The sequence below is a fragment of the Mustela putorius genome, unplaced genomic scaffold (genome assembly GCF_011764305.1).
Source record: "Mustela putorius furo isolate JIRA1106 unplaced genomic scaffold, ASM1176430v1.1 tig00001161_pilon_pilon_pilon, whole genome shotgun sequence".
In the NCBI taxonomy this organism is placed as follows: Eukaryota; Metazoa; Chordata; class Mammalia; order Carnivora; family Mustelidae; genus Mustela; species Mustela putorius.
In genome coordinates, this window is record NW_025421602.1 from 167933 (window position 1) to 308687 (window position 140755).

General features: G+C 47.7%; 5 protein-coding genes, 2 long non-coding RNA genes and 1 pseudogene across 16 annotated transcripts in view; 2 read left to right on the forward strand and 6 right to left on the reverse strand.

Annotated features, from left to right (window-relative positions):
- Positions 1 to 28123: 28123 nt before the first annotated feature.
- LOC123394038 (intraflagellar transport protein 172 homolog) lies at positions 28124 to 30358 on the reverse strand. Its single transcript, XM_045087494.1, has 5 exons — positions 30173 to 30358; positions 29192 to 29256; positions 28830 to 29010; positions 28503 to 28612; positions 28124 to 28391 (listed from the first exon to the last, which is right to left on the reverse strand). The coding sequence occupies exons 1-5, from the start codon at positions 30215 to 30217 to the stop codon at positions 28124 to 28126; spliced, it is 669 nt and encodes a 222-aa protein (XP_044943429.1). The 5' UTR covers positions 30218 to 30358.
- A 4147-nt stretch (positions 30359 to 34505) lies between these two features.
- LOC123394042 lies at positions 34506 to 39932 on the reverse strand (annotated as a pseudogene).
- On the forward strand, positions 39837 to 112947 carry LOC123394040 (glucokinase regulatory protein-like). Its single transcript, XM_045087495.1, is given in 12 exon segments — positions 39837 to 40081; positions 104325 to 104393; positions 104732 to 104802; positions 105155 to 105221; positions 105405 to 105458; positions 106416 to 106510; positions 106824 to 106881; positions 110374 to 110462; positions 111469 to 111566; positions 112290 to 112457; positions 112640 to 112730; positions 112826 to 112947. Coding segments are annotated over 12 exon segments (900 nt in total). The 5' UTR covers positions 39837 to 40051; the 3' UTR covers positions 112836 to 112947.
- Positions 43176 to 46004, forward strand: LOC123394046. Its single transcript, XR_006608826.1, has 3 exons — positions 43176 to 44661; positions 44829 to 44897; positions 45165 to 46004. It is a non-coding gene; the product is annotated as an uncharacterized LOC123394046 (long non-coding RNA).
- LOC123394045 lies at positions 49804 to 52206 on the reverse strand. The gene is made up of 3 exons (XR_006608825.1): positions 51485 to 52206; positions 50703 to 50965; positions 49804 to 49944 (listed from the first exon to the last, which is right to left on the reverse strand). It is a non-coding gene; the product is annotated as an uncharacterized LOC123394045 (long non-coding RNA).
- Positions 64480 to 92396, reverse strand: LOC123394041 (intraflagellar transport protein 172 homolog). Of its 9 annotated transcripts, none has more exons than XM_045087498.1 (13): positions 92302 to 92395; positions 91232 to 91325; positions 90082 to 90185; positions 89821 to 89906; positions 87704 to 87839; positions 87503 to 87619; positions 87036 to 87178; positions 86073 to 86166; positions 85896 to 85960; positions 85515 to 85695; positions 85159 to 85268; positions 84916 to 85045; positions 64480 to 64644 (listed from the first exon to the last, which is right to left on the reverse strand). In XM_045087498.1, the coding sequence occupies exons 5-13, from the start codon at positions 87797 to 87799 to the stop codon at positions 64612 to 64614; spliced, it is 969 nt and encodes a 322-aa protein (XP_044943433.1). In that variant the 5' UTR covers positions 87800 to 87839; positions 89821 to 89906; positions 90082 to 90185; positions 91232 to 91325; positions 92302 to 92395; the 3' UTR covers positions 64480 to 64611. The 9 variants fall into 9 exon arrangements, 3 of the variants coding, with proteins under 3 accessions (XP_044943433.1, XP_044943432.1, XP_044943434.1); XR_006608817.1 differs by lacking the exon at positions 64480 to 64644 and adding an exon at positions 69036 to 69931 and having other exon boundaries at positions 84623 to 85045; XR_006608818.1 differs by lacking the exon at positions 64480 to 64644 and adding an exon at positions 69036 to 69931 and having other exon boundaries at positions 84623 to 85045; positions 90069 to 90185.
- A 9394-nt stretch (positions 112948 to 122341) lies between the features above and the next one.
- LOC123394047 (histone H3-like centromeric protein A) lies at positions 122342 to 128218 on the reverse strand. Of its 2 annotated transcripts, XM_045087501.1 has the most exons (5): positions 128097 to 128218; positions 124505 to 124614; positions 123925 to 124002; positions 123478 to 123629; positions 122342 to 123110 (listed from the first exon to the last, which is right to left on the reverse strand). In XM_045087501.1, the coding sequence occupies exons 1-4, from the start codon at positions 128188 to 128190 to the stop codon at positions 123495 to 123497; spliced, it is 417 nt and encodes a 138-aa protein (XP_044943436.1). In that variant the 5' UTR covers positions 128191 to 128218; the 3' UTR covers positions 122342 to 123110; positions 123478 to 123494. The 2 variants fall into 2 exon arrangements, with proteins under 2 accessions (XP_044943436.1, XP_044943435.1); XM_045087500.1 differs by lacking the exon at positions 122342 to 123110 and having other exon boundaries at positions 123237 to 123629.
- A 4916-nt stretch (positions 128219 to 133134) lies between these two features.
- The window catches only part of LOC123394048 (solute carrier family 35 member F6-like), a 13188-nt gene continuing 5567 nt past the window's right edge, over positions 133135 to 140755 (reverse strand). The window contains exons 2-6 of the mRNA XM_045087502.1: positions 137618 to 137690; positions 136684 to 136855; positions 136220 to 136432; positions 135378 to 135488; positions 133135 to 133913 (exon numbers count right to left, since the gene is read on the reverse strand). Coding sequence (XP_044943437.1) covers positions 133486 to 133913; positions 135378 to 135488; positions 136220 to 136432; positions 136684 to 136855; positions 137618 to 137690 — 997 coding nt within the window. The 3' untranslated portion in view covers positions 133135 to 133485. The remainder of the gene's footprint in view (positions 133914 to 135377; positions 135489 to 136219; positions 136433 to 136683; positions 136856 to 137617; positions 137691 to 140755) is intronic.

Consider the following 140755-nt stretch of genomic DNA (forward strand, 5'->3'; position numbering starts at 1 on the left):
ATTAATATATTTAGATGTTTCTGTTCTATATTTATTTACATGTGGTTTATGTGCTCTATATTTACCACACTGTATTATAACTTAGGTGTTTAGACATCTGTTTTCCCTATTAATGTGAATTCCCAGAATACAGGGGTCATATTTACCTTTGTAGTCCTAGCACCCAAGCTACTGCCTAGAACTTAGTAAGCACTCATTAAATGATCATGAATACATGAATGGGGTGCCAGTTGTGCTGTGGTTATGGACACCGAATGGATCAATATTTGTGTCTGTAAGAGGAAATGTGCTCTTGATTCTCTAACCTAGAACATTTTCTGATTTTATTCTTTTCTCTTTGTGCCTCTCTAGACTTCAAAGAAGCATAAATTCAAAAAGATCCAGAAACTCACAGGTCAGAAAGATCCTATCCTTGATTCTTCAGCTCAAGGCTACTGACAAATCAACTGTGGGTCTGCTTTAAGACTCCAGACTTTAATAACAGGTTGAGGGAGGGAATTGGAAAAGGATTATGTAAATGAAAGAAATGTGCTTATTCTTTCTAGCATCTCCAAAGATGCCAGATTCTTTTGAGCAACTTCCAAAGAGATGTAAACAGATTGATAATTCTTCCTATGCTTCCTTTCCCCATGCTTTCTTGCCTAATTTTCCTTTTGTGTAGAACTCAAAGTATCAGGAAAGAAATTGGGTGAGATTAATGTTTGGTGCAGGAAGTTCCGATAAACCTTTTTTCCCCTGTCATAGGCACTGGATAGAATCCTTTGGGGGAAAAAAAAATATGTGTTATGAACTTTGGTTCCCCTACTCCAACTCCCTACTCGCATGATTGTTTTCCTGCTCTTTCCAACAGCTTCATCTACTCCACGGTGAAGGCAGCATAGTAGAGTTCAAAATATAAAAACTTGAGCCCTGGGTTAAGTCTGAGCTCTACCACTAATTAACTTAATGACCCTAGGCATGGTTTCACCTTTTTGTTTTCTTATGTGTACAACAAGGGGGTGGAACAAGGTAGAGGTGGTATCAACCATTAGGGGTGCTAAAAGCATCTTTATCTCTGCTCCCAGCTTCCCAGTGGGAAGAAAATCTTAGGAGGATGAGCTGCTCCGAAGCTAATGGGACACAGTGAGTAGAGTTGACCTTCACTATCTATTCCTCCTCTCTTCAGCTTACTCTACTGATAAGCTCTGTAGGAGTGAAGAGAAAGGTACCTAGTACTGTTTTACTTCCTTCAGAATGATAGCTGTTCCTTTTCTAAGTCAAGTCACTATTCTTACTGGTTTCCTTACTAGTACTTTAATATCACTTCAGTGATATTGACCTACTCTTGTATCCAGATTTTCAGGTCTCCCTATGGGATGGGCCCAGGAGTACGCATTCTGGTCAATGGAGAGAAGTCTTCAACAGATCTTCCAACATCTGGAATGTGCAAGGTCAGGGAAGGTCGTTTCTGGGAGGAGGTTGGGTGGTGCAAGTTTTTGTTTTTGTCTTAAGTAAACTCTACTTGAATTGAATTGAATTCTAGAGATCAAGAATTGCATGCTCTACCAACCAAGCTAGCCAGATGCCCCAAAGGGGGTAGAACTTGTAAGAGGGAGGGTGGAAGAGACCGAAGAAGGGAGGTTGGAAAGAGGGAAAGAGGGAGGGAAAAAAAGAGGGAAAAGAGAGATTGCTAGTTGGTTGCTTATTTACTTAGTTTGGGCGGTAAACTATGGCTCCGGATTTGCCGGGTTGTTCCTTTAGAAAAGACTGGAAGGTGGGACAGGCTGGAGTTGCTGCATAATGATCCAGAGGAGCTGCTGTCCTTAGGAGAATGTTTTGCCTGCTTACAGCCACAACAGGGTAGAACAGGCTCCTGAGGTGCAAGCACAGAGGAGGTTGAGGAAGAAATGTGGGAAAACCTATCTCCCTGTCTTGAGGTGAGAGGACACACACCTACTGGGGGAACACAGCACAGGTCCTCTGAGAGGAGTGGTCACAGTTCCTCAGATAGAAATCACTGTAGTCCCCCTGAAAGAAATGGATGCAGTCCCACTGAGAGGAACAGAGACAGTCATTCTGAGCAGAGCCAACAGAACCAATTTGAAAGGGGCCAGAACACTTCATGTGGGAAAACTTATCTCGGTGTCTTGGAGGTGAGAGGACACAGCCCTACTGAGGGAAGACTGCACAGGTCCTCAGAGAGGAGTGGTCGCAATTCCTCAGATAGAACTCACTGTAGTCCGCCTGAAAGAAATGGACACAGTCCCCTCTGAGAGGAACAGACACAGTCTTCTGAGCAGAGCCAACAGAAACAATTTGAAAGGGCCATTACCGTTCATGTGGGAAAACTTATCTCCGTGTCTTGGAGGTGAGAGGACACAGCCCTACTGAGGGAAGACAGCACAGGTCCATTGAGAGGAGTGGTCACAGTTCCTCAGATAGAACTCACTATAGTCCCTCTGAAAGAAATGGATGCAGTCCCTCTGAGAGAAACAGAGACAGTCATTTTGAGCAGAACCAACAGAATCAGTCTGAAAGGGCTAGTACAGTTGGTGTGGGAAAACCCATCTCAGTGCCTTGGAAGTGAGAGGACACAGCCCTATTGAGAGAAGACAGCACAGACCCTCTGAGAGGAGTGGTCGCAGTTCCTCAGAGACAAGTCACTGTAGTCCCTCTGAAAGAAATGGATGCGGTCCCTCTGAGAGGAACAGAGACAGTCATTCTGAGCAGAGCCAACAGAACCAATTTGAAAGGGGCCAGTACAGTTCATGTAGGAAAACTATCTCACTGTCGTGGCGGTAAGAGGATACAGCCCTACTGAGGGAAGACAGTACAGGCCCTCTGAGAGGAGTGGTCGAAGTTCCTCAGAGAGAACTCACTGTAGTCCCTCTGAAAAAAATGGATGCGGTCCCTCTGAGAGGAACAGACACAGTCATTCTGAGCAGAGCCTAAAGAACCAATTTGAAAGGGGCCAGTACAGTTAATGTGGGAACACTTATCTCCGTGTTTTGGAGGTGAGAGGACACAGCCCTACTGAGGGAAGACAGCACAGGTCCTCAGAGAGGAGTGTTCGTAGTTCCTGAAATAGAACTCACTGTAGTCCTTCTGAAAGAAATGGACGGAGTCCCACTAAGCAAGCAGAGATAGTCATTCTGAGCAGAACCAGAGAACCAGTCTGAAAGGGGCCAGTACAGTTGGTGTGGGAAAACCCATCTCAGTCCCTTGGAATTGAGAGGACACAGCCCTATTAGGAGATACAGCACAAGCCCTCTGAGAGGAGTGGTCCCAGTTCCTCAGAGAGAACTCACTGTAGTATCTCTGAAAGAATGGACGCAGTCCCTCTGAGAAAAGAGACACAGATATTCTGAGTAGAGCCAAAATAACCAATTTGAAAGGGGACAGTACTGTTCGTGTGGGAAAAACTATCTCCGTGTCTTGGATGTAGGAGGACAAATCCCTACTGAGGGAGGACAGCACAGGTCCTCAGAGAGCAGTGTTCTCAGATCCTCAGATAGAACTCACTGTAGTCCCTCTGAAAGAAATGGATGAGGTCCGTATGAGAGGAACAGACACAGTCATTCTGAGCAGAGCCAATAGAAGCAATTTGAAAGGGGCCAGTACAGTTCATGTGGGAAAACTTATCTCCGTGTTTGGAGGTGTGAGAACAAGCCCTACTTAGGGAAGACAGCACAGGTCCTCAGAGAGGAGTGGTTGCAGTTCCTCAGAGAGAAGTCACTGTAGTCCCTATGAAAAAATTGGACGCAGTCCCATGAGAGAAACTGAGACAGTCATTCTGAGCAGAGCCAAGAACCAGTCTGAAAGGGGCCAGTACAGTTTGTGTGAGAGGACACAGCCCTATTGAGAGGAGACAGCAGAGGCCCTCTGAGAGTAGTGGTCGCAGTTGCTCAGAGAGAACTCACTGTAGTCCCCCTGAAAGAAATGGACGCAGTCCCTCTGAGAAGAACAGACACAGTCATTCTGAGCAGAGCCAACAGAACCAATTTGTAAGGGGCCAGTATAGTTCATGTGGGAAAACTTCTCTCCGTGTCTTGGAGGTGGAGGACACAGCCCTACTGAGGGAAGATACCACAGGTCCTCTGAGAGGAGTGGTCGCAGTTCCTCAGATAGAACTCACCGTTGTCCGCCTGAAAGAAATGGACGCAGCCCTCTGAGAGGAACAGACACAGTTATTCTGAGCAGAGCCAAAAAACCAATTTGAAAGGGGCCAGTACAGTTGATGTGGGAAAACTTATCTCCGTGTCTTGGAGGTAGGACACAGCCCTACTGAAGGAAGACAGCACAGGACCTCTGAGAGGATTGGTCGCAGTACCTCAGATAGAAATCACTGGAGTCCACCTGAAAGAAATGGACACAGTCCCTCTGAGAGGAACAGACACAGTCATTCAGAGCAGAGCCAACAAAACAAATTTGAAAGTGGCCAGTACAGTTCATGTGGGAAAACTTATCTCCTTGTATTGGAGGTGAGAGGACACAGACCTACTAGGGAAGAGAGCACAGGTCTTCTGAGAGGAGTGGTCGCATTTCCTCAGATAGAACTCACTGTAGTCCGTCTGAAAGAAATGGACGCAGTCCCTCTGAGAGGAACAGAGACAGTCATTCTGTCAGAACCAACAGAACCAATGTGAAAGGGGCCAGTACTGTTGGTGTGGGAAAACCCATCGCAGTCCCTTTCAAGTGAGAGGACACAGCCCTATTGAGAGAAGACAGCACAGGTCCTCCAAGAGGAGTGGTCTCAGTTCCTCAGAGAGAACTCACTGTAGTCCGCCTGAAAGAAATGGACGCAGTCACTCTGAGAGGAACAGAGACAGTCATTCTGAGCAGAGCCAACAGAACCAATTTGAAAGGGGCCAGTACAGTTCATTTGGTAAAACCTATCTCCTTGTCTTGAGGTGAGAGGAGAAAGCCCTACTGAGGTAAGACAGCACAGGTCCTCAGAGAGGAGTGGTCGCAATTCCTCAGATAGAACTCACTGTAGTCCGTCTGAAAGAAATGGAAGCAGTCCCTCTGAGAGAAACAGAGACAGTCATTCTGAGCAGAACCAACAGAATCAGTCTGAAAGGGCTAGTACAGTTGGTGTGGGAAAACCCATCTCAGTGCCTTGGAAGTGAGAGGACACAGCCCTATTGAGAGAAGACAGCACAGACCCTCTGAGAGGAGTGGTCGCAGTTCCTCGGACAGAACTCACTATAGTCCCTCTGAAAGAGATGGACGCAGTCCCACTGAGAAGAACGGAGATAGTCATTCTGAGCAAAAACAACAGAACCAGTCTGAAAGGGGACAGAACAGTGGGTGTGGGTAAACCCATCTCAGTCCCTTGGAAGTGAGAGGAAACAGTGCTATTGAGAGAAGACAGCACAGGCCCTCTAAGAGGAGTGGTCGCAGTTCCTCAGAGAGAAATCACTGTAGTCCCTCTGAAAGAAATGGACACAGTCCCACTGAGAGGAACAGAGATAGTCATTCTGAGCAGAACCAACAGAACCAGTCTGAAAGGGACATGTACAGTGGTGTGGGAAAAACCATCTCACTCCCTAGGAAGTGAGAAGATACCGCCATATTGAGAGAAGACAGCACAGTCCCTCTGAGAGGAGTGGTCGCAGTTCCTCAGAGAGAACTCACTGTATTCCCTCTGAAGGAAATGGACGCCGTCCCACTGAGAGGAACAGAGATAGTCATTCTGAGTATAGACAATAGAACCAATATGAAAGGGGCCAGTACAGTTCATGTGGGAAATCTTATCTCCGGTGCTTGGAGGTGTGAGGACAAGCCGTACTTAGGGAAGACATCACAGATCCTCTGAGAGGAGTGGTCTCAGTTCCTCAGAGAGAACTCACTGTTGTCCCTCTGAAAGAAATGGACGCAGTCTCTCTGAATGAAACAGAAACAGTCATTCTGAGCAGAAACAACAGAACCAGTCTGAAAGGGACCAGTACAGTTGGTGTGAGAGGACACAACCCTATAGAGAAGACAGCAGAGGCCCTCTGAGAGGAGTGGTCGTAGTTCCTCAGAGAGAACTCACCGTAGTCCCTCTGAAAGATTGGACGGAGTCCCTCTGAGAGGAACAGAGACAGTCATTCTGAGCAGAGCCAACAGAACCAATTTGAAACGGGCCAGTACAGTTCATGAGGGAAAGCCTATCTCTGTGTGTTGGAGGTGAAAGGACACAGCCCTACTGAGGGAAGACAGCACAGGTCCTCTGAGAGGAGTTGGTGCAATTCCTCAGATAGAACTCACTGTAAAACCCTCTGAAAAAAATGGACGCAGTCCCACTGAGAGGAACAGAGATAGTTATTCTGAGCAGAACCAACAGAACCCAGTCTGAAAGGGGCCAGTACAGTTGGTGTTGGAAAACCCACCTCAGTCGCTTGGAAGTGAGAGGACACAGCCCTATTGAGAGAAGACTGCACAGGCCCTTTGACAGGATTGGTCCCAGTTCCTCAGATAGAACTCACTGTAGTGCGTCTGAAAGACATGGAAGCAGTCCCACTGAGAGGAACAGAGACAGTCATTCTGAGCAGAGCCTACAGAACCAATTTGAAAGGAGCCAGTACAGTTCATGTGGGAAAACCTATCTGCGTTTCTTGGAGGTGTGAGGACACAGCCCTACTGAGGGAAGACAGCACAGGTCCACTGAGAGGAGTGGTCGCAGTTCCTCAGATAGAACTCACTGTAGTCCCTCTGATAGAAATGGACGCAGTCCCTCTGAGAGGAACAGAGACAGTCATTCTGAGCAGAACGAACAGAACCAGTCTGAAAGGGGCCAGTATAGTTGGTGTGGGTAAAAACCCATCTCAGTCCCTTGGAGGTGAGAGGACACAGCCCTATTGAGAGAAGACAGCACAGGCTCTCTGAGAGGAGTGGTTGCAGTTCCTCAGAGAGAAATCATTGTAGTCCCTCTGAAAGAAATGGATGCGGTCCGACTGAGAGGAACAGACACAGTCATTCTGAACAGAGCCAACAGAACCAATTTGATGGGGCCAGTACACTTCATGTAGGAAAACTTCTCTCCTTTGTTTGGACATGTGAGGACAAGCCCTAATTTGGGGAGACAGCACAGGTCCTCTGAGAGGAGTGGTCGCAGTTCCTCAGAAAGAACTCACTGTACTCCCTCTGAAAGAAATGGATGCAGTACGTCTGAGAGAAACAGAGACAGTCATCTGAGCACAACCAACAGAACCAGTCTGAAAGGGGAGTACATTTGGTGTGAGAGGACACAGCCCTATTGAGAGAAGACAGTACAGGCCCTCTGAGAGGAGTGGTCGCAGTTCCTCAGAGAGAACTCACTGCAGTCCCTCTGAACGATAGGACGCAGTCCCTCTGAGAGGAACAGAGACAGTCATTCTGAGCAGAGCCAACAGAACCAATTTGAAAGGGGCCAGTACAGTTTATGGGGGGGGAAAACGTATCTCCGTGTCCTGGAGGTGAGAGGACACGGCCCTACTGAGGGAAGACAGCACAGGTCCTCTGAGAGGAGTGGTCGCAGTTCCTCAGAAAGAACTCACTGTAGTCCGTCTGAAAGAAATGGACGCAGTCCCTCTGAGAGGAACAGGGACAGTCATTCTGAGCAGAGCCAACAGAACCAATTTGAAAGGGGCCAGTACAGTTCATGTGGGAAAACCTATCTCTTTGTGTTGGAGGTGAGAGGACACAGCCCTACTGAGGGAAGACAGCACAGTACCTCTGCGAGGAGTTGTCGCAGTTCCTCAGATAGAACTCATGTAGTCTCTCTGAAAGAAATAGACACAGTCCCACTGAGAGGAACAGAGATAGTCATTCTGAGCAGAACCAACAGAACCAGTCTGAAAGGGGCATGTACAGTGGTGTGAGAAAAACCATCTCAGTCCCTAGGAAGTGAGAAGATACCGCCATATTGAGAGAAGACAGCACAGTCCATCTGAGAGGAGTGGTCGCAGTTCCTCAGAGAGAACTCACTGTAGTTCCTCTGAAGGAAATGGACGTCGTCCCACTGAGAGGAACAGAGATAGTCATTCTGAGCGTAGACAATAGACCCAATATGAAAGGGGCCAGTACAGTTCATGTGGGAAATCTTAACTCCGGTGCTTGGAGGTGTGAGGACAAGCCGTACTTAGGGAAGACAGCACAGGTCCTCTGAGAGGAGTGGTCGCAGTTCCTCAGAAAGAACTCACTGTAGTCCGTCTGAAAGAAATGGACGCAGTCCCTCTGAGAGGAACAGAGACAGTCATTCTGAGCAGAGCCAACAGAACCAATTTGAAAAGGGCCAGTACAGTTCATGTGGGAAAACCTATCTCTGTGTGTTGGAGGGTGAGAGGACAAAGCCCTACTGAGGGAAGACAGCACAGTACCTCGGCGAGGAGTGGTCGCATTTCCTCAGATAGAACTCATGTAGTCCCTCTGAAAGGAATGGACACAGTCCCACTGAGAGGAACAGAGATAGTCATTCTGAGCAGAACCAACAGAACCAGTCTGAAAGGGGCATGTACAGTGCTGTGAGAAAAACCATCTCAGTCCCTAGGAAGTGAGAAGATACCGCCATATTGAGAGAAGACAGCACAGTCCCTCTGAGAGGAGTGGTCGCAGTTCCTCAGAGAGAACTCACTGTAGTTCCTCTGAAGGAAATGGACGTCGTCCCACTGAGAGGAACAGAGATAGTCATTCTGAGCATAGACAATAGACCCAATATGAAAGGGGCCAGTACAGTTCATGTGGGAAATCTTAACTCCGGTGCTTGGAGGTGTGAGGACAAGCCGTACTTAGGGAAGACAGCACAGGTCCTCTGAGAGGAGTGGTCGCAGTTCCTCAGAGAGAACTCACTGTAGTCCCTCTGAAAGAAATGGACGCAGTCTCTCTAAAGGAAACAGAGACAGTCATTCTGAGCAGAAACAACAGAACCAGTCTGAAAGGGACCAGTACAGTTGGTGTGAGAGGACACAACCCTATTGAGAGAAGACAGCAGAACCCCTCTGAGAGGAGTGGTCGTAGTTCCTCAGCGAACTCACTGTAGTCCCTCTGAAAGATTGGACGGAGTCCCTCTTAGAGGAACAGAGACGGTCATTCTGAGCAGAGCAAACAGAAGCAATTTGAAAGGGGCCAGTACAGTTCATGTGGGAAAACCTATCTCCGTGTGTTGGAGGTGAGAGGACACAGCCCTACTGAGGGAAGACAGCACCTGTCCTCAGAGACGAGTGGTCGCAGTTCCTCAGATAGAAGTCACTGTAGTCTGTCTGAAAGAAATCAAAGCAGTCCCTTTGAGAGGAACAGACACAGTCATTCTGAGCAGAGCCAACAGAACCAATTTGAAAGGGGCCAGTACAGTTCATGTGGGAAATCTTATCTCCGGTGTTTGGAGGTGAGAGGACACAGCCCTACTGAGGGAAGACAGCACAGGTTCTCTGAGAGGAGTGGTCGCAGTTCCTCAGATAGAACTCACTGTAGTCCCTCTGAAAGGAATGGACGCAGTCCTTCTGAAAGAAACAGAGACAGTCATTCTGAGCAAAACCAACAGAACCAGTCGGAAAGGGGCCAGTACAGTTGGTGTGAGAGGACACAGCCGTATTGAGGGAAGACAGTACAGGCCCTCTGAGAGGAGCGGTCGCAGTTCCTCAGAGAGAACTCACTGTAGTCCCTCTGAACGATTGGACGCAGTCCCTCTGAGAGGAACAGAGACAGTCATTCTGAGCAGAGCCCACAGAACCAATTCGAAAGGGGCCAGTACAGTTTATGTGGGAAAACGTATCTCCGTGTATAGGAGGTGAGAGGACACGGCCCTATTGAGGGAAGACAGCACAGGTCTTCTGAGAGGAGTGGTCGCAGCACCTCAGAAATAACTCACTGTAGTCCGTCTGAAAGAAATTGACGCAGTCAATCTGAGAGGAACAGAGACAGTCATTCTGAGCAGAGCCAACAGAACCAATTTGAAAGGGGCCAGTACAGTTCATGTGGGAAAACCTATATCTGTGTGTTGGAGGTGAGAGGACACAGCCCTACTGAGGGAAGACAGCACAGTCCCTATGAGAGGAGTGGTCGCAGTTCCTCAGATAAAACTCATGTAGTCCCTCTGAAAGAAATGGACACAGTCCCACTGAGAGGAACAGAGATAGTCATTCTGAGCAGAACCAACAGAACCAGTCTGAAAGGGGCATGTACAGTGGTGTGGGAAAACACCATCTCACTCCCTAGGAAGTGAGAAGATACCGCCATAATGAGAGAAGACAGCACAGTCCCTCTGAGAGGAGAGTGGTCGCAGTTCCTCAGATATAACTCACTGTATTCCCTCTGAAGGAAATGGACGCCGTCCCACTGAGAGGAACAGAGATAGTCATTCTGAGCATAGACAATAGAACCAATATGAAAGGGGCCAGTACAGTTCTTGTGGGAAATCTTATCTCCAGTGCTTGGAGGTGTGAGGACAAGCCGTACTTAGGGAAGACATCACAGATATCTGAGAGGAGTGGTCTCAGTTCCTCAGAGAGAACTCACTGTAGTCCCTCTGAAAGAAATGGACGCAGTCTCTCTGAAAGAAACAGAAACAGTCATTCTGAGCAGAAACAACAGAACCAGTCTGAAAGGGACCAGTACAGTTGGTGTGAGAGGACACAACCCTATAGAGAAGACAGCAGAGGCCCTCTGAGAGGAGTGGTCGTAGTTCCTCAGAGAGAACTCACCGTTGTCCCTCTGAAAGATTGGACGGAGTCCCTCTGAGAGGAACAGAGACAGTCATTCTGAGCAGAGCCAACAGAACCAATTTGAAACGGGCCAGTACAGTTCATGTGGGAAAGCCTATCTCCGTGTGTTTGGAGGTGAAAGGACACAGCCCTACTGAGGGAAGACAGCACAGGTCCTCTGAGAGGAGTTGGTGCAATTCCTCAGATAGAACTCACTGTAAAACCCTCTGAAAAAAATGGACGCAGTCCCACTGAGAGGAACAGAGATAGTTATTCTGAGCAGAACCAACAGAACCAGTCTGAAAGGGGCCAGTACAGTTGGTGTTGGAAAACCCACCTCAGTCGCTTGGAAGTGAGAGGACACAGCCCTATTGAGAGAAGACTGCACAGGCCCTTTGACAGGATTGGTCCCAGTTCCTCAGATAGAACTCACTGTAGTGCGTCTGAAAGACATGGAAGCAGTCCCACTGAGAGGAACAGAGACAGTCATTCTGAGCAGAGCCTACAGAACCAATTTGAAAGGAGCCAGTACAGTTCATGTGGGAAAACCTATCTCCGTTTCTTGGAGGTGTGAGGACACAGCCCTACTGAGGGAAGACAGCACAGGTCCACTGAGAGGAGTGGTCGCAGTTCCTCAGATAGAACTCACTGTAGTCCCCTCTGAAAGAAATGGACGCAGTCCCTCTGAGAGGAACAGAGACAGTCATTCTGAGCAGAACGAACAGAACCAGTCTGAAAGGGGCCAGTATAGTTGGTGTGGGTAAACCCATCTCAGTCCCTTGGAAGTGAGAGGACACAGCCCTATTGAGAGAAGACAGCACAGGCTCTCTGAGAGAGGGTGGTTGCAGTTCCTCAGAGAGAAATCATTGTAGTCCCTCTGAAAGAAATGGATGCGGTCCGACTGAGAGGAACAGACACAGTCATTCTGAACAGAGCCAACAGAACCAATTTGATGGGGCCAGGGACACTTCATGTAGGAAAATTATCTCCTTTGTTTGGACGTGTGAGGACAAGCCCTAATTTGGGGAGACAGCACACAGGTCCTCTGAGAGGAGTGGTCGTAGTTCCTCAGAGAGAACTCACCGTAGTCCCTCTGAAAGATTGGACGGAGTCCCTCTGAGAGGAACAGAGACAGTCATTCTGAGCAGAGCCAACAGAACCAATTTGAAACGGGCCAGTACAGTTCATGTGGGAAAGCCTATCTCCGTGTGTTGGAGGTGAAAGGACACAGCCCTACTGAGGGAAGACAGCACAGGTCCTCTGAGAGGAGTTGGTGCAATTCCTCAGATAGAACTCACTGTAAAACCCTCTGAAAAAAATGGACGCAGTCCCACTGAGAGGAACAGAGATAGTTATTCTGAGCAGAACCAACAGAACCAGTCTGAAAGGGGCCAGTACAGTTGGTGTTGGAAAACCCACCTCAGTCGCTTGGAAGTGAGAGGACACAGCCCTATTGAGAGAAGACTGCACAGGCCCTTTGACAGGATTGGTCCCAGTTCCTCAGATAGAACTCACTGTAGTGCGTCTGAAAGACATGGAAGCAGTCCCACTGAGAGGAACAGAGACAGTCATTCTGAGCAGAGCGTACAGAACCAATTTGAAAGGAGCCAGTACAGTTCATGTGGGAAAACCTATCTGCGTTTCTTGGAGGTGTGAGGACACAGCCCTACTGAGGGAAGACAGCACAAGTCCACTGAGAGGAGTGGTCGCAGTTCCTCAGATAGAACTCACTGTAGTCCCTCTGATAGAAATGGACGCAGTCCCTCTGAGAGGAACAGAGACAGTCATTCTGAGCAGAACGAACAGAACCAGTCTGAAAGGGGCCAGTATAGTTGGTGTGGGTAAACCCATCTCAGTCCCTTGGAAGTGAGAGGACACAGCCCTATTGAGAGAAGACAGCACAGGCTCTCTGAGAGGAGTGGTTGCAGTTCCTCAGAGAGAAATCATTGTAGTCCCTCTGAAAGAAATGGATGCGGTCCCGACTGAGAGGAAACAGACACAGTCATTCTGAACAGAGCCAACAGAACCAATTTGATGGGGCCAGTACACTTCATGTAGGAAAACTTCTCTCCTTTGTTTGGACGTGTGAGGACAAGCCCTAATTTGGGGAGACAGCACAGGTCCTCTGAGAGGAGTGGTCGCAGTTCCTCAGAAAGAACTCACTGTACTCCCTCTGAAAGAAATGGACGCAGTAGTACCTCTGAGAGAACAGAGACAGTCATCTGAGCAGAACCAACAGAAACCAGTCTGAAAGGGGAGTACAGTTGGTGTGAGAGGACACAGCCCTATTGAGAGAAGACAGTAAGGCCCTCTGAGAGGAGTGGTCGCAGTTCCTCAGAGAGAACTCACTGCAGTCCCTCTGAACGATAGGACGCCGTCCCTCTGAGAGGAACAGAGACAGTCATTCTGAGCAGAGCCAACAGAACCAATTTGAAAGGGGCCAGTACAGTTTATGTGGGAAAACGTATCTCCGTGTCCTGGAGGTGAGAGGACACGGCCCTACTGAGGGAAGACAGCACAGGTCCTCTGAGAGGAGTGGTCGCAGTTCCTCAGAAAGAACTCACTGTAGTTCCCGTCTGAAAGAAATGGACGCAGTCCCTCTGAGAGGAACAGGGACAGTCATTCTGAGCAGAGCCAACAGAGCCAATTTGAAAGGGGCCAGTACAGTTCATGTGGGAAAACCTATCTCTGTGTGTTGGAGGTGAGAGGACACAGCCCTACTGAGGGAAGACAGCACAGTACCTCTGCGAGGAGTTGTCGCAGTTCCTCAGATAGAACTCATGTAGTCTCTCTGAAAGAAATAGACACAGTCCCACTGAGAGAAAAACAGAGATAGTCATTCTGAGCAGAACCAACAGAACCAGTCTGAAAGGGGCATGTACAGTGTGTGTGAGAAAAACCATCTCAGTCCCTAGGAAGTGAGAAGATACCGCCATATTGAGAGAAGACAGCACAGTCCATCTGAGAGGAGTGGTCGCAGTTCCTCAGAGAGAACTCACTGTAGTTCCTCTGAAGGAAATGGACGTCGTCCCACTGAGAGGAACAGAGATAGTCATTCTGAGCATAGACAATAGACCCAATATGAAAGGGGCCAGTACAGTTCATGTGGGTAAATCCTATCTCTGGTGCTTGGAGGTGTGAGGACAAGCCATACTTAGGGAAGACAGCACAGGTCCTCTGAGAGGAGTGGTCGCAGTTCCTCAGAGAGAACTCACTGTAGTCCCTCTGAAAGAAATGGACGCAGTCTCTCTAAAGGAAACAGAAAGAGTCATTCTGAGCAGAAACAACAGAACCAGTCTGAAAGGGACCAGTACAGTTGGTGTGAGAGGACACAACCCTATTGAGAGAAGACAGCAGAAGCCCTCTGAGAGGAGTGGTCGTAGTTCCTCAGAGAACTCACTGTAGTCCCTCTGAAAGATTGGATGGAGTCCCTCTTAGAGGAACAGAGACGGTCATTCTGAGCAGAGCAAACAGAAGCAATTTGAAAGGGGCCAGTACAGTTCATGTGGGAAAACCTATCTCTGTGTGTTGGCGGTGAGAGGACACAGCCCTACTGAGGGAAGACAGCACAGGTCCTCTGAGAGGAGTGGTCGCAGTTCCTCAGACAGAACTCACTGTAGTCCCTCTGAAAGAAATGGACGCAGTCCCTCTGAAAGAAACAGAGACAGTCATTCTGAGCAAACCAACAGAACCAGTCGGAAAGGGGCCAGTTACAGTTGGTGTCAGTGGACACAGCCCTATTGAGGGAAGACAGTACAGGCCCTCTGAGAGGAGTCTGGTCGCAGTTCCTCAGAGAGAGAACTCACTGTAGTCCCTCTGAACGATTGGACGGCAGTCCCTCTGAGAGGAACAGAGAGACAGTCATTCTGAGCAGAGCCAACAGAACCAATTCGAAAGGGGCCAGTACAGTTTATGTGGGAAAAACGTATCTCCGTGTATTGGAGGTGAGAGGACACGGCCCTACTGAGGGAAGACAGCACAGGGTCTTCTGAGAGGAGTGGTCGCAGTTCCTCAGAAAGAACTCACTGTAGTCCCGTCTGAAAGAAATGGACGCAGTCAATCTGAGAGGGAACAGAGACAGTCATTCTGAGCAGAGCCAACAGAACCAATTTGAATGGGGCCAGTACAGTTCATGTGGGAAAACCTATCTCTGTGTGTTGGAGGGTGAGAGGACACAGCCCTACTGAGGGAAGAAGACAGCACAGTCCCTATGAGAGGAGTGGTCGCAGGTTCCTCAGATAGAACTCATGTAGTCCCTCTGAAAGAAATGGACACAGTCCCACTGAGAGGAACAGAGATAGTCATTCTGAGCAGAACCAACAGAACCAGTCTGAAAGGGACATGTACAGTGGTGTGGGAAGATAAAAAAACCATCTCACTCCCTAGGAAGTGAGAAGATACCGCCATATTGAGAGAAGACAGCACAGTCCCTCTGAGAGGATGTGGTCGCAGTTCCTCAGAGAGAACTCACTGTATTCCCTCTGAAGGAAATGGACGCCGTCCCACTGAGAGGAACAGAGATAGTCTTTCTGAGTATAGACAATAGAACCAATATGAAAGGGGCCAGTACAGTTCATGTGGGAAATCTTATCTCCAGTGCTTGGAGGTGTGAGGACAAGCCGTACTTAGGGAAGACATTACAGATCCTCTGAGAGGAGTGGTCTCAGTTCCTCAGAGAGAACTCACTGTTGTCCCTCTGAAAGAAATGGACGCAGTCTCTCTGAATGAAACAGAAACAGTCATTCTGAGCAGAAACAAAAACAGAACCAGTCTGAAAGGGACCAGTACAGTTGGTGTGAGAGGACACACAACCCTATAGAGAAGACAGCAGAGGCCCTCTGAGAGGATTGGTCGTAGTTCCTCAGAGAGAACTCACCGTAGTCCCTCTGAAAGATTGGACGGAGTCCCTCTGAGAGGAACAGAGACAGTCATTCTGAGCAGAGCCAACAGAACCAATTTGAAACGGGACAGTACAGTTCATGTGGGAAAGTTTATCTCCGTGTGTTGGAGGTGAAAGGACACAGCCCTACTGAGGGAAGACAGCACAGGTCCTCTGAGAGGAGAGTTGGTGCACTTCCTCAGATAGAAACTCACTGTAAAACCCTCTGAAAAAAATGGACGCAGTCCCACTGAGAGGAACAGAGATAGTTATTCTGAGCAGAACCAACAGAACCAGTCTGAAAGGGGCCAGTACAGTTGGTGTTGGAAAACCCACCTCAGTCGCTTGGAAGTGAGAGGACACAGCCCTATTGAGAGAAGACTGCACAGGCCCTTTGACAGGATTGGTCCCAGTTCCTCAGATAGAACTCACTGTAGTGCGTCTGAAAGACATGGAAGCAGTCCCACTGAGAGGAACAGAGACAGTCATTCTGAGCAGAGCCTACAGAACCAATTTGAAAGGAGCCAGTACAGTTCATGTGGGAAAACCTATCTGCGTTTCTTGGAGGTGTGAGGACACAGCCCTACTGAGGGAAGACAGCACAAGTCCACTTAGAGGAGTGGTCGCAGTTCCTCAGATAGAACTCACTGTAGTCCCTCTGATAGAAATGGACGCAGTCCCTCTGAGAGGAACAGAGACAGTCATTCTGAGCAGAACGAACAGAACCAGTCTGAAAGGGGCCAGTATAGTTGGTGTGGGTAAACCCATCTCAGTCCCTTGGAGGTGAGAGGACACAGCCCTATTGAGAGAAGACAGCACAGGCTCTCTGAGAGGAGTGGTTGCAGTTCCTCAGATAGAACTCATGTAGTCCCTCTGAAAGAAATGGACACAGTCCCCACTGAGAGGAACAGAGATAGTCATTCTGAGCAGAACCAACAGAACCAGTCTGAAAGGGACATGTACAGTGGTGTGGGAAAAACCATCTCAATCCCTAGGAAGTGAGAAGATACCGCCATATTGAGAGAAGACAGCACAGTCCCTCTGAGAGGAGTGGTCGCAGTTCCTCAGAGAGAACTCACTGTTTTCCCTCTGAAGGAAATGGACGCCGTCCCACTGAGAGGAACAGAGATAGTCATTCTGAGTATAGACAATAGAACCAATATGAAAGGGGCCAGTACAGTTCATGTGGGAAATCTTATCTCCAGTGCTTGGAGGTGTGAGGACAAGCCGTACTTAGGGAAGACATTACAGATCCTCTGAGAGGAGTGTTCTCAGTTCCTCAGAGAGAACTCACTGTTGTCCCTCTGAAAGAAATGGACGCAGTCTCTCTGAATGAAACAGAAACAGTCATTCTGAGCAGAAACAACAGCACCAGTCTGAAAGGGACCAGTACAGTTGGTGTGAGAGGACACAACCCTATAGAGAAGACAGCAGAGGCCCTCTGAGAGGATTGGACGTAGTTCCTCAGAAAGAACTCACCGTAGTCCCTCTGAAAGATTGGACGGAGTCCCTCTGAGAGGAACAGAGACAGTCATTCTGAGCAGAGCCAACAGAACCAATTTGAAACGGGCCAGTACAGTTCATGTGGGAAAGCCTATCTCCGTGTGTTGGAGGTGAAAGGACACAGCCCTACTGAGGGAAGACAGCACAGGTCCTCTGAGAGGAGTTGGTGCAATTCCTCAGATAGAACTCACTGTAAAACCCTCTGAAAAAAATGGACCAGTCCCACTGAGAGGAACAGAGATAGTTATTCTGAGCAGAACCAACAGAACCAGTCTGAAAGGGGCCAGTACAGTTGGTGTTGGAAAACCCACCTCAGTCGCTTGGAAGTGAGAGGACACAGCCATATTGAGAGAAGACTGCACAGGCCCTTTGACAGGATTGGTCCCAGTTCCTCAGATAGAACTCACTGTAGTGCGTCTGAAAGACATGGAAGCAGTCCCACTGAGAGGAACAGAGACAGTCATTTCTGAGCAGAGCCTACAGAACCAATTTGAAAGGAGCCAGTACAGTTCATGTGGGAAAACCTATCTGCGTTTCTTGGAGGTGTGAGGACACAGCCCTACTGAGGGAAGACAGCACAAGTCCACTTAGAGGAGTGGTCGCAGTTCCTCAGATAGAACTCACTGTAGTCCCTCTGATAGAAATGGACGCAGTCCCTCTGAGAGGAACAGAGACAGTCATTCTGAGCAGAACGAACAGAACCAGTCTGAAAGGGGCCAGTATAGTTGGTGTGGGTAAACCCATCTCAGTCCCTTGGAGGTGAGAGGACACAGCCCTATTGAGAGAAGACAGCACAGGCTCTCTGAGAGGAGTGGTTGCAGTTCCTCAGAGAGAAATCATTGTAGTCCCTCTGAAAGAAATGGATGCGGTCCAACTGAGAGGAACAGACACAGTCATTCTGAACAGAGCCAACAGAACCAATTTGATGGGGCCAGTACACTTCATGTAGGAAAACTTCTCTCCTTTGTTTGGACGTGTGAGGACAAGCCCTAATTTGGAGACAGCACAGGTCCTCTGAGAGGAGTGGTCGCAGTTCCTCAGAAAGAACTCACTGTACTCCCTCTGAAAGAAATGGATGCAGTACCTCTGAGAGAAACAGAGACAGTCATCTGAGCAGAACCAACAGAACCAGTCTGAAAGGGGAGTACAGTTGGTGTGAGAGGACACAGCCCTATTGAGAGAAGACAGTACAGGCCCTCTGAGAGGAGTGGTCGCAGTTCCTCAGAGAGAACTCACTGCAGTCCCTCTGAACGATAGGACGCAGTCCCTCTGAGAGGAACAGAGACAGTCATTCTGAGCAGAGCCAACAGAACCAATTTGAAAAGGGGCCAGTACAGTTTTATGGGGAAAACGTATCTCCGTGTCCTGGAGGTGAGAGGACACGGCCCTACTGAGGGAAGACAGCACAGGTCCTCTGAGAGGAGTGGTCGCAGTTCCTCAGAAAGAACTCACTGTAGTCCGTCTGAAAGAAATGGACGCAGTCCCTCTGAGAGGAACAGGGACAGTCATTCTGAGCAGAGCCAACAGAACCAATTTGAAAGGGGCCAGTACAGTTCATGTGGGAAAACCTATCTCTGTGTGTTGGAGGTGAGAGGACACAGCCCTACTGAGGGAAGACAGCACAGTACCTCTGCGAGGAGTTGTCGCAGTTCCTCAGATAGAACTCATGTAGTCTCTCTGAAAGAAATAGACACAGTCCCACTGAGAGGAACAGAGATAGTCATTCTGAGCAGAACCAACAGAACCAGTCTGAAAGGGGCATGTACAGTGGTGTGAGAAAAACCATCTCAGTCCCTAGGAAGTGAGAAGATACCGCCATATTGAGAGAAGACAGCACAGTCCATCTAAGAGGAGTGGTCGCAGTTCTTCAGAGAGAACTCACTGTATTCCCTATAAAGGAAATGGACGCCGTCCCACTGAGAGGAACAGAGATAGTCATTCTGAGCGTAGACAATAGACCCAATATGAAAGGGGCCAGTACAGTTCATGTGGGAAATCTTAACTCCGGTGCTTGGAGGTGTGAGGACAAGCCGTACTTAGGGAAGACAGCACAGGTCCTCTGAGAGGAGTGGTCGCAGTTCCTCAGAAAGAACTCACTGTAGTCCGTCTGAAAGAAATGGACGCAGTCCCTCTGAGAGGAACAGAGACAGTCATTCTGAGCAGAGCCAACAGAACCAATTTGAAAAGGGCCAGTACAGTTCATGTGGGAAAACCTATCTCTGTGTGTTGGAGGTGAGAGGACAAATCCCTACTGAGGGAAGACAGCACAGTACCTCGGCGAGGAGTGGTCGCATTTCCTCAGATAGAACTCATGTAGTCTCTCTGAGAGGAATGGACACAGTCCCACTGAGAGGAACAGAGATAGTCATTCTGAGCAGAACCAACAGAACCAGTCTGAAAGGGGCATGTACAGTGGTGTGAGAAAAACCATCTCAGTCCCTAGGAAGTGAGAAGATACCGCCATATTGAGAGAAGACAGCACAGTCCCTCTGAGAGGAGTGGTCGCAGTTCCTCAGAGAGAACTCACTGTAGTTCCTCTGAAGGAAATGGACGTCGTCCCACTGAGAGGAACAGAGATAGTCATTCTGAGCATAGACAATAGACCCAATATGAAAGGGGCCAGTACAGTTCATGTGGGAAATCTTAACTCCGGTGCTTGGAGGTGTGAGGACAAGCCGTACTTAGGAAAGACAGCACAGGTCCTCTGAGAGGAGTGGTCGCAGAGTTCCTCAGAGAGAGAACTCACTGTAGTCCCTCTGAAAGAAATGGACGCAGTCTCTCTGAAGGAAACAGAGACAGTCATTCTGAGCAGAAACAACAGAACCAGTCTGAAAGGGACCAGTACAGTTGGTGTGAGAGGACACAACCCTATTGAGAGAAGACAGCAGAAGCCCTCTGAGAGGAGTGGTCGTAGTTCCTCAGCGAACTCACTGTAGTCCCTCTGAAAGATTGGACGGAGTCCCTCTTAGAGGAACAGAGACGGTCATTCTGAGCAGAGCAAACAGAAGCAATTTGAAAGGGGCCAGTACAGTTCATGTGGGAAAACCTATCTCCGTGTGTTGGAGGTGAGAGGACACAGCCCTACTGAGGGAAGACAGCACCTGTCCTCAGAGACGAGTGGTCGCAGTTCCTCAGATAGAACTCACTGTAGTCTGTCTGAAAGAAATCAAAGCAGTCCCTTTGAGAGGAACAGACACAGTCATCTGAGCAGAGCCAACAGAACCAATTTGAAAGGGGCCAGTACAGTTCATGTGGGAAATCTTATCTCCGGTGTTTGGAGGTGAGAGGACACAGCCCTACTGAGGGAAGACAGCACAGGTTCTCTGAGAGGAGTGGTCGCAGTTCCTCAGATAGAACTCACTGTAGTCCCTCTGAAAGAAATGGACGCAGTCCCTCTGAAAGAAACAGAGACAGTCATTCTGAGCAAAACCAACAGAACCAGTCGGAAAGGGGCCAGTACAGTTGGTGTGAGAGGACACAGCCGTATTGAGGGAAGACAGTACAGGCCCTCTTAGAGGAGCGGTCGCAGTTCCTCAGAGAGAACTCACTGTAGTCCCTCTGAACGATTGGACGCAGTCCCTCTGAGAGGAACAGAGACAGTCATTCTGAGCAGAGCCAACAGAACCAATTCGAAAGGGGCCAGTACAGTTTATGTGGGAAAACGTATCTCCGTGTATAGGAGGTGAGAGGACACGGCCCTACTGAGGGAAGACAGCACAGGTCTTCTGAGAGGAGTGGTCGCAGCACCTCAGAAATAACTCACTGTAGTCCGTCTGAAAGAAATGGACGCAGTCAATCTGAGAGGAACAGAGACAGTCATTCTGAGCAGAGCCAACAGAACCAATTTGAAAGGGGCCAGTACAGTTCATGTGGGAAAACCTATCTCTGTGTGTTGGAGGTGAGAGGACACAGCCCTACTGAGGGAAGACAGCACAGTCCCTATGAGAGGAGTGGTCGCAGTTCCTCAGATAGAACTCATGTAATCCCTCTGAAAGAAATGGACACAGTCCCACTGAGAGGAACAGAGATAGTCATTCTGAGCAGAACCAACAGAACCAGTCTGAAAGGGGCATGTACAGTGGTGTGGGAAACACCATCTCACTCCCTAGGAAGTGAGAAGATACCGCCATATTGAGAGAAGACAGCACAGTCCCTCTGAGAGGAGTGGTCGCAGTTCCTCAGATATAACTCACTGTATTCCCTCTGAAGGAAATGGACGCCGTCCCACTGAGAGGAACAGAGATAGTCATTCTGAGCATAGACAATAGAACCAATATGAAAGGGGCCAGTACAGTTCTTGTGGGAAATCTTATCTCCAGTGCTTGGAGGTGTGAGGACAAGCCGTACTTAGGGAAGACATCACAGATCCTCTGAGAGGAGTGGTCTCAGTTCCTCAGAGAGAACTCACTGTTGTCCCTCTGAAAAGAAATGGACGCAGTCTCTCTGAAAGAAACAGAGAAACAGTCATTCTGAGCAGCAGAAACAACAGAACCAGTCTGAAAGGGACCAGTACAGTTGGTGTGAGAGGACACAACCCTATAGAGAAGACAGCAGAGGCCCTCTGAGAGGAGTGGTCGTAGTTCCTCAGAGAGAACTCACCGTAGTCCCTCTGAAAGATTGGACGGAGTCCCTCTGAGAGGAACAGAGACAGTCATTCTGAGCAGAGCCAACAGAACCAATTTGAAACGGGCCAGTACAGTTCATGTGGGAAAGCCTATCTCCGTGTGTTGGAGGTGAAAGGACACAGCCCTACTGAGGGAAGACAGCACAGGTCCTCTGAGAGGAGTTGGTGCAATTCCTCAGATAGAACTCACTGTAAAACCCCTCTGAAAAAAAAATGGACGCAGTCCCACTGAGAGGAACAGAGATAGTTATTCTGAGCAGAACCAACAGAACCAGTCTGAAAGGGGCCAGTACAGTTGGTGTTGGAAAACCCACCTCATTCGCTTGGGAAGTGAGAGGACACAGCCCTATTGAGAGAAGACTGCACAGGCCCTTTGACAGGATTGGTCCCAGTTCCTCAGATAGAACTCACTGTAGTGCGTCTGAAAGACATGGAAGCAGTCCCACTGAGAGGAACAGAGACAGTCATTCTGAGCAGAGCCTACAGAACCAATTTGAAAGGAGCCAGTACAGTTCATGTGGGAAAACCTATCTCCGTTTCTTGGAGGTGTGAGGACACAGCCCTACTGAGGGAAGACAGCACAGGTCCACTGAGAGGAGTGGTCGCCAGTTCCTCAGATAGAACTCACTGTAGTCCCTCTGAAAGAAATGGACGCAGTCCCTCTGAGAGGAACAGAGACAGTCATTCTGAGCAGAACGAAACAGAACCAGTCTGAAAGGGGCCAGTATAGTTGGTGTGGGTAAACCCATCTCAGTCCCTTGGAAGTGAGAGGACACAGCCCTATTGAGGAGAAGACAGCACAGGCTCTCTGAGAGGAGTGGTTGCAGTTCCTCAGAGAGAAATCATTGTAGTACCCTCTGAAAGAAATGGATGCGGTCCGACTGAGAGGAACAGACACAGTCATTCTGAACAGAGCCAACAGAAACCAATTTGATGGGGGCCAGTACACTTCATGTAGGAAAACTTCTCTCCTTTGTTTTGGACGTGTGAGGACAAGCCCTAATTTGGGGAGACTGCACACAGGTCCTCTGAGAGGAGTGGTCGCAGTTCCTCAGAAAGAACTCACTGTACTCCCTCTGAAAGAAATGGACGCAGTACCTCTGAGAGAAACAGAGACAGTCATCTGAGCAGAACCAACAGAACCAGTCTGAAAGGGGAGTACAGTTGGTGTGAGAGGACACAGCCCTATTGAGAGAAGACAGTATAGGCCCTCTGAGAGGAGCGGTCGCAGTTCCTCTGAGAGAACTCACTGCAGTCCCTCTGAACGATAGGACGCAGTCCCTCTGAGAGGAACAGAGACAGTCATTCTGAGCAGAGCCAACAGAACCAATTTGAAAGGGGCCAGTACAGTTTATGTGGGAAAACGTATCTCCGTGTCTTGGAGGTGAGAGGACACGGCCCTACTGAGGGAAGACAGCACAGGTCCTCTGAGAGGAGTGGTCGCAGTTCCTCAGAAAGAACTCACTGTAGTCCGTCTGAAAGAAATGGACGCAGTCCCTCTGAGAGGAACAGAGACAGTCATTCTGAGCAGAGCCAACAGAACCCATTTGAATGGGGCCAGTACAGTTCATGTTTGAAAACCTATCTCTGTGTGTTGGAGGTGAGAGGACACAGCCCTACTGAGGGAAGACAGCACAGTACCTCTGCGAGGAGTGGTCGCAGTTCCTCAGATAGAACTCATGTAGTCTCTCTGAAAGAAATGGACACAGTCCCACTGAGGGGACAGAGATAGTCATTCTGAGCAGAACCAACAGAACCAGTCTGAAAGGGGCATGTACAGTGGTGTGAGAAAAACCATCTCAGTCCCTAGGAAGTGAGAAGATACCGCCATATTAAGAGAAGACAGCACAGTCCTTCTGAGAGGAGTGGTCGCAGTTCCTCAAGAGAACTCACTGTAGTTCCTCTGAGGAAATAGACGTCGTCCCACTGAGAGGAACAGAGATAGTCATTCTGAGCATAGACAATAGACCCAATAAGAAAGGGGCCAGTACAGTTCATGTGGGTAATCTTATCTCCGGTGCTTGGAGGTGTGAGGACAAGCCGTACTTAGGGAAGACAGCACAGGTCCTCTGAGAGGAGTGGTCGCAGTTCCTCAGAGAGAACTCACTGTAGTCCCTCTGAAAGAAATGGACGCAGTCTCTCTGAAGGAAACAGAGACAGTCATTCTGAGCAGAAACAACAGAACCAGTCTGAAAGGGACCAGTACAGTTGGTGTGAGAGGATACAACCCTATTGAGAGAAGACAGCAGAAGCCCTCTGAGAGGAGTGGTCGTAGTTCCTCAGCGAACTCACTGTAGTCCCTCTGAAAGATTGGATGGAGTCCCTCTTAGAGGAACAGAGATGGTCATTCTGGGCAGAGCAAACAGAAACAATTTGAAAGGGGCCAGTACAGTTCATGTGGGAAAACCTATCTCCGTGTTTTGGCGGTGAGAGGACACAGCCCTACTGAGGGAAGACAGCACCTGTCCTCAGAGACGAGTGGTCGCAGTTCCTCAGATAGAACTCACTGTAGTCTGTCTGAAAGAAATCAAAGCAGTCCCTTTGAGAGGAACAGACACAGTCATTCTGAGCAGAGCCAACAGAACCAATTTGAAAGGGGCCAGTACAGTTCATGTGGGAAATCTTATCTCCGGTGTTTGGAGGTGTGAGGACAAGCCCTACTTAGGGAATACAGAACAGGTCCTCTGGGAGGAGTGGTCACAGTTCCTCAGAGAGAACTCACTGTAGTCCCTCTGAAAGAAATGGACGCAGTCCCTCTGAAAGAAACGGAGACAGTCATTGTGAGCAGAACCAACAGAACCAGTCTGAAAGGGACCAGTACTGTTGGTGTGAGAGGACACAACCCTATTGAGAGAAGACAGCAGAGGCCCTCTGAGAGGAGTGGTCGCAGTTCCTCAGAGAGAACTCAAGTAGTCCCTCTGAAAGATTGGACGGAGTCCCTCTGAGAGGAACAGAGATAGTCATTCTGAGCAGAGCCAACAGAACCAATTTGAAAGGGGCCAGTACAGTCATGTGGGAAAACTTATCTCTGTTTCTTGGAGGTGAGAGGACAAAGCCCTACTGATGGAAGACAGCACAGGTCCTATGAGAGGAGCGGTCGCATTTCCTCAAATAGAACTCACTGTAGTCCGTCTGAAAGAAATGGACGCAATCCCTCTGAGAGGAACAGTGATAGATATTCTTAGCAGAACCAACAGAAGCAATCTGAAAGGGGTCAGTACAGTTGGTGTGGGAAAATCCATCTCATTCCCTTGGAAGTGAGAGGACACAGCCCTATTGAGAGAAGACAGCACAGGTCCTCTAAGATAAGTGGTCACAGTTTTTCAGAGAGAACTCACTGTAGTCCGCCTGAAAGAAATGGACGCAGTCCCTCTGAGACGAACAGAGACAGTCATTCTGAGCAGAACCCAACAGAACAGTCTGAAAGGGGCCAGTACAGTTCATGTGTGAATACCCATCTCCGTGTGTTGGAGGTGAGAGGACACAGCCGAACTGAGGGAAGACAGCACCGGTCCTCAGAGAGGAGTGGTCGCAATTCCTCAGATAGAACTCACTGCAGTTCGTCTGAAAAAATGGACGCAGTCCGTCTGAAAGGAACAGACACAGTCATTCTGAGCAGAGACAACAAAACCAATTTGAAAGGGGCCCGTACAGTTCAAGTGGGAAAACTTATCTCCATGTCTTCGAGGCGAGAGGACACAGCCCTACTGAGGCAGAAAGCACAGGTCCTCTGACAGGAGTGGTCGCAGTCCTTAGATAGAACTCACTGTAGTCCCTTTGAAAAAAATGGACGCAGTCCCACTGAGAGGAACAGAGATAGTCATTCTGAGCAGAAAATATAGAACCAGTCTGAAAGGGACCAGTACAGTTGGTGTTGGAAAATCCATATCAGTCGCTTGGAAGTGAGAGGACAGAGCCCTATTGAGGAAAGACAGCACAGGCCCTCTGAGAGGAGTGGTCGCAGTTCCTCAGATAGAACTCACTGTAGTCCGTTGAAAGAAATCGAAGCAGTCCCTTTGAGAGGAACAGACACAGTCATTCTGAGCAGAGCCAACAGAAACCAATTTGAAAGGGGCCCGTACAGTTCATGTGGGAAAACCTATCTCCGTTTCTTGGAGGTGAGAGGACACAGCCCTACTGAGGGAAGACAGCACAGGTCCTCTGAGAGGAGTGGTCGCAGTTCCTCAGATAGAACTCACTGTAGTCCCTCTGAACGAAATGAAAGAATTCCCTCTTAGAGGAACAGAGACAGTCATTCTGAGCAGAGCCAACCGAACCAATTTGAAAGGGGCCAGTACAGTTCATGTGGGAAAACTTATCTCCGTTTCTTGAGGTGAAGAGGACAGAGCCCTACTGAAGAGAGACAGCAAGGGCTTCTGAGACGAATGGTCGCAGTTCCTCAGATAGAACTCATGGTAGTCCGCCTGAAAGAAATGGACACAGTCCCTCTGAGAGGAACAGACACAGTCATTCTGAGCAGAGCCAACAGAACCAATTTGAAAGGGGCCAGTACAGTTCATGTGGGAAAACTTATCTCCGTGTCTTGGAGGTGAGAGGACTCAGCCCTACTGAGGGAAGACAGCACAGGCCCTCTGAGAGGAGTGGTTGCAGTTCCTCAGAGACAAATCATTGTAGTCCCTCTGAAAGAAGTGGATGCGGTCCCTCTGAGAGGAACAGATACAGTCATTCTGAGCAGAGCCAACAGAACCAATTTAAAAGGGGCCAGTACAGTTCATGTGGGAAAATCCATCTCCATGTCTTGGAGGTGAGAGGACATAGCCCTATTGAAAGAACACAGCACAGACCCTCTGAGAAGATTTGGTCGCAGTTTCTCAGAGAGAACTCACTGTAGTCCCTCTGAAAGAAATGGACGCAGTCCCTCTGTGAGGAACAGAGACAGTCATTCTGAGCAGAACCAACAGAACCAGTCTGAAAGGGGCCAGTACAGTTGGTGTGGGAAAACCCATCTCTCTGCGAGAACCCATCACAGTCCCGCTAAGGAGAGACTCCAACACAGCTGCCCCAGGGAGTGGCTCAGACACAATCTGTCTGAAAATTGCAAGGGCTCCTCAAACACGTCTCCTAGGGACCACACACAAAATACTCCAAAACAGGCCAAGTTTAGAGGCCTGCAGCTAACAGATGAGAAGAGATTCGTCCCCATTATTCACTGACTGGATCAAGCCTTCACCGACCTGCCCCTTTGGTGGCTTCTTTCCTGCTTGGCCACTGCCTTTGATACCAGCACCCTCAGCACTCAGAGCTTCTATGCCGCTCTACCTGGCGGAAGGGAGGTGTGGGAATGGGTCTGTAATTTCTCTAAGTAAATAAAGGGGCGATAATTGATCTCCACCTAGAAAGCCCACTCGTCGTGCTGGAGGGGGGAACGGAGGGTGAAGGGATATTTGGTGTCGCGCAAAGGGATGGAACAGGAGGAAGGGGCCCTGAAGCCATGTTTGGGGCTCTAAACCCCACCTACAGCTTCCCTTGGCGGGGTCTCAGAGGAAGGCGTTGTGTCACGTGACTCACTCCAGCCACAGCCCCCTAGGAAGCTGCCAGGCAGATGCAGACCTTGAGATCTAGGATCTGCAGCTCTGAATCCACATCCCCCTCAAACTCCTAATACCGTATTTCTCTGAATCAAAGATGCATCATTTACTTTGTTTTAGATAGCACGAGTGGGGTGTGGCAGAGGGAGAAGAAGAGCGAATCTAAGGCAGATCCGCACCCAGTACAGAGCCCAATGCAGAACTTGATCTCACAATCCTAGTTCATGTGCTGAGCCAAAAATTAATAAGAGTCAGATGCTTTACCCACCAAGTCACCCAGGTACCCCAGATACATCATTTAAAACTTCACATGCAGGGGCGCCTGAATGGCTCAGCGAATTAACCCTCTGCCTTCAGCTTGGGTCATGATCTCAGGGTCCTGGGATGGAGCCCTGCATCAGGCTCTCTGCTCAGCAGGGAGCCTGCTTCACCCTCTCTCTCTGCCTGCCTCTCTGCCTACTTGTGATCTCTCTCTCTGTGTCAAATAAATAAATAAAAATTTAAAAAAATATATAAAACTTGATATGCAACCCAATTTCTAAGATAATAAAATGTAATTATATATATATGTTTAGGAATTGATGAAACCTACTGACTTGGCTTAACCGGCTAGATTCTTCTCTTTAGGAGCTTTCATGTAGAGGAGGAGACTCTGCTTTCTTCCTGGCTTCCTTCTGGCCCCAGCTCCGGCCTCTGGATTTGTCCTTCCAGCTCTGGTCCCAGGTCTGCACCCTCCCTCACAGAGCCTCCCTCCCTCTCAGTCGGGACCTCACCCGCCTCTGAACTCCACTTCAAATCACATCCTTTATCTTCACCGAGGTACTCAATTAGCTGAGCCACAGTGGTGTCCAACTTCCCCCAATTTCAGTCTGTTAGGCGTTCTGCCTCAGATCCCCTTTTATAGTTTTCATAGTTCTGGCTCTAGCATCTAGCAAGCACTCAGCAGGTACCTGTCGCCTGAGCGAAAATGAGAGGCCCAGGAGGAAAAAGCAATGTCTGAGGAGGAATGCTGGCTGTGAGGGTGGTCCGGGAAGTGGGCGGCCAGGAAGGGTGGAGCCCGCCTCACCTTCATCCAGCACTTTTCCACCAGGCTGCTGCTGCCTGAGCCCCGCACCTTGAGGTAGCAGTCGACGGCACGGCTATACTCTCCAGCCTGCTCCCACTGGCGAGCTTGGTCCACGAGCCCCTCCATGCCCCTGAGATGAGAGTACACGTGACCAGGACAAGCTGGGCAGCGTGGCCTATCCCGTGCACCTTGTGACCCAAGCTCCAGCCCTGCCCACACTTGCTGCTTCCTGGCGTCATACCTGGCCCCTTTCTTGGTAGCCTCCCGCTCATACTCTTCCCTCAGAACCTCCAGCTGACCCCGCACATAGTCCTTGTAGATCCACAGAGCGTCGCTCCATAATCCAGCCTCCTGCTCAGATTTCCAGGTATCAGGAAGGCAGAGGCCGGCATGACACCTTCCCACTGCCACACAGGTGCTCTATACTATGGGCCACGGATCCCTAGGTCCTTGCACCTCTCTTCTCCTCCTTGTCTCCTTCCCCCTCTCCAGTGCTAACTCTCTGGATCTTTCCCAGTAGTATTGGTTAGTGTAGTGCTCTGTGGGTTCTTACATTCTCTTGCCCTACCTCATAATAATTGATGGGCAGGCCCGGTCTCTGGGCCCGAAGCAGCAGCCCTTCTGCTTTCTGAATGTCCTTCTCCTCCAAGGCCCCCCAGGCCTGCCCCACAAGCGCCTCGGCGACAGTGTCAGGATCGTGGGCCTCGGCCACTTGCTGAGCTGCTTCCCAGGCCTGGTTATGGACGAACCTGCTCCCAGAAGAGGACACGGGAGGCTCAGCACAGGACTGAGGCCTCAATAGTGGGAGACAGACAGCCATATCAGAGGGGGTAGAAGATTTATTGGTACTAGGTTCAGGTGAAGGTGGCCATGCCAGGTCCTGGGGCTGCGGTTGGGAGGACGGGTGTAAGGAATTGACGGGTAACTCACATGAGGACTGCTTCCTTGGGCATACCAGCCCTGATGAATTCAGCTTTGGCCTCTTCAAATTTACCCTGTAGAGACAGAAGGGCAGCCGCACACGTTCAGAAGCAGATTGCCATCATGGCAGCCGGGAGACAGGAGGAGGTCCAGGTTAAAAGCAAGGGAGGAGGAGCAGGTACATAGCATATGGGAGATGCATCTCAGGGGTTTTGTGCTTGAGGGCCAGCCGGGAGAGTTCAAAAGCAAATTCAAATGAGCTGAAATGGAAGGTGTAGGTAAGGTCTGCCTACTCAGTACTTTCATTTTATAAGAGGCGGAGCAGGGCAAGAGAAAACAAATAGGGTAGAGACGGGGCCGGGGAGGGAAAGGACAGACTGAGAAGACAACCCATGTGAAGTGACACAGAAGCACACAGACACATAAAGGAGGACGGGGTCAGGGGACACTTGGAAAAGCCTGTGCTTCCTGCGACCAGTGGGCATAAAGGAATGGGATGGGCGCGAGGCAGGGGACCGCTGTGAGCCTCCCAGCACTACTCTGCCTCGGGAGCGAGGGCTCTGGGTTCTCCACCACTTCCTCCTGAGCCACATTTATACTAGCAGAAAAACTGTCTCTCTAAAACATTGACTACCCTCAGCCATCTGACTCCATGCAGGATTATTACTGGTCTTTGTAACATTTGCTTAAGAAAAGCTCTTTTTGCATTTAACAGAAGCCCACTTCTGTTACTCAGAAGTCAATTACTGGCTTAGTGCACCTTCACTTTAAAAGCTCTTCTCTCTGGGGCACCTGCCTGGCTCAGTCTGTAGAATGAGGGACCCTTGATCTGAGGTAGAGTTCAAGCCCCACACTGGCTATAGTACTTGCTTAAAAAGGTCTTTTTGAAAAAGAAGGAAAAACGCGGATCACTTTCCATCTTCTTAGAACAGCTAAACACTGTTCTGAGGCCCCGGGGAACAGGGGCAGAGCTACTGATTCATTCCTTGCCTCTCCATCACGTTCTTCCAAGGATTTCTTCACTCCTGCCTCCATTTTCAGAAACACTTCTCAGCTATACAGCCGTTTTCCTTGTCTATGTAGAAGCTCTGTCTCGAAAGGGTCCAGGGGAGAGAAGCCGTGGGGCCTCATCAGTTGTCGGCGGCGTGGTCCACGGCAGCTGCCTGGAGTCCGAGCTTAGTGAGCAGTCTCACTGAGGATGCTCCTCCCAGGCTCTTTGCCCACAGATAGGCCACGTGCTTGTGGGCATCAGCTCCTCTGTGAGCCTTGGGAACCTGTGAAGCAAAGCCATTTGGCAATCCTCCCATGCAGGGCCACAGGGCTGCTCCCTTCCCCTCTCTGACCGGACTGCAGCGTTGACAAAGGTCAGGTCTTTCTACTAGAACAGGGATATGGCTCAGTTTTGGGGTCTGTTAGCCTTAGCCTGCTCAGGGTCCAAGGATGGACTTCAGGTAGTCCACAGACCCCTCCTACCGCATGTGAAATTTTGCCTGTCGGTATGGGTGTTTTTCAAAGAGACCCACGACCAGTTCAGAATGCGTCACTTGAGAGTGGGGAAGAGGGACGGGCGTGTCCCCAGAGTGACCTGGACTCCTTACCCGGTAGGCCTCCTCCCAAAGCCCATTGGACCGGTCCATGTTCACTGTTGCCTTCCACTCCTGAGCCTCGAGGTAGTGATACTCGGCCTCCTGCAGTCGGCCTTCAGCCTCCAGCTCCTGGCGAAAGGAGGGTCAGGATGGGGCGAGGGGGACGTGGGGCCTGTTCGGGGAAGAGATGGCCGAGACCGGAGAAGGGCTCACCTTGCCCAGGCGTAGGTGTGTGTCACTGAGGAGATCTGGGTGGTGCTTCCCTACCAGGCGGATCATATCATCATCCAGCTTGTGCTCCCTCTCCCTCTGGCGTTCCCCTGCTCCTGTGCGGACACTCTGTCAAATAAGTGAACAAAATTTTAAAAAAGAGAAAAAGAATGAAGGAACCAATGAATAATAAATGGAAGGAAAAAAGGACAGAGGGAGAGAAAACAGAAAAGTGGGCTCAGGAACTAAGAAATTACCTTGCAATGTCATACACGGTGAGTTCAGAGGCCCTAAAGCAATGTCATGCACCTGCGTAATTCTAAACTCTCCAGTTAACCACATACAGGTAATAAAGCTTTTTCTGTTTTGTTTTAGAGAGGGATGGAGACACGGGTGGGGCAGAGGGAGAGGGAAAGAGAGAATCTTCAACAGACTCCATGCCCAGCGTGGAGCCCCTCGGGGTGCTTGATCTCACAAGCCTGAGATCATGGCGTGAGCTGAAATCAAGAGTCTGACACTTAAGACTGAGCTATCCAGGCGCCCCAGGTAGTAAAGTTTTAAACCAGGAAGATGGAAGTGGCGATCTCTGTACCCCTTCAATTTGGTGTTTAAATCTTTTCTTACAATAAACGGGAAGGGCTATAGCAGGAAAGTTGCCAAAGAGTTGCCTGATACACTCTGTTCTCCAGAACAGCTCTGCCAGGGGTTCAATTTGGCACTGTGGCAGTGTCCAGAAGGAGATTTTTGGTGCAGCAGGCTATCAGCTGCTTACCTGGCTAGGTCCCCACACATGTCAACTCAAACTCATTCTTGTAAATGCTTCTCCGGAGGCAGCAGTCAAACTGTTTTCACTCCACCAGAGTGTGCCCTAGAAGGGAAAGCAACAACATAAAAGGTAACAGGCATCAGAAGGATATCTGGAGACACCCTTGAAACCCAAGTTCTAGAATCTAGGAAAGAGTTAGCAGTAAAAGGGCTGGCAGTTTGGGGAAGTACCAGATGGAAAGAGGTGGCACTCACAGGACGCCAGGATAGTGATGGGAGGAAAGGGAGAAATCAGCCCTGCCTACAGAATTCTTTGTCTCTTTTGGCTTCCCATAAAGTGTGAATTTCTCTTTCCTGCCGTTAATGTCCTATTTTTAGGTTGAAGTCAAAAGGGAAGAAGAGAGTCTCTAGTTTCAGGGAGAGTGCTTTAGGCTAAGGCCGGGGATTTTTCCTAGGTTGGAGAAAGTCACCCAGGCAGAAAGGGATTACTAGTAAAACGCACCGCACAGAGTCATGAGCCATCCCGTTTCCAGGCCAAGGCAGTGACGGTATATACGTTGGCAATCTCCTTGCGCTTTGCCTCTTCCCAGATGCTTCTTCTTCGAGGGCTCCAGTTGAGTACCCGAGGTCTGAAATTAAGGAGGTGGATTTCAGAAGAGATGGAGACTGAGCAAAAGGGTGGAAATGGGTGTGTAACAGAAGGCAATGAGTCTCGCTGTAGTAGAGAAGAGAGGAAGTGAGAGAGAACACACATGCTAGGGAATCTCATAGGAGAGGACACAAAGGTTCAAAGGAAGGAAGGTGGGAAAATCAAGCCAAAAGTAAAATGGGGTGAGAGCGATAGGAGTGGGGAAAACAAAAGGAGATCATGGCTGGTGAGAAAAATGAGCTGTTAGCAAGGGAGAAAGAAGGAAAAAGAAACAGAAAACAGAAGGAAGAGACCCAGATGACATCGAAGGGGATAAAAGGACAGGACTAATAAAGCTGATGTGAGGGGACCGGGGCCCTTTATTTATTTTATTTATTTAATTCACCCTTCCATCATCCATCCCTTCCTTCCTTCTTTCCTTCACCAAACACTTAAGCATACATTATGTACTGGATGCTAATTTAGCCACCGGAGATTTCAAAAAAAAAAAAAACAAAAACAAAAGCGAATAGGCCCTCTTCTCATGGGCATTTCAGTTTAGCCAGTTAACTATAAACACAAAAGTGTAATATCATGCGACAAACACTGAGCCAGTGGTCTGAAAAGAGGTAACGGTAATACAAAGAGAGTGGAGATGAATTCCACTGTGGAGTCCCAGGCAGAGGCACAGAGACACAAAATCCTGGTGTATTGTGGAACTGCCAGAGTCCCAACAGATGGTGGGAGCAGGAAAAAGGAAGTGAGTGAATTAAAACCTGAGGATCTCTTCAAACCTATACTTGCTTTCCAACCATTCTCCCACTCTGGTTGAAAATAAGTGGGCTAGAGCAAGTGTACACAGGGAAAGTAGGCAGAAGATGCATATGGAAAGGGACCCACCTGTCATAACTTCCCAACACAACAGACTGGCCCCAGGGCTTGCAGCAGCGGTGGTGAACTCCCGCTCCTGAGGGTCATGGCTGTAATCAAAAGTTTGTAGCACATGGCCTTCCTTTCCATAGGCTACAATTCTTCGATCACAGCCTGCAGCCACGATGCTGTTTGTTGCCCAAGCCAAGGCATAGGGCGGGCATGGGTGGCTAACCGACTTCCCCTAAGACAGAAGTAAAGGGTTCCAATCGCTCTGACTCTGACAGCCTCAGCCAGAGGTTCTTCCTTTCTAGGAAAAATTTATACCCTGTATAAATCTTCCAACATTTTCCCACCCAAGCACATCCTAATCTAGACAACTTCACAAACTGTTGTTAGGTTTTATACTCTTACACACGTATGTATGACATACACACACACGTCTGACATTGTCCGCAAGAGGAAACCTCAAAAGGCTTGTATGTTGAGTTCTTTAGTAAACACCTATAAGGCCCCCAAAGGGACATATCCTACATTATCTAACACTGGGTAGGTCCACATGGAGCATACAACTCTTTCTTTACAGAAGAAATAAATTTAATTATTACATGAGTAATTCTTTTTTTTTTAAACTCTTTTGGCTTCCAATAAAGTAGGAATTTCTCTTTCCTGCCTTTAATGTCATATTTTTAGGTTGGAGTCAAAAGGGAAGAAGAGATTCTCTAGTTTCAGGAGGAGAGTGCTGTAGGCTAAGGCCAGAATTTTCCTAGTTTGCAGAAAGCCATCCAGGCAGAAAGGGGTTACTTTCTTTCTTTTTCTTTCTTTTTAAATTTTAGTTATTTAAGGCATCTCTACACCTAATGTGGTACTCAAACTCACAACCCTGAGATCAAGAGTCACATGATCCACCATCTGAGCCAGCCAGGAACCCCTCTATGAGTAATTCTTAAGGAAAGTTCTTCAAACAATAGAGAATTACATCAAGTAAAACATAAACATTCCTTGTATCCCCCACCTTTTCCCTTTCCTCTCTTGAGAATGACTTTTTAAAATGATTTATACATATAAATACACTTTTTACATAGATAATAATTTTCACTTTCCCTTACTCTCAGAATCCTATCCCCTCGATTCCTCATTGCCCACAAATATTAAGCTGTGGCCTCCCGAATAAAAATCTTCTCTGTGAATGCATCTAAATGTGCCCCCGCCAACCACCTCAATCTTAATGTTCAACCTCCCCTAGGAGGGATCTTGGATTTCTTTACCCCCATCTCACAGCATCCTTTAGTCCTACCCGTGACTCTCCAGAGCCTTCATCTTCGAAGAAATACCTAACAATGGTGCCATCTGCATGACCAGAGAGAATTCCTTTCCCAGAGGAACTAAACAAGTGAGTGAATTAAAAGGAAGAGGAAGAATAAGAGGAAGAGATTACTCTGTCTCCCCAAGAAATCCTGCTTCTGTGTCAAACATTACCCTACCTGGGCTCCCTGCTACCAGTCCACCCCATCTTCCATATTATAGTCTCCAATGAGACTACAGACCCCATGAACAGGTTGACACACAGAGTACTCTCTTCACCTTCATGTCAGCTGGTTTGGTGGAGAATTTATCTCTCCGCTCCCCGTGTTCATCATATAGCACCACCACTCGGTACACTGTGCAGACCGCAAACTTGGCATTGTTCTAGGACCAAGCCATGCAGGTCACCTTTGCAGCTCCATCCTGCAGAGGCAGAGGGGGCAAAAATAAGCGCAGCTGTTCGTCTAGAGTGACAAATAATTTTTGGTCCATTAGCTCTACTGTGACTTTGGTCAATTCTCCACATCATAGTCCTTAAAACAAAAGATGCACCCTGGTCTCCACGGCTATAAACCTCTGGCCCAGGAGAACAAGGTGCTTTAGAAACCCATAATCCAAATACACTTTGAGGTGACTCGCAGAATCAAGTTTACCTATGGGCCCTTGCAATGGCCTTGCTCCCTCATAGCTCAAATGAAATAAATTCATTACTCTGACTCACCAAGAAATCACACTTCTATGTCAAAGATTACCCTACCTGGGCTCCCTGCTACCAGTCCTCCCCATCTTCCATATTATAGTCTCCCAGTCCCGACTTCCCCATCGCTTCTTCCTATGTCTCTCAGCTTGGGATACTGCTCTTCCTTACTCACTTTGTTGTCAGTGATACCATGTAAGAATCTGTCCCATAGATGGTAGATGATTTATTAGTTTTAGTGTTTTCTAAAGAAACCTGAAAATGGGAAAATGGATACAAGGTTCCTTTCAATCCCACCCAGATCCTAAGGAAAGAAAAAGAAATAACAAAAAACCGGTCCTTCCATTTTCTCCCCCAATATATAACTTGACCCTAAGGGAGACATTTAACCGTATTTCTCTCTCCAGAACCGTTATCCCCACCCACAGCCTCTCCTGTGTTTCTCTTCCTCCTTTACCTTCCCTTCAGCCAGTCCAAAAACAATGATGTGCCGCTCTGCTGGCCACTGCAGACAGGTGACAGCACTCTGTAAGGAGGAAATCATGAAAAGGATAACCCTGTCCATGTCGCCCAGCGCACTTATAACAAACTGAACCCCTGCCACTTGCCACCGCCCCAGTCGCCTAAGCGGAGAAGAGGACACAGCCAGGCTCACGGGGGAAAGCAAGGAGGAGGGGCAGCCACGCAGCACCATCCTCCATCCTCTCAGCTGGAAAGGTCAGATGGACACGTGAAAAATGCAACTTCCGGTTACATTTACAGGTAGCTAATATATGATATATGTTTGCTCATCCAAATCTCCACGAGACAGGTGTGAACTTTACCGTCTGGATGAATTTCTTACAGATGACTTTCTTGTCACCCCTGCCAAATAAAAGGAGGGAAAACACATTAAAAACACTTTCATAAAGAAAGTGCCACATGTGATGCTGGGGGAAGGGAAGAAAGACCTGATACGTTCCCTGCTCCCCCTAATGTTGCCTACCCTGCCATAAGAGCCTTGAAAGGAGGCATAAAATGGAGCCCGAGCAGTTTTAGAACAGGAACAAAGATGCTGTGTCATCAAGGGCTCCCATCACAGGTCCTCATGCTGACCTTAGGCTGATTCCCCCAGGGATGGGATCTCACAACACGAGGCAGGCACAGATAGGGAATCAGCAACAGACTCGGGAAGGCCTTTGCTCTCCACGTCCCAGCTTGGACCATCACCTTCTCTTCTCCCCTTTCCCCAGTGAGACATTTCTTCCTGCCTTCCCCTTCTTTTCCAGGTCACCCCCACCTCCCAGTCTCTATCCTCACCAATCTTCGCCTATCTTGTACACATAGATGATGCTGTCGGTCTGTCCTATGGCAATTTTAGTGGAATCGGGAGAAAAAGCCATGCCCTTCACCATATAGCTCTTCCTGCCATACTACGAGTTAAAAATGGAAAAGAAAAACAAAAGTCATGAGCACACATGGTAGAGAAAAGGGAAGAAAAGGTGTTTGTGTGACTGTATTGAGCGTGAGGGATTTATTCTGAGAAAAGATGGGGCAGGCCATTTCCTAGGCAGATGGCTGGGGAAGTTAGTTAGGAAGTTTTCCAGATTCCTAAGACCCCATGAACAGGTTGACACACAGAGTACTCTCTTCACCTTCAAGGTAGCTGGTTTGGTGGGGAATTTGTCTCTCCGCTCCCCATGTCATCGTATAGCAACACCACTGGGTCCATTGTGCAGACCGCAAACTTGGCATTGTTCTGGGACCAAGCCATGCAGGTCACCTTTGCAGCTCCATCCTGCAGAGGCAGAGGCGGCAAAAATAAGCCCAGCTGTTCGTCCTGATTGACAAATAATTTTTGGTCCATTAGCTCTACTGTGACTTTGGTCAATTCTCCACATCATAGTCCTTAAAACAAAAGATGCATCCTGGTCTCCAAGGCTATAAAACTCTGGCCCAGGAGAACAAGGTGCTTTAGAAACCCATAATGCAAATACACTTGGAGGTGACATGCAGAATCAAGTGTACCGATGTGCCCTTGCAATGGCCTTGCTCCCTCATAGCTCAACTGAAATAAAATCAATTGGTCTGATAAGTTTCTTCTTTTTTAATAGGTTTTGGTATCCGGCCATTCATTCAATATATACATTTTTCAATATATACATTTTTTTCATTCAATAATATTTTTTAAAGGTTTTATTTATTTATTTGACAAAGAGACAGCGAGAAAGGGAACACAAGCAGGGGGAGCAAGAGGGAGAAGGGAGAAGCAGGCTTCCCAGTGAGCAGGGAGCCCAATGTGGGACTCAATCCCATGACCCTGGATCATGACCTAGCTGAAGACACTTCATGAGTTAGCCACCCAGGCACTCCTCATTCAATATTTTTTGAATACCACACTGAGAAAGGCATGTAGTCAGGGGCTGAGAGGAAGACAAAGAGCAAAATACGGTCCCTGTCCCCAGGCTAATAACATGTGCAAACAGGAAAAATCCCATTAGAGAGGCCTGTACAAAGCACGATGATAGTTTGGGGAAGCCTGAAATCTGAAATCGTTTTATGTTTAAATGACCAACTTTAAGGTTTGAAGAATTGGATGTAGTTAAATGGGGGAAGTTATCTGAAGAAGAAGGAATGATAGGAGCAAAGGCAAATCTCATTAAGAGACAGTAATTTAATACAGCTGAAACTATCTTGCAACTAGAACAGAAGAAGTAAGGCAGGAAAAACAGGGAGGCCAGCACAAAAAAACTTTGAAATTTGGCCAAGGTGTTTAGGCTTATTTGGTAGGAAAAAGACAGTGAAAGTTCTGGAATGGGGAGTAAAACAATCAGAGTTGAGATTTAAGATGAAATTGCCACCAGCTTATTTTTTTTAATCACCCCCCCCCAAACTACGCACTGCTTAGATGTCCAATTTGAAGTGATCATCTCCCAGTCGACTATTCTCTTCCACCTCTGTCCACCACCTGGTCTTCAACGGTTCTTCACTAGGTACTTCCCTCCTTGAAATAAAACATTTAGCCTCTAAATTAGCCAATTGTGTGATTAATTACTAGGGCTCCAGAGCTCTGGTTTGAAACTTTGTTACTTGTCACTCCTAACCCAGGTACCTCCAAAGTCCCAGGTTTAAAAGGCCTTTTTTTCCCCCTCCCCCCATCAAAATCCTCAGAGTCAAAAAACAGCCTCACCACCACCTTTACCCCCCCAACCACCGCTTGTTTAAATTAGGTTTGAAGGCCTGAGGGTTCCTCGTTTTCCTTGCTCATCATCTTCCTTCATCATTTTGCCAATCCTGGGCCTTTGCCCTACCCTGTATCATGACATCCTATTTTGAAAGACTGAAGGGGATTTTCACTTCCAATTATTCCATTAGGGTAAAGGAATTTTTAAATTACAATTTCGGGGGCAGTTTCCTGAGCAATGAGCACTTCTCTCTTTTGTTCTAATTTCCCTCTATTCTCCTAATACCACATTCACTGTGAAGCCTTCCTCATTCCTCATAGCACTGCATGAGGATTCAATGGGGACCGGGAGTAGAATAATAAAAACTAACCTTTAACAAGATCTTTCCATAGACTAGGCAGTTTGATAGATGCTCAATATGCATTGTCCTTTTACTTCAAAACGCTGAGACAGAGATGATTATGCATATTTTACAGATGGGGAACCTGATTTCAGAAAAGTTAAGTAATTGGCTCAAATTTACATACACATTCCTAAGGGGGTGGAACCAAGATTTATATCCCGGTATGTCTGACTCCACAAACCACAATCCTAACTCTTTAAATGATGCTGTCTGGCTACATAGCAAACATTCACTAATGGCAGATACTATCATTAGCTTTGTCTGAGTCTATCCTTTTTATTTTGAATGTTCTCTCTCGTCTATCAGATTCTACGGGGCTTTTTAGTTCGCGAAGGCTTTTGCGAACTCTTCCCCCAAACCCCCTCAGGTTGCTATCATTGTTACTCCCATTTTCCCAATGAAGCCGCTGGGTGGGCGCTTAGAGACTGTGTGCCGAGGGCTTCAGGTCAGCGGGATTGGACCATTTATTGAAAGTGCAGCTGGCACTAGGACTTGAGTGCTGGTCTCCTAGCTCCAAAACCCAGCCTCTCTTCAGCATGGTTCCTCTCCCGGTGCCCAGCCTTTTCCGAATCTGAGATCTTCATCATCAGAACGAACGGGAGGTCTTCCGCACTCCGTCTTTGGGGCTTTTACCTAAAGCGCTCGTTTATCCGGGCGCAGACATAGATTCGCTGTTTCCATGTGCGCCCAGCACGGGGCCTCGTACACAACTGATGTCAAAGGAAACGGACGAAAGCTACCGCGGTTAGCGGTCCGTCCTGCTACTGCACACTACCCACCGAGCAGAGATTCCGCATACAGTAGGCGCTCACCAGCGTGAGATTTCAGTTCCCCCCACTTCTCTGGGAACGTTAAGGCTGGCGGGGGAGGGAAGAGGCACGCAACTCCTCACCTGAGGGCTCAGCAGCGTCCTCAGGTGCTTCAACTGCCAGACGAACACCTGTCTCTCGGATGCCACCAATCAGCGACAACTCCCGTGGTTACCTTGACAACCCGTAACGCTGCCGCAGCGACTGCCGCTGACGCGCTGTCGCTGACGCTAACGCTGACGCGAGTACAGCGAGACACACTTCGCAAAGTCACCACATAGCTTCGCTGTGAAGCAGAGAGAACGTGCGCAGGCGCCGTGACGTCTAGGGCGGGGCCGAGTGGACGCGAATCCTCTCTTCAACCAATCCTGTCGTCGCTTGCAAACTCAAGCTGAAGCCACGCCCACGAGCCCTCCGCAAACTCGAGGTCCTATGGGTCGCGGTCTTCCTCCCGCCTGGATTGTGAGTGAAGTGTGGCTGAATACTTCTTTTAATACTTACGACCCTGGAGGAAGGCAGGGCGGTTGCTTTCATACGTTTTGGAGCAGCCCGGGTTGAATCCAGATAGGCTCTATGATGTGCACGGGGTATCACAAGGCTAATAATGATAGCTAACCGATTCCTCAGGATGCGTCTGCCAGGTACCGTGCAAAAGGTTGTAGATGCATTATCTCATTTAATCTCAAAGACAGCTTTTGAAGGGGATGGCATTATTAGTTCCATTTCTCATGCCAGGAGACTCGGGATTAGAGGGGTCCCTTAACAAATGAACAGAAAGGATGTAACTGGGATTCAACCCAGAGCTGATGCGTTGAAACAGCCTTTATATTCTGAACTCGTAGCTCCCTATATCTATGCCATGCTTCTATACCCCGTGCCACTTCCATCCCAAGAGATGAGGTGTCCAGAGTCTGCGATGTGAGTGTTTCCGCGCCAGTGGCCAGTGAGAGGTACAACTGCAGAACTGGGTAGCAGTGGATCAAAGACTGCTGCCCAGATCTGGATGCTTTTGTGGTTCAAGGCGGAGGGCAAATGAGAACGGGGCTTATCTGATAGGATGAAGTTAAGTCTTGTGATACGTGGGATTGGAGATTGGTGAGGTAAAAAGGATAATGACTTCTTGATCTGTTTGGATTGGGGTCCCTTTCAGAATTACTGGTCTAAATTCTTGGAACATGCCAGAGAGGCTGAGATGCAGAAAAGGAGCGTTGATACACCTGCTCTGGAAAGATCAGTGGTTTCCTCTGGAAAAACAGTGGTTTTTCTCTCACTGGCACCATCCCCTCCACCCCCTTTTGGAATTTAGGAAACAGTAGAGGAAAGCCTCTATTTTCACAGGAAGGAAGTAGCCCCAGAGCCCAAAGTATAAGTCTTTTGACAGGGGAGTTCCAACCCTTCAGTTTTATTTCCATCCTCCTCCTCTGGATATAGTGGCAGAGAGTGAATATAAAGTCATTTACACTTTACAGTTATTATGGACTTTGACCGAATCAGCGAGACAGAGGCAGACAGAAAGAAAAGGAAAAGTGAGTTCGGGAAAGACTAGGAGTACAGGAGTGCACAGGATAGGAGCACGTGGCACTGAAGGATCTATTAGCGGAGCTTTTCTTTCATTTGTCTCAAAACACCGTTCAGTCCCTTTCTGGAAATTAACTCGAGGTTGGTGGAGGAGTCAGAGGAATCAATGGTGAAAAGCTTGGGTGTCAATGTGGGCAGTGAAGTTAAAAAGGTTACCGGCCCCTCTCCTGTGGTAAGACCTTCGTTTCCACGGATGCAGGAGAATTTATATACCTCCCCTTCTTTTCCTTCTCCCCCGTTCTCACTAAACAAAACAAAGGAACGAGGGCTCTAGTTTTCTACACCCATTTCTGTCCTCTCCCCCCCGATTCAAGGCTACAGAATCAAAACAAACACCTTAAAACAATGTTAGTGCTCCTGTCGAGTTGGTGGTGGTGAGAGGCCCTTGTGGTCAGGGGAGAGACAGTGGGGAAGTGTCTTCAGCTTAGTGTACAGTATCCCAAACAGTCATCTCCAGTTTGTCCAAGAACATTTATTGGAAAAATGTCCAAGGGGTGAGGTCACCAGCAGCTGGGCGGCCACCAGGTGAGACGGGGAGCCCCTGAGACTCCGTGGAAGACATTGGAGTAGTGCAGTGCAGCATCTGCCTCCAGACCCAGACAATTCCTTTGAGTTGCTGGGGGAGGGGGAGTACCCAAAGAACCCTCCCCCTTTGAGACCCAGAGGCAAGATGTGAGGGCAGCTGGGGATGCCGAGAGTCCTGATGCAGGTGCAATGGGGGCCCATCTGGGACCTAGTGGGATACAGTTGAACAAGTGTCTGTCCCCCGGACGCGGGGGATGGAAGGACATATCCCATCTGATAGCCATTCCCCAGGTCCAGGGGCACAGACCCCAAGAGACCTACCTTCTGGCCCTGCTGACAGTGGAAAGAGGATGGGCACCAGGCCTGAGATTGTGGGAGTGTCATTACCCTCTAGGAGATTACGGGATCCTTCAGTCTTGGGCAGATCACCAACTGAGGCTCTCCCTGACCCTGTCCCCATCCCCAGGGTGTTAGTGCATCTGTTTTTGAGTTCGGTTTCCTCACTCATACATACAGCGCGGGCAGAGGGCAGGCGGAGGCGCAGCGGGAGCGGGCCGCGGGGCTGCGGGGGACCCCAGAGCTCCGACGGGCCGCTTAGTCTCTCCCTGAGCGGGGGGCGGTGCCGGCGCGGCCTGGCCGCTCGCCGGAGTCCCGGTGCGGGAGGCAGTGAGGCCGCTCCGCCGGCCCCTGCAGCGGGATGTGACCGTCCCGGCCTTCTAGCCGCCGCCTTCTGCAGAGCTGGCCCCGCTCGCTCCGCCGCAGCTGAACCGGGACGTGCCGCCCCGCCCCGCCCCGCCGGGGTTCTTGCCGCCCTCATCCCTCTCCCCCCCCTCCCCCGACCCCGTTCTCCCGGGGCCCCTCCCACGACCCTCCCATTGGCGGCCTCCCCGGTCCCCTTGCCTCTGATCCTGGCTCCGTTCAAGGAGCCTGCTGGGGGCGGGGGGGAGGGGGCGTAGAGAGAGGAGCAGGTGCGAGGGTCTCGGGCTCCCGGGAGGGCCCCTTCCCTGCCCCGGTAGAATTAGCCAAGTTGGGAGGAGGAATCCCACTTCCCCTGCCGGAGGGGACAGAGTGGCGAAATAATTGATGTAAAATCTCCACTTGTACACTGCGTCAGCTTTTAAATCTCTTCCCCATTGGTAATCTGATATTGGTTCTCTTCGCTCTCATTCATTCTTTAATTTATTAAACAAATATTTATTGAGTGTCACGTAGGTGTCTGGGCACGGGAAGAGCTGGAGTCCAGGGGTTAAGACAGCAGGCTGGGTATATAGCCGGGAAGTCTAAATAAAGAGCAGCAACCTATGGTTTTTAGCTCTTCTTCCTGCCTGGTGTGCAGAAATTCGTCGTCTAAGTGTCAGGTTTCCTAAAACCAGAGCGTCCAGAACCTCATAGGACTGTTGGCAGGATCCAGTGATATAATGTTGGGGAATGTCTTTATAAATTTTATGACACTGTGTGAGCGAGGGATTATCATGAATTTGCACCAGCGTGTTAGTTACTTCATTCGTTTAACCAACATAAATCCTTAAACTATTTCATGAGATCTGGAGTAACAACCTGGTGGGAGTCCCCTTTCTGTCAACTGTGTGATCTTCAGCAACGACCTAACTTCTCTGAGCCTCTGCTTTACACTCTGTAAAACGAGGGTGTCAGTGTGGTCTCCTTAGTGGGAATGCACCCAGTGAGATACTGCATGTGAAAAGTGCATTGTTCAGTGTAAATAACTGTTGGCTCATGTATTTAGGGCAGATACTTTGGTTTCTAATTCTCATTGCAGCATTTCTATTTCCGTGGCACCTTTTTCCAGTAATATTCAGTTCAGCGTGAGTCCCCCTGGGGCTCCAAAGCTTCTGTTACCTTCCTTCTGAGATGAAAGGGTGAAATGGAGCAAGAGGGGCCCGGAGTACTGTGTGTTCTGGACATGTGATCAAGCCACGGCTCAGGTCCTCTGACCTCTGCTGTCCCTGAGGACCCTGATCTCTGGCCTGCTGTTTCATCCTTGTCCCAGAAGAATCCCTGCTCAGGGATTCTCATTGTCATGGGACTGGGTATTACCCTGCACTTCTGAGCTCCAGGTCCTCTGGAGAAGAGGTCATTATTTCCAAAGGTTAAGAGTAATGAACCTCAGGTTTGCCCCTTCATGGGGCAAAACAGAGGCTGGGCAGTGTGCATGTATGCAAAGAGGGAGCCCTAGAGCTTCCCTGGGGTGCCCAGAGGGATGGGGGCCCACTGATAGGGAAAGGGTGTGGGGAGAGATACTCAGAGGGGGCGGTGCTCGGAGAGGCCAGGGTACCTGGGTTAATCATCACTGTGGCTCAGATAAGGCCCCCGCCAGCTGGAAGCAGAGTTAGCGTGACAGAAGCGTTTGTGTAGCTGAAGATGGAGGTACGACAGGGTGTCCAGAGCATGAGACCATGCCAGGCACAAAATGGTTTCAACACGCGATTGAGACCCCAGAGCCTGGCAAGTGGGAGGTGAGACTCCCTCATCCCACCTTCTCCATGTTGGTCTTCTGCACTGATTCCTAGAATCATTTCTCTTCTGGACTTCCCTCCACCCTGGGTTTCTGTTTTCCCTCTCCTCCTTCCCATCTTCCTTCCTGACCTTCCCCTTTAGGCCCAGAGTACCAAGTTCAGGCTAAATCCTTGGATGGTGTGTGTGTGTGTGTGTGTGTGTGTGTGTGTCCCCAAACCTTGTGCCTGCTGCCGCTCCCACCTCCAGATCCAGAGGCGTGAGCGAGGCCTGGGCTTCCTGTCTGCATCCTTGTGCTCCCTTCCCTCTAGAGGTCTGGGTATGAGGCAGCCCTGCCAATCACAGAGGAGTCAAACCCACTGACCCAGGACCTCGACAAAGCAGATGCCGAGGAAATTGTTCAATTGCTGGGACAACGTGATGCTGAGATCTTCCAGGAGGAGCGGCAAGTCATGCCCACAGACTAGGTAACCCAGACCCATCCCCTGGACACTGAAAATAAAGATGCCAGCTCCATGCCAATGGTCCTTCGTGTTTGAGACCTGAGAGCCCCTCCACCACACCATTCATTCCTCCCCCTCCCCCAAATCCACTGTCCTTTTTTTGGCTTCTGATTCCCACCTGCTCCCTACAGAGACTGTATAGTGAATCAGTTCTGACCACCATGGTCCAAGTGGCTGGCAAAGTGCAGGAAGTGCTGAAGGTACAGTCTCTCTGTCTCCTCCCCTCCTAACTTCTCTCCCTCCCCACTTGATCTCTTTTCTTGGCTTCCACTTCTCATTTTACTCCATCTCCATTCTCCTTTCTCCCAGTCCTCCCTCTGGCCTCTTTATTGTCATCTTATTAATCAACAGTAATTATAATAACTATTATCTACATCACACTCTGTAATTGACATTGTGCTTTCACACTCATTACCTTTGCAAAAACCTGTGAAATGAGTGTGATTGTTTCCATTTTTTTTTTTCAGATAGGAAAACAAAGGACAATCACAGTAGCTTGCCCAAATATATCCAGCTAATAATTGCTGGGTAGCACTGCTTTTTATTGAGTGATTGCTGGATACAAAGCTGCTCTCCGTCCTTTCTGGAATGAGTAAGGTTGGAGTAAGTAGCTAAGCCAGATTTAGGAGTCAGAATGAAGTTTCGTTCTCACATCCAGGCATCTTTCTGTTCCCTTTTGTGGTTAAGGAGGGGTAAGGAGTCTCCCCAGGAGTTCTTCTGTTGCTGCCAAAGAAAGAATGTGCTTCCCCCAAGCTGAGCTAGTGTTTTCCCTGATAGTCAACCAGAAGTCTCTGTCTGTTCCTTCTCACGAAGACACTAGAGTCCCCATCCAGGCAAAGCCCGTTCTCTTCCCCAGTCCTGACCCTGACATCTCCATGCAATAGGTTTGTATCCTAGAATCCTCCTGGTGGCACTGTCTCACCCACCCTCCTCTCCTAGGTGGTCTCTGGGAAGAAGAGGGTGATTGTCATTGGCATTTCGGTGGGACTCTCTGTGAGTGTGAAGACAGCCTGGGGGGATCCATTCTACAGGGAGGAAGGGGGTGGGGGCAGAACAGCATGGAAAATAGATTGCGGAAGTGGGTACTAGAAAACAGAAAGGGTTCACGCAAGGAATTTTGATTTTACTCTCACTAATTGAGACCCAGCTGCATGAATGTGGAATGACAGGGAAAGGATCCGATTCCAGAATACCTGTGTGTCAGTCCATTCAACAAGCAAGGTAGATGGACTAGTCCCAGGGTCAGCAAACCACAGTGGCCATCATGCTGCTGCCTGTTTATGTAAATAAAGTTTTATTGAGACACAGCCATTTGTGTTTACATAAGATCTATGGCCACTTCATGCTACAACGATAGGGTTGGGTATTGCATAGAGTTCACAGGGGCCCCAAAGCCTAAAATATTTACTCTCTTGCTCTTTACATAAGAAGCTGACCCCTGGACCTGTCCTTTGCTACTTAAGCATGGTCCTTGCTTAGCAACATCAGTATCTCCAAAGATTTGCTAGTAATGTAGAATCTCGCCCCCCACCAAGACCTACTGAGTCTGAATCTGCATTTTAACAAGATTCCAAGCACTGGATTTGGTGTCCCCAATTTTCTCTCACCACTGCAGTATACTGATTCTAACAATTCACTAAGAGAAACAGGTCGAGCAATGCTAGATGCGGAAGGAGACACACAAGAAGGGCAGGACACCGACCTTAAGGAGCATACAATTTAGTCCAGTAGTTTTGAAACTTTACCATGCAGAGGATTTCCTTGGTGGACCATGTTAAAAATACAGGCCTGGAGCTTTCCCCTTCCAAGGCAGATCCAGTAAATCTTCCCTGGGGCTGGAACTCTGCATTTCTAACAAGGACTCGGGGGAATCTGATGGTCCTGCGCCTCAGGAAACACTAGAGTAACCCCTGCGCTCTCATCATACCCTTTTTCTCGCCCTGCCATCAGGCTCCCTTTGTGGCAGGCCAGGTGGACTCCGGCATGGACAGCCCAGGCACCTTCTTAGCAGTCCTGGTTGGTTTCAGCCCCGTGAACATGGCCACGTGAGCCCACTGTAATGAAAGGCATTGACGGGCCAGGCCCCTGAGGGAGGCTGAGAGGAAACCTGTCAAAATCTACAGTACAGGGGCGAGTGGGTGGCTCGCTCAGTGGGTTAAAGCCTCTGCCTTTGGCTCAGGTCATGATCCCAGGGTCCTGGGATCGAGCCCCGCATCGGGCTCTCTGCTCTGCAGAGAGCCTGCTTCCCCTCTCTCTACCTGCCTCTCTGCCTGCTTGTGATCTCTGTCTGCCAAATAAAAAAATAAAAATCTTTAAAACAAAACAAAACAAACAAACAAAACCAAAATCTACATTACAGCCACGAAGAGGAGGGCATGGTGGCTATGGTCTTGCTCACCACATCTCAGAACATTAGAGTAAATACGGACTGTCCCTGAGCTTATGAGGATTTTGTTTTTGGTGGGTTTTTGTTTTTATTCTGTTTTGTTTCTGTTTTTTATTTCGTTTTTTTGGTCCACTGGTTGATGTAGTCTCTTCTTTCGGGAAGGACTAAAGGCAGCTTACAGAGGCCACATCAAATACCAGAAAGCAGACATTCAAAACAGGAATGGAGAGACAAGGAAAACAAGGCCCAGGAGATAGAATAGGGTTGGGACTATGCGGACCCCAAAGAGAAGCATCTGTTCAAAGGAGCCGTGGGTGCGGAGTGGCCTCTGATTCCCCTTTGCCCAGCTCCCTTATTGTAGCAACCATTCTCCTTTGTCATCCTAGGCTCCCCTTGGGTCCCCCTCTGGCTACTCAAACCCCACCCTGTCCCCCTTTCCTGAGGACTCTGTGCCACCCAATCACCTCCACCTTATTCTCTATGTAGATGGCCGCTTTGATCCCAGAGATCAGCATGTGAAAACGATAGTGCTCAGGTGTGGTTCCCTGGATGTTCAGCCTCAGGAGTGTTAAAGCAAGAAGAAAGTAGATTCGTAGGCACTTGTGCGAGAGCTCGGATGTTGTCACTTTGGGGTGAGGCCCTGACATCCCTTAATTTTTGAGACCACCCCTGGAGATGCTGGTGCCCGGCCAGGAGCGGGGAGCTCTGCTGACTTCACCATTGGCGTGGGCCTCTTGATGAAGCTGAAGGCTTCTGTCGCTGGAATGTTCCATGGAAGGCTTGTGGATTCCTCAAGAGCGGCTCTGCACATGCAGTGGTGGTCCTGGGGGGCGGGGCGGCCGGGTGCTTTCTGAGGTCCTTGTCTCAACTCCCAGATTCCAGGCTTGTAGCGTAATTCAAGTGACGATATAAATGAGTCTGAGATACTGTTAACCCTGCTCCTTTTAATGGAGGACTCTCCTTCACCAAAAATGTATCTGCCGCAGTGGATGCTAATTTCAGGGCCAGTCCCACCGCCACCGCACCCTGGGCCATGGGAAAAGAGCTGGCCTGGGTTTCTTAGCACACAAAGTCTCACTTGTTTCCTGGGGACCCTGGGCTCCTCAGGTCCCACTGATCTCTGTGCCCACAAGGACACCTAATCCCTGAGCCCACCTGGGACACCGAAAGCTCACCTCGTTTCAGAAAGTCTTTGGCTGGGGGAGGGCCCAGGTCGTGCAGGAAGAACTCCTTCTGCGGGGGCCTGTGTCTCTGGCCTGGCTCCCAGAATCCCCGCTGACCTCCCCGTCCACTCCGAGCCCGTCGTCCTCCTCGCGCCGCTCTCTCTTCATGTCCTTCGGCCTCGGTTGGGTCTTGTGTTCTGCTCACGGAAGTCCTTTCTGTCCTCTGCCCTGCGTTCTGACAGGACTCCCCGCACCTCCGCTAGGGACCAGCAGAACTTAGTTGTCAGGGAATTGTGCCTTCCCCTGGGCAGGGCTGGGTACCCATGCTGTCTAGAGGGGGCCCTGGGCCCGCCCCTGGAGCTGGTGGCCTTTCTCCCAAGTGCCTTCTGGAAATCCTGCGGACATTAGAGCGGGCTCATCAGGTGACCTAGAGTCAAAGCCCGAAGATCGCTGCCCTGACGATGCAAGCCAGCATCAGGTGTGTGGAAACGTATTAGGAGTGGGGAGGTTGCGTGGATGGGGGACTGTCCTGAGAACAGCGGAGACCCTGAGGACTCCTTAACGCGGTGAGGGGAGCAGGTCTGCGTGGTGGAGGGCGCGGTAACCTTTCTGTTGGTTTGCACCTGTGCTTGGCCGTGTGCATCTTGCTCTGATCCCTGATCTTTTCTCACTGCCGTGTCTCCTCTCGTGTCCTGATTTCTGGCCCGTGCTCAGCCTGGAGGAAAAAGGCCGTGTGTACCTGGTTGGCTGGCAGACCCTGGGCATCATGGCTATCATGGATGGAGTGGAGTGTATCCACAGCTTTGGTGCCGGTGGGACCCCAGTCTAGACTTTCTTCCTGGCTCCTCCTGAATGCTAACTGATTTCCTACCCCCATCCCCAGCCCATGGGGGTTCCTCATTCGATGTCCAGACTGTCCTATTTGAATAGGCATTTCAGTCAAATGCTCCTTGCTGTGAGCCCCTACTCAGGACGTGGTTCCTCAACTCCCAGCCCTGCTTAGCTGTGGCCTCCCATGTGTGTGACACCTCACCCGCCACCCCTCTGGGCACTTTCCTTCAAGACCCATGAACGTTCCCCCAAGCCTAGAATCAATCTTTCCTATAAAGCCCATCATTCCTTTCTCCCTGTCCTTAAACGTTCCAGACTACCGAGATATCCGCGGCTTTCTCACTGGTGATCAGAGTGACATGTTTAACCAGAGGACTGAGCTCATCCACGGGGGCGAGTGTATGACGGGACATGGGGCAGGTTGTGAAGGTGACAGGTGTGCAGGGAGTGGGAGGTGAGGGGCGCTGGGGACAGGTGGGGGAGGAGAGCAGGCAGACAGTCCAGGGAAGGGAATATGGGTTAGAGGTCGGGAGGCTTTGGGGAAGCACAGAGAGGGCGGAAGGTTCTGGATTCTCCCTCTAAAGCTGGCTCTAGTCCAGGGCTCTTCCCTCAACTTACTGCATCATCTTGGGCAAAACACTTCACCTCGTTGAACCTCGGTTCTTCCATCTGTGTACAAACACGCTGTGTGAGAGGTCCTGTGAGGCCCTCTGTGGTCCGCAGGTCTGTGGGTGGGAGTTCTTCATGGGAGGGGGCCCCCCATTTTCTCGTGCCCAGGGTCCCCAGTTCTCCTTCTCCCAAGAGGACTTCCTGACGTGCATCTTGCCATCTCTCACAGAAATCGGCACCGTGGTCTTCATTTTCACCCTGGATGGTGAGAGAGAAGGCAGGAGTGGTGGGGTGAGCAGAGGGAGGCAGGGGAGTGACTCAGGAGAGCTGTCATTTTTCTGGGTCTTAAAGCACCTGCTCCGAGGGAGGGAGAGGGGCGCATGTCCTGACAGGACCACAGGGAACAGGAAGAACAGCTTTGGTCTCTGGCGCCCTCCTCTCTCCTAGACAACCTCACGGAGGTGCAGGCGCTGGTGGAGCAGGTGAAGGAGAAGATGGCCCACATCCAGGCCGTGGCGCATAGCACCGTGGGGCAGACCCTGCCGGTGAGGGTCCAGCCTTGGGGACGGAACCTGGGGTGGCAGTTACAGCAAGGCCTTCCTGGGGATGCTGCTCTGGCTCATTCTCTCTCTGTTTCTCCAGACCCCTCTGAGGAAGCTCTTCCCTCCATCATCCGCATCACGTGGCCACTGCTTTTCTTCGAATACGAAGGGAACTTCTTCCAGGTATGGGGAATGAGAGGGTGTTCTCTGTGCTGAGGGACTTAGAGGGGCAAGGGTTCCAGAAATTAGAAAACTGAAGGCTGGGGTGCCTGGGTGGCTGGGTGGGTTAAGCCTCTGCCTTTGGCTCAGGTCATGATCTTAGGCTCCTGGCATTGAGTTCTGTATCAGGCTCTCTCCTCAGCAGAGAGCCTGCTGCCCCCTACCGCTACCTACTTGTGATCTCTGTCTGGCATATAAATAAATAAAATCTAAAAACAAAACAAAACAACAACAACAAAATACAACCAAACAAACCTCAAGGCTGGAGGGTGGAAAGCTTTGTTGGACTCCCAGAAAGCCAGCTGGGCAAGTTCTTGTGTTACTGGGTCACTGGTCAGTGTTTCCAAGGAAGTGGCTCAGTTCTCTCCAGGAATATATGAAAAAGACAGGCCAGGCCACCAGTCACCTGACAGATACTCATTTGTCCCTTGTTTCAGGTTCATTGTTGATGTTATAGTCATCCTCACCATACAAAAGTCTTTAAGGTATATCCTTGCAAGGTCACTATGCTGAATTCACTGCAGACAAAATACAGATATTGTCTGTAATATAAGGAAATGATAATTTCACTAGTTTTCACTAATTATAATTGATTATATTTGTAATTATAATTTTACTAATTATAATTTCACTACTGATGCACTGATAATGCTTTAGCAAGACATTATCAGTACAAGCACTGAAAATAATCATAGCAATAATTATCAATTTGGATATACTTTGCATTTTGGTCTGGAGAGGGCACTGGGACATCTGAATATTAGTTCAGCTGTGCTTTGTGGCCCAAGAAAGAAAGCAGTTTTGCATCTGTGGTTCCTCGGTTTTCTCACCTAACTCCTGCCCACCATCCACAGGGCACCGTCAGGGCCCTGAAGGGTTGCGCTGGAGAGATGTGGTCTCATCCATTATTCAGATCACCTCTTCCAGGAAGCTTCCTGACTTGACCAAACAGCTGCCATGCTTTCTTACCTGCACTCAGAACTCAAAGGAAGCCCTTCTCCCTGAGCCAGGGGGTCCATGCTCCTTCCAGTGCGTACCTTTGTCTTCCCTTCCAAATGGTGTTCATTGGTCACAGCTCTATTTTTTGGCATACTTTCCACATTCGTTGTCTCCTTTGACATCTCGCATCTCCTGAGAAATCTTCTCCGATGAAACCCACATTGTCTAGAACCCTCCTTGATGTGAGATGCCTCTTCCAGCTTCCACTGTGCCGTCATCATACCTAATACACACGTAGGACTCTGTACTTTACAAACTATTTCATTTATAATATCATTTCTCATAATGGGTTCATAAGGGATGTAGGATGTAGGTTATTCCCCCCATCTCAGATAAAGAAGCTGAAACTAAGAGATTAAAGCATTGTAATCACAGCCACGTGGCTAAAGCAGGATCCAGGACTGGAACCCTGGCCTTGTGACTCTACGTCTGTGGTTTATTTCACTTTACAGTACAAATTTCCACCATATCCATGAATTGAGCCAGATTCTTTTACTCATTCATTCATTATGTACCTATCACGTGCCTGGTCCTATTCCAGGGATAGGGGATATAGTAGGGAATGTTATCCTGTGATCTTTGAAAAAGATCTGTGTTTTTAAAGAAAATTATAATTATAGTAGCAATATTTTTATTGTAAACACTTTGGAAAATACAGAAATCAAAAGGAGAAAAGCATCCATAAGAACCTTCTTCTAGGGGCGTCTGGGTGGCTCAGTGGGCTCACTGAGCCCCAGTGTTTTCAGGAGACTAAAGGATCTAAGGGATTGCTTATATTCCTTAAATTCGACCTTGACTGTGCCAAGGAAAAGAATAAATCTCAGATACAAATGCTTTTTATTTTTTAATGTTATGAAAACAAAACATCCAGTGTCCCATTTTAAAAGCATATCCTTAGAATGGGGTGCCTGGATGGCTGAGTGGGTTAAAGCCTCTGCCTTTGGCTCAGGTCATGATCTCAGGGTCCCGGGATAGAATCCCGCATCTGACTCTGTGCTCCACAGGGAGCCTGCTTCCTCCTCTCTCTCTCTGCTGCCTCCCTGCATACCTGTGATCTCTCTGTCAAATAAATAAATAAAATCTGTTTAAAACAAAAAACAAAAAAACCCACCCTTCTTCCAAAAAACCACTTAGACAAATTTTGGAGAATGTCCCTCTAGGCTTTTGTATGCATGTGTAAGTGTTTAAATATACTTATACGAAAATAGGACCATCCTTGCCATGCTGTTTTTAACTTGCTTCTCTTCACTGAAAAATAAGAACACTTTTCGGTATAAATATATCCATATCATCATTTTTTAAAAATATTTTATTTATTTGACAGAGATCACAAAACTCGAACATAATGGTGAGTGAATATTCAAGACACAAGGAATATATTTTTTAAAAAGATTTTATTTCTTTATTTGAAAGAGATCGCAAGTAGGCAGAGAGGCAGGGAGAGAGGGAGGGAAGCGGACTCCCCAGTGAGCAGGGAGCTTGGTGCGGGGCTCGATCCTGGGACCCTGAGATCATGATCTGAACTGAAGGCAGAGGCTTAATCCACAGAGCCACCCAGATACCCTGAAAGACTACATTTTTAAACACATAGAGAAAAAAGTGGGGCACCTGGGTGGCTCAGTTGCTTAAGCATCTGACTTTGACTCAGGTCACCATCCTGGGGTCCTGGGATTAAGCCCTGTGTCTGGCTCTCTGCTCAATGGGAAACCTGCTTCTCCCTCTCCCTTTGCCCCTCCCCCTGCTTAGAGACTCCTCTCTCTCTCTCACTCTCTCAAATAAATAAATAAAATCCTTTTTATAAGTGTTTGTCAAATTGTACACACGTGTTCTAAGAACCAAAACTGTACCTCGAAGCTTAACCTTAGAACATCAGGCTGGCATATACTAGTAATCTGCCTCGGAAGGTGTGCTCAGCCTATCAAGTATCATTCTTTATAATCTTTATATGACTGCAAAGTCTTTCATAATCTGGACATATCATGTGTTTTTTAACCACTTCCTTGATGATGGGCTTCCTGAGAACATTACTTGGTCTTCCCCAGTGGGTTGAAAATTCTGTGAGGTGAGATACCATCATTGTCAGGCAGAGTGAGAGGGGGAAAAAACAGTGCCTGCTATTCAATAGCTATTTAATTGAATTGATCTTCCAATTAACATTCCTACATGAAAAAAAAAAAAAAAACCTGGCCAGTTTTATAGTATAGCACAAGTTGATTCTTTGTAAATCTTGTTTACAGGGAATTAACCATAGAGAATCCAGTTTACTCTGGGTGTAATGACATAATAAATCTTCTGGAAAATGAGACTATGGGTTTTAGAGCTGAGTGATCCTCTAAGATCATTTAATTTCCCTAAGTGACATCTCATCTCTGTGTCAATGCTATAGCAACTAAGAAATGTGTCAATCTTTGGAGTTAGAAACAATATATAATCACAGTTCCTGAGCGTATCTGTACTTACGATAGCCTAGCTTTCCTAAATGTACTTGCCTCAGTATTCTAATTTGTGGTTGGGAACATAGGACAGCAGACCTGGACCTCTAGAGAGTGAAAGGTTCCAGAGTAGATGCTTATAGGACAAGATAAGCCCTTTGGAGGGGCTGTTCCTTTGAAATCTTGCCTCCATACTCTCTATGCCAACTTGGCCAACCCAATCCTAGTAGAATGCTAAAGGAGGTCTTCCCTGAGCATTGGCTGCCAAGGCAGAGCCCATGGGCAGCTGCAGGAAGGGGCCTCTGATGGACACATCTCAGAGAAGAGACCCAAGCAGCTCGCACATTGGCTGGGCCCTGTCAGGTTGACCTTGCAATGACCATTGTGCTGTCATATGGAGTCACAGCCTTGAGGGGTAATATTGTTTGCTGAGAGAGGCAGGGGGTTGAGAAATGGCACCGATTTGGCGGCTGGCCATACCTCCTCCGTCATGTGTCAGCCTTCTACTACTACTTGGTTTATTCCTTTGGAGGCTTTGGCTGCTCTTCTCTGGAAGACAGAGCAGGGAACAGGAGGCAGCCAAGAGAGCCTCAGAGGTATGTGATGCAACCTTCCCTGGAAATCCACTGCTCCCCGTCCCTGCCTCTGAAGCACTGGAAACGCCTACCTCTTGGGCCAGGGGAGGAACTGGGTGGGGGAAGAGGGGAGTTGAGACAGTGCCTATGGATGTCTTCCTAGAAGTGTCAATCATGCTCAGTCGTGTTCCTTTCAGTTTATTTCAGCAAACCTTGAGCTCCTATTATGTATGGTGGCGCACTAGACATTGAGGAAAAATAAAACCCCAACCGCACCCTCTAGGAGTTCTAGGCGAACCTGGGGGGGAGAGATGGATATATACATAATGAAAGAGAAAATGATAAGAGTTAGTAGAAGTAGAATAGTGCTGAAGGGGTTGGAGGCAGTCTTTTGAAGCAGGGGGATCTAGAAAATGCCTCTGGGGGAGCTCAGGATTGAATTGTGCTTCAGAAGAAGGGAAGGGCTTTGGACATGGAGAGGGTGGATGGAAGAAAGTAGGCACGACTTTCCAGTTGGAAGGAATGGATTGGGGAAAAGCGGGGGAAACTGAAGAGTGTTGGATATGTTTGAAGAGAGGACACCTATGTGGTTGGAATGTAGAAGTATAGGGAGGTCAGTGACAGAAAAATCTGGAAAATTGACAGAGGTGACATTGTAGAGGGCTTTCAATGCCTGGCTGAAGAGTTCATACATACATAAATATATGTATGTATATATAGATATATATATATATATATTCATTCTATATGCAATGGGAAGATGTCAGGGGGCACCTGGGTGGCTCAGTTGGTCTGTGACTCTTGATTTAGGCTCAGGTCATAATCTCAGGATTATGAGATCAAGCCCTGTGACCTGCCTTGCGCTCAGCAGGGAGTCTGGCTCTGTCCCTTCCTCCTTTCTCCCTCCTGTCCCCCTGCTCCACGCTCTCTCTCTCTCAAATATAAATAAATCTTAAAAAAAAAAAAAAGAAAAAGATGTCCAAGGTGTTTTTTTTTTTTTTAAGATTTTATTTATTTATTTGGCAGACAGAGATCACAAGCAGGCAGAGAGGCAGGCAAAGATAGAGGAGGAAGCATGCTCCCTGCTGAACAGAGAGCCCAATGCGGGGCTCGATCCCCGGACCCTGAGATCATGACCTGAACTGAAGGCAGAGGCTTAATGCACTGAGCCACCCAGATACCCTGAAAGAATACATTTTTAAACACATAGAGAAAAAAAGTGGAGCACCTGGGGGGCTCCGTTGCTTAAGCACCGGACTTTGAGTCAGGTCACCATCCTGGGGTCCTGGGATTAAGCCCTGTGTCTGGCTCTCTGCTCGGTGGGAAGCCTGCTTCTCCCTCTCCCTTTGCCCCTCCCCCGCTTAGAGATTCCTCTCTCTCTCACTCTGTCAATAAATAAATAAAATCCTTTTTAAAAGTGTTTGTCAAATTGTACACACGTGTTCTACGAACCAAAACTGTACCTCCACCCCTAACCATAGAACTCCAGGCTGGCATATACTAGTAACGTGCCACGGAAGGTGTGCTCAGCCTATCAAGTATCATTCTTTATAATCTTTATGTGACTGCAAAGTCTTTCATAATCTGGACATATCATGTGTTTTTTAACCACTTCCTTGATGATGGGCTTCCTGAGAATATTACTTTGGCTGCCCCAGTGGGTTGAAAATTCTGTGAGGTGAGATACCATCATTGTCTTTTTCAAAAACAGTGCCTGCTATTCAATATCTATTTAATTGAATTGATCTTCCAATTAACATTCCTACAAGAAAAAAAAAAACCTGGTCAATTTTATTCATTTTTACTACAGCATAATTTGATTCTTTGTAAATTTTGTTTACAGGGAATTAACCATAGAGAATCCAGTTTACTCTGGGTGTAATGACATAATAAATCTTCTGGAAAATGAGACTATGGATTTTAGAGCTGAGTGATCCTCTAAGATCATTTAATTTCCCTAAGTGACATCTCATCTCTGTTTCAATACTATAGCAGCTAAGAAATGTGTCAATCTTTGGAGTTAGGAAACCATGTATAATCACATTTCCTGATAGTATCTGTACTTACGATAGCCCAAGTTTCCTAAATGTACTTGCCTCAGTATTCTAATTTGTGGTTGGGAACATAGGACAGCAGACCTGGACCTCTAGAGAGTGAAAGGTTCCAGAGAAGATGCTTATAGGACAAGATAAGCCCTTTGGAGGGGCTGCTCCTTTGAAATCTTCCCTCCATACTCTCTATGCCAACTTGGCCAACCCAATCCTAGTAGAATGCTAAAGGAGGTCTTCTCTGAGCATTGGCTGCCAAGGCAGAGCCCATGGGCAGCTGCAGGAAGGGGCCTCTGATGGACACATCTCAGAGAAGAGACCCAAGCAGCTCGCACATTGGCTGGGCCCTGTCAGGTTGACCTTGCAATGACCATTGTGCTGTCATATGGAGTCACAGCCTTGAGGGGTAATATTGTTTGGCTGAGAGAGGCAGGGGGTTGAGAAATGGCACCGATTTGGCGGCTGGCCATACCTCCTCCGTCATGTGTCAGCCTTCTACTACTACTTGGTTTATTCCTTTGGAGGCTTTGGCTGCTCTTCTCTGGAAGACAGAGCAGGGAACAGGAGGCAGCCAAGAGAGCCTCAGAGGTATGTGATGCAACCTTCCCTGGAAATCCACTGCTCCCCGTCCCTGCCTCTGAAGCACTGGACGCCTACCTCTTGGGCCAGGGGAGGAACTGGGTGGGGGAAGAGGGGAGTTGAGACAGTGCCTATGGATGTCTTCCTAGAAGTGTCAATCATGCTCAGTCGTGTTCCTTTCAGTTTATTTCAGCAAACCTTGAGCTCCTATTATGTATGGTGGCGCACTAGACATTGAGGAAAAATAAAACCCCAACCGCACCCTCTAGGAGTTCTAGGCGAACCTGGGGAGAGAGATGGATATATACATAATGAAAGAGAAAATGATAAGAGTTAGTAGAAGTATAAATAGTGCTGAAGGGGTTGGAGGCAGTCTTTTGAAGCAGGGGGATGTAGAAAATGCCTCTGGGGGAGCTCAGGATTGAATTGTGCTTCAGAAGAAGGGAAGGGCTTTGGACATGGATAGGGTGGATGGAAAACAGTAGGGACAACTTTCCAGTTGGAAGGAATGGATTGGGGAAAAGCGGGGGAAACTGAAGAGTGTTGGATATGTTTGAAGAGAGGACACCTATGTGGTTGGAAGGTAGAAGTATAGGGAGGTCAGTGACAGAAAAATCTGGAAAATTGACAGAGGTGACATTGTAGAGGGCTTTCAATGCCAGGCTGAAGAGTTCATACATACATAAATATATGTATGTATATGTACATATATATATATCCATTCTATATGCAATGGGAAGATGTCAGCGGGCACCTGGGTGGCTCAGTTGGTCTGTGACTCTTGATTTAGGCTCAGGTCATAATCTCAGGATTATGAGATCAAGCCCTGTGACCTGCCTTGCGCTCAGCAGGGAGTCTGGCTCTGTCCCTTCCTCCTTTCTCCCTCCTGTCCCCCTGCTCCACGCTCTCTCTCTCTCAAATATAAATGAATCTTAAAAAAAAAAAAATGTGCAAGGGTTTTTTTATTTTAAGATTTTATTTATTTTACTTTTTTTTACGATTTTATTTATTTATTTGGCAGACAGAGATCACAAGCAGGCAGAGAGGCAGGCAGAGAGAGAGGAGGAAGCAGGCTCCCTGCTGAGCAGAGAGCCCTATGCTGGGCTGGATCTCCTGACCCTAAGATCATGACCTGAGCCAAAGGCAGAGGCTTTATCCCACTGAGCCACCCAGGTGCCTTGTCACATTTTTTTTTAAAGAAAGGAAATTTTTATATTATTTTATTATTTTATAATTTTAATTGCCGTATAGTTAACATACAGTGTTATATTAGTTGCAGGTGTACAATATAGTAAATCAACAATTCTATACATCACTCAGTGCTTATCCAGATAAGTGTACTCTTAATCCCGTGCACCCATCCCCCCCCCCCCACCTCAGGGAACCATGTTTGTTCTCTGTACTTGAGTCTCTCTTTTGATTTCTCTCTTTGTTTTTCCTTTGTTCATTTGTTTTGTTTCTTAAATTCCGCATGTGAGTGAAATCACGAGGAATTTGTCTTCCTCTGACCAGCTTATTTCACCTCGCGTTATATTCTCTAGATCCATGCACGATGTTGCAAATGACAAGGTTTCGTTCATTTTTTTCAAGATTTCATTCATTTTTATGACTGAACAATATTCCATTGTGTGTTTGTGTGTGTGTGTGTGTATCACATATTCTTTATTTATTCATCTGTCAGTGGACACTTGGAGTCCTTCCATAATTTAGCTATTGTAAATAATGCTACTCTGGGGACACCTGGGTGGCTTAGTTGGTTAAGTGTCTGCCTTCGGCTCAGATTATGAATCTGGGGTCCTGGATCAAGCCCCGTGTCAGGCTCCCTGCTCAGGGGGAGCCTGCTTCTCTCTCTCCCTCTGTTCCCTCCACCTCACTCATCCATTCTCTCTCTCTGTCAATTGAATAAATAAAATAAAATCTTTTTAAAAAAATAATGCTGCTATATACATAGTGGTACTATATCCTTTTGAATTAGTGTTTTCAACGTTTCTGGGTAAATATCCAATAATGCAATTACTGGATAATATAATTCTATTTTAAATTTTTAAAACTATTTTACTTATTTATTTTAGAGAGAGACAGAGAACACGAGTGTGGGGGAGGGGCAGAAGGCGAGGGAGAGAATCTCCAGGAGACTCAGCCCTGAGTGTGGAGCCCAACGTGGGGTTTGATCTCATGATTCTGAGATCACGACCTGAGCTGAACAGAGAGTCGGACACTTCGCTGACTGAGCCACCCAGGCACCTCTCTTCGGCCCATTTCTAATTGGATTACTTGGTTTTGGGGGTGTTGAATTGTGTAATTTCTCTCTCTCTATTGGATAGTAACCCTTTATCGGATATGTAATTAGCAAATATCTTCTCCCACTCAGTAAGTTGTTGTTTGGTTTTGTTGGTTGCTTCCTGTGCTGTGCAGAAGCTTTTTGTTTTGGTGTAGTCCTAACAGTTTATTTCTGCTTTGCTTTCCCTTGCCTCAGGAGACATATCTAGAAATATGTTACTGTGGCCAATGTCAGAGATCTTACTCCCCCTGCTCTCTTCCAGGATTTTTATGGTTTCAGGTCACACATAGAGGTCCTTTACCTGTTTTGAGTTTATTTTTGTGTATTTTGTAAGAAAATGGTCCAATCTCATCCTTTTGCATGTAGCTAGTCAGTGTTCTCAACACCATTTGTTGAAGAGACTTTTTCCCATCACATATTTCCTCCTTTGTCAAAGATTAATTGACCATATCATCATGGGTTTATTTCTGACTTTCTATTCTGTTCCATTGATCTGTGTGCCTGTTTTTGTGCCAGTACCATACTATTTTGATTGTTATAGCTTTGTAGTAGTATACCTTGAAATCTGGGATTGTGACCCCTCCAGATGTGTTGTTTTCCTCCCCCAAGATTGTTTTGGCACTTTGGGATCTTTTGTGATTCTGTACAAATTTTATGATTGTTCTAGTTCCGTGAAAAATGTTCCCTGACATTTAGTAAGTGCTCCCTGGGTGTTTGTGAAATGAATAAATGACTTTTCAATTTTAACCCTGGGTGACTGACAAGATGATGGCATTTTGAACAACATAGGAAACATTAAGCAGAAGTTGTGTGGTCGGAGGCTGAAAATGAACTATGCCATTTGAAGTGCTTATAAAATCTATACGGAGATGTTCACCTTGCCGCTCAAATTAATTGTCTAGACCTGTGCTACCCAGTCCGGTATCCACTGGCCACGTGGGGCCATTCAAATTTAAATTAACCAAAATTACATACAATTTAAAATTCAGTTCCTTACTCGCACTGTGGACATTTCAAGTATCACATGTGGCTAGAGGCTATCACACTGGACAGAGCAGATCTTGGATATTTCCATCATCATAGAAAATTCTATTGGACAGCATTAGCCTATACTCTAGATCTTGGAGGTAGATCTAGTTATCAACATATTTGGCCACAAAGTTCCTTTCAGTGTTTTTTCTTCTCATAAACGTCTCTCAAACACAGCAATCCCACTTGAGTATTACTGTCCTCACTAGGACTTCATCTATTTATGGTATGCTGGCTGGTCTCCTACCAACTTTTTCCAGCCTAGAGCGTAGAACATAGCCCTGGCTTTATGGAAGAGAAACCACACGCACAGAGCTTACCGCCGGCTGACTGTGTCACTCCGCCAAAACTGACTGAGCCAACAAACAAAATCTCTCAGCACCCCACCACCTGCAGCAGCTTTTCCCAGCCTGTTTGGACCCTCAAAACTTTCGTTGTCAAAATTTGTCAACCCCTTGGGAGTTTATACATCGCTTTATCTCTTTTTCATAATACATGATAAGTGACATTAGGTATATAATATTTTCATTTTAAAGCAGCATGTTTTTTAAAGTTGCAAAGTTCATTTTAACATTTTTAAGAGGAAAAGACGAATGCCCACTTTCCCCCATGTAACAGGTGAGGCATGAAAGTTAATTGACTTTAACAGGTGTGCATTGTTCCAGAACACTTAGATATAAGAAAGGGCAAATATAGTTCCTTGTCTACATTGAGTATAACCTGCTTTAAGCCTTTTAGGTTGGCTAAAAAGCCCAGGGTCCGTTTTTCCTCCCCCAACCTTTGTACTGTATGGGAATTCTGGAGCTTTTGCAGTTTTTTCAAAATGGTGGAAGGTCATGTCCTTTTTAAAAAAAACAAAGATTTTTTATTTTTATTTATTTAGGGAGAGCGTGTGCGCAAGCAGTGAGGAGGGGCAGTGCAGTGGGGGGAGAGAGAGAGAGAGAAACCTCAAGTCGGTTTCCCACTGAGCATGGAGCCCAATGTGGGGCTTGATCCCATGACTCTCAGATCAGGACACGAGCCCAAATCAAGAGACACTCAACCAACTGACCCACCCAAGTGCCCAGATGGTTAGGTTCTTAAACCATGGGAGTAACTGTTGCTTTTCATCTTGGGCATCTGAAGGCAAAAACGGTGGCTCAGGGGCACCTGGGTAGCTCAGTGGGTTAAAGCCTCTGCCTTTGGCTCAGGTCATGATCTCAGGGTCCTGGGATCGAACCTTGCATCGGGCTGTCTGCTCAGCAGTGAGCCTGCTCCCCACCCCCCTGACCCCCGCCTGCCTCTCTGCCTACTTGTGATCTCTGTCTGTGAAATAAATAAAAAAATAAATCTTTAAAAAAAGTGCATAATGAATCTTCATGATTCCATAACCCACCTTCAACTCTGATATTGTTTTGACAAGGCAAATGTCAGGTAACATAATTTCATTCCTAATTAAATATGTGTTTCTAAAAGGTAAAGACTCTTTTAAGAGAAAATACTTAATCACAGTATCATTATATGCCTAAAAATTTAACAATAATCTTTGAGTACCATCAAATATCCATCAGTATTCAAATACCAAATGTATCATAAATGATAAAAATCATTTTTTACAGTCTGTTTGACTCAAGATCTAAATAAGGTTCACATATTGAGATTGGATGGTGTGTTTAATTTCCTTATAATTTGTAGATTCCCTTACCTCCATATCTTTCTTTTATTCTTTCCATTTATATGTTAAAGAAATGGATCATTTGTCCTCTAGAGTTTTGCAGGCAAGATTTTACTGATTAAATACCCATGTTGTTATTTAATATGTTCCATTTTTCTTCTCTATTTCTTTAAATGGGGAAGTTGGATCTAAGACTTATCAGAATTACTTTGGAGGGATGGGAGACAATTTCAGAGGTCATGATGATTATTAGGAGGGACACAATTCTGGTATTTTATTTTATTATTATTATTACTTTTTAAAAGATTTTATTTATTTATTTGGCAGACAGAGATCACAAGTAGGCAGAGAGGCAGACAGAGAGAGAGGGGGAAGCAGGGTCCCCGCTGAGCAGAGAGCCCAATGCGGGGCTCCATCCCAGGACCCTGGGATCATGACCTGAGCCGAAGGCAGAGGCTTTAACACACTGAGCCACCCAGGTGCAGAGGCTTTAACACACTGAGCCACCCAGGTCTGGTCTTTTAAATGCCATTTTCTAGGGGCATCTGCCTGGCTCAGTCAGTAGAGCATGTGACTCTTGATCTAGGGATAGTAAGTTTGAGCCCCACACTGGGTGTAGAGTTGTAGAGATTATTTAAAAAAAAAAAAAATCTCTAAAAAAAAAAAAAAAAAAAAAGTCCCGCAGCAGGCTACCAGCTCCATGGGGAGTCTGCTTCTCCCTCTGATCTTCTCTCCTCTCATGTTCTCTCTCACTGTCTCTATCTCAAATAAATAAATAAAATCTTTAAAGATTTCTTTTTATTCAATTATTTGACAGACAGAGATCACAAGTAGGCAGAGAGGCAGGCAGAGGGAGAGAAAGAGGAGAAGCAGGCTCCCTGCCGAGCAGAGAGCCCGACGTGGGCCACCATCCCAGGATCCTGAGATCATGACCTGAGCTGAAGGCAGAGGCTTAACCCACTGAGCCACCCAGGCACCCATAAATAAAATCTTTAAAAAATAATAATAAATACCTCAAAATAAAATGGACTTTTCAAAAAAAGGGGGGGGGTTCCTATATTGACCTTTTATCTAAAAATCTTGCTTAATTTGCTTATCAATCCTGAAAATGGATCGGTAGATGCTTTTCCAAAGGCATTTTGTGATTCCCTACACAGTCCCATTGTCTGCATATGATAACTTTATTTCTTCTTTTCTAATCCTATGACTTCTATTTCTTTTCCTTGCTTTATTGCATGGAGTAAGATTCCCAGTACTGTGTTGAGAAGATAGTGGGGATTTTTATCTTCTTTCTTTATGTAGAGGAAGGTTTTCTTTAACTTACCATTTATGCATAATGTTTGCTGTGTGGCTTTTGTAAATATTATTTAGCAAATGAAGAAAGCTCCCTTTTCTGGTTGCTAAGAATTTTAGCATGAATGGGTGTTGAATTTTATCAAGCACTTTTTCTGCCTCTATTGAGATGTTCATATGATTTTTCTTGTTTATTCTATTAAAGTGCTGAAAGACAATGAATTTTTAAAGTATTAAACCAACTGTGAATTCCTGAAACAGATATAACATGTTTGTGACACTATTCATGATCCTTTTTATATATTGTTGGATCAAGTTTGCCGATACTAAGTTTAGGAATTTTGCGTCTGTTTCCATGAAAGAGACTGACCTGTGAGTTTTCCTTTCTAATAATGTCTTGATCAGATTCTAGAATCAAGGTTAATTCAGCCTCCCAAAGTAAAGGGAGAAGTAACTTTTCTTTTCTACCTCATTAGCATAACCAAGACATTCCTATCACTCAGGAAATTCCCAGTGTTTTTTTTTTTTTTAAACAAAGCACCAGACAAGTGTCTGACCAGGCTGCTTTTTTTGTTTTTAATAGATTTTATTTATTTACTTGACAGAGACAGACAGATCAAAAGCAGGCAGAGAGGCAGGCAGAGAGAGAGGAGGAACCTGCTGAGCAGAGCGCTGATGCGGGGCTCGATCCCAGGACCCCCGAGATCATGACCTGAGCCGAAGGCAGAGGCTTTAACCCACTGAGCCACCCAGGTGCCCCCCCCCCAGTGTTTTTGAAGCTATGTGTCAGGAGTCTGGGACAAACACCAGATGTGTTATTATAACACCACATAGACACACACATATATAGACACACACACACACACACAGAGTTGGGGGGGGAGATTGAAAAATTAGCTGATATTAATATATTTCTGGAGGCTGATAAACCCCAACTTCTTGAGGCAGGCTGGAAACTTAGGCAGGGTTTCTATTTTCAATCTTTTTTTTTAAAAATTAAATTCAATTATTTATTTTTAAAAATATTTTATTTATTTGACAGAGAGAGAGACAGTGAGAGAGGGAACACAAGCAGGGGGAGTGGGAGAGGGAGAAGCAGGCTTCCAGCTGAGCAGGGAGCCAGATGTGGGGCTTGATCCCAGGACCCTGGGATCATGACCTGAGTAGAAGGCAGACGCTTGATGACTGAACCACCTAGGTATCCCTAAGCATCCAACTCTTGATCTCAGCTTAGGTCTTGATATTGATCTTTATCTTGATCTTAGGTCATGAGGTCAAGCTCTCCATTGGGCCCAGTATGGAGCCAACTAAAAAAAAACAACTGATTTTTGTGTGTTGATACTGCATTCTGTAACTTTGCTAAATTCATTTATTAGTTCTAATTGGGTTTGTGTGTGTGTGTGTGTGTGTGTGTGTGCGTGTGTATTCTTTATGATATCCTGTAAATAAGATTATGTCGTTTGTGAATAGAGATAGAGATTGTTTAACTTTTCCTCTTCAAAGGAAAGGATGGTTTTACTTTTCTTACCTAATTGCTCTGGTTGGAGTTTCTAGCACAATGTTAAAGAAAAGTAGTGAAGGGGCACCTGGGTGGCTCAGTGGTTTCAAGCCTCTGCCTTCGGCTCAGGTCATGATCCCAGGGTCCTGGGATCGAGCCCCACATCGGGCTCTCTGCTCAGCGGAGAGCCTGCTTCCTCCCCTCTCTCTGCCTGCCTCTCTGCCTACTTGTGATCTGTTAAATAAATAAATAAATAATCTTTAAAAAATATTAAAAAAATAAATAAATAAAAAATAAAGTGACTTGGAACGTGCTTGCAAAAAACTCAGGAATTTACGTTACTGATCGGGAAATTCTGCCCTAAAGGATAAAATTAAAATTCCATCATTTGGCAAAATCTGGCTTCCACTTCTATTTTCAGCTTTTGTCTTAGCAAATGTGCACCTGACACTCATGACTTTATAATCTTCTTGGGGATGTTGCCTTGGACTTGCCTGGAATGCTCCTTTTTCACCTAAAAACTTTCTGCTGATTCTTCAGACTCCAGTACAAATGGCCACTTCTTGAGTAACTTTTCCCATCTCTCCCAGGCAGTGAATCCCTGTCCTTTTATTCTCTGACGCTTGTATTTCTGTTATATATTTATTTATTAATGTACCTATAAATTTAAATTTATTTATTAATATATTTAGATGTTTCTGTTCTATATTTATTTGCATGTGGTTTATGTGCTCTATATTTACCACACTGTATTATAACTTAGGTGTTTAGACATCTGTTTTCCCTATTAATGTGAATTCCCAGAATACAGGGGTCATATTTACCTTTGTAGTCCTAGCACCCAAGCTACTGCCTAGAACTTAGTAAGCACTCATTAAATGATCAATGAATACATGAATGTGGTGCCAGTTGTGCTGTGGTTATGGACACCAACTGGATCAATATTTGTGTCTGTAAGAGGAAATGTGCTCTTGATTCTCTAACCTAGAACATTTTCTGATTTTATTCTTTTCTCTTTGTGCCTCTCTAGACTTCAAAGAAGCATAAATTCAAAAAGATCCAGAAACTCACAGGTCAGAAAGATCCTATCCTTGATTCTTCAGCTCAAGGCTACTGACAAATCAACTGTGGGTCTGCTTTAAGACTCCAGACTTTAATAACAGGTTGAGGGAGGGAATTTGAAAAAGATTATGTAAATGAAAGAAATGTGCTTATTCTTTCTAGCATCTCCAAAGATGCTAGATTCTTTTGAGCAACTTCCAAAGAGATGTAAACAGATTGATAATTCTTCCTATGCTTCCTTTCCCCATGCTTTCTTGCCTAATTTTCCTTTTGTGTAGAACTCAAAGTATCAGGAAAGAAATTGGGTGAGATTAATGTTTGGTGCAGGAAGTTCCAATAACTTTTTCCCCTGTCATAGGCACTGGATAGAATCCTTTGGGGGAAAAAATATGTGTTATGAACTTTGGTTCCCCTACTCCCAACTCCCTACTCGCATGATTGTTCCTGCTCTTTCCAACAGCTTCATCTACTCCACGGTGAAGGCAGCATAGTAGAGTTCAAAATATAAAAACTTGAGCTGTGGGTTAAGTCTGAGCTCTACCACTAATTAACTTAATGATCCTAGGCATGGTTTCACCTTTGTTTTCTTATGTGTACAACAAGGGGGTGGAACAAGGTAGAGGTGGTATCAACAATTAGGGTGCTAAAAGCTTCTTTATCTCTGCTCCCAGCTTCCCAGTGGGAAGAAAATCTTAGGATGAGCTGCTCCGAAGCTAATGGGACACAGTGAGTAGAGTTGACCTTCACTATCTATTCCTCCTCTCTTCAGCTTACTCTACTGATAAACTCTGTAGCAATTAAGAGAAAGGTACCTAGTACTGTTTTACTTCCTTCAGAATAATAGCTGTTCCTTTTCTAAGTTAAGTCACTATTCTTACTGGTTTCCTTACTAGTACTTTAATATCACTTCAGTGACATTGACCTACTCTTGTATCCAGATTTTCAGGTCTCCCTATGGGATGGGCCCAGGAGTACGCATTCTGGTCAATGGAGAGAAGTCTTCAACAGATCTTCCAACATCTGGAATGTGCAAGGTCAGGGAAGGTCGTTTCTGGGAGGAGGTTGGGTGGTGGAAGTTTTTGTTTTTGTCTTAAGTAAACTCTACTTGAATTGAATTGAATTCTCGAGATCAAGAATTGCATGCTCTACCAACCGAGCTAGCCAGATGCCCCAAAGGTGGTAGAACTTTTAAGAGGGAGGGAGGAAGAGACCGAAGAAGGGAGGTGGGAAAGAGGGAAAGAGGGAGGGAAAAAGAGAGGGAAAAGAGAGATTGTTAGTTGGTTGCTTATTTACTTAGTTTGGGCAGTGGGCATAAATTCTGGGTCCAAAGGTTTAGTCCATGGATCATTTCTGATTGGAATGGAGACCCATACCTTCCTCTCCTCCTCGTAGAGGAATTCTTTACATAAGTAATTGAGATTGGGGAAGACAACCTCTTTTGTTGTTATTGTTCTCCCTCAGGACAAAATATTTCACATATGAAATAGCCATTACCTTTCCCTTTTCCTACTTTTTCCTGCCCCAAAGCAAATGGAAACTTTTCTTTATTTCCTAGATCAGCTCTTAAGGAATTCTGTTTGCCTGAATCACAGGACACGATTTCTTCCTCCACCTCCTCTGTGCTTGTGCCTCAGGAGCCTGTTCTACCCTGTTGTGGCTGTAAGAAAGCAAAACTTTCTCCTAAGGACAGCAGCTCCTCCGGATCATTATGCAGCAACTCCAGACTGTCCCACCTTCCCGTCTTTTCTAAAGGAACAACCCGGCAAATCCAGAGCCATAGTTTACCTATTTTACCCAAAAACCAGTCTTCCATGTTCAGGAACCAGGGCACAGCCCAGCCTCCTTTTCAGCTCTCAGGGTTTGGGAAATCAAAACTTTTACAGAATTTGGCAGCTCCTTCGCCCTTAAGATCCCAAAACTCTTTGATCAACTCTGTGTTCGAATCCCCAGATCTCTGCCAACAAGAAAAAACAATGAGTGGGGGAGAGAGCAAGAGTCATTTGACATTGGATCATGGGCCAGATTTTATTTTCACCAAGGCAAGACCAAGATTCTCGGGGTGGGCTCCAATCCTGCTCTCTCCTTTGGCTAGGTGGGAGTTAGAGGGACATATGGCTTGGAAGGTTTATACTTTGAGGGAACAAACAGTGCCTCTGCCGGTGAGGGAGTCATGGGCAATGCTGAATTATTTAACTGAGGCACAAGGAGGAGTTCCCGAACCACAGAAACCTCAAATCCAGGTATCTATGCCCATTCATCAAAGCACTGAACAAAGTCTCTACAATAAATTCCCAAACTGTCCATCATTTCAGCTCCATTTGAATATTGGAGTGGAATCTGGATTAAATCGAACAGAAACAAAAATTTCACAGTCACTTATCCCAGGTAAGCAGTCACAACTTGGGGATGGCCCGCAAATCCTTGAATCCAGGCCCTTAGCTACATCATTGGGCACTCCGCTTCCCAAAAGTTTTGGAGCTGACGTAATTCCAGAGAAGACCACTGGACTGCAGGAGCAGCCAAAACATGTTCTAGAACTTAATATAGAACAGAGGGTCCTAGGTCTTCTGGAAAAAGGGATTCAGCAGCATAAGTCCCACATGACTAATGTGGAATTGACCCCAGGCTACCTACCATGTCAAGTTACAGAGAGCATCAAGGTAACTCCTTTAGCATTACTTCAAGTCATGGATGCAATGGGGATGATCCCAGAATCACATTCAGAAGTGATAGAATCTGTGGGCTTGTTCACACAGCCACCAGACAAAGTTGGGAAACCAATGGAAATGACCAAAAAAAGTGAGTGTAAGCACTAAACCATCATATCAAGTCACTAAACCAAGTGCTCAGCATCAAGTTATGGGATCCAGGATGACCGCCAGTCCACTGAATCAAGTCACAGATAATGTGACGGTAAATCCTGCAGCATTGCTTCAAGTCATGGATTCAAGTCATAGTCCAGTGGCACTATTACAAGCTATGGATTTCGTGGGAATAATTCCACCAGCACGGTCACATGTTATAGAATCTGGAGATTCACAGTCTGAAATTGCAACTTTGGCCCCAGGAGCAGCTCGATCAGTTGGTTTGACATCTTCTAGCTCTCCTCCTACTATTGATCCACCTGGAGTTTTGTAGGATCTGTGGGTTTACCTCCAAAGCGACCACTTAAAGTCACAGAATCAGTAGGGACGATTCCAATGTCATCACATCAATCCATACGTTCTTTAAAGGTAAGTCCAGTAGCACTGGGGTCATCCATGGGAATGATCATAAGACCACAATCACAAGTTGCAGAAACTCAGGATTTGACCTCGAGGCCAGTATCTCAAGTCAGGAAACCTCTGGAGTTGACTCCTGGGTCATGGATTCAAGTGCGAGACTCTGTGGAGTTGACTCCAGAACCATATGTTCAAGGCACAAAGACTACAGCATTAACCCCAGGGCTACCTCATCAAGTCATGGAATCTCCAAGTTTGACCCCATGGCATCAGATCTTAGAATCTTCCGAGACGAGTCCAAGGCAAAGCCATCAAATGATGGAAACTATGGGGTCGGCTTCTGACCCCATAACCAGAAATCTGACTGATTCAAAATTGTCACATCATCAAATAATGGAACATTTAGGGACAGTCCCAAGATCACTGGGTCAAAGAAAAGCATCTAAGGAAATGAGCCAAAAGTCACTGCATCAAGTCACAAAATCTGCAGTAATGACCACCATATCTCTACTTCCAGGTGCAGAATATTTGGGGGAGAAGCCAGTGCCACAACTTACGACTGTGGATTCTATGACGTTACCCCCAGCACTGCACAATGTAACATCTGTAGACATGACTCCAGGTTCGGTCCCACAGATGGTGAAATATGGACAGCTGATCCCAATTGTGAGCCCTAGAGAATTGGCCCCAGAACTTCAACTGCAGATTGTAACATCTAATGAGTTGGCTCCTATTTCACAGCTGGAAAGTGGGAATTCTGTACAGTTAGCACCAAGGTCTCAGCTTCAAGGTGTGAAATCTATTCATTTTACCCTAGGAACACAACAACAAAGTCGAAAATCTGCTGAGTTAGCCCAGGCACCACAGTTTCAAAATAGGAAATCGCTAGATTTGACCCACAGTCCACAGTTGCAAGGTCTGGAATATGTTCATTTGGCCCTACCGCTGAAGTTTTCAGATACAAAAGCTGTGGAGCTGATCCTAAGACCAACCCAGGAAGAGAAGAAATCCATGGAGTTTGCCCCAAAGCCATGGTTACAAGATGAAAGATCTCAGGAAACAGCCCCAGTACTATTGCTTAAAGATGTGAAATTTCCTCAAATGGTAGAATGTAGAAATGTGATTCCTGAAACACAGGTGGAAAGTATGAAATATGAGGAGCTGATCTCAAGGGCACACATTCAAGCAGTAAAATCTGCAGAGCTGAACCTCAAGTCAAATCATCAAGCCACAGGACCTGAAGGATTAACCCCATGGCATCAAGCTTTGGAATCTTCAGGAATGATCCCAGAGCCAGGATATCAAGGAGCAGAAGTAGAGTTGACTTCCGACCCTTGTCACCACAGGAAAGAATCTCTGGAGTTGACACAATCATCTTTAAGTACTCCAGGGCCATTGAACCAGACTTCAGAATCTATGCAGGCAAACTCAGTGCCATTCCAAGGTGCTCTTGAGACAATGCTCCAAGGCGTAAAGGCCTTGGAGACTCGAATGCCTCAACACATAATAAAAGAATCTCCAGAGTTAGTACCAGGATCAGAGATGCAAGGAATGAATCCAGACGTGTTGAACCCAGAGTCCCAAAGTATGAAGTTTGTTCATCTGGATCTAGGGCCGTATTCAGAATTTATGAACTATAAGAAGTTGGCCCCAGAACCTCAATTTCAAGGTGTGAAATCTGGGTCGCTGACCCCAGAACCACAGCCCCAAAGTACAAAACCTGAGGAGTTAACTCTAGGTCCGTTAATGCATGGCAATAAAGTTGTGGATTTAAGTGTACCACTGGAAGTATCTAAGAGGTTGGTTCCTGAAACACACGTACATGTTGAATCGAGGAAACTAAGCTTGGAACCACATTTACAAGCAACGGCGTCTTTGGGTCCAACTTCTAGACCACGGCGTCAAGACACAGCATCCATAAAGTTAACTTCTGAGACCTGGCCACAAGAGGAGGAATCTGTGAAATTAATCCCAGAGCAAGTCACAAGAACTACTGGGATGATGCCCAGGCCATGTTTTCAGAATATTTCAGAGATGACTCTGGGGCCAGGCCATCAAGACACAGAAACTGCACGGCTCTTTTCTGGGGCTTTGCTCCAAGTGGCATTAACACCAAAACCAACAGGTCAAGTTACAGAATCTACAGAAATGACTCTAAAGCCACACCTTCAAGTTACTGAGCCTTCAGAGATACCCCTAAAGTCAGAATACAAAAACACAGAACCTTTTGGGTTGGCATTGTCTCAAGTGGAAAATATCCAGGAGACGATGCCAGTACCACCATATTCAGTAAGAGGATCCCTGGAGTTGACTTTAGGACCACGAATGCAATATGAGAAATCAGTGTCACTAATGCAAAATTTGAAATCTGTCAAGTTAACCCCTGAGTCATCCCCAGTAGTGGTGGGACAAACAACTTACTTATCACAGGACCAAAAGAACATGTTCCGGCATTGACCCCAGAGCCACAGTTCCAGGGAGTAAAGTCTATGCTGCTGCATCCAGAGCCACAATTACAAGATGTGGAATATGTGAACTTAATCCAACAGCCAGCTACTACTGGAATGGTAGAATCTGAGAAGCTGGTACAAGAGCCAATACTACAATGTATAATATCAGAGGAATTGACTAAGGGGGCACAGCTTCAGGGTGTGAAACTGATCCCAGGGCCACATTTGCAAAGTGTCCGATTTTCACATTTACCACCAGGGCCAGGTGTGGTGGGTATGAAACCAATGGAGCTGACCCCAGACTCAAAACTTCAAGGTGTCAAATCTGAGTTGTTGACCTCGGAGCTGAAAGATGTGAAACCCGTGGTCTTAACTACAGGACAGGGTCTAAAAGGTATGGAATCTACTTTGCTAACCCCTAGTCCACAGCTGGAAGGTGAGAAATCTATGGAGATAACCACAGTGCCATGGGTAGAATATGCCAAACCTGTGAAAAGCACCCACGATACCAAGCTTCAAGGTACAACTTCTGACAGGATTCTGCATGCAAGAATTCAAGACTCCAAAGCTGTGGAGTTGGTCCAAAGAACCCAACTGCAAGATGTGCAAACTGTGGAATTGAAATTTGAGCCCAAGATGGAAGGTGAGAAAGCTGTGCCTTTTGCACCAGGGCCATTGCTCCAAGGGTCTGAACTGCAAGGTGTGAAACCCAAGGAACCGACTTTAGAGCCACAAACCCAAGATAGTAAATTGGTCGACAGTACCCCGTGTTTAAAGCATCAAAGTTTACAATCTGTAGAGGAAACTCGAGATTCAGAGCCGCAATGTGCAAAATCTGTAAAGTTGACCCCGAGGCTAAACAAGCAGGAAGTAAAATCTGTGAAAGCGACCAGAAGATCAAAGTTTGAAGGAGTAAAAACTGTGGATTTAGCCCCAAGGCAACAGTTTCCAGAGACAGCACTCATGAATTTAACGTCTGGGCCAGAACAGGATGGCACGCTATCTGTAATCTCTCCAGAGCATCAATGTGTGAATTCAGAGCAGTTGCAGAGAGGGGCTAAGTCGGACGATGGGCTGTCTTTGGAGTTAACTCCAGAGCTAAAATTTAAAGGTAAAAAATTAGTAGGCCTCAATTTTGAGTCACAGTTGGAAAGTATGAGATCAGACTTGACTCCAGAATCAAATATTCAAGGTTTAAAACCTAAAGAATTCAAGCCTGAACCACTTGAACCTCAGCTGCAAAGCACAAAGTCTCCTAAGTTGACCCCAGGGGCACCACTGCACCAGATTGAAGGCTCAGAGTTAGCTTCAGAGCCACAGCTTTGTGTAAAAACCATTGAGTTGAAACAAGAGCCACTGCTTGAAAGTACGAGATGCATTCAGTGGATCCCAGAACCTAAGTTCCAAGCTGTGAAATCTGTAGAGTTCAATCTCAGGTCACAGTCTCCAAGTGTTAAATTTGTAGGGTTGAAATCTTCGACACAGTTAAGAGATGTGAAGTCATCTGAATTGACTCTCGGGTCCAAATCTCAAGGTGTGATATATACAGAGTTCAACCTTGTGCCACGGTTGCAGAACATGAAAACCTCTGGGGTGCACGCAGGAACACAGCTGCAAAAAGGGAAGGTTTTCGCATCAACCTCAGAGCCACAGCTTCAAGACGTCAAGACTACTGAGTTCAAAAAAGAGCCACAGCTGGAAAGAGTGAGGTGTATCCAGTGGATACCAGGACCTGATTTCCAAGGTGTGAAGTCTATAGGGTTACAGTCTCAAGGTGTTAAGCCTCTAGGGTTGAAACCTTTGATACAGTTCAGAGATAGAAAGTCATCTACATTAACTCCAAGGCCAAAGCTCCAAGATAAACAATCTTCGGCATCACTCCAGGAACATGAGCTTCAAGACTGTGATTTGAAACCTTGTCGACAGGTTAGAAGTGAGAAATCATGTGAGCTGACTTCAAGGTCAAAGCTCTGGGATATAAAATTTATACCACTGGAATCTAGGCTTTGCATGCATGATAGGAAATCTACTAAACTGCCTGCAAAACCAAAGCTTCAAGAAGTGAGACCCTTACAGTCATCCCCAGGAGCACAGCTTCAGGGTGTGAAGTCTCTGGTGCTTATGGAAGGTCCACAGTTTCCTGGTGTGAAATCTGGGCTATTAAGCCAAGGGTCACAATTACAAAGCAATACAAGTAGAGAATTGAACTCTCGCCACTACACTTGGCAAGCACAAAGTCTTCTGAATTGACTCTTCAGACAAAGCCTCAAGGTATGAAATCTGAGAATTTCAACTCTGGGTCACAGTGGCATGATCTAAAACCTTCTAAGTTGTCACCTGAGATAAAGTCCCAAGATAAGACATTTACTGAGTTAAATCCAAGTTCACAGTTGAATGGTATAACATTTTCTACACTGATCACAGGAACAAAGATTCAAGGTACCAAATGTACAGATTTCAACCTTGGGCCATTGTTACAACATGTGAATTCTTCCAAAAGGACCTCAAAGACAAAGCTTCAAAATGTAAAACATAAAGAAAGCTGTCCCAGTCCCCAGGTGCAAGTTGTGAAATCTTCTGACCTGCCCCTTGGATCAAAGCTTCAAAATGTGCAGGTGGTGTTCAACCCTGACTCACAGTTTCAAGGAGAGAAATGTTCTAAATTAATCTCAAAAACAAAGTTTCAAGATGTGGAATCTGTGAATGTCAAACCTGGGCCACAGCTGAGAGGTGTGAAATCTTCTGAATTGATACAGGGGACAAAGCTTCAAAAAGTGAAGTCCATGGACTTCAAGTCAGGCCCCCAGTTGGAAGATGTGACATCTTCTATGTTGATCATGGGTATAAAGCTTCAAGATATAAAATCTATGAATTTCAAGTCTGGACCACACTTGAAGGATGGGAAATCTTCACAAGTGATCCCAAGGGAAAAGCTTGGAGGTGTGAAATCTGCAGAACTGAAAGCTAATCCAAAGTTACACAAGGGGAGAAATCTTCTGATCTGACCCTGGAGAGGAAGTTCTCAGGTATGAAAGCAGGCCCACAGTTACAAGACGTGCAATGTTCTGAATTGATCATGGGTATAAAACTTCAAGATAAAAAATCGGCAGGATTTGGTTCTAGATCGCACTTGCGAGGTATGAGATCTTCTGAAGTGATCCCAGGGTCAAAACTTCAACAAGTGAAACCCTCTGAGTTCAACCACGGTCCAAAGCTACAAGGTGGGAAATCTGATTTAATTCAGAGGAGGAAGCTTCAAGGTGTGAAATCTGTGGAGTTCAACCCCGGACCACAGAGACAAGGTGAGAAATCTGATTTGATGCTAGAGTGCAGGCTCCAAGATTTGAAATCTGTTGACTTAAAACCGGTTCTGCAGTTACAAGGTGTGCCATCTTCGGAGTTAACACCAAAAACAAAGCTTCAAAGTGGAGAATCTGTGGAGTTCCTTATCAGACCCACGTGGCAAGACATGAAACCTCTTGAATTGACTCTAGGTGCAAAGACCCAAGATGTGAAATCTTTGGGGTTTGAGTCAGTCCCACGGTTACAAAATAGGAAACTGCCTATGTTGACACCAGGATCACACATTCAAGGCATGAAATCTCTGAAATTCAGCCCTGGGGCAACGTTGCAAGGTGCAAAATCTCCTGAGTCTGTAAAGCTTCAAATGAAAACCACAGAGGTCAACCAGGACCTAGAGTTCCAGGTCGCAAAACCCTCTGAGTTAGCCTTGGAATCAAAGATTGGCAATGTGAGATCTTCCGAGTTCAATGCTGGGAAGCAGCGGCAAGAAGAGAAGTCTTTTACGTTGAAACCATGGCCAGAGCTTCAAAGTGTGAAATTTGTGCTACACAACCCTGGACCACATTGGCAACATATAAAATCTTCAGAATTGTGCAAAGAGACAAATCTCCAAGATGTGAAATCTGAGGAATCCAATCCTGAGCAACAGTGGCAAGATGTTAAATCCTCTGAGTTATGCCAGGGATCAAGGCTTCAAGGTATGCCATCCTTCAAGTTCAATCCAGGGCAACAGTTACAAGAGATAAAACCTGAGTTGTGCACAGACAGGAAGCTTCCATATGAGCCAGTTCTGGAAACGAAGCATCATCCTAAATTACAAGGTAGGAAATCCTCTGAATTTAATCTAGCCCCACAGCTTCAGTGTAGAAATGTTAGGGCATTCAGTACCGGCCCACCATTGAATGGTGTAAAATCTGAGTTGAATTCTGGATCCGAGCCTCGAGGTATAAAACCCCAGGTGTTCTGCCCTGGGCCACCTTTGCAGGATGTGAATTCTTCTGCATTTATTTCAAAACCAAAACTTCAGTGTGTAAATTCTGTTAAATGCAAATCTGAGCCACCCTTGCAAGGTATAAACCCTTCTGAATTAACTTCAGTTTCCAAACTTCAAGGTACAAAGTCTTCTGAGTTGAGGTCAGAGACCCCTAGGGAGACAACTATGGTGTTCAACCCTGATCCACATTTGCAAGATTTGAAATCCGAATTGTTTCCAGGGTCAAAGTTTCTTGCTGTAGCACTCATGGAATGCAACCCTGAGCCACAGAGGAAGTGTGTAAATTCTTCTAAGTTGAATCCAGAGCCAAAATTACAATGTGCAAATTCTATGGGGTGCAAACCTGGGCCACCTTTGCAAGGTGTACAGTCCTTTGAATTGACTTCAGGGACAAAAGGTCAAGGTCCAGGATCTCAGGGGAATCCGGGGTCCAAGAATCAAAGTTCGTCTATGGTGTTCAGGCTGAACCACATTTACAAGATTTGAAATCCGAATTGATTCCAGGGTCAAAGTTTCTTGCTGTAGCACCTATGGAATGCAAGGCCACAGACGAAGTGTGTAAATTCTTTGGAGTTGGATGACAATGTCTAATACTATGGGGTATGAACTTGGGCCACCTTTGCAAGGTATGCAAGGTATACAGTCTTTTGAGTTGACTTCAAGGTATGGGATCTTTTGATTTGAATCTGGGGTCAGAAGTTCTAGGTATAAAATCTCTTATGTTCGACCCTGTGCAACATTTACAAAATGTGAAATGCGAATTGAGTCCAGGGACAAAGTTTCAAGGTATAACATCACAAGAATTAAACTGTGGCCCACAGCTGCAAGGTGTGAATTCTTCTGATTTGAATTTTTGGGTCAGAACTTCAATGCATAAATGCTATAAAGTTTAATCCAGACCCAGAGATGCAAGGCATGAAACCCTCTGACTTGGATCCTACGTCACAATATCAAGGTACAAAATCTATTCTGTTCAGCCCTGGACCACATTTGCAAGGTGTAAAATCTTCTGAGTTAATTCCAGGGACAAAGTTTCCAGAAATCCAGTTTTTGGAGAATCACTGTGGGTCCCAGCAACAAGTTGTGCACTCAGTGTTCACTTTAGGCTCTTCGCTGAATGGTATGAAATCTGTGTTATTTTTACCAAAGCCACTGCTTGAAGATGTAAAGTCTGTGAAGACCAACAAAGAGCCAGTGTCTTGTGGTGGAAATTCTGTGAAACTGGCTTCAGGCTCTGAGCTGCTGCAGGACTTGAAATGTGAGATGTTTGCAGTAGAGCCATGTTTTACAAAAGTGAAACCTGTGGCGTTAAATCCAGGGCCACATGCTCAAGGTATGAATTCTGGGGAGTTGCCCTCACACCTCAGGCAGCACAGTGAGAGATCTGTGGTGTTTGCACCAAAGGTGTGTTTTCAAGATGTGAAATCTCTGGCGTTGAATCCAGGGCCACAACCTCAAGATGTGAATTCTAAGGCTTTGATTTCTTGCCTCAGGCAGAAATCTATGGTGTTTGAATCAGAGCCATGTTCTCAAGATGTGACATCTTTGAAGTCAAAGCTACAGCTACAGCCTCCGAGTGCTAATTCTTCAGGGTTTCCCTCATGCCTAAGGTCACCAAGTGTTAATTCTGAGGTCTTTGCACCGGAACTATGTTTTCAAGATGTGAAATCGGTGGGGTTGACACCAGGGTCCCCACAGCAAGGTATGAATTGCCAAGAGTTGACTTCAGGATGGCAAAGTATGAAACCAACAGTGTTGGCACCAGAGCCAACTAAGAAGTTCATGCCAGGACCCATGGTGCGTAGTGTTAAATTTTCAAGTTTGTCTCCAGAATCACAGCGACAAGGTGAGAAACCTTTGGAGTTTACTCCAGAAGCAAAGTTGCAAAGTATAAAACATGTGGCATTGTCTTCAGCATCTCTGCAACAAGATATGAAATCTGTAGACTTACTACCGGGGTCACTGCTTCCAAGAACAAAATCTGAGGTACTAACTCCAAGGAGGAGCTATCAAATCACAGATTCCTCGGAGATAATCCCTAGGCCGGGGCATCAATTTGTAGAAGGTGCAGAGATGATCCCAACACCAAAGCCTCAAGTCCCTAAATCTGTGAATTTGGTGATCCCAACACCAAAGCATCAAGTCTCCAAATCTGTAAATGTGATTTCAGTACCAATGTATCATACCACAGAAAGGTTGGCCTATCAAGGCAATGAAACTGTAGAAAAATCTGTGGGGTTGGCCCCAAAGTCAACAAGTAAAACCACGGAATCTTCAGGAGTGCCTCTAAGGCTAGATCTTCAAGCCCCAGAATCTGTTGATCTGACTCCTGTGCTAAGGAATCAAGGCTCTGAAACCTTAGGATTAACCTTAAAGAAAATCCCAGAAACTCTCGAGTTGCTCTCTCAGTCATGGCCTCAAGTTAAGGACTCGGGGGAATCCTATACAAGGCCAGTGCAGGAAGTTACAGGATCTGAAGAGATGACACTAGAGCCCAAGCATCACACTACAGAAACTATAGGGTTGACTCCCAAAGCAAGGCCAACAGAGAAGGAATTCCTTGGCATGACCCCAAAGCCAATAAGTAAAACCACTGGATATACAGAGAGCGCTCCAAGGCCCTATCCTCAAGCACTAGAATTTGCGGAGGCGATCTCCGAGAAAAGACTGCAAAGGGAAGGATCAGAAGCACTGACTACAGAGTCATTACATCATGTCCCAGAATCTTCAGAGATGACACCAAGGCTAAGATATCCAGTTCCTGAATCTGTGGGTTCAACCTCTAAGCAGTGGCTTCAAAGGGAGGAATCTTTAGATTTGTCCCCAAGGCAGACACGTCAAGCTACTGGACATGCAGAACCTGTAGAGCTCACATCTGACACACGGCAGCAAGGGGATGGACCAATGGGGCTGACACAGTCACAGAATCAAAGTATGAAATATTCACAGATAGCTCCAGGACTACAGGGTCAAATTACAGAGCTTATGAGGATTAGTCCAAAGCTGCTCCATCAAGTCACAGGATGTACAAAGACACAGCTTCAAGCTGCTCAACCAATAGGAATAACCTCAAGAAGCCCCCCAAAAGTTGTTGAATATGTGAAAGTGTCTCCTGGGCCACCACTTCATGCTGTAAAGTCTGTACCATTAAACACCCGGGGGGAAACCTCTCAAATGGTAGACTATGTTGAACTGACTCCAAAAGTACAAGATGTGAGACCTTCTGAGTTTACCTCAGGGCTATGGTTGCAAAGTATAAAATCAAAGGAATTAACCACAGAGCCAACACACCAGATTTTGGATAGAATGAAGTTGACAGGCTTTCAAATTGTAAAGACTCTTTTAATCCCACGGCCACCACTTCAAATTGTAAAATCTGAGGAATTAGCACCACCACCAATTCCTCAGATTGTAGAACCAATAGGAGTCTCCTTAGGATCAGCTACTGAAGTAATGGATTGTTTGGATTTCTTCCCAAGGCCACATCTTCAAGAAATGGTAGGACTAACTGTGAGGCCAAATATCGAAGAGAAATCGTCAGAATCACTCTCACAGCCAGCATTTTCTTTGGAGGAATCGACAGTGTTCACTCATGAACAAGGGCTTCAGGCTGTGAAAGGAATGCGGGTAAAAATAGGGCCTCCTCAAATCATGGAATGTGAGGATTTGAATCTAGTACAGATATATCAGAATAGGGAATCTGAGGATTTTATGTCAAGAGAGGAGTTACAAATAGGGAATTCTTTCTCTAGATTTCTACAGAACTCTTCAAACTCGCTCATCTCAAGCTCTGTCGAAGCATCTGAATTAGGAAGCCTTTGTGATCTGGAGATGCCAGAAGTGTCAAGGGCCTTGGATATAAATAACTTTGGGACAGATATTTTGCAGTCTGAAGAATCCTTTATAGACCCTACTATGATACAAACTTCAACCTTTCCCTTGTCCCTTCACAATCAACCCTCTGATGAGATAGGTCACATTGTAGAAATGCCACATTTTGAGATCCCAGGAGTGGGTGTCGTATCTAAGAGGACTGATAAGAAGCAGGTGGAGAAGCTAGAGAATTCACTCCAGCGCCTATCCCAACATCCACTGCAAAGCTGGAGATCACCATCTAGGACCTTCCAGTCAGGATCAGGAACTCAAAGAGGCCTGAACGGGTCTGTCTTCAGCAGACAACAGAATGTCTGGGAGAATCACTCCTGGAGACAACGATTACCCAGAAAATACCTCTCCAAGATGCTAGTGTTAGGGAATGTCTTGGGAACCACCATGGAAAGGAACCTTTGTTCTCAAACATCTTTACCGGAAAGAGCCACTGCAGATATCTGTCAATCTATTCAGAATTTATTTGGGGTTCCTGCGGAACTGATGGAACTTTCCAAGAGCCTACTAGAGAAGAGTCAAAGTAGTATTTCTCAGACTTCAGTGCCTGAAAACTACATTCAGAGACACACTTCCTATCATGGTCAAGAACAAAGAAGAGCCTTAAGGATGTGGACACGTAGCTCCATGTCCTCCATAATACAGCAACACTCTGGGGCTAGTGCGAAAATAAAGAAAAGTTCGAAGCTTAGTGATATATCCCAGGAAGTCATTCAGCACATGCCTGTTTCATGTACAGAGGGCCAGCCTCCTGTGCCAGTAAATTTAGAGTCTTCCTTCAATATACGTTTTACTAGGAAAGATTCTGTTCCAATGGAAGAGAGTAAGACCTCACAGAGTTCACAGACAAGGATTTTTGAGCCCCAACACTGTCTCAAGCCAAGTTATCTTCCCCAGGCCAAGACTGACTTGTCAGAACAGTTCCAGTTGCTACAAGATCTGCGGCTAAAAATAGCAGCAAAACTGTTAAGGAGTCAGATACCCCCCAATGTACCTCCACCTCTAACTTCAGGTGTGGTTTTAAAATACCCTTTCTGCCTACAGTGTGGCCTATGTGCAGGACTTAATTGCCGTCATCAATTACAGGGCACTTTGGGGTCTTACCTTCTTATCTACCCACAGCTCCACCTTGTAAGTACTCCCGAAAACCATGGAGAGATTAAGGTGAGTTTTGGCTTTAGGTTGCAAACTAGGAAAAGATCCCAAGTCCCAAAGTACCACAGAAGAGACAGATCCATCACACCAAGGAGTTCTATATCACTACCACTAAGGAAAGCTAAAGCCTATACTCGAGCTTCCAAGAGTCCTACTTCTACAATGGATTTCCGGTCTGTATCTTCCCAGTCTCCTGCTCCTGTACAAGTCCACATCAGGCAAAGACAGTCTAGAAGCCCTGCCCTAGCAGGAAAGACGATAATTGGAGGGCCAGGGCACTATGAGTTTACTCCAGTTCACTCTCTACCAGAGAGTGACTCTGAAACCGATCAGGATGAAACATGGGCTAAAAGGAGAACCAAAAAGACCCGTAGTTCAAAATACCCAAAGAAAAGTATCACTACGGGAGGCAGAACACAAAACACAACGTTCTGCAGAAATGGTAGAACCACAATACGGAGTTCTTCTCGGGATTTACCAGACCAGTTAAGAAAGAAGGAAGAGGAATGGAGCATCTCAGACACTACTACTGCCTCTTCAAAAAGACAACCTAAGAAATCCTCCAAACCCAAATTCATTCAACGGCTTTTTCAAGGTCTAAAGCAAGCATTCCAGAGAGCATGCAGAACTATGGCTTTTGCTGGACAGAAGCCTGAGGACACGTCAAGGCCAGACCATTTGTGTTCAAGCAAAAAGCACCATCCAAAACGAAAAGCCAGAGATTATTCCTCATCAAGAGATATCAAAAGAGATAGGAGGTCAGTTGGTAAGCTAAAGCGAACAGACATAACCACTAAGCAGGAGAAGATGTTATGGGAAGAAATACAGCAATTCACATCAGCTCATCAACCAAAAAGAGGTAGCTCCTTCCAACATAGACATACGCAACAACCCAAGCCCATAGTTTCCCAAAGAAGTGCTATTTTCAAAACCACTTCAGTTGGACAGGCTGTGGTCATTGTTCAAAACGACAACAGCAGCAAAGGTAACAAAAGCTCTACCAGATGTGAAATCTCTAGCCAGGAGTCCAAGAGCTCCAAAATAGGAACCAGAGTTCAGGCCAGAGGGAGAAATCTACACGGTTCCCTTAAGAGAACCTCACACAGTCACCTAACAGAGAAACTCACACCCACGAAGCAAAACCACCATAGCATCATAAGGGAGAGAACGCCATATAATTCCTCGGAAAAGAGCCATCGCAGTCCCTCTGAGAGGCGCCATCGAAGTCATCCTCGGAGGAGACATCACAGTTCTTCTGAAAGAAGCCATCAGAGTCCCTGTGAGAGGAGATGTCGCAGTCCTTGTGAGAGGAGATGTCGCAGTCTCTTTCAGAAAACACATCACAGTCCCTTAGAGGTGAGAGGATACAGCCCTTCTGAGAGAAGACAGCACAGGCCCTCTGAGAGGAGTGGTCACAGTTCCTCAGATAGAACTCACTGTAGTCCCTCTGAAAGACATGGACACAGTCCCTCTGAGAGGAACAGACACAGTCATTCTGAGAAGAGCCAAGAGAACCATGTTGAAAGGGGCCAGTACAGTTGGTGTGGGAAAACCCATCTCCGTGTATTGGAGGTGAGAGGACACAGCCCTACTGAGGGAAGGCAGCACAGGTCCTCTGAGAGGAGTGGTCACAATTCCTCAGAGAGAACTCACTGTAGTCCCTCTGAAAAAAATGGACGCAGTCCCTCTGAGAGGAAAAGACACAGTCATTCTCAGCAGAGCCAACAGAACCAATTTGAAAGGGGCCAGTACAGTTCGTGTGGGAAAACCCATTTCCGCGTCTTGGAGGTGAGAGGACACAGCCCTATTGAGAGAAGACAGCAAAGGCTCTCTGAGAGGATTGGTTGCAGTTCCTCAGAGAGAACTCACTGTAGTCCCTCTGAAAGAAATGGACACAGTCCCTCTGAGAGGAACAGACACAGTCATTCTGAGCAGAGCCAACAGAACCAGTCTGAAAGGGGCCAGTACAGTTGGTGTGGGAAAACCCATCTTAGTCCCTTGAAAGTGAGAGGACACAGCCCTATTGAGAGAAGACAGCACAGGCCCTCTGAGAGGAGTGGTCCCAGGTCCTCAGAGAGAACTCACTGTAGTCCCTCTGAGAGGAACATACACAGTCAATCTGAGCAGGGCCAACAGAACCAATTTGAAAGGGGCCAGTATAGTTCGTGTGGGAAAACCCATTTCCGTGTCTTGGAGGTGAGAGGACTCAGCCCTATTGAGAGAAGACAGCACAGGCCCTAGAGAGGAGTGGTCGCAGTTCCTCAGAGAGAACTCACTGTAGTCCCTCTGAGAGGAACAGACACAGTCATTCTGAGCAGAGCCAGTTAGAAAGAGGCCAGTACAGTTGGTGTGGGAAAACGCATCTCTCTGCGAGAACCCATCACAGTCCCGCTAAGGAGAGACTCCAACACAGCTGCCCCAGGAAGAGGCTCAGACATGGTCTGTCTGAAGATTGCAAGGGCTCCTCAAACACGTCTCCTAGGGACCACACACAAAATACTCCAAAACAGGCCAAGTTTAGAGGCCTGCAGCTAACACATGAGAAGAGATTCGTCCCCATTATTCACTGACTGGATCAAGCCTTCACCGACCTGCCCCTTTTGTGGCTTCTTTCCAGCTTGGCCACTGCCTTTGATACCAGCACCCTCAGCAATCAGAGCCTCTATGCCGCTCTACCTGGGGGAAGGGAGGGCGGGAATGGGTCTGTAATTTCTCTAAGTAAATAAAGGGGCGATAATAGATCTCCACCTAGACAGCCCACTCTTCATGCTGGAGGGGGGAACGGAGGCTGAAGGGATATTGGGTGTCGCGCAAAGGGATGGAACAGGAGGAAGGGGCCCTGAAGCCATGTTTGGGGCTCTAAACCCCACCTACAGCTTCCCTTGGTGGGGTCTCAGAGGAAGGAGTTGTGTCACGTGACTTACTCCAGCCTCAGCCCCCTAGGAAGCTGCCAGGCAGATGCAGACCTTGAGACCTAGGATCTGCAGCTCTGACTCCACATCCACCTCAAACTCCTAATACCATATTTCTCTGAATCAAAGATGCATCATTTACTTTGTTTTAGATAGCACGAGTGGGGTGTGGCAGAGGGAGAAGAAGAGTGAATCTAAGGCAGATCCGCACCCAGTGCAGAGCCCAATGCAGAACTTGATCTCACAATCCTAGATCATGTGCTGAGCGGAAAATTAATAAGAGTCCCAGATGCTTTACCCACCAAGTCACCCAGGTACCCCAGATATATCATTTAAAACTTCACATGCAGGGGCGCCTGAATGGCTCAGTGGGTTAACCCTCTGCCTTCAGCTTGGGTCATGATCTCAGGGTCCTGGGATGGAGCCCTGCATCAGGCTCTCTGCTCAGCAGGGAGCCTGCTTCACCCTCTCTCTCTGCCTGCCTCTCTGCCTACTTGTGATCTCTCTCTCTGTGTCAAATAAATAAATGAAATTTTAAAAAAATATATAAAACTTGATATGCAACCCAATTTCTAAGATAATAAAATGTGATTATATATATGTTTAGGAATTGATGAAACCTACTGACTTGGCTTAACCGGCTAGATTCTTCTCTTTAGGAGCTTCTATGTAGAGGAGGAGACTCTGCTTTCTTCCTGGCTTCCTTCTGGCCCCAGCTCCGGCCTCTGGATTTGCCCTTCCAGCTCTGGTCCCAGGTCTGCCCCCTCCCTCACAGAGCCTCCTTCCCTCTCAGTGGAGACCTCACCCGCCTCTGAACTCCACTTCAAATCACATCCTTTATCTTCACCGAGGTACTCAATCAGCTGAGCCACAGTGGTGTCCAACTTCCCCCAATTTCAGTCTGTTAGGCGTTCTGCCTCAGATCCCCTTTTATAGTTTTCCTAGTTCTGGCTCTAGCATCTAGCAAGCACTCAGCAGGTACCTGCCGCCTGAGCGAAAATGAGAGGCCCAGGAGGAAAAAGCAATGTCTGAGGAGGAATGCTGGCTGTGAGGGCGGTCCGGGAAGTGGGCGGCCAGGAAGGGTGGAGCCCGCCTCACCTTCATCCAGCACTTTTCCTCCAGGCTGCTGCTGCCTGAGCCCCGCACCTTGAGGTAGCAGTCGACAGCAGGGCTATACTCTCCAGCCTGCTCCCACTGGCGAGCTTGGTCCACGAGCCCCTCCATGCCCCTGAGATGAGAGTACACGTGACCAGGACAAGCTGGGCAGCGTGGCCTATCCCGTGCACACCTTGTGACCCAAGCTCCAGCCCTGCCCACACTTGCTGCTTCCTGGCGTCATACCTGGCCCCTTTCTTGGTAGCCTCCCGCTCATACTCTTCCCGCAGAGCCTCCAGCTGACCCCGCACATAGTCCTTGCAGATCCGCAGAGCGTCGCTCCATAATCCAGCCTCCTGCTCAGATTTCCAGGTATCAGGAAGGCAGAGGCCGGCACGACACCTTCCCACTGCCACACAGGTGCTCTATACTATGGGCCACGGATCCCTAGGTCCTTGCACCTCTCTTCTCCTCCTTGTCTCCTTCCCCCTCTCCAGTGCTAACTCTCTGGATCTTTCCCAGTAGTATTGGTTAGTGTAGTGCTCTGTGGGTTCTTACACTCTCTCCCCCTCCCCGTCATGGTCCTGAATCCGGTGCCCTACCTTATAATAATTGAAGGCCAGGCACGGTCTCTGGGCCCGAAGCAGCAGCCCTTCTGCTTTCTGAATGTCCTTCTCCTCCAAGGCCCCCCGGGCCTGCCCCACAAGCGCCTCGGCAACAGTGTCAGGATCGCGGGCCTCGGCCACACGCTGAGCTGCCTCCCAGGCCTGGTTCTGGACGAACCTGCTCCCAGAAGAGGACACAGGGGAGGCTTAGCACAGGACTGAGGCCTCAATAGTGGGAGACAGAGAGCCATATCAGAGGGGGTAGAAGATTTATTGGTACTAGGTTCAGGTGAAGGTGGCCATGCCAGGTCCTGGGGCTGCGGTTGGGAGGACGGGTGTAAGGAATTGACGGGTGTAAGGAATTGACGGGTAACTCACATGAGGGCTGCTTCCTTGGGCGTACCAGCCCTGATGAATTCAGCTTCGGCCTCTTCAAATTTACCCTGTAGGGACAGAAGGACAGCCGCACACGATCAGAAGCAGATTGCCATCATGGCAGCCGGGAGACAGGAGGAGGTCCAGGTTAAAAGCAAGGGAGGAGGAGCACATCCATACCTCATCCTCCAGGTACAGAGCATGTCGGAGATGCATCTCAGGGGTTTTGTGCTTGAGGGCCAGCCGGGAGAGTTCAAAAGCAAATTCAAATGAGCTGAAATGGAAGGTGTAGGTAAGGTCTGCCTACTCAGTACTTTCATTTTATAAGAGGCGGCGCAGGGCAAGAGAAAAATAGGGTAGAGACGGGGCAAGGGGAGGGAAAGGACAGACTGAGAAGACAACCCATGTGAAGTGACACAGAAGCACACAGACACGTAAAGGAGGACGGGGTCAGGGGACACTTGGAAAAGCCTGTGCTTCCTGCGACCAGTGGGCATAAAGGAATGGGATGGGCGCGAGGCAGGGGACCGCAGTGAGCCTCCCAGCACTACTCTGCCTCGGGAGCGAGGGCTCTGGGTTCTCCACCACTTCCTCCTGAGCCACATTTATACTAGCAGAAAAACTGTCTCTCTAAAACATTGACTACCCTCAGCCATCTGACTCCATGCAGGATTATTACTGGTCTTTGTTACATTTGCTTAAGAAAAGCTCTTTTTGCATTTAACAGAAGCCCACTTCTGTTACTCAGAAGTCAATTACTGGCTTAGTGCACCTTCACTTTAAAAGCTCTTCTCTCTGGGGCACCTGCCTGGCTCAGTCTGTAGAATGAGGGACCGTTGATCTGGGGTTGAGTTCAAGCCCCACACTGGCTATAGTAATTGCTTAAAAAGGTCTTTTTGAAAAAGAAGGAAAAACGCGGATCACTTTCCATCTTCTTAGAACAGCTAAACACTGTTCTGAGGCCCCGGGGAACAGGGACAGAGCTACTGAATCACTCCTTGCCTCTCCATCACGTTCTTCCAAGGATTTCTTCACTCCTGCCTCCATTTTCAGAAACACTTCTCAGCTATACAGCCGTTTTCCTTGTCTATGTAGAGGCTCTGTCTCGAAAGGGTCCAGTGGAGAGAAGCCGTGGGGCCTCACCAGTTGTCGGTGGCGTGGTCCACGGCAGCTGCCAGGAGTCCGAGCTTAGTGAGCAGTCTCACTGAGGATGCTCCTCCCAGGCTCTTTGCCCACAGATAGGCCACGTGCTTGTGGGCATCAGCTCCTCTGTGAGCCTTGGGAACCTGTGAAGCAAAGCCATTTGGCAATCCTCCCATGCAGGGCCACAGGGCTGCTCCCTTCCCCTCTCTGACTGGACTGCAGCTTTGACAAAGGTCAGGTCTTTCTACTAGAACAGGGATACGGCTCAGTATTGGGGTCTATTAGCCATAGCCTGCTCAGGGTCCAAGGATGGACTTCAGGTAGTCCACAGACCCCTCCTACCGCATGTGAAATTTTGCCTGTTGGTATGGGTGTTTTTCAAAGAGACCCAGGACCAGTTCAGAATGCGTCACTTGAGAGTGGGGAAGAGGGACAGGCGTGTCCCCAGAGTGACCTGGACTCCTTACCCAGTAGGCCTCCTCCAAAAGCCCATTGGACCGGTCCATGTTCACTGTTGCCTTCCACTCCTGAGCCTCGAGGTAGTGATACTCGGCCTCCTGCAGTCGGCCTTCAGCCTCCAGCTCCTGGCGAAAGGAGGGTCAGGATGGGGCGAGGGGGACGTGGGGCCTGTTTGGGGAAGAGATGGCCGAGACCAGAGAAGGGCTCACCTTGCCCAGGCGTAGGTGTGTGTCACTGAGGAGATCTGGGTGGTGCTTCCCTACCAGGCGGATCATATCATCATCCAGCTTGTGCTTTTTGAACATGGTGATGGCAAGATCAGGCTCTTCCACTGTCACCTAGAGCCTGGGAAGGGGAGAGAAACCCGGGGCCTCCTGACCCAGACTCCTGCATCACTGCCCTCTAGGCAGACGGCGAGCATCTTCAGACGCACCCCTCTCCCCGCACGCCGCCTCTGGGGACACGGCTCACATTTCTGCCTCCTGGTACTTGCCCTGCTTGTCGCCTAACCAACTGAGCCACCCAGGCACCCCTGGATCTATGATTTTAATTAGATCCTCATGGGGTCACTAATGAAAAAAGGTAAGAGAAGAACTCTGTTATGTTGTATACTATTGAAGACGAGCCCTGTGTAGTGGGATGACTTGTCCAAAGTCTCATAGCTCATTACTGCCCCTGGAACATGGGCCGCCACACTACACCATTTCCATTACAACTCAACAGGTGGATGTGAAACATAAAGCTCATGAACTGTAAAAGTATCTTAAGAACAGACCCATATGTATTTGGAAACTTGATTTATAAGAGGGGACATTACGAATCTGTGAGTACAGAACGGATTTCCAATAAACGGTTCAACATGGAAAAAGTAAAATATGAGCCACACCCACATTATGCACAAAAATTAATTCCAGGTGAAAAGCAAAATCTAAAAATATTAAAATATAGGAGGGAGTAGGAAACCTTTTCTGTTTTAAAAATTTTCTTTCTTGCTTTCTTTCTTTAACTCTACACCCATCATGGGGCTCAAACTCACGATCCTGAGATCAAGAGTCCCATGCTCCTCTAGCTCAGTCAGTCAGGTGCCCCAGGGAAACTTCTTAAACGAGACCTCAAAAATCACAAACTAGGAGCGCCTGGGTGGCTCAGTGGGTTTAAGCCTCTGCTTTCGGCTAAGGTCATGATCTCAGGGTCCTGAGATCGGGCCCTGCATCGGGCTCTCTGCTCAGTGGGGAGCCTGCTTCCTCCTCTCTCTGCCTGCCTTTCAGCCTACTTGATATCTTCATTTGTCAAATAAATGAATAAAATCTTAAAAAAAAAAACCTAGGAATTGGTACACAAGTAACAATAATATTATTAATAGCTAACATTTATTAACTGCTTATTATTTGCCAGACATTAGTCTAAGTGCTTTTCATATAAGGTAGGTACGATTTTTATCCCCATTTTGTGGATGAGGAAATTGAGATACAGAAAGGTTAAGAAACTGACCTAAGATCGCACAGGTATAATTGCAGAAGTGGGGACGTTTGACTCTAGACCCTTGTTCTTAACGACGCTATATGGATATGCTATTCTCTATACATCATAGGGAATACTGTGCTGCTCTAAATACATTTTTCTATGCTTGAAACATTTCATGATACAGTTAATTTTTTTTAAAGATTTTACTGATTTATTTGTCAGAGAGAGTGAGTGCACAAGCAGGAAGAGCAGAAAGCAGAGGGACAAGCAGGCTCCCTGCTGAGCAAGAAGCCTGATGTGGGACTTGATCCCAGGACTCTGGGATCATGACCTGAGCCGAAGGCAGGCTCTTAACTGACTGAGCCACCTACGTGTCCCCAGAGTAAATTACTAATATGTAAAATAAGATCTATTTATTTATGTGAACACTTGTGAAATTCAAATAAATTTTGTCCTCACTGGCTACCAATGTCAAACTCTACAGAAAATAAGTCCCCTTCTGGTTCAAACAGTCCATTATCCTATGCCCTAAGTCTAAACAGGAAAGTTCAAAAATTTACTGATGGTTCTGCTCTACAGTTCACAATTCCTAGCCCTAAGGTACATGCCTAAAGAACATGAAGAATTACAGGGACAAGCTGATATGCGTAACAGTATATGTGTATCTCTACAGCTAGACACAGACTCGCACACATGGATTAGAACACTTCCCACATCCTCTGTGAGGATGGGCCTGTGAGAGCAGGGCCATACATTTACCTGGTGCCTCTCAGATTCCTGCATTCTCCACTCTACATACCCCTGTGATATGGAAGCATCTATAAACCCCTGTTTTGTTATCAGAATTATGAGAGAGGCTTACCGATAGCAATAGTCTTAACATCGACAAGATAAGCCAATTTCTTATTGTCTTCCATCCCTCGTTGACGCCGCTCATTAATACGGACACTGAAACACGAAGGGTGAGGTAAGGCAGAATGGACTTGGGTCATCGGGATGTTGAGCAAGGGCCCAAAGTACCATAGGGGACGAAGTTTTTAGATTAATCTTGAGGATACAGGAGTTAGAGGTTAGAAGGGACTTCTTTTGGGTTTCAAAAATTTAGAGTACCTTGTGGGGTTACCTGATGAGGTGGGGGTTCATGAATTCAGTACGCACAGAACCCAAGGTATCATGACGCCCATATTCCACCGGGGTTAGCTCTCCAGCATTGAAGATCATGCACACCTGGGGATGAAGGGACTGTCACGTGGTGGGAAGTTTGCATGAGGAAGTCTGCACGGTCAACAGTAGTAGAGGGAGATGTCTCGCCAGTGCAAAGTGACCCCCACTATTCTCTTTATTCTGTTCCTCTGCCTATCTCGCCCTCCTTTCTTTCTCTGCTCTCTCTTAGCTAGAAGGTTGACTGAGATGTGATGGTCAGTCAATCAAGCTCTACTCACATTTTCATTTCCAAAGAAATACTTCTCATTGCCACCAGATCTCTGCCAAGCCACCCGTAAAAGAGGGAGAGGACATAAGAACAATGTGGGTAAGTATCCAGGACAACGCTGAGAGAAGGACAGGGTAGGGGTCAGAGAGAAGGAGTGTAGGAAGGCCCTGATGTTCCACAAGTGGGGTGCTGTGTCACATTCTGCCCTAGGCTTCTAGGCTTCTGAGAGATGCCGTAAAAACAGTCCAACAGTGGGAATTCCCATTCCAGGATTCTAAATCTCCAGGGTCTCACTCCCAGGTCCACCAGGTCCCCAACGCCAGCATCTTAGAGCTTTTCCTTAGAGATCTTCCCCCTTAAGGACCCGGGCTCCCAGGAAGTAGCAGCTCACGATGCTCCATTCCCCGCCCCTTCGCCTGGGATTCCTACCTCACTATGGCGATTAGTGTTCAGGTCCCCCAGCAGGAGCATGTCTGATGTGTGGGCCACCAGGTAACGTTCCTTTCTGAGGATTTTCACCTCTTCCACCTCGTAGCCATAGTGTGACTTGAGTACCACCCAGGTCCCCGATGACAGGTTCTTCACAATCACCTTGGTAAGGTACAAGTCTGAGCTCCCTGAGGCTTCCCTCAACCCCAAAGAGGGGTGAACCTGCCGTGTCTACCTCTACAGTGTTAAACAAAGGTAGTCTCTTGTTTCCTCACTTAGCCTAGGCTCTTGTTGGTAAAAATGACACCTCCCATTCACACAGTGCTTTACGATATACAAAATGTTATCAGAGATTATCTCCTTCAATGCTAATATATAATACATACGGGGTAAAACTAATCACTCTCCTTACCTTCCAGTACCTCTTGTGAAAATCTTTGTGATTACTTCATCGTGGTATATACTGATCATACTGTCATTTCATATACCTCTTTGCTAAAATGATCCTGATTAAGGAACAACAGAATACAGACAATTATCTTTGTATTCTCGGTCCTAACAGTGCTCATGTATAGAGAATGGACAGAAAATGAAAGAACTGGGGTGCCTGGCTGGCTCAGTCAGAGGAGCATGCGACTCTTGATCTCAGTTGTGGGTTTGAGCCCCATGTGGGGTGTACAGTTATTTAAAAATAAAATCTTAAAAAAAAAAAAGAGGGGGCGCCTGGGTAGCTCCGCTGATTAAGCATCTGCCTTGCGGTCTTGGGATTAGGCCCCATATTCAGCCCCATATCCGAGTGCTCCCTCTCCCTCTGGCGTTTCCCTGCTCCTATGCGGACACTCTGTCAAATAAGTGAACAAAATTTTAAAAAAGAGAAAAAGAATGAAGGAAGCAATGAATAATAAATGGAAGGAAAAAAGGAAAAGGGAGAGAAAACAGAAAAGTGGGCTCAGGAACTAAGAAATTACTTTGCAATGTCATACACGGTGAGTTCAGAGGCCCTAAAGCAATGTCATGCACCTGCGTAATTCTAAACTCTCCAGTTAACAACATACAGGTAATAAAGCTTTTTCTGTTTTGTTTTAGAGAGGGATGGAGACACGGGTGGGGCAGAGGGAGAGGGAAAGAGAGAATCTTCAACAGACTCCATGCCCAGCGTGGAGCCCCTCGGGGTGCTTGATCTCACAAGCCTGAGATCATGACGTTAGCTGAAATCAAGAGTCCGACACTTAAGACTGAGCTATCCAGGTGCCCCAGGTAGTAAAGTTTTAAACCAGGAAGATGGAAGTGGCGATCTCTGTACCCCTTCAATTTGGTGTTTAAATCTTTTCTTACAATAAACGGGAAGGGCTATAGCAGGAAAGTTGCCAAAGAGTTGCCTGATACACTCTGTTCTCCAGAACAGCTCTGCCAGGGGTTCAATTTGGCACTGTGGCAGTGTCCAGAAGGAGATTTTGGTGCAGCAGGCTATCAGCTGCTTACCTGGCTAGGTCCCACACATGTCAACTCAAACTCATTCTTGTAAATGCTTCTCTGGAGGCAGCAGTCAAACTGTTTCACTCCACCAGAGTGTGCCCTAGAAGGGAAAGCGACAACATAAAAGGTAACAGGCATCAGAAGGATATCTGGAGACACCCTTGAAACCCAAGTTCTAGAATCTAGGACAGAGTTAGCAGTAAAAGGGCTGCCAGTTTGGGGAAGTACCAGATGGAAAGAGGTGGCACTCACAGGACGCCAGGATAGTGATGGGAGGAAAGGGAGAAATCAGCCCTGCCTACAGAATTCTTTGTCTCTTTTGGCTTCCCATAAAGTGTGAATTTCTCTTTCCTGCTGTTAATGTCCTATTTTTAGGTTGAAGTCAAAAGGGAAGAAGAGAGTCTCTAGTTTCAGGGAGAGTGCTTTAGGCTAAGGCCGGGGATTTTTCCTAGGTTGGAGAAAGTCACCCAGGCAGAAAGGGATTACTAGTAAAACGCACCGCACAGAGTCATGAGCCATCCCGTTTCCAGGCCAAGGCAGTGACGGTATATACGTTGGCAATCTCCTTGCGCTTTGCCTCTTCCCAGATGCTTCTTCGAGGGCTCTAGTTGAGTACCCGAAGTCTGAAATTAAGGAGGTGGATTTCAGAAGAGATGGAGACTGAGCAAAAGGGTGGAAATGGGTGCGTAACAGAAGGCAATGAGTCTCGCTGTAGTAGAGAACAGAGGAAGTGAGAGAGAACACACATGCTAGGGAATCTCATAGGAGAGGACACAAAAGTTCAAAGGAAGGAAGGTGGGAAAATCAAGCCAAAAGTAAAATGGGGTGAGAGCGATAGGAGTGGGGAAAACAAAAGGAGATCATGGCTGGTGAGAAAAATGAGCTGTTAGCAAGGGAGAAAGAAGGAAAAAGAAACAGAAAACAGAAGGAAGAGACCCAGATGACATCGAAGGGGATAAAAGGACAGGACTAATAAAGCTGATGTGAGGGGACCGGGGCCTTTTATTTATTTTATTTATTTAATTCACCCTTCCATCATCCATCCCTTCCTTCCTTCCTTCCTTCACCAAACACTTAAGCATACATTATGTACTGGATGCTAATTTAGGCACTGGAGATTTCAAAAAAAAAAAACAACAAAAAAAAAACCCAAAAACGAATAGGCCCTCTTCTCATGGGCATTTCAGTTTAACCAGTTAACTATAAACACCAAAGTGTAATATCATGCGACAAACACTGAGCCAGTGGTCTGAAAAGAGGTAACGGTAATACAAAGAGAGTGGAGATGAATTCCACTGTGGAGTCCCAGGCAGAGGCACAGTGACACAAAATCCTGGTGTATTGTGGAACTGCCAGAGTCCCAACAGATGGTGGGAGCAGGAAAAGGGAAGTGAGTGAATTAAAACCTGAGGATCTCTTCAAACCTATACTTGCTTTCCAACCATTCTCCCACTCTGGTTGAAAATAAGTGGGCTAGAGCAAGTGTACACAGGGAAAGTAGGCAGAAGATGCATATGGAAAGGGACCCACCTGTCATAACTTCCCAACACAACAGACTGGCCCCCAGGGCTTGCAGCAGCGGTGGTGAACTCCCGCTCCTGAGGGTCACGGCTGTAATCAAAAGTTTGTAGCACGTGGCCTTCCTTTCCATAGGCTACAATTCTGCGATCACAGCCTGCAGCCACGATGCTGTTGGTTGCCCAAGCCAAGGCATAGGGCGGGCATGGGTGGATAACCGACTTCCCCTAAGACAGAAGTAAAGGGTTCCAATCGCTCTGACTCTGACAGCCTCAGCCAGAGGTTCTTCCTTTCTAGGAAAAATTTATACCTTGTATAAATCTTCCAACATTTTCCCACCCAAGCACATCCTAATCTAGACAACTTCACAAACTGTCGTTAGGTTTTATACTCTTACACACGTATGTATGACATACACACACACACATCTGACATTGTCCGCAAGAGGAAACCTCTTTAGTAAACACCTATAAGGCCCCCAAAGGGACATATCCTACATTATCTAACACTGGGTAGGTCCACATGGAGCATACAACTCTTTCTTTACAGAAGAAATAAATTTAATTATTACATGAGTAATTCTTTTTTTTTAAACTCTTTTGGCTTCCAATAAAGTACGAATTTCTCTTTCCTGCCTTTAATGTCATATTTTTAGGTTGGAGTCAAAAGGGAAGAAGAGAGGGGTGCCTGGGTGGCTCAGTGGATTACGCCGCTGCCTTCGGCTCGGGTCATGAGCCCGGGTTCCTGGGATCGAGCCCCGCATCGGGCTCTCTTCTCCTCAGGGAGTCTGCTTCCTCCTCTCTCCCTCTGCCTGCCTCTCTGCCTACTTGTGATCTCTGTCTCTCAAATAAATAAATAAAATTTTAAAAAAAAAAAAAAAAAGGGAAGAAGAGATTCTCTAGTTTCAGGAGGAGAGTGCTGTAGGCTAAGGCCAGAATTTTCCTAGTTTGCAGAAAGCCATCCAGGCAGAAAGGGGTTACTTTCTTTCTTTTTCTTTCTTTTTAAATTTTAGTTATTTAAGGCATCTCTACACCTAATGTGGTACTCAAACTCACAACCCTGAGATCAAGAGTCACATGATCCACCAACTGAGCCAGCCAGGAACCCCTCTATGAGTAATTCTTAAGGAAAGTTCTTCAAACAATAGAGAATTACATCAGGTAAAACATAAACATTCCTTGTATCCCCCACCTTTTCCCTTTCCTCTCTTGAGAATGACTTTTTTAAATGATTTATACATATAAATACACTTTTTACATAGATAATAATTTTCACTTTCCCTTACTCTCAGAATCCTATCCCCTCGATTCCTCATTGCCCACAAATATTAAGCTGTGGCCTCCCGAATAAAAATCTTCTCTGTGAATGCATCTAAATGTGCCCCCGCCAACCACCTCAATCTTAATGTTCAACCTCCCCTAGGAGGGATCTTGGATTTCTTTACCCCCATCTCACAGCATCCTTTCGTCCTACCCGTGACTCTCCAGGGCCTTCATCTTCGAAGAAATACCTAACAATGGTGCCATCTGCATGACCAGAGAGAATTCCTTTCCCAGAGGAACTAAACAAGTAAGTGAATTAAAAGGAAGAGGAAGAGGAAGAAGAAGAGGAAGAGATTACTCTGTCTCCCCAAGAAATCCTGCTTCTGTGTCAAACATTACCCTACCTGGACTCCCTGCTACCAGTCCACCCCATCTTCCATATTATAGTCTCCAATGAGACTACAGACCCCATGAACAGGTTGACACACAGAGTACTCTCTTCACCTTCATGTCAGCTGGTTTGGTGGAGAATTTATCTCTCCGCTCCCCATGTTCATCATATAGCACCACCATTCGGTCCACTGTGCAGACCGCAAACTTGGCATGTTCTAGGACCAAGCCATGCAAGTCACCTTTGCAGCTCCATCCTGCAGAGGCAGAGGGGGCAAAAATAAGCGCAGCTGTTCGTCTAGAGTGACAAAAGAATTTTGGTTCCTTTAGCTCTACTGTGACTTTGGTCAATTCTCCACATCATAGTCCTTAAAACAAAAGATGCACCCTGGTCTCCACAGCTATAAACCTCTGGCCCAGGAGAACAAGGTGCTTTAGAAACCCATAATGCAAATACACTTCGAGGTGACTCACAGAATGAAGTGTACCGATGGGCCCTTGCAATGGCCTTGCTCCCTCATAGCTCAAATGAAATAAAATCAATTGGTCTGATAAGTTTCTTTTTTTTTAATAGGTTCTGGTATTCGGCCATTCATTCAATATATACATTTTTTTCATTCAATATTATTTTTTAAAGGTTTTATTTATTTATTTGACCGAGAGACAGCGAGAAAGGGAACACAAGCAGGGGGAGCGGGAGAGGGAGAAGCAGGCTTCCCAGTGAGCTGGGAGCCCAATGTGGGACTCAATCCATGATCCTGGATCATGACCTAGCTGAAGACACTTCATGAGTTAGCCACCTAGGCACTCCTCATTCAATATTTTTTGAATACCACACTGAGAAAGGAATGTAGTCAGGGGCTAAGAGGAAGACAAAGAGCAAAAACGGTCCCTGTCCCCAGGCTAATAACATGTGCAAACAGGAAAAATCCCATTAGAGAGGCCTGTACAAAGCACGATGATAGTTTGGAGAAGCCTGAAATCTGAAATCGTTTTATGTTTAAATGACCAACTTTAAGGTTTGAAGAATTGGATGTAGTTAAATGGGGGAAGTTATCTGAAGTAGAAGGAATGATAGGAGCAAAGGCAAATCTCATTAAGAGACAGTAATTTAATACAGCTGAAACTATCTTGCAACTAGAACAGAAGAAGTAAGGCAGGAAAAACAGGGAGGCCAGCGCAAAAAAACTTTGAAATTTGGCCGAGGTGTTTAGGCTTATTTGGTAGGAAAAAGACAGTGAAAGTTCTGGAATGGGGAGTAAAACAATCAGAGTTGAGATTTAAGATGAAATTGCCACCTACTTATTTTTTTTAATCATCCCCCCCCAAACTACGCACTGCTCAGATGTCCAATTTTGAAGTGATCATCTCCCAGTCGATTATTCTCTTCTACGTCTGTCCACCACCTGGTCCTCAACGGTTCTGCACTAGGGACTTCCCTCCTTGAAATAAAACATTTAGCCTCTGCTCCAATTGTGTGATTAATTACTAGGGCTGCAGAGCTCTGGTTTGAAACTTTGTTACTTGTCACTCCTAACCCAGGTACCTCCAAAGTCCCAGGTTTAAAAGGCCTTTTTTCCCCCTTCCCCCATCAAAATCCTCAGAGTCAGAAAACAGCCTCACCACCACCTTTACCCCCCCATCCACCGCTTGATTAAATTAGGTTTGAAGGGCTGAGGGTTCCTCGTTTCCTAGCTCATCATCTTCCTTCATCATTTTGCCAATCCTGGGCCTTTGCCCTACCCTGTATCATGACATCTTATTTTGGAAGACTGAAGGGGATTTTCACTTCCAATTATTCCATTAGGGTAAAGGAATTTTTAAATTACAATTGCGGGGGCAGTTTCCTGAGCAATGAGCACTTCTCTCTTTTGTTCTAATTTCCCTCTCTTCTCCTAATACCACATTCACTGTGAAGCCTTCCTCATTCCTCATAGCACTGCCTGAGGATTCAATGGGGACCGGGAATAGAATAATAACTAACCTTTAACAAGATCTTTCCATAGACTAGGCAGTTTGATAGATGCTCAATATGCATTGTCCTTTTACTTCATAACGCTGAGACAGAGATGATTATGCATATTTTACAGATGGGGAACCTGAGGTTCAGAAAAGTTAAGTAATTGGCTCAAATTTACATACACATTCCTAAGGGGGTGGAACCAAGATTTATATCCCGGTATGTCTGACTCCACAAACCACAATCCTAACTCTTTAAATGATGCTGTCTGGCTACATAGCAAACATTCACTAATGGCAGATACTATCATTAGCTTTGTCTGAGTCTATCCTTTTTATTTTGAATGTTCTCTCGCGTATATCAGATTCTACAGGGCTTTTTAGTTCGCGAAGGCTTTTGCGAACTCTTCCCCCAAACCCCCTCAGGTTGCTATCATTGTTACTCCCATTTTCCCAATGAAGCCGAGACTGTGTGCCGAGGGCTTCAGGTCAGCGGGATTGGACCATTTATTGAAAGTGCAGCTGGCACTAGGACTTGAGTGCTGGTCTCCTAGCTCCAAAACCCAGCCTCTCTTCAGCATGGTTCCTCTCCCGGTGCCCAGCCTTTTCCGAATCTGAGATCTCCATCATCAGAACGAACGTGAGGTCTTCCGCACTCCGTCTTTGGAGCTTTTACCTAAAGCGCTCGTTTATCCGGGCGCAGACATAGGTTCGCTGTTTCCATGTGCGCCTAGCACCGGGCCTCGTACACAACTGATGTCAAAGGAAACGGACGAAAGCTACCGCGGTTAGCGGTCCGTCCTGCTACTGCACACTACCGACCGAGCAGAGATTCCGCATACAGTAGGCGCTCACCATCGTGAGATTTCAGTTCCCCCCACTTCTCTGGGAACGTTAAGGATGGCGGGGGAGGGAAGAGGCACGCAACTCCTCACCTGAGGACTCAGCAGGGTCCTCAGGTGCTTCAACTGCCAGAGGAACACCTGTCTCTCGGATGCCACCAATCAGCAACAACTCCCGTGGTTACCTGGACAACCCGTAACGCTGCCGCAGCGACTGCCGCTGACGCGCTGTCGTTGACGCGCAGACGCTGACGCGTATACAGCGAGACACACTTCGCAAAGTCACCACATAGCTTCGCTGTGAAGCAGAGAACGTGCGCAGGCGCAGTGAGGTCTAGGGCGGGACCGAGAGGACGCGAATCCTCTCTTCAACCAATCCTGTCGCGCTTGCAAACACAAGCTGAAGCCACGCCCACTAGTCCTCCGCAAACTCGAGGTCCTCTGGCATCTCGGTCTTCCTCCCGCCTGGATTGTGAGTGAAGTGTGGCTGAACACTTCTTTTAATCCTTACAACCCTGGAGGAAGGCAGGGCGGTTGCTTTCATACGTTTTGCAGCAGCCCGGGTTGAACCCAGATAGGCTTTATGATGTGCACGGGGTTCCAGAAGTTAATAATGATAGCTAACCGAATCCTCAGGATGCGTCTGCCAGGTACCGTGCAAAAGGTTGTAGATGCATTATCTCATTTAATCTCAAAGACAGCTTTTGAAGGGGATGGCATTATTGGTTCCATTTCTCATGCCAGGAGACTCGGGATTAGAGGGGTCCCTTAACAAATGAACAGTAGGGGCGCCTGGGTGGCTCAGTGGGTTAAGCCGCTGCCTTAGGCTCAGGTCATGATCTCAGGGTCCTGGGATTGAGTCCCGCATCGGGCTCTCTGCTCAGCGGGGAGCCTGCTCCCCCCGCCCCTCTCTCTGCCTGCCTCTATGCCTACTTGTGATCTCTCTCTGTCAAATAAATAAAAATAAAATCTAAAAAAACAAACAAACAAACAAAAAAAAAACAAATGAACAGTAAAGGATGTAACTGGGATTCAACCCAGAGCTGATGCATTGAAACAGCCTTTATATTCTGAACTCGTAGCTCCCTATATCTATGCCATGCTTCTATACCCCGTGCCCCATCCATCCCAAGAGATGAGGTGTCCAGAGTCTGCGATCAAAGACTGCTGCCCAGGTCTGGATGCTTTTGTGGGTCAAGGCGGAGGGCAAATGAGAACGGGGCTTATCTGTCAGGATGAAGTTAAGTGTTGTGATACGTGGGATTGGAGCTTGGTGAGGTAAAAAGGATAATGACTTCTTGATCTGTTTGGATTGGGTCCCTTTCAGAATTACTGGTCTAAATTCTTGGAACATGCCAGAGAGGCTGAGATGCAGAAAAGGAGCGTTGATACACCTGCTCTGGAAAGATCAGTGGTTTCCTCTGGAAAAACAGTGGTTTTTCTCTCACTGGCACCATCCCCCCCACCCCCCTTTGGAATTTAGGAAACAGTAGAGGAAAGCCTCTATTTTCACAGGAAGGAAGTAGCCCCAGAGCCCAAAGTATAAGTCTTTTGACAAGGGGAGTTCCAACCCTTCAGTTTTATTTCCATCCTCCTCCTCTGGATATAGTGGCAGAGAGTGAATATAAAGTCATTTACACTTTACAGTTATTATGGACTTTGACCGAATCAGCGAGACAGAGGCAGACAGAAGGAAAAGGAAAAGTGAGTGCGGGGAAGACTAGGAGTACAGGAGTGCACAGGATAGGAGCACGTGGCACTGAAGGATCCATTAGCGGAGCTTCTCTTTCATTTGTCTCAAAACACCGTTCAGTCCCTTTCTGGAAATTAACTCGAGGTTGATGGAGGAGTCAGAGGAATCAATGGTGAAAAGCTTGGGTGTCAATGTGGGCAGTGAAGTTAAAAAGGTTACCGGCCCCTCTCCTGTGGTATGACCTTCGTTTCCACGGATGCAGGAGAATTTATATACCTCCCCTTCTTTTCCTTCTCCCCCGTTCTCACTGAACAAAACAAAAGGAACGAGGGCTCTAGTTTTCTACTCCCATTTCTATCCTCTCCCCACCCATTCAAGGCTACAGAATCAAAACAAACACCTTAAAACAATGTTAGTGCTCCTGTGGAGTTGGTGGTGGTGTGAGAGGCCCTTGAGGTCAGGGAGAGACAGTGGGGAAGTGTCTTCAGCTTACTGTACAGTATCCCAAACAGTCATCTCCAGTTTGTCCAAGCACATTTATTGGAAAAATGTCCAAGGGGTGAGGTCACCAGCAGCTGAGGGGCCACCAGGTGAGACGGGGAGCCCCTGAGACTCCGTGGAAGACATTGGAGTAGTGCAGTGCAGCATCTGCCTCCAGACCCAGACAATTCCTTTGAGTTGCTGGGGGAGGGGGAGTACCCAAAGAACCCTCCCCCTCTGAGACCCAGAGGCAAGATGTGGGGGCAGCTGGGGATGCTGAGAGTCCTGATGCAGGTGCAATGGGGGCCCATCTGGGACCTAGTGGGATACAGTTGAACAAGTGTCTGTCCCCCGTACCTGGGGGATGGAAGGACATTTCCCATCTGATAGCCATTCCCCAGGTCCAGGGACACAGACCCCAAGAGACCTACCTTCTGGCCCTGCTGACAGTGGAAAGAGGATGGGCACCAGGCCCGAGATTGTGGGAGTGTCATTACCCTCTAGGAGATTACTGGATCCTTCAGTCTTGGGCAGATCACCAACTGAGGCTCTCCCTGACCCTGTCCCCATCCCCAGGGTGTTAGTGCATCTGTTTTTGAGTTCGGTTTCCTCACTCATACATACAGCGCGGGCAGAGGGCAGGCGGAGGCGCAGCGGGAGCGGGCCGCGGGGCTGCGGGGGACCCCAGAGCTCTGATGGGCCGCTTAGTCTCTCCCTGAGCGGGGGGCGGTGCCGGCGCGGCCTGGCCACTGGTCCGAGTCCCGGTGCGGGAGGCAGTGCGGCCGCTCCGCCGGCCCCTGCAGCGGGATGTGACCGTCCCGGCTAGCTAGCCGCCGCCTTCTGCAGAGCTGGCCCCGCTCGCTCCGCCGCAGCCGAACCGGGACGTGCCGGCCCGCCCCGCCCCGCCGGGGTTCTCGCCGCCGTCATCCCCCTCACCCCGACTCCACCGACCCCATTCTCCCGGGGCTCCTCCCACGACCCTCCCATTGGCAGCATTGGGTTCCCCTTGCCTCTGATACTGGCTCCATCCGAGAAGCCTGCGTGAGGGGCGGGGGGTGGGCGAGTAGGGAGAGGTGCAGGTGTGAGGGGCTCGGGCTCCCGGGAGGTCCCCTCCCTGCCAGGGTGGAATTAGCCAAGTTGGGAGGAGGAGGAATCCCACTTCCCCTGCCGGAGGGGACAGAGTGGCGAGATAATTGATGTAAAATCTCCACTTGTACACTGCGTCAGCTTTTAAATCTCTTCCCCATTGGTAATCTGATATTGGTTCTCTTCGCTCTCATTCATTCTTTAATTTATTAAACAAATATTTATTGAGCGTCACCTAGGTGTCTGGCACGGGAAGAGCTGGAGTCCAGCGGTTAAGACAGCAGGCTGGGTTTATAGCCGGGAAGTCTAAATAAAGAGCAGCAACCTATGGTTTTTAGCTCTTCTTCCTGCCTGGTGTGCAGAAATTGGTCGTCTGTCAGGTTTCCTAAAACCAGAGCGTCCAGAACCTCATAGGGCTGTTGGCAGGATCCAGTGAGATAATGTTGGGGAATGTCTTTATAAATCTTATGACACTGTGTGAGCGAGGGATTATCATGAATTTGCACCAGCGTGTTAGTTACTTCATTCATTTAACCAACATAAATCCTTAAACTATTTCATGAGATCTGGAGTAACAACCTGGTGGGAGTCCCCTTTCTGTCAACTGTGTGATCTTCAGCAACGACCTAACTTCTCTGAGCCTCTGCTTTACCATCTGTAAAACGAGGGTGTCAGTGTGGTCTCCTTAGTGGGAAGGCACCCAGTGAGATACTGCATGTGAAAAGTGCATTGTTCAGTGTAAATAACTGTTGGCTCATGTATTTAGGGCAGATACTTTGGTTTCTAATTCTCATTGCAGCATTTCTATTTCCGTGGCACTTTTTTCCCGTAAATTTCAGTTCAGCGTGTGTCCCCCTGGGGCTCCAAAGCTTCTGTTACCTTCCTTCTGAGATGAAAGAGTGAAATGGAGCAAGAGGGGCCCGGAGTACTGTGTGTTCTGGACATGTGATCAAGCCACAGCTCAGGTCCTCTGCCTCTGCTGTCCCTGAGGACCCTGATCTCTGGCCTGCTGTTTCATCCTTGTCCCAGAAGAATCCTCTGCTCAGGGATTCTCATTGTCCTGGGACTGGGTATTACCCTGCACTTCTGAGCTCCAGGTCCTCTGGAGAAGAGGTCATTATTTCCAAAGGTTAAGAGTAATGAACCTCAGGTTTCCCCTTCATGGGGCAAAGTAGAGGCTGGGCAGTGTGCATGAATACAAAGAGGGACCCCTGGAGCTTCCCTGGGGTGCCCAGAGGGCTGGGGGCCCACTGATAGGGAAAGGGTGTGGGGAGAGATACTCAGAGGGGGCGGTGCTCGGAGAGGCCAGGGTACCTGGGTTAATCATCACTGTGGCTCAGATAAGGCCCCCGCCAGCTGGAAGCAGAGTTAGCGTGACAGAAGCGTTTGTGTAGCTGAAGATGGAGGTACGACAGGGTGTCCACAGCATGAGACCATGCCAAGCACAAAATGGTTTCAACACGCGATTGAGACCCCAGAGCCTGGCAAGTGGGAGGTGAGACTCCCTCATCCCACCTTCTCCATGTTGGTCTTCTGCACTGATTCCTAGAATCATTTCTCTTCTGGACTTCCCTCCACCCTGGGTTTCTGTTTTCCCTCTCCTCCTTCCCATCTTCCTTCCTGACCTTCCCCTTTAGGCCCAGAGTATCAAGTTCAGGCTAAATCCTTGGATGCTGTGTGTGTGTGTGTGTGTGTGTGTGTGTGTGTCCCCAAACCTTGTGCCTGCTGCCGCTCCCACCTCCAGATCCAGAGGCGTGAGCAAGGCCTGGGCTTCCTGTCTGCATCCTTGTGCCCCTTCCCTCTAGAGGTCTGTGTATGAGGCAGCCCTGCCAATCACAGAGGAGTCAAACCCAATGACCCAGGACCTCCACAAAGCAGATGCCGAGGAAATTGTTCCATTGCTGGGACAATGTGATGCTGAGATCTTCCAGGAGGAGCGGCAAGTCATGCCCACAGACTAGGTAACCCAGACCCATCCCCTGGACACTGAAAATAAAGATGCCAGCTCCATGCCAATGGTCCTTCGTGTTTGAGACCTGAGAGCCCCTCCACCACACCATTCATTCCTCCCCCTCCCCCAAATTCACTGTCCTTTTCTTGGCTTCTGATTCCCACCTGCTCCCTACAGAGACTGTATAGTGAATCAGTTCTGACCACCATGGTCCAAGTGGCTGGCAAAGTGCAGGAAGTGCTGAAGGTACAGTCTCTCTGTCTCCTCCCCTCCTAACTTCTCTCCCTCCCCACTTGATCTCTTTTCTTGGCTTCCACTTCTCATTTTACTCCATCTCCATTCTCCTTTCTCCCAGTCCTCCCTCTGGCCTCTTTATTGTCATCTTATTAATCAACAGTAATTAGAATAACTATTATCTACATCACACTCTGTAATTGACATTGTGCTTTCACACTCATTACCTTTGCAAAAACCTGTGAAATGAGTGTGATTGTCTCCATTTTTTTTTTTTCAGATAGGAAAACAGGACAATCACAGTAGCTTGCCCGAATATATCCAGCTAATAATTGCTGGGTAGCACTGCTTTTTATTGAGTGATTGCTGGATGACAAAGCTGCTCTCCGTCCTTTCTGGAATGAGTAAGGTTGGAGTAAGTAGCTAAGCCAGATTTAGGAGTCAGAATGAAGTTTCGTTCTCAAATCCAGGCATCTTTCTGTTCCCTTTTGTGGTTAAGGAGGGTTAAGGAGTCTCCCCAGGAGTTCTTCTGTTGCTGACAAAGAAGGAATGTGCTTCCCCCAAGCTGAGCTAGGAGCTAGGCCTTGGCGACACTGGGAATTTTTCTTTCTCAGGAACCTGAGGGGGAGCTGGTGGTGCTGAGTGGAGGGGGCAACTCTGGCAGGATGGCGTTTCTCATGTCGGTGAGTACCTTCTCGGGGTAACCCTCAGGACCATAAAGCTCATCATAGCTAAGCTCCTAGGTGGCCCTCTTGAGGCCCGGCTCCCTCCGTCTCAAAGACAGATCTCACCGTGGAACCCCGTATCTTCTGAACCCACCTGGGCCCCACTCCATCTATTGAGGGTGTCTCTACATCCCATGCACCCCAAGCTGTCATCTGCAAGTAGCTTTCGACGTGCCAAATTCCAAGCAGGACTGGCTTAAGCGCTGGCCTGAGGGAATCCTCACACTAGTTGTCAAAATCCAAGGTTACCGCTCCCTTCACTTTCATCACTAACCCGTGTCCTTCCCCGGTGACAGGTCTCCTTCAACCAGCTTTGAAAGGTCTAGGACAGAAACCTCTACACCTACCTCATTGCAAGCAGTGACAGGTAAGCCACGTTGGCCTGTGAATATTTTCTTTGGCCTGGATAGTATTTTCTAGAAATAGAATTTTCAGGCTTTCAGGTGGAGATCGTGCCCAGTTTGCTTTGGTCGCCATTATTTCTTATTGCCTTATCCTCGGCCCATTTCACATACTCATGTCACCTGTCTGGCCCTTGTTGGAATTGGAGTGTCCAGCCCTAAAAAGTGTCTGTTGTGGTGTTCAGCAAATAGTAGGTGTTTCAGTCAATGATATCTTTCCATCATTCCCTTCTCTTAATGCATTCCCTTTTCTTCCCTAGTATACCATAATCTTCTGCTTTCCAACCAGTGCCACTGACTTTGAGTCTGTCCTCTTAGGTCTGTGGTGGCATCTAGGGAGGGGACAGAAGATAGTGCCCTGCACGGGATTGAAGAACTGAAGAAGGTCTGTGTTTTCCCCTGATAGTCAACCAGACGTCTCTGTCTGTTCCTTCTCATGAAGACACTAGAGTCCCCATCCAGCCAAAGCCCGTTCTCTTCCCCAGTCCTGACCCTGACATCTCCATGCAACAGGTTTGTATCCTAGAATCCTCCTGGTGGCTCGGTCTCACCCACCCTCCTCTCCTAGGTGGTCGCTGGGAAGAAGAGGGTGATTGTCATTGGCATTTCGGTGGGACTCTCTGTGAGTGTGAAGACAGCCTGGGGGGATCCATTCTACAGGGAGGAAGGGGGTGGGGGCAGAACAGCATGGAAGATAGATTGCGGAAGTGGGTACTAGAAAACAGAAAGGGTTCACGCAAGGAATTTTGATTTTACTCTCACTAATTGAGACCCAGCTGCATGAATGTGGAATGACAGGGAAAGGATCCGATTCCAGAATACCTGTGTGTCAGTCCATTCAACAAGCAAGGTAGATGGACTAGTCCCAGCGTCAGCAAACCACAGTGGCCATCATGCTGCTGCCTGTTTATGTAAATAAAGTTTTATTGAGACACAGCCATTTGTGTTTACATAAGATCTATGGCCACTTCATGCTACAACGATAGGGTTGGGTATTGCATAGAGTTCACAGGGGCCCCAAAGCCTAAAATATTTACTCTCTTGCTCTTTACATAAGAAGCTGACCCCTGGACCTGTCCTTTGCTACTTAAGCATGGTCCTTGCTTAGCAACATCAGTATCTCCAAAGATTTGCTAGTAATGTAGAATCTCGCCCCCCACCAAGACCTACTGAGTCTGAATCTGCATTTTAACAAGATTCCAAGCACTGGATTTGGTGTCCCCAATTTTCTCTCACCACTGCAGTATTCTGATTCTAACAATTCACTAAGAGAAACAGGTCGAGCAATGCTAGATGCGGAAGGAGACACACAAGGAGGGCAGGACACCGACCTTAAGGAGCATACAATTTAGTCCAGTAGTTTTGAAACTTTACCATGCAGAGGATTTCCTTGGGGGACCATGTTAAAAATACAGGCCTGGAGCTTTCCCCTTCCAAGGCAGATCCAGTAAATCTTCCCTGGGGCTGGAACTCTGCATTTCTAACAAGGACTCGGGGGAATCTGATGGTCCTGCGCCTCAGGAAACACTAGAGTAACCCCTGCGCTCTCATCATACCCTTTTTCTCCCCCTGCCATCAGGCTCCCTTTGTGGCAGGCCAGGTGGACTCCGGCATGGACAGCCCAGGCACCTTCTTACCAGTCCTGGTTGGTTTCAGCCCCGTGAACATGGCCAGGTGAGCCCACTGTAATGAAAGGCATTGAAGGGCCAGGCCCCTGGGGGAGGCTGAGAGGAAACCTGTCAAAATCTACAGTACAGGGGCGAGTGGGTGGCTCGCTCAGTGGGTTAAAGCCTCTGCCTTTGGCTCAGGTCATGATCCCAGGGTCCTGGGATCGAGCCCCGCATCGGGCTCTCTGCTCTGCAGAGAGCCTGCTTCCCCTCTCTCTACCTGCCTCTCTGCCTGCTTGTGATCTCTGTCTGCCAAATAAAAAAATAAAAATCTTTAAAACAAAACAAACAAACAAACAAAACCAAAATCTACATTACAGCCACGAAGAGGAGGGCATGGTGGCTATGGTCTTACTCACCACATCTCAGAACATTAGAGTAAATACGGACTGTCCCTGAGCTTATGAGGATTTTGTTTTTGGTGGGTTTTTGTTTTGTTCTGTTTTGTTTCTGTTTTTGTTTCGTTTTTTTGGTCCACTGGTTGATGTAGTCTCTTGTTTCGGGAAGGACTGAAGGCAGCTTACAGAGGCCACATCAAATACCAGAAAGCAGACATTCAAAACAGGAATGGAGAGACAAGGAAAACAGGGCCCAGGAGATAGAATAGGGTCGGGACGATGCGGACCCCAGAGAGAAGCATCTGTTCAAAGGAGCCGTGGGTGCTGAGTGGCCTCTGATTCCTCTTTGCCCAGCTCCCTTATTGTAGCAACCATTCTCCTTTGTCATCCTAGGCTCCCCTTGGGTCCCCCTCTGGCTACTCAAACCCCACCCTGTCCCCCTTTCCTGAGGACTCTGTTCCACCCAATCACCTCCGCCTTATTCTCTATGTAGATGGCCACTTTGATCCCAGAGGTCAGCATGTGAAACCGATAGTGCTCAGGTGTGGTTCCCTGGATGTTCAGCCTCAGGAGTGTTAAAGCAAGAAGAAAGTAGATTCATAGACCCTTGTGCGAGAGCTCGGATGTTGTCGCTTTGGGGTGAGGCCTGAAATGGCTTATTTTTTGAGACCACCCCTGGCGATGCTGGTGCCCGGCCAGGTGCGGGGAGCTCTGCTGACTTCACTATTGGCATGGGCCTCTTGATGAAGCTGAAGGCTTCCTGTCACTGGAATGTTCCAGGGAAGGCTTGTGGATTCCTCAAGAGCGGCTCTGCACATGCAGTGGTGGTCCTGGGGGGCGGGGCGGCCGGGTGCTTTCTGAGGTCCTTTTCTCAACTTCCAGATTCCAGGCTTGTAGCGTAATTCATGTGAAGATATAAATGAGTCTGAGATACTTTTAACCCTGCTCCTTTTAATGGAGGACTCTCTTTCACCAAAAATGTATGTGCAGCAGTGGATGCTAATTTCAGGCCCTGTGACCAAGTGAAATGATGGATTCAAACAATGTGGGCGTGGAGCTCTTCCAGTTGTTCCTTAAATCAGCGGCTCCCAAACTTGGCTGATCTTCAGAGTCATCTGGGAAGCATGTTAAAAATACAGATTTTGGGGCTCCACTCCAGAACTCCTGAAACTGACTCTCAGGGTGGGCGTGGTATCCAGAAATGGGTAGTTTAAAAAAACAAAAAACAAACAAACAAACAAACACCAACCCAAACTCCCCAGGTGATATTGATGATTCTCAGTGTTAAACCGCACAATGAACCCTGGCTCCAGGCTCCGCTTAGGTCTCTAGGGATTTTCTGAAGTAGTTTGAGGACAAATGACAGGAAACACTTTTACAAAATGGGCGTGCAATATGTGAAATTTGCTTGCCCTCGAGGAAATACAAATGAGAAAATACAAACGTAGCTAGAGAAGGGACATTTTGCAGGGATGGGATGATGAGGGGAGGCTCGGGAGGCCTTATACAGAGGTAACTGTCTGAGCTCCTGCCGCATTGGGTCAGTGGCCGGGTATCCCCTAGCAGGGTTGACCAGTAGAGGTCAACTACAGAAGATCCGCATTCTTTGAGAGTCCATGGTTGCACCTAAGCAGGTAACAAGCCTGATGTTCTCTCTTCCCCTTAGCACATTGTTTTGTTTGTGGTTAATTTATTGGAGAAACGTTTGCCAACTGTTGGATGCTACGCATCATGCCTTGTAGCTGTGCTCCTTTGGCAGGAGCGGTTGTCCCTCCCTCAGGCAGTGAGGGGTTCACTCTTTGGGAAGATGGCCAGAATATATTTCCAGGAATGGGAAGGGCTTCTGATGGACCTTAAGACTGAAGATAATGTGGCAGTTTTGACATTCTGATGATAGGCACTCCTCCAGGGGCCTACAGAGAGTTGTGGGTATTGTGGCCATGGCAGTGGGACACGGGCAAGGACGGGGGCACAAGAAAGTTCTGGTATCAGGCTGGAGCTTTAAACTTGAGTGTTCGCTTTACTCTGGGATTAAATTGCTGAATATTTTACTAACCCTTTTCCTTGGGGTTCAGGGACACGGTGCCCCTCTGAGCTCGAAAGCACATCTCTAGGAGAATGTTGACCTTAGACCCCAATCCCAATGTGGTCTTTGATCCTGACTCTCATCTGCGGCCCTTCCTTTAGATTCTCACCATCTCCCCACGTCACTCTCTCTGTGGGCCCCAGAAATGTCCCATAGAAGACTGGAGTTCAGCATTCCGACAAATAGCGGAGCGCATGCAGAAGCTGCCGGGAAACAGGAAGCTTTCGGGTTCAGTTCAGTCCTGCTGTTGAGGTAGGATCCTCCCCACCCTCACCTAGGGAATGCTTGCCGCCTCCTGGATGCCTCCGATCTTGTTATGTCTTGTCTGAATTCCTGGCGTAGCGTGTCAACTAAAATGTCCTAAAGCAAATCCTATTTTCCCATTTCCTCCTTCACCTTAAGATGTGTTGTATTTCCCTCCTGACCCTGTGGGCTAAATCCCTCATCATTAAACAGCTAACCCATCTAGGGCAGGTTTCCCTTTTGAAGAACCTCTTTTGCATCTGTGAGTAGAGAGGATTGAATGGAAGGATGAATTGCTTTCTGTTTCTCTTACATTTTCATTTCAAAGGTGGGCTTTAAAACAATGGGAAGCAGTTTCATTCTTCTGCCTTCCTAATCACTCTCCAAAAACTGGGTGGACCTTCCAAGCCTCTGTGCTCCTCTTTCTCTCTTGAGTGTGGTCTACCCTCACTTTGACTGGACAAGGCCCTGAGCCGAGTGCCTGCCCCTGGGCCTCTCTGCCAGGGATGGACCCATGTGTGACATTTTTTCCTTGCTCTTCCTTCTGTGAGAGCGGAAGGCAGCCTCCCCGTGTGAGGTCCGAATCTTTCAGCTCTCAGGCGCTCATCTCTCCTCCCATCTGCAGTTGTTTACTTTTAATCTCCTTTCTCAGTCACCAATTTGATCATTCTCTTTGCAATAATCTCTTTATGCTTGGTGTGTCCTGTTACATCCCTGTCCATTACAATGGCTGCTTCATTGGTCCTTCCAAAGGACCTGAAATGTGATGTTTGCATTGACGAAACTATTAAAAAAGTGGAGGGTTGGGTTGGAAGAAACTTCTTGAAAAAACAAAACAAAACAAAATCCTCTCCAAAAAACACTCATTTCCTGCTAACGGGACACTCAGTCACTGTGGCCTCCTCCTTAGAGTCCTGAATGTGCCATGGAAATGACCAGAGGTGGCCCTTACCCTCTTTCTGCTTGTCTCAGTGAAGCCCACAACCCAGCCCTCCTCATAGCGCACTGGACACCCCCAGTCCTGCTGAATGCAAGCCCAGTGGCCTCTAACCAGAGCGCATGCCCAGGAATCACTAAGTAGAATCTGCCAGGAGCCTCTAGCCAGAGCGCATCCCCAGCAGCTACTAATTCGTGAACAACAGGATCCTCCTTCCTCTCCCAACCTCTCCCCGGGTGTCATCACCTCCTTAATCACCTCCTTAGCCTGAGGGCCTCAGTGGCTCCTCCCGGATGAAAGGGGGAAGCGCCACCAAGATCCTGCTGGAACCTTGCTACTGGCCGCCCATAAGACTGTGGCCCGAGGCATCGCAGCCTCTCAGAGGCAGGAGAGCACAGTCAGAGTCAGGCAGGGAGAGGGTGGGTATGGGCTGGGGGATGGCAAGTGCGGACGCAGAGACAGACGGGTTAATGGCAGCAAGACGGAGGCCCAGTACCACCGTCCCCACCGCACCCTGGGCCGTGGGAAAAGAGCTGGCCTGGGTTTCTTAGCACACAAAGTCTCACTTGTTTCCTGGGGACCCTGGGCTCCTCAGGTCCCACTGATCCCTGAGCCCACCTGGGACACCTAATCCCTGAGCCCACCTGGGACACCGAAAGCTCACCTCGTTTCAGAGAGTCTTTGGCTGGGGGAGGGCCCAGGTCGTGCAGGAAGAACTCCTTCTGCGGGGGCCTGTGTCTCTGGCCTGGCTCCCAGAATCCCCGCTGACCTCCCCGTCCGCTCCGAGCCCGTCCTCCTCGCCCCGCTCTCTTCATGTCCTTCGGCCTCGGTTGGGTCTTGTGTTCTGCTCACGGAAGTCCTTTCTGTCCTCTGCCCTGCGTTCTGACAGGACTCCCCGCACCTCCGCTAGGGCCCAGCAGAACTTAGTTTTCAGGGAATTGTGCCTTCCCCTGGACAGGGCTGGGTACCCATGCTGTCTAGAGGGGGCCCTGGGCCCGCCCCTGGAGCTGGTGGCCTTTCTCCCAGGTGCCTTCTGGAAATCCTGCAGACATTAGAGCGGGCTCATCAGGTGACCTAGAGTCAAAGCCCGAAGATCGCTGCCCTGACGATGCAAGCCAGCACCAGGTGTGTGGAAACGTGTTAGGAGTGGGGAGGTTGCGTGGATGGGGGACTGTCCTGAGAACAGCGGAGACCCTGAGGACTCCTTAACGCGGTGAGGGGAGCAGGTCTGCGTGGTGGAGGGCGCGGTAACCTTTCTGTTGGTTTGCACCTGTGCTTGGCCGTGTGCATCTTGCTCTGATCCCTGATCTTTTCTCACTGCCGTGTCTCCTCTCGTGTCCTGACATCTGGCCCGTGCTCAGCCTGGAGGAAAAAGGCCGTGTGTACCTGGTTGGCTGGCAGACCCTGGGCATCATGGCCATCATGGATGGAGTGGAGTGTATCCACAGCTTTGGTGCCGGTGGGACCTCAGTCCAAACTTTCTTCCTGGCTCCTCCTGAATGCAAACCGATTTCCTCCCCCCATCCCCAGCACATGGGGGTTCCTCATTCGATGTCCAGACTGTCCTATTTGAATAGGCATTTCAGTCAAATGCTCCTTGCTGTGAACCCCTACTCAGGCTTGGGTCCCTCCACTCCCAGCTCCGCTTAGCTGTGGCCTCCCATGTGTGTGACACCTCACCCTCCACCCCTCTGGGCACTTTCCTTCAAGACCCATGAACGTTCCCCCAAGCCTAGAATCAATCTTTCCTATAAAGCCCATCATTCCTTTCTCCCTGTCCTTAAACGTTCCAGACTACTGAGATGTCCGCAGCTTTCTCACTGGTGATCACAGTGATATGTTTAACCAGAGGACGGAGCTCCTCCACCAGGTGGGGGGATGACGGGACATGGGGCAGGTTGTGAAGGTGACAGGTGTGCAGGGAGTGGGAGGTGAGGGGCGCTGGGGACAGGTAGGGGAGGAGAGCAGGCAGACAGTCCAGGGAAGGGAATATGGGTTAGAGGTCGGGAGGCTTTGGGGTAGCACAGGGAGGGCGGAAGGCTCTGGATTCTCCCTCTAAAGCTGGCTCTAGTCCAGGGCTCTTCCCTCAACTTGCTGCATCATCTTGGGCAAAACACTTGACCTCGTTGAACCTCGGTTCTTCCATCTGTGTACAAACACGCTGTGTGAGTGGTCCTGTGAGGCCCTCTGTGGTCCCCAGGTCTGTGTGTGGGAGTTTTTCATGGGAGGGGCCCCCCATCTTCTCGTGCCCAGGGTCCCCAGTTCTCCTTCTCCCAAGAGGACCTCCTGACGTGCATCTTGCCATCCCTCACAGAAATCGACACCGTGGTCTTCATTTTCACCCTGGATGGTGAGAGGGAAGGCAGGAGCAGTGGGGTGAGCAGAGGGAGGCAGGGGAGTGACTCAGGGGAGCTGCCATTTTTCTGGGTCTTAAAGCACCTGCTCCGAGGGAGGGAGAGGGGCGCATGTCCTGACAGGACCACAGGGAACAGGAAGAACAGCTTTCCTCTCTGGCGCCCTCCCCTCTCCTAGACAACCTCATGGAGGTGCAGGGGCTGGTGGAGCAGGTGAAGGAGAAGACGGCCCACATCCAGGCCCTGGTGCCGTGGGGCATACCCTGCCGGTGAGGGTCCAGCCTTGGGGACGGAACCTGGGGTGGCAGTTACAACAAGGCCTTCCTGGGGATGCTGCTCTGGCTCATTCTCTCTGTTTCTCCAGACCCCTCTGAGGAAGCTCTTCCCTCCATCATCCGCATCACGTGGCCACTGCTTTTCTTCGAATAGGAAGGGAACTTCATCCAGGTATGGGGAATTAGAGGGTGTTCTCTGTGCTGAGGGACTCAGAGGGGCAAGGGTTCCAGAAATTAGATAACTCAAGGCTGGGATGCCTGGGTGACTCAGTGGGTTAAGCCTCTGCCTTTGGCTCAGGTCATGATCTCAGGGTCCCACATCTGGCTCTCTGCTCCACGGAGAGCCTGCTTCCTCCTCTCTTTCTGCCTGCCTCCCAGCCTACTTGTGATCTCTCTGTCAAATAAATAAATAAAATCTGTTTAAAACAAAACAAAAAGAAAAAACAAAAACAAAAAACAAAAAAAAATCAAACTTCTTCCAAAAAATCACTTAGACAAATTTTGGAGAATGTCCCTCTAGGCTTTTTTATCCATATGTAAGTATGTAAATATATTTATACAAAAATAGGACCATCTTTGCCATGCTGTTTTTAACTTGCTTCTCTTCACTGAAAATTATGAACACCTTTTGGTACAAATATATCCATATTATCATTTTTTAAAAGATTTTCATTTATGTATTTGAGAGAGAGAATGAATAGGGGGAGGTGCAGAGGGGCAGAGGGAGAAGCAGACTCCCTGCTGAGGGCAGAGCCCAAGCAGGGACTTGATCCCAGGACCTGATGTCATGACCTGAGCTGAAGTCAGACACTAAGGTAACTGAGCCACCCGGGTGCCTCTAATTCAAATTCCTTTGATGACTATGGAGATTAGCCGCTTAAAGATATATATTGGCTATTATTTTTTTTTCCTTATTTTGTTACTTCTTCATGCCTTCTGGGCATATTCACCCATTCTTTTGGGCATATTTAATATTTTCTTACTAATTTATAAGAGGGAGTGTATATAGCAAGACAGTAGCCTCTTTTAAATTCCTGTTTTATGTTTTCCTCTAGTTTATGACTTTTTAATTTTTCCATTGTTGATGGAGAGATGTTTTCTTTACATTTTTACATAGTCACATCAATCAGTCTTTTTTTGGTGTGTATAGCTTCTGTCTTTTGCTTGATTCTGGTTTGTATCTTTCCAAATACATTGCAGTTGTTTGAAATAAAAAGGCTTCCATTAGTGAATCTTTAGTTGCAGAAATATCGTTGATGTAAACTCCTCCCACACTTTTATTTTGAAAAATTTTCCACTCTACAGAAAGATTGCCAGAACAGTGAACACCCATACAGTTTTCCCTAGATTCACTAATCTATTTTTTTTAAGATTTTATTTAAGTATTTTATTTTATTTTAAACTTTTTTTTTTTTTTTTAATTTGAGAGACAGAAATCACAAGTAGGCAGAGAGGCAGGCAGAGAGAGAAGGGGAAGCAGGCTCCCCGCCAAGCAGAGAGCCCGATGCAGGGCTCGATCCCAGGACCCTGGGATCATGACCTGAGCCAAAGGCAGAGGCTTTAACCCACTGAGCCACCCAGGTGCCCCAATTTTATTCGTGTATTTTATAGAGAAAAATAGCACATAAGCAGGGGTAGTGGCAGGCAGAGGGAGAGGAAGAAGGAGAAGCAGGTTTCCCAGTGAGCAGGGAACCTGACATTGGGCTTGCTCCCAGGATCCTGGGATTGAGACCTGGGCTGAAGGCAGATGCTCAACCGACTGAGCCACCCAGCCACCCCTAAATTCACCAGTATTTAACATTTTGCCACATCTGCTTCATCCGTCTTTTCCTCTGAATTATTTGAAAGATACTTGGACATAAGATGACATTTGACACAAATTACTGTGTCCCCTAAGAACAAGGACATTTGTCTACATAACCACAATATAATTTTCACACTCAGGAAAAAGGACTGTGAGTATGATTATTGATTATGCAGACTGTGTTCAAATTTCCCCAATTATCTCTGCATTATTTTTATTTCCAGGTCCAGGATCCAATCAGAGATAAACCGTTGCACTTTGTTATTAGGTCTCCTTAGTTTTCTTTAATCTAGATGAATTCTTTAGCTGTTTTCTGTGTCTTTTATGACATTGATAGTACAGGAGTCTGACCAATTATTTTCCAGAATGTGCTTCACTGATTGTTTCTTCATTATATTCAGGTGAAGCGTTTTGGCAGGAGTGCTGCAGAGATGAGGCTCACAGATGAGGCTATCACATCGGGAGATGCCTGATGTCAGTTCCTTCCTTTACTGGTGATGTTATGTTTTATCACTTACTCAAAGTAGTGTCAGATTTCTTTTTCTTTTTTTAAGTTTTTATTTATTTATTTGAGAGAGGCAGAGAGAGATTAGGAGTGGCAGGGATGGGGCAGCGGGAGAGGGCAAGCACACTCCCCACTGAGTAGGGAGTCCATCGCAGGAGCCCAAGATCATGACCCGAGCTGAAGGCAGAAGATTAACCAACTGAGCCACCCAGGCGCCCTGGGTGTGTCAGATTTCTTTAGTGATCTTTCACCCAATGGTTTTAGCATCCACAGATCATTCTTGGTCGAATCAATTTATAACTATGGTGGTTTTTAAATGGTGATTTTTCTATCTTTCTGTCTACATTTACTAGTTGGGATTCTTCTGTAAAGAAAATCTCTCCCTGGGGCACCTGGGTGGCTCAGTGGGTTAAGCCGCTGCCTTCGGCTCAGGTGTGATCTCAGAGTGCTGGGATCGAGCCCTGCATCGGGCTCTCTGCTTGGCGGGGAGCCTGCTTCCTCCCCTCTCTCTGCCTGCCTCTCTGCCTACTTGTAATCTCTGTCTGTCAAATCAATAAATAAAATCTTAAAAAAAAAAAAAAGAATCTCTCCCTTCTCTCCCCACACCATCTACATTTACTTAGACTCAGTGTGGAGTCATGAAGTTTTGGTTGTTAAATGTGTTTTAACCCATTCCTGTCATTACTGATTTTAATACTCAAAATGAGAGCTTATTCAAGCTGGCCCCTTTGTCGTTGTGACATAGTCACATTAGTGTTGGAACACTCTTTGCTGTGTTTCTTTTTAGAAAAAGAAAATAAAGCACCTTTTCTCTAATGCAGAAGAGTAGCGTATGATAGTCTTTTGTGCCTTGCGTTTTTCCTTAGCAAGATATCTTAGAAATCATTCCACTTCAATTTCTAACTCTTTTAATTATTACTTGCCTGTGTGTGTATATATAGATGTGTGTCTGTACAGTAGTGTCCCCAGCCGTCTATGTAGGGGAACAGAAATGTTGTCCCAGGTTCACCTTGTACTTTCCTAGTTCCAGTCCTGGCTGGAATCTGTAATTTTCAAGGAGCGCTGGTGGCTGTTCTTGGGGATCGATATAGCAGGCACCTTCTCACGGTTGTGCTTCCATAGCTTCATTTACCCTAATCTACTGGTAGTCCAGAAGCATTTGACCTCCTTGCAGATTGACAAAGGGTCGGTAGTAGTCTAACCCTACGTCACGATGACTACGTCATTCCCGTCCCTCCATGTCATGGAGCAGCCATTTTGTCATCTCATATCGTCACCAGAAGGCGAAGGATGAATACAGTACAGTAAGATATCTTGTGAGAGAGGCCCCAGTCACATAACTTTTATCATAGTATGCTGTTATAATTGTTCTATTTTAATATCGGTGGTGTTCATCTCTTACTATGTCTAATTCATGAACTAATCTTTATCGTTGGAATGTACGATAGGAGAAAATGGTATGTGTATGGCTCTGTACTGTTCGCAGTAGCAGACATCTACAGGGGTCTGGAACTTATCTGTGGGGTAAGTGGGGGCTGCCGTATTTAGAAACCTAGGTGCTAGGTACGCTCACTGCTACTGCTGACTTTGCCTCTTAGCAAAATTCTTTGGTAGAAAGAACAAGGAAATACAGGGACACCTGGGTGGCACAGTCGGTTAAATGCTGGACTCTTGATTTTGGTTCAGGTTATGACCTCAGGGTCACAAGATTGAGCCCCACATCTGGTTCCAAGCTCAGCATGGAGTCTGCTTGAGATCCTCTTGCTCCCTCTGGCCCTCTCCCTGCTTGCATGTGCACGTGTGCTCTCTCTTTCTCCTCTGTCTCAGAAAAGAAGGAAAGAAAGAAAGAAAGAAAGAGCAAGGAAATACAGTTGATCTTGAACAACATGGGGGTTAGAAGCACTGGCAACCCACACGGTTAAAAATCCCTGTATAACGTTTGATTCCCCCAGACTTAACTAAGAGCATACTCTAGACCAGAAGCCTTCCCAATAAAATACTCAATTAACACATATTTTTAAAATTATATGTGTTTTTTATGCTGTATACTTACAATAAAATAAGTTAGAGAAAAGAAAACATTAAGAAAATAATACAGAGGGGCGCCTGGGTGGTTCATTTGTCAAGCATCTGTCTTCTGCTCAGGTCATGATCCCGGGGTCCTGGGATCAAGCCCTGCATTGGCTCCCTGCTCTGTGGGAAGCCTTCTTCTCCCTCTCCCACTCTCCCTGCTGTGTTCCCTCTCTTGCTGTGTCTCTGTCTGTCAAATAAATAAATAAATAAAATCTTAAAAAAAAAAAAAAGAAAAGAAAACCATACAGAAAATTCAGTTATAGTACACCACCCTGTATTTTTTTAAAAAATATCTGCATATAAGTGGAACTGTGTAGTTCAAACCTTTGTTGTCCAAGGGTCAACTGTATTTTTTTTTTCACATAAGTCTGTGTGTGTGTGTATATATATATACACACACACTCATACAAACACAGATATACACACACACACACACATTTATGAACGTATGTATGTTCTCCTTCCTCTTTTTCCCTTAGTGAGAATGTTGATTCCCAACATCATCACTTTATTTATCCATTTCCTTAGTCCTACAATAAATACCCATTTTGAAATTGCCACCCCGATACCGCTATCATCAACAAACTTACCAAGAACCGGTAAGATTTCTTTGCAGTTCTTTTTGTCTTCTGACCACGTTCTATGAAAGATACATAAAGTTTTCAAAAAAATCACTAGGATTAGGGCACCTGGGGGGCTCAGTGGGTTGAAGCCTCTGCCTTCGGCTCGGGTCATGATCTTGGGGTCCTGGGATCGAGCCCCACATCAGGCTCTCTGCTCTGTGGGGAGCTTGCTTCCCCCTCTCTCTCTCTGCCTGCCTCTTTGCATATTTGTGATCTCTCTGTCAAATAAATAAATAAAATCTTAAAAAAATAGTCACCAGGATTAAATTTTTTTTCTCTCTGTGTAGTTATGTTATCAATATGATATATAGTGAGTTTCATTTCCTTTATTTATTTATTTATTTATTTATTTATTTATTTAGGAGGAGGCTTTTTTTTTTTTTTTTTTTTTTTAAGGATTTTATTTATTTATTTATTTGTCAGAGAAAGCCCAATTTCAAGACTGGATCCCAGGACCTTGGGATCATGACCCGAGCCAAAGGCAGATACTTAACCAACTGAGCCACCCCAGATATCCCTTTTTGTTTTTTGATACCATTTTATCTTTTGATAAAAAAGATATCTTTTGTAAAACATAATGTGGTTTAAAGTCAAACGGTATAGGGTGCCTGGGTGACTCAGTGGGTTAAGCCTCTGCCTCAGCTTAGGTCATGATCTCAGGGTCCTGGGATCGAGTCCTACATCAGGCTCTCTGCTCCGTGGAGAACCTGCTTCCCCCCGCTCTCTCTCTGCCTGCCTCTCTCCCTACTTGTGATTTCTCTCTCTGTGTGTCAAATAAGTAAATAAAATCTTAACAAAAAGTCAAACTGTATAATTAAGAGATGTCCCCTCCCCTTCACTCTTCCTTCCACCTGTTTCTACTCATGCCTTCAGGTAAACAATTTCATTAGTTACTGACTTGCCTTCCTATGTTTCTTTGGCCAAAAAAAGCATATTTGTTTGTACTTTGCAATTTTTTCTTTTACAAGAGGCACTGTGCCATGTATATTCTTTTGTGCTTCAATGAGATATCCTGAAAATAACTCCACTTGGGTTTATAAACCCTTCCTCATTATTTTTTACATTTGTGTGTAGACTGTACATGTGCAAGAATGATTGGGGCAGTCTCTGATGTAGGGCATTTGGTTGTCTCCGGCGTTTTGCTGTTACCAATAATGATGCAATGAACATGCGTGTGTTTCTGTCATGTAGAAGTGTATCTTTGGGTAAATTCCTAGAAGAACGAGAGCTGGATGAAAGGACAAATACATACGTAATTCCATGAGATACGGCAGCATTTCCCCTCAGAAGGATTGTCCCATTTTGCTTCTTGTACCAGCAACACAGGAGATTGCCCGTTTCCGATAGTTCCTTTTTTTAAAAAAAAGATTTATTTATTTATTTGAGGGAGGGGAGAGAGGAGGGAGAGAGTCTTATGCGGACTCCGCACTGAGTGTGGAGCCCAGCATGGGGCTCAATCCCATGACCCCGAGATCAGGACCTGAGCCAAAACCAAGAGTTGGATGCTTCACCAACTGAGCCACCGAGGCACCCTTTCCCCATCGCCTCTTTAAAAGCATTCAAAAGCTTTTGAATTTTTCCCAATCTGGTATATGAGAAATTCTATTTCTGTGTGGTTTTCATTTCTATTTTACTTATTATGTGTTTGGTTGAGCATCTTTTCACATGCTTAAAGGTCTTTAGTAGATCTTTTTCTTTGTGAACTGTGTGTTCATGTAAATACATGATATACACTCATTCTCTAATGGTATTGGGGTCTGTATGCCCCTTGATTTTTAGTACTTTATTTCTATTTAAAGATATGTTTATTTAAGAGAGAGAGAGTGGGAGAGCACAAGCAGGGGGAGTGACATGCAGAGGGAGAGAGAGAGAAGCAGGCTCCCCGCTAAGCAATGACCTCGATGCTGGCCTTGATCATGACCTGAGCTGAAAGCAGAGGCTTAACTGACTGAGCCCCTGATTTTTAGTACTTCATAAATCAGGGCCATTAATTCTTTCTTTCTGATATGCATTGTAAATATTTCATTTGGGTTTTAACCATGCAAATGTCTTTGTTTTTTAATTCTACTGGGGGTAGAACTTATTAATCCATTTTTTCTTCAATCTGGACCTCTGCTACCCCCCACGTTGTAAAGGGACTCCACCTGTGTTTTCTTCTAGTACATGTTTCTTCTAGTAAAAATGGTTTCTTTTTTTTTTTCCTTTCCTTCTTTTTTTTTTTTTTTAAACACTTAGGCCTGCAATTCATTAGTTTATTCTTGTCTATGGATTAAGGTATGAACCCAATTTAATTTTTTTCTATGTGACTATCTGATTGTCTCTCTCCATATATATATATATATATATATATATATATATATAATTTATTCAAGAGAGAGAGCAAGCAAGAGGGAAGGAGCTGGGGGAGGGGCAGAAGCAGGCTCCCCGTTGAGCAGGGAGCCCCATGGGGAGCTCCATCCCTGGACCCCCCGAGATCATGACCTGAGCTGAAGGCAGATGTTAACCAACTGAGCCCCCCAAATGCCCCATCTCAATACATTTTTTAAAATTCATCTTTTCCTGAGTGATTTGAGGTGCAGCCTCTATCAGATACTTAGTTCCTATGTGCACTGGTTTATTTCTGGACTTTCTGTTTTGTTCTACCAGTCTGTCTATTGATGTGATGATGCCACTCAGTTTTTTAAATACAGAGGCTTATTGTGGGCTTAATATTTGAAAGGTTAATGCTTCTCTCACTCTTCTTTTTAAGGATTTTTTTCTAGGTACAGTTGCTGCCTTTTTTTCTATGTGGACTTTAAAATGAATGTGTCTGGATTCAGATTATGTACACTTGAAAATATTTTTGTGTTAATGATAGTTCATGGTACAAATGGTTATTTGATGTCAGTGACATAAATGATATAACCCAGATTTGACTGATCTCTTTCCCACAGGGCAGTCTGTGTACTGCATACTAGCTAGCTTCATTCCGATTGGTCAGATTTCTGCGTGCACTTTTTTTTTTTTTTTAACCAAATGAGCCACAATATCTTTTTTTTTCTTGTTTTTTTTTTTTCTTCCAGTTTTTATCTAAATTCCTATTAGTTATTGTACAGTGTAATGTTAGTTTCAGGTGTATAGTATCATGATTCAACACTTCCATACAACACCCGGTGCCCATCACAAGCGCACTCGCACTCCTTAATCCCCATCTCCTGCTTCACCCCCCCCCCCCCCCCACCTGCCTCCCCTCTGGTAACCCTTCCCTTGCTCTGTAGCTAATAAATAGTCTGTTTCCTGCCTGGTTTGCCTCTCTCTCTTTTTCCCCTTTGTTTTGTTTCTTAAATTCCACACACGAGTGAAATCCTACGGTGTGCATCTTCCTCAGACTGACTTAGTTCACTTATCCTCATAGTCTTTAGCTGCATCCACATCCTTGCAAATGTTCCTATTCAGTACTCATGTCCTTGTCAATCGCTTGTTAAGTATTTTCAATATACCCTCTGCAAGGGGTGTGTGTGACCTGCTCCTTCTAGGATGCCAGAATAAGGAGGCAGAAGTAGTGGTAGCTTGTTCCCTAGCCTGGCAAGGACCCAGTAATGAATCCCCTCAGTTCGTTTTCTGGACTCTTGTTACAGTAATAGATGGAAAGTGTAGTAACAGAAGGTTATAGAAGGGCAAGAGAGGAGGGCCAAGTACAGGTGGGCTTTCACTCACAGTACTGTGTGTTTGCACAGTGTTTTAGTCTTCAGTGTGCTTTCATATACGTTATCTTACTCCCCCCAAGGAGATGATTGTGGCCAAGTAGGGAATGCCTTCATCACAGATCAGAAGACCTGGATTTAGGTCCCGATTCTACATGTCACTATCATATAAACTTATTCAAGTGGCTTCTTTTTTTTTTTTTTTTTTAAGATTTTATTTATTTGTTTGACAGAGAGAGACATAGCGAGAGAGGGAACACAAGCAGAGGATTGGGAAAGGGAGAAGCAGGCTTCCTGTGGAGCAGGGAGCCGGATGCAGGGCTTGATTTCAGGACCCTGGGATCATGACCTGAGCTGAATTGAAGGCAGATGCTTAACGAATGAGCCACCCAGGCACCCGAAGGCAGACTATAATCTTCTAATAAATAATACTCTGACAAGAACTTTAAATATATTCATAGTAGATACACTTTATTCGAATGTCTGTATAAATAGGACTTGATGTTGAACACGAAGAGGTTTTTCCAAAGGGTTAAAATTTATCCAACAACAGAACTTGGTCCTTCCCTTCAGTTCTTCTCCAAACTTGGTCGCCCCACATATCACTGTCAGAGGTCCACCCTCGCTAATCATTTCCATCACACGCAAAGTCTAAAAAGTCTTCCGGTGGCCCTTTCCATTTCTCTGGAAATCTCTTTAACTGCTTTCGGTTGCGACAGAAGTGTAAGGTTTTTACCCGCTCACACTCTACTGGAGCCCGAAACCCATCCCTGCATTCTCTTGTTTAAATGGAGGCTGCTTGTCCCGCGTGTACAAATGGAGAACTGAACAGTTACTCACAAAAAACGTAGCAGCTCCATATGCGGTAACTGTAACTTTGCTTTACAGTTTTTTTTCATTAAAGAATTAATTTTTATTATCTTTCCACAGAGAAGTGATAAAGACACCTGTAAAAACTTTGAGAAGGCACTTTAAAAATCCCGAGATGAAAAATTCTAAAGTATAAATCATGATATGTCATCTGTGATTTACAAAGAAGAATAAAATAAATTCTTCAAGTCAGAATTTAGAATTTCTGAATGAGTTTGACAGGAATTTACTCAAAGGAATCAGAACGACAGGACTTAAGACTTTCTATTTTAACCCCAGTTGAGTTTTTAAAAAAGCTCCCCAGTTGTCAGCAGGCGTGGCCCACGCCTCCCTTGCTGCCCTGCTCCGGGTGACGTTAACTGAGGGACAGATTAGTGCACGGAGGTGCTGGGCTCTGTGCAACTGACTCAAGTGGTCGCCTTTTATATTTTTCCCTTATGTTTTAAAGAAAAGTAAATATACATATGGCAAGAAATGTAAATGGTACAGGAAGACCTAAAATAATAGGTAAGTATCTTTTTTTTCCATAGCCTAGAAAGTCTGAGGTCTTCAAAATCATTCAGCAGTCATGTGAATCATTTGCAAATTGAAGCGAACCTTGGAGTCTCATTATCTAAAAAGAATTTTCAGTCCTTTGGAATGCTGTTGATTTTCTCATCTATTACCTCTGTTCCAGAGGCAAGCCATGCAGTCTTGTCCTTCTTAAAAGAACTGATTACAAAGGCGACATGCGCTCTGCTCAAGGACAGCGAGTAGACACCTCCTTGCTCTCCGCGGATCTGTTCCTGGCTCCTGACAGAGGCCTTGGTGTCACCCCTGAAAGTCAGGTATCACATTTACTACCAAGGCATTTTCAACAGCCAGACTTTTCTTAATCAAAATGAATCACCTAGTCCTTGTAAAACAGAGACTTAATTCTAACAGACCCGTGTTGCCTGGACATTAAATAGATAAATATTTTTATTTAACATTGTACAAAAGGGCAAGAGGCATAGAATCCCAAGCATTCAAGCTACAACGGAGTCAAACCTTTCCTAGAGAACAAAGGGAAGATGAAACAGCAAGGGGCCACGGATGGCATTTCCTTCAGAGAAATTCCCATCCCAGTGATGAGAGGCTGGGGGGGGGGGGGGGCTCCTTCCCCAGAGGCCCTCTCTCTCTGTAGTGGGCAAGCAAGGCTTACAGAGACGGGGCAGGGGCTCAGCCAAGCCCTTCCTGAATGCCTCGGATCCTTCTGGCCAGCTGCACGTCCTTCGGGAAGAGAGTGACCCGGCCGGCGTGTAAGGACAGGAGATAGGCGTCCTCAAAGAGATGAACTAGAAAGGCTTCTGCGGCCTGGGGGCAGAGAGAAACGGGATGCGATGGGGCATGGGCTGCTTCGTTCTAGGCGCTCCATCGCCCATGGTCTCTGAGGGCTCCCAGTGCTGTCTGAAAGGCTGCCCACAAAACGAGGGTGGACTGTGCCTGGGAATTCTGCTATCACCACAGAAAGATCTGGCCTCCAAACCCCGGGCGTTCCTTGATGGTGTCTTTAAGGAGGCAAGAGTCAGCATATGGCACATCTCAGTCAGCCCTGTGGAATTCAAGAATGCCTTTCTCCTGTCCCCACCAAAGGGAACCCACTTCTTACCTCTTGTAGGGCCAATAGGGCCTGGGCTTGCCAAGAGAAGTCCACCCCGCGAGTGAATTTAATGCATATCTCTCTTGCCTGTGAGGGAGGGGGTGGGACGGGGAGCACGGGGGAAAGGGAATGGGGAGTGGACAGTAAAAGAAGAGAGATTCAAGGGTTAGATCCTCTCCATGAATTTCTGTGAATCTTCACTTCTGTGATACCTTTGTGGCCCTTAATCTTAGGACCTAACTAGCAGCCGGTGTCACCTCCTAGAAGTTGCGGAATTGGGATGTCTCCTGCTGGTGGTGGGGAGAGGAGGAGGAAATCTCCCAGGGTAGGAAGAGGGGTCAAGCATGGATGGATGAAGGAGTCCCTATTTCTATAACCAAAGAGCACAGGTTCAGAGGTGGTGGGGGTTAGAAACTAATTCCATAAAGAACCAGAGGGCACCGTTGGTGGGCTCATGTTTTCCAAAGATGAAGAGTCCTGTGCCAGGTTAGAGAAGAGGTTCCCTTAGCCATTCAGGCAAGAGATGACAGAGTCTGCACTACCAGGGAGAGTTAAAGAAAGGAGGCAGCAGGGGGTTGGCATTGCTCACCAGGCGGCCAAAGGGGCTCTTCCTTATCAGTAGGCCTGTGCTCTTCTGAAGCTTTCGGATTTCCTTCAGAATCCGGGATCTCCGAGGACCACGCTGACGGGAGGAAGCGCCTGAGAAGAGTTGGGTTGGCAAGTGGAGTGTCAGTAGCTGAGCCTCTCAGCGTGGCTGACACAAGCAAACTGCCAGATGGCCAGGCTGCCATTCGCTCCACGGAAGCAGGGATTTCGGTCTATCATTTACTATGATTATCTTCAGCAGCTGGAGAACAGTGGATAGAGGCTACATAAATTTTTGCTAAATGAATGAGCGGTCCTCTGAGGATCCATCCTCAGTAATGATCCTTTGAGGGTATTATCTTAAATGCCAACTCTTCCAGGAAGCCTTTCCTGATTCCCAGTCACTTCCAAACTGATAGGTCACCTTCCTCCTCTGAGCCCTGCAGTACATCGGGCCTCTTTACTTTTTCCCATCTAGATTAGAAACTCAGTTATTTTATTTTATTTTATTTTTTTGAGCTGGAACGAATCTGAGAGGTTCTCTAGCACAATTCCCTGTCTCCGTTATCCTGAGACCCAAAGAAGTGAAGACAATTGGCCAGAGCTTATTTGTGGCCAAGGAGGGACCTTGGACGTGGCATAACTCAGTGCCTATGTTGGGCCACTGGGCTATGGAGCCAAAGCTTTTGGCTCAAAGACCAGTTCCAACAACAAAAAAAAAAAAAAAAAAAAAAATCTTAAAAATATCCCCCCCCCAAAAAAAAAAAAAAATCCCCAAAAGTAGAGGTCAAAAAAATGAAATTCTGATTTGAAATTAAAAACACAAGAATAGGGACGCCTGGGTGGCTCAGTTGGTTAAGCAGCTGCCTTCGGCTCAGGTCATGATCCCAGCGTCCTGGGATCTAGTCCCACATGGGGCTCCTTGCTCAGCAGGGAGCCTGCTTCTCCCTCTGCCTCTGTCTGCCATTCTGTCTGCCTGTGCTCGCTCTCTCCCTCTCTCTCTGATAAATAAAATCTTTAAAAAAAAAAAAAAAACCCACAAAAAAAAAAAACCCACAAAGAAACAAAAACAAAACTTCGAACTATTGTGTTGAAGAAGAAACTTAATTGACAGTAGACTATTTAGAAGTGAATCAAAAGTCTACATCTCAAAACTTATGAGATACAGCTAAATAGTACTAGAGGAAAATGTGCAGGTTCAAGATAGATTCTCCATTAAAAAAACAAAAGCTTGAAAAGGCAGCTGAGCTCAGTATTCACCTCAAGTGTTAGATAAATAAAATCAAGGACCAACAAAAAAACACTAAACCACTCCTAAGCTGAACAAAGAAAAAGAAAAACCTCCATGAAAACTAACATTTTTTTTAAAAACAAGTTTTTTTCTTTATTTATTTGACACAGAGAGAGAGAGAGAGGGAGAGCACAAGCTGGGGGAGCGGCAGGCAGGGGGAGAGGGAGAAGCAGGCTCCCCACTGAGCAGGTAGTGAACCTTGAGATCATGACCTGAGCTGATGGCAGATGCCCAACTATCTGAGTCACGCTGGAATCCCCCAAACTAACATTTTGAAGGAGAAAATGAGCTCCAGAAATGTTACTTAAGCTCCAGCCGAGGAAAGAGAAGGCACACCAAGTAGTTAAACCCCTGGGAGGTATTTAATAGTGACCTAATCACAAAGTGTAAGGAGAGCTGCATGAGCAAGTGGGGAATGGGGACCCGAGAAACAGGGGGGCCTCACACTCAGGAGTCAGGCTACTGGTGTCTACTCCCCCCCCATTTCTGTTTGGCAATCCACACTCCCTTGGAGGCAGCCTTTAATAGATGCAGCCGTCGCAGAAAATGAATGAACACAACCAATCTTACCAACGTGAGAAAGGCAACACCTTGTAAGGAAGGAAATAGACTCGACAAACAAAATAACCAATACTGGAGGAATCGGAGTTAGGAAGAAAAAAAAGAGACTCTGAGAGAAATATGAGTAATAACCTCAGAGGTGTAAGAGAAGACCTGACATCTGGGCCCTGGAACCAGGGGTTGTGAAAAGTAACCAACTCTGGGAGAGATCATGGGAAAGAACGGGGGTTAGATATTTAATCACTGGGTCTTGCAGTGTCGGATACAGAGTTGGGATTTAATCCTAAAGTAACAGGAAGCTATGGGAGAGTTTTAAGGAAGACAGAGAGGTGGTCCACTTACATTTTATTTATTTATTTTTTAAAGATTTATTTATAAGGCGCTTGGTGGCTCAGTCTGTTAAAAGTTGGACTTGGGCTCAGGTCATCATCCCAGGGTCCCACGATCAAGCCCCATGTTGGGCTCTGTGCTCAACAGGTAGTCTGCTTCTCCCTCTCCCTCTGCCCCTCCCCCTCCTTTGCGCGCGCGCAAGCGCCCATGCTCTCTCTTTCTCTGTGTCAAATAAATAAAATATTTTTTAAAAAGTCGTGGGGCTCCTGGGTGGCTCAGTGGGTTAAAGCCTCTGCCTTCAGCTCAGGTCATGATCTCAGGGTCCTGGGATAGAGCCCTGCATCGGGCTCTCTGTTCAGCAGGGAGCCTGCTTCCCCCCCCCTCTCTGCCTGCCTCTCTGCCTACTTGTGATCTCCGCCTGTCAAATAAATAAATAAAATCTTAAAAAAAAAAATAAATAAAGCCCTTATTTGCAAACAATAACCTACTTAATCATTTCGATGGAAGCAGCTGAACAATAGAATTAGCAAGCGAATTCAGTAAATTGGCTGGGTGCAAAGGTTATTAAGGTTCAGGAAAGAAAAATAACCCATAATACACTTTTTTCACCCCGCTCTTAACTATCTAGCAGGAGACAAAATAGTTGTTGCCACAAGGAACAGTTCTTGCCCCGTGGGTCTCCTATCCACCAGACCACAGTGCAGAAACTTGAGGACCACAGACCTGTCTTCTTTCGTGATCCCAAACCGCAGGAAGACAACAAGGTGCGAGCACTCTAAAGAAGGCCCAACGATACCATTCACTTAAGAAACACATACATTGCCCACCCCCCCCAACCCCCCACATAAGGACACCTGGAAGGGCACCTTCTAAAAGCAGAATTGTTTGAAATTGTCACCAAAAGCGGCCAATAATTTTGCAACTTAAAAAAGCACAAACACTTAAAAATCCTGTCTGCTGGAGCAAGCTGTGGTGTCCTTGTTCAAGTTACCCGGCCTGTCCGCGCATCAGTTTTTCTCATCTGTAAAATGGGCACAATGTAAAGTTGAGCTAATTCACGGAAGGAGTTGAACACAACGCCTAGTTAGTGGCAAGTACTCAATAAATGCGGGCAGTAACAAGAATGAGTATTAGGAGCCAGACCGCTTGGGCCATCCTTTCTCCTCCTGCTCGCTTTCCCCAGTGCCTTGCGGGGCCTGGAACTCGCGGCCGGCCCGTGCAGGTGCGACCCGCAGCAGGACTTTGCCGGGCCGCAGGGGAGCGCCAGCCGGAAGTCGGGAGATTCCGACCCCAGCCCCGCACGCGAGCTCGGTTTTTTCTGGTCTGTGAAATGGGAACGTGGATCCGGCCGTGCCCACCTCACACCCAGGCTGCAGGGAGGCCGGCTCCAGGGCAAGGAGCCGCGGCCGGTTACCTAAGGAGGGGGCCCGACGAGGGGGGCCGGCGGCCGGGCTCGCGGTGCGCCTCCTCGGGACTTCGGCCTTGCGGCTCCGGCGGCGCGGGCCCATGGCGGGCGCGGAGGGTGGCGGCCCGGAGGCTCCTCCTTTTCTGCCTTCGAGGTCGGGAGACAGAGACTGGCGTCCGGGGAGAAGCCCGGGAACGTCCTGGCCGCGTGCCCCGACCGGGTGAGTGTTCGGCAGCCCCCCACGGGGCCTCGGTTCGAAGACCCGGCACTGCCAACTCACTGGCGGCGTTTTTTAAAACCCGAATTCAGCGACTCCCAGTGGCTGGCTCTGGAACGCCCCTGGCGCAGAGCGACAGCAGGGAGGGCCAATGGGAGCACAGGCCGAAAGGCGAGCGGCGCGCGCCGAGCGAGGGCGTAACGCGATCGACGGTAGGAATCAGCCAATGGGAACCTGGAGAAATGAAAGAAGGCGGGAAGTTCTGCTCCGCTTGTGCGGGTGCTCAGTTCTGACCGTCCGACCTTCGTCTTCCCTGGGGTGGGGCAAGAAAGCTCTATTCTGGAGATGTAGTTGCTGCGTTTGTAGAATGCGTACCTGAAGAGAAACAACTTTGTTTAAACATTTTGTGTTTGTCCTATCACCCTGAAGTGGTTTTTAAAGATGAGGAGACCGACCTAGAAAGAAAGGAACAAGCCCATGTCGCCCCCGTGGCCTCCTCAGGAATACCCCCACGAATATGGCTCAGAAAGCCAGTTTCACTGCGTGAACGTTACTGATGACTGGGGTGGCGGGACAGCCAGGATCTGATGATGTCTTGGCTCACACTCTCCCGCACTGTGGTAGAATCCTCCTAGGGGAGATGACTCCTTCCCTTCGTGTTGGAGATAACACGCATTCCGGCCAACTGTACATCTCAGTAGTTAGAATAAAGATTTTATTTTCTACACTTTGTTTCCTTGTATTTTCTAAATGTTTCCCAGTTAACGTGTATCATTATCAGGGAAAACGTCATTACAAAAATCAGTGATTTCACGCAACCTTTGTTCCCTGGTGCAGCCAGAGTGGAAAAAAGTATGTTGATTAACCAAAAAAATTAAATGTAGAATTACCGTACGACCTAGCAATTCCACTTCTGGGTATACACTCAAAGGAATTAAAGGCAGGGACTTGAGCTGGTATTTGTACACTAATGCTCACATCAATGTTACTCACAATAACCCAAAATGTCCAAACGGATGAATAGATCAACAAAATGTAGTGCATACATACAATGAGATACTATTCAGCCTTAAAAAGACAGTAAATTCTGACACGTTACAACGTGAATAAACCTTGAAGGCATTAGGGTAAGCAAAATACAACAGACACAAGAGAACTACTGTTTGATTCCACTTACATTAGGTACATTACAGAGGTCAAATTCATAGATAGTGGGTGGTGGTTGTCAGGGGCTCAAGGGAAAGGAGGAACAAAGAATTAGTGTTGAACGGGGAAGATAAAGTTCTGGGGATGGATAGTGGTTACCACTGCATAGCAAGAATTCAATGCCACTGATAATCAAAATGGTGTGTTGTGTTGTGTGTGTGTTTTTTATGATTTTTAAGAAGAGGAGGGAAAGGGCAAAGGAAGGGGAAAAAAAGGGAAGCAGCTATACTTGGGGATACTCTGGTGTGTGTCCACCGTGATGGAGGGTGGGGTGAGCAGTCTGGTCCAGGAGATCCATTCTTTGGTGGAGGCCTATGCAATATAAGATCCGACAGCTAGGGGCTCTAAAATGTAAGCCCACTCCTTGAAAGGCTCTTGTATTTGTTCAATATTTCTCTAGTTCAGACTCTAATCAATTGATCGTTGTTTTACTGGTCTCTGCCTTTAGTGATCTTTCCAAACAGCAATTTGGATCCTATCACTTCCTTGCCTAAAACTCCCCCAGGGTACTCTAGGTCTACAGAGTTATCAACTCATGCCACGGCAAAATCTAAAAGGTACAGCACCATGTGGGGCGCCTGCCCACCTCTTTGACCTTGTCTCTGGCCACTTTTAGCATTGCATGCTTATTTCCAGACATACCTGTCTACTTATCTGTGGTTCTTGAATACATCACTTACATGTTTCTGAGCTTTCCATAGGCTCCTGGCCAGGGAGACTCTGGCCCGTTCTTTACACACTCAGCTCTTGAGTGGAGCTCTCTGGGCATTCTAGGCCGAGTTAGCTGATCGCTCCTGTACGGCCTCCTTTGTATCTCATACAAAGGCCCCTTATGCACATCACACACTGTGCTGGAATTCTTTCTTTACACATTTGTCTCCTGTTTTTCTTTCCTGGATCCACAGCCCTCGGAGCACATCCGTTTTCAATAAAGTTGGCTGAATTCTGGGAGAGTAGTCCTCTACTGAAGGTTTTTTGAGAAGCGTTCCTAATGAAGATGGGTGATTGATTTATAAACTTCTATATCTAGGGGAAATTCCCTGCTGACCTTAAGTTTTGAAAGGATGTAGTCAACAAAAGGCCAAAGGGGCCTTTAACTAAGGCAAATATGAAAGCATGAGGTTTATCTGTAAGTGGGTCAGGGAGGTATACGTATTCAGTAATGCAGAGAACCTCTTCTTTTTATAGGTTGCTAAGGCCTTGAGAGGTAACATGACCTGTCTAAGGTCACCCAAAGTCGAAGCTCTCTGACTTCTCCTTCTTTCTTCTACACCAGGTGACCCTTTGCTTCACTCCTCCTACTGTCCTCAGCGGGGGTCAGAGCTCTGACCTCTCTGAGTGCTGTTTGTTAAGCAGGAACCTTTGGACAAAGTAAAGGCAATTGGAACCACTGGTCTGCTGCTAAATCTCTGCCTTGTGGCCAGATTCCTGGTGGAGGAGCCCGAGGGCTACCCAAGGCTCTGGACAGTGGTCCTGCAGGCAGCCCCTGCCCTAGCCCCCCGCCCCCCTCAAGACCTTTTTGCAGGGGGGCAGGGACTGACTAGTCTGCTATGACGCACATAGTTTTAAATTACACTGTCTTCCAACTGGTGTTTACAGAAGACTGTTATCAGTCCTGATTTTGGGGTTCGGAACCTCCAACCAAACTTCCACCATTCCGAACCCCCTTACTCCACTGAAAAACATTCCCCACAACCCTTCAGCCTCAGTGAGAGAGGGGTGGTCCTTACCCTCCCGCCCACATGACCAGCAAGGCCTCTTGAACTCACCCTCCAGAGGAGAATTCAGCCTTGAGTGGTTGGAAAGAGGGAATGCATCTCCAGGGCCTGGGAGGGCACCTACTGTGGGCATGAAGTGTTCTTGAGGCATCTTGTTTTGTCTTAAAATAGATGGGAATTTTACATTCTCCTCAATGACGGTGTATTTTTTTTTCCATGATGGTGTATTTTAATAAGACATTTCATTTTCCCCTCAGAGAACTGATGCTTTGTGCTGGGCCTCTGCTGGGACTCCTGTGTCCCCGGCAGGCCACCCCAGAGGGCAGTGTGAACCCGACACGACATTCTGCCATGTGGGTGTTTATGGGCACCTTCAGTTTTATTATCTTATGTGATTTTCACACTCATCCCACAAGATGGAGGGCCAGCTTTCCCATTTTGGAGATGTGAAGACCCAAAGATCCAGAAGTAAAGTGATTTGCCTGATTTGGGGTCAGGCCTGATATTTAACCCTTGTGCTCCTTCCCTCTCATTAAAAAAAAAAAAAAAAAAAAAATTGACAGTATGTCAATTTCCTTTTGTTTTTTAAAAATAGAGCCTCAAATGCCATCGTAAGGTCCCAGTTAATTTGGACAAGGAAGCTGAAGTCCCCCACCAGGCTCACTCCCCATTTCCTTCTTCTGGGGTATATGCTGTGGCCCACAGAAGCTCTGGGGCCCCTGGGACTCGGAGCTGGTGGCAGGGAGTGGCCCTCCCCTCCCAACAATCTAATAACCTGCTGATTCCCACAGAGCCTGAGGGCTTTGCGTTGTCAAAGAGCCCTTCCCCCAGGATCTATTTTAAGGAAGGCATTCGGTGTTTTGTTTTATGATGAAGCTGCCCAGAAAAATGGTCTGAGGCTCCAGAAACTGCCACGGAGTGAGGAACTCCGCAAGGAAGGGCTGCTCTGCTCCCTGGGGTCCCCAATGCCAGTCCCCTCTCTTCAGGGTTGTGTGGGGGGCAGACAAGAGCAACAGCACATGAAGCTTTTATTCTGGCCATGGAAAATTTACCCCAAAGACCCCAGAGAGACCTGTATGGTGGGTGGGGCTGTAGGTCTGGAATCAGGCAAACCTAGCTGGGACTGCAGGCTCCGTGAAGAAGTCCGCGAAGCACCTCTGGGCCATGGCTTCCTCATCTGCACCCACCCGTGTGGCTTGTTACACCGAAGGATTACCGTTGAGCACTTAACACATGCCCAGGACACCAGAATTACTCTAAATGGCGCAGTGCTAGTAAATTTGTCACCCTGGAGGGGATATCTGTGGAGTTGGGTTGTTGAGGGTAGGGTTGAGGTCCAGATGTGCTCTGGATCCCAAGGGCATGGCCAGAGTCTACAGCAGGAGAGCCTTCTTGCAAAACCACTTACATCTCTGGGGCCTCAGTCTTCTCATCTTTAAAATGGAAGGTGAAGAGTTCGTAAAAGCTGCTATTAAAGGCTACTTGGAATTCCCCATCATCCCCCTCCCCGCTGCCCCGGGCAGGGAGGTCTTGAGAGTGTGGGAGCAAGGATGCCTGCACTGGCATGGGGAGGAGGCACCGTGGGCAGAGGAGCATTTCCAAAGAAGGTGCTCCTCCTTTCCCAGAGGATGGGCCCGGCTGAGGCTGGAGGCACCAAAGCCACAGCAGCTGCACCTTCTGCTTTACAGACGAGGACCCCAAGGCTCAGGGCCACTAGGTAATGGGCTGGGGGACATATGCCGAGTTTGTGGCACAGTCCAGCTAAAACTTAAATCTCCATGGCGGGGTTAGCAAATAGCCTATCCTAGAAAACATGGTACCGAGTTCCGGTTTGAATGTGTTCACTGACCTCTCTCCTCTGGAGAACCAAATTTAGCTTATGATTTAGGAGAAAATCGTAGGGTTGTTCGTTCCTGCAATTCCACTTCATGATTTAGTGTTCGTGTTGCAGGAGGGGCTTGCAGGCGAGCCTGGCAGGGGTAGGTCACCGTACTCAGTCCTGTGTGGGCGGCACAGGGGGTGGTGACCAAGGAGGACCTGGGTGTCTGGTCATCTCTTGGGGTAGCAGCTGCCCTGGCGGGGGGGGGGTGTCTGTGGGGAGGAGAGGGTGAGGCCTCGGGGACAGGCCACTGGAGGCTCACCAGCCCGAGCAGCCTCGGCCTCAGGGTGGACAAGGTGCATCCAGGTAGCAGCGGAGAACCCATGCGAGGCTCAGCTGGCATCGTTGATGGGAGTCCGGGAGCCGCCGAGCAGTCTCTCATGCTCGCCTTCCTCTGCGGGGGGCCGGCCCCTGGACAGGCGGCTCAGCAGCGGGCGGGCGGTGCAGCCCATTGTAGAGCGCGGTGCCCATCAGGAGGATGAGGAAGCCCAGGATCTGCAGGGGGTGGAAGGCCTCCCAGCCCAGCGCCAGACTCAGGGCCCAGATGACAATGGTGCGCAGACTGTCCAGCACCATGCGGGTAGTGGCGCTCAGCTCCTTGGTGACACTGATACCCGCGAAGTTGAAGAAGGCGATGCTGCTGATGTTGCCCAACAACGCCAGGGCGATGAGCGGCTGTCGACCCACCTGGCAGAAGGCGTCCGGCACGTCCTCCAGCGTCCCGCGGGGGTTTCCGCTGAAGGAGCCGGCCGGGATGTAGTACATGGGCACCAGCAGCAGGGACAGGATCACGAAGCCGAAGAGGCCTGTGGGGGCGGAGGGAGCACCCTGCTCTCTCTGCTCGACTCTGGCCCCTCCCCTCCCCCCTCGCCCAGCTGAGCCGCACTGGTCTCCCTCCCCTCTTCTGCCAGCCCTCCCGCCAGCTCCTTCCTGCTCACCCCGAGTTCACAGCGCCCCACTGAGGGGGCTATAGCTGCCCTGCTCCACTCTCATCATGTCTTCCAACTGGACCAAGAATAAAAATTATATTTTATACCGTGGCCAGCGCTCGTATGCACAGGCACAGACCCACGCACGCACTGTCACAAAATAGCAGCTACCCTTCCCATGTTCTCTGGCGCTCTTCAACTCTATTGTGTTCATTTACAAAAGAACGGCAGCTGCAGCCACGAATGCTTGTTCTCACAAGCATGGAAAAACATAGTTCTAGAATTCGGGGTCACTGGTCTGCAACTGGGAGCCGACCAGAATGTGAATCAGAGCACGGCTCCCTTCAGAGTCTCTGGGAACAAAACCGAGCGGACACCACAAGGTGTGACGCTGTAAGGGGTGGAGAGGTCTATCGTGCCAGGAGTCCGTGGCGCTCGCACAGCTCCCAAACGGGGCCACAGGCCCCAGGTGGCTGGTGTTGTGCTAGTACGCCCCACTGGCTTCATATCCTCAAAGCTTAAAGGTTTTGGTCTTTACTTCTGGTCTCAACAACTTTTGGTCGCTCCTCTCTGTCATTTAAAGTCTGGATTAGGGGCACCTGGGTGGCTCAGTGGGTTAAAGCTTCTGCCTTCAGCTCAGGTCATGATCCCAGGGTCCTGGGATCAGGCCCCACATGGGGCTCTCTGCTTGACAGGGAGCCTGCTTCCTCCTCTCTGCCTGCCTCTCTGCCTACTTGTGATCTCTGTCTGTCAAATAAATAAATAAAATCTTAAAAAAAAAAAAAAAGTCTGGATTAAATCCACTTGCCTGACATTCAAGATTCTCCATAATAAGACCCTGACCTAGTTAATTCCTGATCATTACCCCGACCCCAAACCTGTATCTCACCAACCACTCCTTCCTGGTTTCACCACTCAGGGCCAGCTCTCCACGTCCTCACTCCGTCTGGAGTTTTCCCTCCTGCCCCCTCTTGCTGTAGTTCGAACACCACCTTCCCTGTCCTGAAGACACTCAGATGTGCTTGTCATCTGAGTGGTCTGAGTGCAAATGCATTGTCCGGCCCTTCCCAGTTGGCCAGCTCCTCTAGAGTGGGGCGCACATCCCCTTCATCCTCAACCTCTCATCCCCTCCCCCCCCCCAACCCAAGCTCCTGGGTCAGAGTCTCTGTTAGCACACTCATGGGAAAGGGAGGGAGGAGTTGGGGAGGGGGCTCATCCCCTCCCCGTGGGCCATGGCACCTCGCCTGGAACTCCTGCTTGTGCATCCCCTCCGCAAGGTACCGTCCAGGGTGCCCCCCGCAGCAGCCGTACCCCAGCCCCCAAGCCCCTGTGCTCACACACCTTCAGTGCCGACTGCCCGCAGAGGGTGCACGTTATGCCTGTAGACGAACTTTTCCTCAAGCACCATCTGGATGGAGACGATGATCTGGGCCATGATGATCAACAGGTCCCCTGTGGGGAAGGGAGCCAGGGTGACGCTGGGCTGCAGGGAGTGGGAATGGGGGTGGGGATGGAGCATAGCCACAGGGTCCTTGGTAGGGTGGTGGGCCCAGTGCTGGGGTGGACGGCTCCCGCAGGGACATGAGAACTCCCAGAGCCCCTGATTTGGCAGGGTCCCATATGATTCACAAGGCAGTCATGGCAGCCCCATGCCTGGTCTCCTGGCCCCTGAGGACTGGCGCAGGCCAGCAGCACAGGCATGTTATCACTCTGGGCTGAGGCTCTAGAAGATCCAGAGGCCTGTGAGGGGCACAGTGGGGGTAATAAGCAGGTCTTCTGAGATGCAAGAGACTTGGTGATAGACGTTTCCAGTTTAGTCCGTCCTCCGAGGACCAGAAGGGTCCTGTCATTGTTGAGTAGGCTGCCAGGCTGGGTACTAGGTGAGCGCTCCATCGACAGCGGTCGCTCCCCCTCCCAGACCTGGCAGTCTGTGCGTGTTTATCATAGGACAAACCTCCCTCCTCTGACCTCCCGCTCCTTATCTACCCCCTCTCATGCTACTTGCACCTTTCTGCACTCTAGCCGTCATCTCGTGGGCAGATGCCGGCCCACGTCCCCTGTGTGCCCTCACCTGGAGCTTGGCACACAGGAGAGCTTGCAACAGTCTGGTGACCGACTGTGCTGGGCTCCCAGGGAGGGCAGACCAGGAGCGGTAGCCCTTGGGTCCCCACCCCTTGTCGCACCTGTGATCACTTCACTGAGCTTGTGCTGATCGTCATGCTTGCTCAGGAGGTCGGCCAGGCCCACGACCACCAGTCCCACGATGGTGGCAAGGATGCCCAGCCACTGGCTCAGCGCCAGCCTCCGTCCCAGGAAGGCCACCGAGAAGAGGCCCGTGAATATGATCACCGCACCCCGAAGCATCTGGAAGCTGGAGGCACTTGTCATGTTCAGGGCTGGGAGAGGGGACACATGATGTGAGCTCCTGAGGGCCAAGGCTATCCAGTCACTGTGGGGCCCTCAGGGCTGAAGACATGCCTTGCACACAGTGTGTGCTCAGCAAATCTCGCTCGTTTGCGCATGTGCGTGAGTGTGTGTGCGCATGTGTGTAAGTCTGGGACGGGGAAGGTGTGAGGTGAGCTGGGGTAGGGGCGGCTGCTTCACCAGTGCCCCCTCCAGCCCTCCGCAGCCTGGCCCCGCTACTCACCCACATACATGATGCTGGTCCCCGTCATGTCGCACAGGGCAGGGGGCAGGAAAAGAAGGGAATTAAAGGGCTGCTGGGGATCCATGCTGGCATCTGGGTGCCTCGCAGCTCTGCACCGAAGCAGGAAGAAGGCCGCCAGGCAGGAGAACTCCCCCAGGAACATGCCCACAGCCTGCAGGGACGGAACCCTGTAAGTTCACAGCTGGAGGAGAATCACCTTGGACAGAATTTTAACACAGCCCGTCTTCACACGGAAGCTTTCCTGTGACTTGGCGCATATACCAGACAAAAGCAGAGCTGTTGTATGTGGAAGGCCAGACACTACCTCCTAGGTCTAAGCCCTAATCCCTAATCCCTAGAAACATCTCGATGGAAACCCTGAGGCTATAGACAGCCTGGTCTGAAAACCACCAATCTAAGGCCAACCTCCGGTCAGTTCTAGATGGAGAAACGGAGGCCTAGAGAGGCTCTAGAACTTCCTTACGGCCATGGAGCAAGTTGCTGGGAGAGCAGGGGCTGAAGTATGAGGCTCTGCCTCCTTGTCTGGCCACAGGTGCCTTCTGTTTATGTTGTCTGCCCCGTCCCAGTGGAGTATGGGCTTCCCAAGGATGGAGAGCAGGTTTTGCTACGGGGGTTGATATGTTCCAGATGGGTCCTGACAAGGACATGTGAGGGCTGCCTTATAGCGTCCTGGGCATGCCTGCTCCCCGGGACTTAGGCAGCCCTCCCAGAGAGGGCTGTGCCCTCTGCCCCCTTCTGTGGGCACTCACACCCTGGCCTCTATTCTGGGGAGGGAGGGAGACAGGGAGGGAGAGGATGATTCTTCTGGAAGCAGGGGAAGGCTCTACCCCACGTGAGAAAGCCTCAGGGTCTCACAGGGGACACCTGACCAGAGGCCTGGCCAACAGGAGGTGGGGAGGGATGGGGTGGATACCTGGAGGAAGGGATGCTGGAAGCTGTGCTCCTTGCTCCCTCCGCAGCCTGGGGCCATGAAGTTGTCTGCCCATCTGCAGTGGAGAGAAAGAGAAGGTCAAAGCCTTGGCACTGCACCAGCTCTGCAACTCTGGCCCTAGGGTCTGCGGACAAGTTTGCTCCTCTCAACACCAAGAGCCCAAACTTAGGGGACCTGGCTCAGAGAGAGACTCCACTCCAAGAGGCCAGCTCCTGCAGCACGAAGTCTTCATCTGGGATCAGCAAGGCGGGGGGGTGGGGTGGGGTGGGGTGGGCTAGAAACCTTTAGCTGAAATGTAGCATTTCCTCACATTGTGAATGTAGCCCCACAGTACCTGTGATTTTGTCACACACGTCATGGCTACTCTTCCCGGCATGTCAGTCCTTGTAGGTACCGGGGGAAGTGGCATTTACATGCATTGCTACTAGAAAATCACAGTGATTAGACCCACTACTTACAATGTTCTGTGTCAAGAAGCGTCTACATACACATATTACTACATCACAAATTGGCTTTTTCAATGTTTTGATAACTTTATTTCAACGTAAGTGGCTTTTTCTGTAATCCAAACCTTTAATTGCATTTTTTTTTAAAGATTTTACCCATTCATTTGAGACAGAGAAACAGAGACAGTACAAGCAGGGGAAAGGCAGAGGGAGAGGGAAAAGCAGACTCCCCGCGGAGCTGGGAGCCCGACCTGATCGCAGGACCTGGGATCATGACCCGAGCTGAATGCAGACTTAACCATCTGAGCCACCCAGGTGCCCCTAACTGCACATTTAAAAAACAATATTCTAGGCTTTACTGACTGTCAGATGGACTCATGGAACCAAAAATATCAGAAGCCTGTGTTCTGCAAGGGCATTCGGGCCCTTGGGAAACGACTTCCTGACACAGACCAGGTGGTCACCTTCCTATAACCTGAATGGTCTGGGGGGTCTTTCTAGCACTGATGGGGGAGCAGGTGGCAAGTACATGGCACTAGTGGAGTGGCCTCCCAGCCAGCACCCTGACAGATGGCGTCACTGAGTCTGGCACGCTTTCCCAGCAACACCAGACAAAAAAGCCCAGAATCCTCTGCAGCACAGCGCCCTGGGCAGCTCCCACCAATTGTTCTGCACTATCTGCTGCCCATGCACTAAAAACCCTGGCCCCCCAATTTCACTCTGGCTGGGATTTGTTGGGTCCCTGGGGTCTTGTCCAATCTCTTTCATTTAAAAGTCCTTTAGGGGCACCTGGGTGGCTCAGTCAAGCATCTGCCTTTGGCTCAGGTCATGATCCTGGGGTCCTGGGATTGGGAGCCTGCTTCTCCCTCAACCACTGCTTGTGTTCTCTCTCTCTGTCATATAAATAAATAAAATCTTTTTTTAAAATGTCCATTAGATATTTGGAGACTTTCCTACCCTCTTTTGAAGCTTCTCATGTTGTGGCTAATCAGCCCCAGCCCTTTCTAACCTTTCACTTCCCTGACTGCTGACTTCTGGAAGCACTCAGGGAGTCCCAGGCCCAGAGCTAAGTGTGTGGCATCTGGCCCAGACCAAGCCTGGCAAGACAGCAGCCCCTCCTTCACACTGCACACCCTGTCACTCGCGGACATGGCTCTAACAGAGTCTGTCACATCACGCAGCTGACTGGAGTCAATGCTACCATAGGGCAGCGACTTGTGGGCCCTGGACCCATTTCTTCTGCAGCGCCCTGCACCTAGGCAGTGGCTGTCTCTAAACTACAAGACTTGGGACTTCTCTTTCTTAAACGTCCTTCCTTGCCATGCCTGTGAAGAGCAGCCACGTGGTAGTCCCCAGCCCTACCCCACTGGCTCATTTCTGCAACAAGCCTGAGGTTTCAAAAGCCAGGGGGAAGCCTTTTGTCTCCGGAGTCCCCCGCCCAACAGGGCAGCAAGCCTGGGACCTTGGGTAGGGGCTGGGTTTGACAAAGATCCTGGCCAGCCCTGGCTTCCCTGTGCCCTGAGTGAAGGGAGGGGGAACAAGGAGCTCTTTGCCACAGCCTGGGAATGGGCATAAGGCGTGGACACTGGCAGCAGGAAGGGCAGGCTGAATGCGGTAGGGTTCCCCATCAGCCCTGAGGGCGAGACCACATCTGCTCATTGATCTGAACGTACCCCAGGGCTGTTGAAAAAAACAGGGCCAGGGCGAACTTGGCTCACAGTGAGCTCACTCACAGTGGAAGACCTCACCCACCCCAGAGATGCCAGGAGGGACAGTTAGGAGGGCTTGCGGTTCTTGGGAATGATGAGGGTCTTCAGGAGAGCTGAAGGGTGGGGAAGTCTCATAGGACTGGTTGGAAATGCGGAGAGAAATCTGGGTCAGGGGACCAGGCTGTAACCAGTCCCAGTACCAACGGTGCAAAGAAAGCCACAACTCAAGAAACCGCCTGCTCTGCGGGGTCTCATTTCTGCCCCATCTGCTGCAAGTTTTGGTCCCTGGATCCCCAGACAGGACAGGATGTGGGATACTGGTGGGGGCCGCAAACCAATGGTGTGGCCCCTCAGCCCCCAAGGCAGGTCAGGCTTGCTTTTGCAGAGAGAGCACTCTGGGAGGGCCTGCGGGAGGCAACTGAGTGTAACAGAGAAGCGAGGAAGAGTAAGGAGGCCCTGTTTTCCCAAAGTGCAGAGCCAACTGCCCCAGAGCAAGTCGGAGATGGACATTCCTAGAGCTGAAGCCAGGAGGAAAAACAAGGGAGGTTCTGCCAAGCCCAAAAAGGTCACCTAGAAGCTCAGGGAACAGGCATGTGTGGAAGCAAGCCCCTTCCCCATCATGGTAGTACACCCAGATTCACGGCAGGCTCCAGAAGACCCCCAGACCCTGTGGTAGAGCCGCCTCCCTGAACTACCCCTGAGCTGTGGCCCACACAGCTTACGGTGATGACCACTCACACACACCATCACTGTATGCGTTCAAGCCGCTACCCAAGCTCAGCGTCCAGCAACTTCTCTACTTCTGGCTCCCCAGCTCCCGGCATACAGGAGCTCAGACATTTTTCCTTTGTTCAACCAGTGGCATTTCTGGACTCGCCCTGGCAAATGGGCAGGGTCTGCATGACTCCTCATTTCCCACCAGGGGAGATGCCGTCTGCCAGTGGGCCCGGCTGGGCTTGTCCCCC

Excerpts from the sequence above, each read along its gene's own strand:
- LOC123394038 (XM_045087494.1), bottom strand. The coding sequence starts at position 30,217 with ATGGAGGCAGGAGTGAAGAAATCCTTGGAAGAACGTGATGGAGAG. Across the intron at positions 29,011-29,191 it reads CCCAAGGAAGCAGTCCTCAT|GTTCGTCCATAACCAGGCCT; the intron begins GTGAGTTACCCG and ends TTCTGGGAGCAG. Across the intron at positions 28,392-28,502 it reads GCTACCAAGAAAGGGGCCAG|GGGCATGGAGGGGCTCGTGG; the intron begins GTATGACGCCAG and ends CTCTCATCTCAG.
- LOC123394041 (XM_045087497.1), bottom strand. The coding sequence starts at position 87,799 with ATGTTCAAAAAGCACAAGCTGGATGATGATATGATCCGCCTGGTAGGG. Across the intron at positions 86,167-87,035 it reads GACCACGCCACCGACAACTG|CTCATTTGAATTTGCTTTTG; the intron begins GTGAGGCCCCAC and ends CTTCCATTTCAG. Across the intron at positions 85,961-86,072 it reads CTCTGTACCTGGAGGATGAG|GGTAAATTTGAAGAGGCCGA; the intron begins GTATGGATGTGC and ends CTGTCCCTACAG.
- LOC123394047 (XM_045087501.1), bottom strand. The coding sequence starts at position 128,190 with ATGGGCCCGCGCCGCCGGAGCCGCAAGGCCGAAGTCCCGAGGAGGCGC. Across the intron at positions 124,615-128,096 it reads TCGTCGGGCCCCCTCCTTAG|GCGCTTCCTCCCGTCAGCGT; the intron begins GTAACCGGCCGC and ends AACTCTTCTCAG. Across the intron at positions 123,630-123,924 it reads CCCTATTGGCCCTACAAGAG|GCCGCAGAAGCCTTTCTAGT; the intron begins GTAAGAAGTGGG and ends CTCTGCCCCCAG.